The sequence below is a fragment of the Quercus lobata genome, chromosome 8, assembly GCF_001633185.2.
Source record: "Quercus lobata isolate SW786 chromosome 8, ValleyOak3.0 Primary Assembly, whole genome shotgun sequence".
NCBI lineage: Eukaryota > Viridiplantae > Streptophyta > Magnoliopsida > Fagales > Fagaceae > Quercus > Quercus lobata.
Genome location: NC_044911.1, coordinates 60,907,207 through 61,051,385, shown reverse-complemented (window position 1 = coordinate 61,051,385; position 144,179 = coordinate 60,907,207). Strand labels below are relative to the sequence as shown.

At 36.0% G+C, this 144,179-nt stretch overlaps 2 protein-coding genes, 1 long non-coding RNA gene and 3 pseudogenes across 3 annotated transcripts; 4 read left to right on the top strand and 2 right to left on the bottom strand.

Annotated features, from left to right (window-relative positions):
* Positions 1–1,140: 1,140 nt before the first annotated feature.
* On the top strand, positions 1,141–7,692 carry LOC115957178 (annotated as a pseudogene).
* A 6,125-nt stretch (positions 7,693–13,817) lies between these two features.
* Positions 13,818–15,140, bottom strand: LOC115957177 (pentatricopeptide repeat-containing protein At1g02150-like). The gene is made up of 2 exons (XM_031075393.1): positions 15,114–15,140; positions 13,818–14,411 (listed from the first exon to the last, which is right to left on the bottom strand). Exons 1-2 carry the CDS (start codon positions 15,138–15,140, stop codon positions 13,818–13,820), a joined length of 621 nt encoding a protein of 206 aa, XP_030931253.1.
* Positions 15,141–48,162: 33,022 nt separating this feature from the next.
* On the bottom strand, positions 48,163–52,031 carry LOC115958231. The gene is made up of 3 exons (XR_004084486.1): positions 51,803–52,031; positions 49,753–49,937; positions 48,163–48,657 (listed from the first exon to the last, which is right to left on the bottom strand). It is a non-coding gene; the product is annotated as an uncharacterized LOC115958231 (long non-coding RNA).
* A 9,489-nt stretch (positions 52,032–61,520) lies between these two features.
* LOC115954908 (L-type lectin-domain containing receptor kinase S.4-like) lies at positions 61,521–63,554 on the top strand. The gene has a single exon (XM_031072909.1). The coding sequence runs from the start codon at positions 61,521–61,523 to the stop codon at positions 63,513–63,515; it is 1,995 nt and encodes a 664-aa protein (XP_030928769.1). The 3' UTR covers positions 63,516–63,554.
* A 749-nt stretch (positions 63,555–64,303) lies between these two features.
* On the top strand, positions 64,304–101,610 carry LOC115957176 (annotated as a pseudogene).
* A 23,060-nt stretch (positions 101,611–124,670) lies between these two features.
* LOC115957175 lies at positions 124,671–126,663 on the top strand (annotated as a pseudogene).
* The last annotated feature ends 17,516 nt before the right edge of the window (positions 126,664–144,179 follow it).

Sequence of the window (144,179 nt, the reverse complement as noted above, 5' to 3'; positions counted from 1 at the left end):
GTTTGCAAAGTTTTTTAGTTCATCACACGATGAAGATCACGAAACTCCTCGGTTACAAAACCCTACGGTGTACAAACATAACAACTTCTTCAAGAGAAAGGTGAACTAAGGCAAATTCTGTCTCCAGTCACAATTTGCATGAACACAACTTTGCTTCACACTTGCGCAACCTTTTACGGTCCTTAAAACAATCCTTACATATGTTTAGGGTTGTGAGAAAAGAAAGCCCAAACATGTATTCACAGATTAGATTGAAATCAGCTTTGAAAAACTGAATTTCATAAACCTTGATAAATAGCTTATCTGTCGAGATAGCTGTTGAGCATCGAGTTTCAGCAACTTTTTAAACCTCGATAGATACTAGCTGTCAAGTTTTAAAATCTAGCACTTCTTCATTTGTTTCTTAGACATATTTGCATGGCTTTAACACCTAATCTTGAAACCTTGTTCCTTGAAGTATTAAACACATCCTAGATCTACCGAATTACAAGTAAAGTGCATTTTGTCAAAGGATTAGCCAATTCTATATTGACATATGTTCCTAACATTAAATCACATATGTCCTAACATGGGTGATGGAAATAGAGTTATGGGTGATGGAAACTGAAATACAGAAATATAGAATTTACTTTTAGATTTCTCATTTTCCCTTTCAAAATCACAAACCCAAATACATAAATCACAATCTCAAATACAGAAATCACAAGAAATAATACATAAAAATCACAAACCCATACAAAAATCCTATATACATAACCCAAATACATTAAAAAAAATTCTTCCTTTACAACAAGATTTGCCACACGTTCAAATATATACAAAATAAATCCCCTAAATCCAAACCTGGGACCATTACATCAAGTTCAAAAATCTACAAAATAAATCCCACGAATGAATATACACAATAATACCCCTTTTAGGCACCAAGTAATGAACAAAAAAAAAAAGAGGAGAGATCTTGGCGGTGGCAGATCTTGGAGGAGGTGGCAGATCTTGGCTGAGCTACACTTGGAGAAGACAGATTGGAGTTTAGAGAAGACAAAGAAAGAGAGAAACAAACCTGTGACGATCTTGAGACCGGCGGTGATAGAGCTTGAGACTGACGGTGACAGAGCTTAAGGCCGACAATGAGATCGTGTGATGGCGGCAGTGATAGAGGTCAGAGCTTAAGGTTGAGTTCGTAAGTGAGAGAGGGAGAAGAGGGTGATAGCAAATTTGGTTGGCAGTGAACAACGGCGCCGGCATTGAAGCAGTGAAACAGAGTTGAATGCCTAATCTAAGAAAGAGGGAGAGAGAGATCAAATCTAAAAACATGTTTTGGCTAATGGAAGGGAAATAGTCTCATGTTGGAGAGAAAAATCTGAAAATATGTGTGGTGGGAAGCGCAAGTCACGTGAGATAGAGAGAGTCTTGGAAGTTTAAATTGTGTGAAATAGGAAGTTGTGCTAGTCAATAAGTTAATGTGTGTGGAGTAAAAAGCTGACAAAAGGTACTTGAAAGATGGGAAAATTTTTGAGTTCTTTGGTTTTATCACCCACCATTTTAGTTTTTCTAATTATTTAATCTTTTTCTACCAACCCTCTCACATAATATCTTATTTCTCACCTACTACCCCTCCCTTTTTTTTTGGCCTTATACTTTTATCTTTGTTTATTTTTTTTTTAATAATAAAAGGTCCTATAGCCGCGTTTAAAAAAACGCGGCTATAGGTCCTCCTTAAAAAAAAAAAAAAATTATTTGGCTGGACCTATAGCCACATTTTAAAAACGTAGCTATAGGTCCTCCTTTAAATTTTTTTTCTTTTATTTGGTTGGACCTATAGCCACATTTATGAATGCGGCTATAGACTTAACCTATAGCCGCATTTTTAACCTATAGCCATGTTTTAAAACTGCAGCTATAGGTTCTCCTTTAAATAAAAAAAAAATTTATTTGGCTGGACTTATAGCCACATTTATGAACGCGGCTATAGATTTAACTTATAGCCGTGTTTTAAAAACGCAGCTATAGGTTAGCTATATATATATATATATATATGGTTGGACCTATAGCCTCATTTTTTGAACGCGGCAATAGGCCCTATCCAAAAAACGCAGCTAAAAGCACTTATAAATGCAGCTATAGGTTAGCTATAGCCACGTTTTTGTAAATGTGGCTAAAAAAAAAAGCAGCTATAGCCCACGTTTTTTGATAAACTCCCTAAGCTCCCAACAGTGAATGGGTCTAAAAAGAACCACACAAGCCTAATTGTTGGTGTCTTAGTTTGTGCTTTGGTTGTGATTTTCTGGATTGTTTTGATTTTTTACAATGTCAAGAAACTCAAGAAGGATGGTGTGGTTGAAGCCTAGGAGCTTGATATTGGACCACATAGATTTTCTTATGAGGAGCTAAAGAAACAACAAAGGGTTTTGGAGACAAAGAGCTTCTTAGGTTTGGTGGATTTGGTAGAGTTTACAAAGGAACTTTGCCAAATTCAAATACCCAAGTTGCAGTAAAGCATGTTTCCCAAAATTCGAAGCAAGGTTTGCTAGAATTCGTGTTTGAGGTTGGTAGTATTGGCCATCTTCGTTATCAAAATATAGTTCAATTATTGGGTTGGTGTCATAGGCAAGGTGATCTATTACTTGTGTATGAATTCATGCCTAATGGAAGCTTAGACAATTACCTTTTTGATGAGCCTAAAGCAATCTTAAGCTGGGAGCAAAGGTTCAAGATCATCAAAGGGGTTTCTTTAGGGCTTTTATATTTACGTGAGGAATGAGAACAAACTGTGGTTCACAGAGACATCAAGGCAGACAATGTGTTATTGGATTCTAAGCTTAACAGAAGGTTGAGTGATTTTGGTGTTGCTAAGCTATATGAGCATGGCTCCAACCCAAGCACAACCAAGGTGGTGGGCACGTTGGGTTATTTAGCACCTGAGCTCACACGCATAGGCAAGCCAACAACAAGTTCTGATGTGTTTGCCTTTGGTGCTTTGTTGCTAGAAGTGGTATGTGGTAGAAGGCCTATTGGCCCTAAAGCATTGCCTGAGGAGCTCATGCTTGTGGACTGGGTTTGGGAGAAGTGGAGATTAGGAGCAATCCTTGAGGTTGTGGATTCAAGGTTAGGGGTTGATTTTGATGAAGTTGAGGCTACTTTGGTGCTTAAATTGAGCTTAATATGTTCCAATGAGGCACCAGAGTCAAGACCCATTATGAGGCATGTGGTTAGGTGCTTAGAAACGAAGCTAGTTTTAGAGGAGGAGGAGATAGTGATGGCAAATAGCAATGAAGATGGTGGTAAATATGAGTTTGAGGATTTTGTGCAATCTTATCCAACTACTTTAGCCTCAGTTGGTGATGATCATAGGGATATTGCTGATGTTGAAGATGGTTTAACTCCATCCTTTTCAGTTTTCAACGGAGATGATGGTAGGTAGTCTTATTTCTATGGTTTTGGATTTTCAATTTCAGTTACTACTACATGGTTATGTATGTATTTGTTTGGACGTCAATAAATTAATCATCATCTTGTCCGCCCTGTTTTTTCTTTCGTTTTATTTTGTTTATGTTGGAAGTGTATATATAATATTTTAGATGAAAAGTATGATATAATATTTTAGATGAGAATTAATGCCATGCAACTCCATGTTTCAAGATCTCTTGTCCGAAGGTATTGATAATTATTAGGTATTCCGAGAATAGTAGAATGTTTTCTCAATAGTTCTCTTTGTTTGTTGAACTGGTAGCTTTCATCAAATCCTTGAAAATTTCCCCACAATCTAATAAATCAACTCCAATCTTAAACTTTTAGGAGATTGTTGTTCTATGTGTCATTCCAGGTTTATGCAAAGAAGGCTTATTATTTACAAATGTGGCACATACATAGCCCTTAAAGTCATATTCAATGAGTTGTCCCTTAAACAAATGGACATTTGAGATGTGGATCAAGGGACATATATTTTCCAATCACAACAAAATCTAAATAGATAAAAAAAAGAAAAAGAAAAGAAAAGAAAAAGCATTTTTAAAAAAACGACATGAGCAACTAATATTGATATTAATAAAGGGAAACAAAACTCATAAAAATTGAATTGTAAATTAGGACAAGCTTCTTCAGGGTTCCTATTCTCTCCCAATACACCATGCTTCAGAAAATACAAATCAAGAAAAAAATCAAACTTGTAGGTCATGACCACCACACAAATGGTAGCTTCGGTATCTTTTTACAGATTCCGACAGTGTCTTTGGTGGTGGCTACTCTTCTTGGCAGTGTTTCTAGCTATTGGAGGCTTCTATCGTGAGAGCTAATGGGGTTTTGATTTTATGTAATGTAGAATAAGAAGGATTGCATGTGACATGTTTGCATTAGAGTGCATAAACAACAGAGTTTGTACCAAGTTCTTATTGAATTTATTCTCATAAATTTAAGACATATAGGGTCTATAATTGGGATTCACTTATTTTACTAAAACTGAAAACTTTTTGTTGAAAGTATTATAGATAAAGCTAAAAGTTAGCTGAAATAGTATAGTGTGACTCATGAATAGTACCAAAAAGTGTAATGGGGTCCATGAATAGTAGCAAAAATACGCTGAATAGTAAAATAAGCTGACAAAAATAATATTTACCAAACAGACACATAGTATCATAATTAAGTTTTTCATATTACTTTTTGAGTTTGTCTTTTTTATTTATTAAATTATTTGCATTTATTAACATAATTGATAAAATATAAAGTAAAATATACTTAGAATATGATATAGGATTTTTATTCCTCTAACAATACCTAATCATTTTCATGTCTATTAACAAGAGCTATTTACATGCTAATTGTTGTAAAAATATTGTGGACATAACATTTCTCTAAACTAAAACATTAATATGTATTTTTTTTTGATACAATTAATATGTATTTCTAATTTCCCTACAACTTTGGCCTTTGGCCTAACATTTACATAAATGGTGACTTTGGGCATGAGAATAGTAAGAGCTTTGTTTGGTTGACTTGGTTTTTTGAAAATGTGGGTGTAATTTTTTGTTAATCTCTTTTGCCAGATAAGAGAAGGAGACGAGTGTTTTTGAGACTCATAACCATAAAATGCACATATATCTCAAAATTAGTTTTGAGTAATATTATAACAACAAATTATTTTACAATATTTTATAAACTGTTAATGTGACTATTTTTTACTAATTTTCATTTGGGCCTACCGCTAACATCTTTTTTCAGCCGTTTGTAAAAAATGTTATAAAATAGTTAATATGTAACTCTAGTATTTACCTTAATTTTTTAATACTCAATGTAATTTAAGCATTTATAAGGTGACATGGAAACCCTTAATTTCCTATGTATCTTATTACTAATTACACAACACGTGATAACATATTGATTTATATACCTTATTGAATTTAGACCTTTGATCTTTACTATTTATTTTCCCCATGATTTTGATTTTGATTTTTTTTGGAAAAATAAATAGAAGAATTTATTCAACGAAGTTAGACTAATTAAAAATTTTTTTTCTCAAAAAAAACCTAATCATTTATTTAATTCATTTTTTGTGTGGATATTAGTAGCACAATTTATTCAAAAAATTTAGACCAATTTATTGAATACCTAGTCCATCATAAACTATCTTTTTCAAAGATTTGATAGTATTTCAACTTATGGTGCTCCAAGATGATTGCTCTTTATTATCATGTTAGGATATCAATAGATTTTGGGAGAAAATGGGCAAATGCCCCTTTCAAAAAAAAAAAAAAATCCAGCATTTTGCCACATTTCCCAAACTAATTAAAGAAATGTCTCTCTTTTGAAACTCGATTTTCTCAAAATCGAGTTATAAAAAAAAAAAATTCTGGAGCCCTATAGTGGCGTTTTAAGGAGCTATGGTGGCGTTTTGTAACTCGATCTCCATGAAGTCGAGTTACATGTAATTTTTTTTTTCTTTTTTTTGCCTATAACTTGATTTCAAGGAGCTCGAGTTTCAAAATGCCACTATATGTCCTTAAAATGTTACTATAGGCTCCTTAAAAACGCTACTATAGGGCTTAATTTGATTTTGAGAAAATCAAGTTTCAAAAGAGGGGTATTTCTCTAATTAGTTTGGAAAGAGGGCAAAATGCTGGATTTTTTTTTTAAAAAAAGGGCAAAGGCCAATTTTTTCCATAGATTTTGGGAATAAGCGGGTTTGAATCTCATATTTTGTATTTGACAATAAGAGACTTTACTAATTAAGTTAACTGTAATATATTGTCGGTCATTAACACGAACGTATATGATTGTTGGCCCAATAGTTTTAAGGCTAAGTGGAAATCGTACCTTCTTGGTGGTTTAGGTAAGGATTTGATTTTGATTTTGATTCCCTTTGTCTTTAACTTTAAGAGAAAAATGATCGTAGTAAGTAATGACTAATGACTAACATCAAATTTAAGGTAGAATATTATACCTCACATGCCGCCTCAGAGGACCAATAGGCCGGTCTCCTGGCCATTAAGATTTTGTTTTTGATAACGCCATTAAGAATCAAGATCATTGTGTTTGTGACATTTGTGGACCCAAAACTTGAAGCTGGTGTCACAAAGAAGACCAATAAACAAGCAATTAATGTTATCGTTCTCGGTTTAACGCTGAATGACCTGGCCGCCCGGAGACTTCAAGTCCTAATGACTAATGAGGCAAACATCTTAATCTAGGTCATGAGCTGTACACGTTATAGGATGCTTCCGACCAGTTTTTTCTTTTTCTTTTATTTGGTAGAATCTCCGACCAGTTTCGTACCATAACATACATAGGCCATTTGACTGAAAACATATATTTTCATGAAAATACTTAATTACTTGCTTTCGGAGAGGAAAAAAAAAACCATACTGACTTGTAGTATTTGGCTGACAATTGTTGACATGACTTTGGCTCAGGCCTTCATGATTATTGCGTGGATTAAACCGGTGCATGGAATATATAGAAGTTGCTTCTTTTAAGTTTTATATATTAAGTTGATTTTTTGTAATTAACCTATAGGTTTTATACTAATATTATATATATATAGATATATATATGTATGTATAATTAATCATATCATTTGCTTTTCAACAATATGCTTGTTAGTTTTGTTAAATGATTAAGTTTATCACTTTTCATATGATAAGGTTTTTATGATAAGTGATATTATTAATGAATTTAATCGTTTAACTAATATATATCTTTATAACCATAAGCCTTTAAATAGTTAGTGATATCACACTTTTTTTTTAATTTATTATTTCTTTTATATTTTAAACCCTATAACTTTGGGTGGTTTCAAATTAAACTATACACATTTAAAAATGTTTCAATTCAAACTATAAATCCATTACGTGAAAAGAGTCCAACTTTCTGACAAGTGATATTTTTATCACTTTATACGTTAAGCTTAAGCCTAGGATAGTATTGACAAAAAATCACACTTTATGAAACGAAATGTCCTTAGTTGGAATATCCCTCTCCTTTCACCTTAGGGCTTAGGCTATTCACTCATACAATGACACAAATATATACATTTAAAGAATAAAAAAGAATTCTCCTAAGCTTCTGTCATGTTCTGGTGCAGGCAAAGCAGCCAAGCAAGTAAATGTTCCCATCCCTGAAGGTTTTACGACTAATCCAAAAGAAAACTTTGATCCAACTGCAGCTAGGAGTAATGATAGGAGCTGCCTGTACGCATTCTAGACCTTTTCTAGGCATCGGCTAAAGGAGAAAATTTTTCTAAGAATGTTAGATAACTGACAATAATGTTACCATGTTTGAATGTATTGGTATCTGTGAAAGCTCAAAGATACAAGAGGTAATTATTTCTCTATATTGAAGATATGAGATACAACCAGAATATATATACTACAATGCATATACAAGGAATATACATATATTAAGGAATGTATTAGCACAGGAAAGGCAGTGACAGATTAGTGGAGTTTGTCTTCACGTGGGTCACGCTCCTTTGATTGATTTCCTCTGTTTTAGCTTTCCATAACAGAGGTGCTTGTTGACTTAGTTTCTGCAGTAGCTGTTGGGATTATAATAGGAAATGAGCTAGCTGTCTTGCCCACAAGATCAGCACTGTCATGAATGGAAATACTTTCCTTAACATCCCCCCGCAAGCTGATGGGACAAGGCGTAACCAGAAGCTTGGACCGTAACAATGAGAAGCGTGGAGTAGATAGACCCTTTGTAAAAATATCAGCAACTTGATCACCAGTCGAAATAAAACGAAGCACCATATCTTTATTAACAACTTTTTCACGAATGAAGTGGTAATCAACCTCGATATGTTTGGTTCTAGCATGAAAAACTGGGTTTGAAGCAAGAGCCAACGCACCAACATTGTCGCACCACAAAGTGGGAGGTGAGACCAAAGGGACATGGAGATCCTTGAGGAGCATTCGTATCCAATATAAGTCAGCAGTGGTAATAGCCATGGCCCGATATTCAGCTTCTGTACTTGAACGAGCCACAACGGGTTGCTTCTTGGCACTCCAGGAAACAAGACAAGGGCCAAGAAAGATGCCAAATCCAGTGGTTGATCGTCGGTCATCAGGATTGCCAGCCCAATCAGAGTCACAAAAGGCATGAAGCTTAAGTGAGCTTTTGGGGAAAGACAAGCCATGATCTATGGTCCCTTTTAAGTAGCGCAACACCCGTTTAGCAGCAGTCCAGTGATCAGATGTAGGTGAGTGCATAAATTGACATAACTGATTTACTGAGAATGCAATGTCAGGACGGGTAAGAGTGCAATACTGGAGAGCACCAACAATTTGCCTGTACTCAGTGCCATTGGGTAAAGGTGCACCATCAAAATGCGAGAGTTTAGAACCAGAGGCAGTAGGGGTGGAGGATGGTTTAGCACCAACCATGCGAGCACGATGGAGGAGCTCTGAAATGTACTTGGATTGCGACAAGTGGAGACCATGGGAATCTCGGACTGCATGAACACCTAAAAAATAAGATAGCTGACCCAAGTCTTTCAATGGAAAGTCAGATTGAAGATGCTTAATCAAGTGCAACATATGTGATGTATGAGTGCCAGTGACCAATATATCATCAACATAAATAAGGACATAAATGTGAATAGTAGAATGATGAAAGGTAAATAATGAGGCATCAACCAATGATTCAAGGAACCCTAAATGGATAAGAGATTGTCGAAGACGAGTGAACCATGCACGAGGGGCTTGCTTAAGCCCATATAAAGCCTTGTGCAACCGACAGACATGATGAGGAAGCTTAGGATCAACAAATCCCCTTGGCTGTTCCATATATACTTCTTTAAGAAGAGAGCCATGCAAAAAAGCATTTGAGACATCCAATTGGCGAATGGACCAATTAAAATGCACAGCTAGTGCAAGGATAACACGAATTGTGGTGGGTTTGATAACAGGGCTAAATGTCTCAGTGTAATCAACTCCATCCTCTTGATCAAACCCTTTAGCAACAAGTCTTGCCTTATAACGATCAATTGAACCATCAGCCTTTTGTTTAAGACGGAAAACCCATTTATTCCGAATAATTTTTCTGTTGGGTGGTCGAGGACAAAGGGACCAGGTTCCATTAGCTAACAAGGCACCAAATTCTACCTCCATGGCTGCTCGCCATTCAGGGAGTTTGAAAGCTTGGGTAAAGGTGGTGGGTTCGGTAGGAAGTGAGTTGGCATGAAAGGCCTTAAGAGGGTGGCATGTGGAGTAATAGAGCTTATGGTCAGGGAAGTTTTTAGGGCGAGAAGCACCAGTCATGGAACGAGTTACCATTCGGGTGGAGGGAAAAGGTGGTTGAGAAGTCTCAGGCGGGTTAGGTTGGGAAGGGTTGTCAGATGTGGAAGGTAAGGAATTTGGAGAAGGTGATTGAGGTGGAGACAATTGTTGGTGAGGAGAGGGAGATGAAGAAGATAGTAATGGGGAGTAGGTTAAGGTGTCCATAGGAGATGAGGAGGAATGAGGGTCCAAGGGAAAAAGAGAAATACCTGGATGTGGAGGCATAGGTAGAGGAAGTGATTCATCAAGGCGAGAGTTCTCTGCATGAGGACGAAGAGATGGCGCATTCTTGGCAGGAAAATCTTGTTCATTAAACACCACATCACGAGAGATATAGACTCTATTTGTTGAGGGGTCTAGACATCGATAGCCATGGTGATTTGAACTATAACCCAAAAAAATACATTTTTTGCTCCTAAAGGTGAGTTTGTGAGGATTGTATGGTCTCATCAAAGGGAAGCATGCACATCCAAAGGTGCGCAAGAAGTTGTAGTCAGGGGCATGGTTAAACAATTTAAAATAGGGTGTTTGATTAGACAAAGTGGGAGTGGGTAGGCGATTGATAAGATATATGGCAGTGAGAAAGGCATCAACCCAATATTTTGTTTGGAGTCCCGAATGTGCAAGTAAGGCCAAACCTGTGTCCATTACATGTCTATGTTTTCTTTCGGCAACACCGTTTTGTTGAGAGGTGTGTGGGCAGGAAATCCGATGTAAAATGCCACTTTGAGCCAAAAAAATTTTAAAGTGAGTGGAGGAATACTCTCCACCACCATCAGATTGTAGGCTCTTAATTTTTGTAGAAAATAAGTTTTCCACCATACATTTAAACTTAATGAAGCAAGTGTAAACATCAGATTTGGATTTTAAAGGAAATAACCAAGAAAATCTTGAATAATCATCAATGAAAATTACATAATAGCGACAACCACTAAGAGAGACAACTGGTGACTGCCATACATCTGAATGCACTAATTGAAGGGGAAGACTAGACACTCTAGCTGAATTGAAAAAAGGTAAACGTTTGCATTTGGCTAGTTGACATGAGTCACAAAAAGATTGTTTATTATTTGAGTCACTTATTGGAAGCTTATTTTTATGAATGACTTGATGAACTGTAGACATGGTGGGATGGCCTAACCGTTGGTGCCATACCAAGGTAGAGGTTTGAACTCCAAGGAAGGCAGTGAGACCACGAAATTTATGGAAGGAGAGGCGGTGCAAGGGAATGGGATAGAGTCCATCTCTACTGTGCCCGTGCAAGAGAACTCGACCTGTCCGAATTTCCTTCACCAAAAAATAAGTTGCTGTTAGTATAAAGAAGCAATCATTTTCTGCACAAAACTTTTGTATAGATAGCAAGTTAACAGGTACATCAGGACAATGAAGTACAGTTTTTAATTGAAAGGTAGAATTTTGAGCAGTGAGAGTGGTAGAACCAGTATTAGCTATTGGAAGACCAGAACCATTGCCCACAGCCACGTCGGCACTGCCTTGATATGGTTCTCGTGATAGATTGAGGTTCTCCAAATCAGCAGTGATGTGTTGATTGGCTCCACTATCTGCATACCACGGCTGTTCTTCTTCTTCTGCAAATAGAGAGTTGCTTTGAGCAACCATAGCAGCCAATTGGGTTGGAGGATGGCGACCTTGGTAAGAGTAGTCCATTCGATGATAACAGTCAAGTGCTTGGTGATTTGATTTACCACATATTTGGCAAGGTGACCGAGAGGAGTTGAAGGGTGAGGATGAAGGTTGATTTGGCCTCTGCTTTGGAAGATTGGTGTGGTGCGATTTCTGGTTTTGAAATGGCAATTGGGACTTAGATGGGCCACTGGTTTTCTGTGCTCCGTTGAACTTTGGTTTGCGATCTCTGTTGTGTTGTTTATTGGAATACAAGGCAAAGCTACTTGAGTCTGTCGAAGTCATGACGCCTTGATTTATGAGAAGAGTTTCATGATTCAACAACTCAGCTTCAAAGTCAACATATGTCCAGGAGGCTTCTCGGGTTGCAAGGCGAAATGTTGTGATGAAGGCATTGAATGATGGATTTAGACCATTGACTATGTATGAAATCAGATCATCGTCATCCACTGGCTTATTTGCGGCAGCAAGTTGATCTGCCCATGACTTAGCCAATTGGAGATACTCCGAGCAAGATCGAGATTCTTGTCGCAGGGTCTGCAATTGGCGTTTTAAGTGAGCAATGCGAGATTTTGATTGGGAAGCATATCTAGTTGCCAAAGAACTCCAGACTTGGCAAGATGTGTTCAGTCCATAAACAGTGGAAAGAACATTAGGAGTGAGAGTTGCAATTATCCAACTCAAGACAAGTTGGTCCTTTTTGTACCAAAGCACATATTCTGGGTTCTTAACTTGTTTTTCCCCAGCAATTGTGTGCTTGTCAGGACACACCTCTGAGCCATCAACAATGCTCAGCAGGTCATAACTTCGCAAGATGGGCAAGAATTGAGAAACCCATTGCAGGTAATTTGTTCCATCTAATTTTATGGAAATCAAGGGAGTTATATTGGGTGTTTGGAAAAGATTGGCAGAGGAGTTTGAGTCGGCCATTGGAGAAGTTTGGTGTGAACCAGAGAGCTCTGATACCATGTGAAAGCTCAAAGATACAAGAGGTAATTATTTCTCTATATTGAAGATATGAGATACAACCAGAATATATATACTACAATGCATATACAAGGAATATACATATATTAAGGAATGTATTAGCACAGGAAAGGCAGTGACAGATTAGTGGAGTTTGTCTTCACGTGGGTCACACTCCTTTGATTGATTTCCTCTGTTTTAGCTTTCCATAACAGAGGTGCTTGTTGACTTAGTTTCTGCAGTAGCTGTTGGGATTATAATAGGAAATGAGCTAGCTGTCTTGCCCACAAGATCAGCACTGTCATGAATGGAAATACTTTCCTTAACAGTATCCTCTAATTTGTTTTATAATGTGTACTGTTTTCAATCTTAATAGGTGCCTTCTTACCACCAGTTTTTTAGTGCATTTGGATGCTTGTTCTACCTACGGTTTTCCTCTATAGTCTGGCAAAATTTGCCAAACAGTACAATTCCTAAAAAATTTCAGCCGGACAGCATGCGTTCAAACTTATTTAGTTAGTTGGACTCTTTTTGAAAGTCGATTATACCAAACTCGACTTCCAGGCAAAATCAGCACCCCCCACTGCAAATATTTAAGCTGACGTGGATTAAAATAATGAAAAACACCCACCTGGAAGTCGAGTATATAGTACTTGACTTCTATTGAAAGCTGAGTCTGGGGAACTTGACTTCAAGCTCAGGTTAAAAAAAAATTTCATGGGGGTAAAAAGGGCAATCCGAGTATAGCATAATCGAGTTCAGTCTCTCCCCTACACCATTCCTTCTCTTCGATAACCTTCTCTCTCTCTCCGGAGTCCTTCTCCATCCATCGTTTTCTGACTCAACTGGCAGGTTCGTTCTCTCTCTGTCTCTCCGATGTCCCTCGCCGTTCCTTCTCTTTATTTATTGACCGAAATGATATGGGTTTGGATTTGCTTTTTAGGTTTAGTGATTTGGAGATTTGGGTTTCATTTGTTTGTTTTTCTTTCTCTTCATTTGTTCATTCTCTCTCCATTTTATTTGTTTTTGTTTCGGGCATTGCTCCTGTTGCTGTATAGTTCTTGATCACTGCCAAATTATATAAAGTTAAATCACGGTATTTTTTTAAATTTTTTTTTAATGTGCATTTTAAAGTGGCTTATGAACTTTTGGATGTTTGTTTGGTAGTGGGATCAGATTTGAAATATGTTTCCATTTTCTTCTGAATGTAAATAATATTTACTTAGTTTGGTCTTGCTTATTTTTCAATGTCATACCCTCTGAGAATGTTAGCACTTTGCTTAGTTTATTAGTTGAATACTAGTGGAAATGGTCTTTAAACTTTGGCATTCGCTCGGTCTCAAGCCGATAGGTAATGCATATGCTTTATTTTCAAGAGATCTTGCCTCAACAGTCCAACGAAAACTTCCTTGCTCTCCATGTCATTGTTTTCCTCACACATTAACTGGCTTTGCCCTCCAACTCCATGATCCATAAAAGCTTCTTTCCAGCAGGATAAAGCCTTAGAAATCCTCCTTTCTCCAATATGTTCCACTTAGTGTACATTGTAGCCATTGTGCTGAATGTAGTCCAATTGGGATTAATGGTCCTGTCCTGTTTCATCTGTTCAAATACTTGTTCCATCTTTTCTGCAGATCCTTGTAATCCACGAGATGATAACCAGATATTATAGGAATATATATCTAGTTTTATATTTTTCTCAGTCATTTCTGAGATCATCAAGTCAACTTTATCAAACTCCTTGAGATTCATATAGAGAGTCATCATCACATTGAAAGGAAGTGAGTGCATGGCATAACCTTTACAACTCATTTTTTCAAGTAAAGATTCTGCCTTTCCTCTCATTTTGGCTCTCAAATAAGCATTGAGAAGAGCCTCATATATCCTCCTGTCTTTCAACCTATCTGGTAGCTCCAGGAAGTAATCTTCAGCTCTAGAAATTCCATGAACCTTGCCAATTAGATCTAATTGAATTTCAGCATCACTAGCTGCTACTCTAAACCTCTCTCCTCTGTTGTTCATCCAATCATAAACCTGTAAAATGCATAAAATTTCAAACCTAATAATAATGCAAGCCAAGGCTTTTCATCCAAATGAATAAATATAAAAAGTAAGATTAATCAATGAAAGAATTATAGAGCTATAACCCAACACATCAGTTTATGATGAAATCTATAGTGCCAAAATGCTAATTAGAATGGAAATACCCTTGAGCTTCCAATTAACAGATTATTACAAAAGGTCATGTTTAATTACACAGAATGGACTATTTTGTTCATGATAACTTCAGTATCTACCATTCATTATAACCCCATATTCATGATATGCTTACCATTTGTCCCAAGAAATTTATGCCCTCATTTAATAAAGAAGATCTTGTGAACAGAAAAAAGAGGATCAAGAACATATGTAAATTTAATCAAGTCATTCTTGTAGGCTCCCTGGCCAATTTTGGTAAATTTTCTTTGGTCACAATTTTTTGGAAAGTAAATCATATAACAAAACCAAGTAAACCTTTCTGAGCTGCTTATGCACCTAAAAGTAAAACAATCTACTTAACATTCTGGGCCTTGGAACACATTTCTGGTTGTAAAATACCAAAAAAAACTCATCTAGCTAAGAGGAAGAAAGTAACTACTTTTATACAACTTTTGGTATTGATTTTGATTTTTCTTCATTTTTCATATTTCATGAGTCATAATTGAACTAAATATATTTCTCAACCCCATCAGATACCTCAATTGTTTTGATAGCATTAGCCATGAGCAAAATATGCATAACTTATTCAGATAGACTGTACTTGTAGTGACTGTTGGTTTTTTAGACCCCTTAAAACACAATTGGATTAACCTAGGTAATTAGCCAAGTTATTACTTAGTTCAAATTTCAAATCTAGGTTATCACAATCAAACAATCATATCATGCAAAACAGCGGAAAAATAAATAACACAACGATATGATAACCCAGGAAAACCAAACCGGTAAAAAACCTGGGGAGGATTTAACCTAGCTATCCTCAAGGTAAAAAGCAAATCCACTAGAAAAAATCGAAATTCATACAATAAGACTTACAAGCTCCCACGCTCGACTTTTTATTGCTACCCACCAGTAGAACTTACTGACACGATCACGTGCAAGCTTCGAATCCATGGACTCCTTCTTTCTTTGGCCTTTGCAAAACACAAACACCCCCGTTTGTGACTTTGAGATCCCACTCAAAGGTTTAGTAACACAAACACTCTTGTTTGTGACTCCAAGACCACCCTTAAAGGTTTAGATCATCAGCACCTTTGATGACTAGAGAAGGCAGCAGCTTCTACAATACCGGATCTTGAGATTCTTCAAGGAATAGCACCGGTAGAAGACATAAGAGAGTTTTTTAGGAACAAAACCCTAAATACAAAAGAGGCACACCCTTTTCTCTCTGAAAAGCCTTATAAAAACGTGCTTAGGGTTTCCTTTATATACTGGGAGAAGTAGATTAGAAACCCTAATCCTAAATGGGCTTGAACTGTTGTTTGGGCTTAATTAAAATTCTGCAGATACGACTTTCGATCGATTCGATCGATCGAACCAGACAAATTATGAAATCTTCTTCCTGCAGCTTGTATGTTCTTGAATCTTGACTTGAATCACCTTAAGTATTGTCTAATAATACCTATAGACTCTAAGATTTATATCTAGACAAATTTGTGTTCACGATTTGCCAATTGTTCTAAACATTTAGAACCTAACAGTGACCATGAGCCATAACTGAGATAGGAAACTGGGTAGCGCCAAAATGGCTTGGGAACATCAGATAGCAAGCGGAAGAACCCGGAGGTCATCATGAATATTCCCTGCATAAACAACCAATAGTGATGATGATGACAACTATGGCATGCTTAAGATGATGGAAATAAGACTTGCCTTAAGTATATGTTCTTACAATAATTCCTGCCCCTGTAATAATTCCCATGAGGAAATTTGGAACCAAAGAAGTTACAACCATCATAAGGCTCTCTATAACAGAAATGCAGGCATAAATGTGAAGGCAGTAGTAGACATAATGAGAAAATTCCGGTCGGAATTTCACCATGTAGTATGTAATAGTCCCAGTGGAGATTGCAATAGCAACCAAGAATGGAAATGAAGAAAGGAAGTTGGATAGAACATATACTGCTACTCCATAATACCCATTAAGCCGCTCTTGGTAAAAATTCTGTTTCAAGGGGGGAAAAAATCATGAGGTTAAAATGAGAGGATAGAAAGTCCTCAGTAGACATTTTTTCCATATAATTTCATGAATGAGGTTGTTTACCTTCGTCTCTTCAATGAAGGATGGAAAGCCTCCTATTGACATAAATGTCATAAACCCTGTTACAAAACCACCACAGGCTGCTCTGGCCAAGATTGCTGAGTAGCCAGTGCCAACATCAAAATAGATAGTACCGACACATATAGATACAGCAATATAGATTATTATCCTCAGCCAGTAATATCCCACATCTCTAGACATGTTCACAGTTGATCTCCGTGTCAATGTTAAAAGTTGTTTCCACCGGCTTGCTTGACTGGACCTTTTTGTTTCAAATTCAAGTCCTTCCTGCAAACATTAATTCATTCATATTTGTTATGAACAATAACAAACATATATATCTGACATCACTCAATAACAGTTTCACGTTTGGGATATAATTGTGTTTGTATATCAAACATATGAGTACAAATTTCTTTTTTAAATGTTTTGGTGACATTTGTGTACTGTGGATCTTAATAAGCAACATGCAGAAATCATCACTGGAATAAAAATGTATATCTAGGTTGAAATTCTTACAATGGTTGATATTTCTCGAATCCTAGTTTTTGCCCTTTTTGCATATGTTGACCTCCTGTACTTCTCAAAAAGCCTTGCAAACTTTTTGATTGTTTAGTTTAGAATTTTTATTATTTATGAAAGGAGAGTACAATTTTGTTATGACACTAACCAATATTGCACATTTAATCTCTCTATTCAATGTCACTAACCAATATTGCACATTACACAAACCTATTATTTATATTTGATACGACACAAACTTTTTGCAGCATGACGATAGATCCTGGACCCATTGATTGTAGTGTATTGACGAAACAAGTTAAACATTGATCTGAGTTACTGTGGAACCCTGGGGGACATGTAATTGCATGAGTTTTCTTGTACTATGCATTCATGTTACAACTCTAATTAGCCATAAAATACTAAATATTTGCATAAGATTTTTATCTATTGTTATAATATTTGCAGGATCCTCCTGGCACACTAGATTGTCGAAGTCGCCATGAAGAATTGGCACTTCAAGTTCCTATGGTAGATAATCGTGTCCTTGCCATTGTGAGGTTGCTTGGTCTAGAGGGTCTGCACTTGGTCCTATCCATATAGCTTGACCATGCATTGATCACTGCATTTGTAGAGCGATGGCGCCCAGAGACCCATACATTCCACCTACCACATGGTGAGATGATGATTACATTGCAAGATGTGGAAGTTATCATGGGGTTGCCCATCGAGGGTGAGGCAATGGTTGGGCCTAGTAAAAGAACTTGGACAGATGTGTGTGCTGAAATGCTTGGAATTCAAATTCCAAATGACCCTCAAACTGTGCTAAGAGGTCAAAGGATTCTGATACCCACACTTGTCGAAAGAATCAGACAACCACTGCCTCTGGATGCTAATGAGATTCAAGTTCATCAGTACGCTCGCTGCTATATACTAGCCCTACTAGGGGATATGGTATTTCTTGACAAATTCGGAGATAGGGTCCATCTTATGTGGTTAGAGTTCATGCAGAACCTTTGTAATCCACGCAAGTATAGTTAGGGTAGTGCAGCCTTATCATGGTTGTACAAACAGCTGTGCAATGCAGCCTTATCATGGTTGTACAACATCCCGTATCGCGGTCCGCAATCAAGATAAAACCATCCCCAACTGGCCCCCGTCTCATCATCCACAACCGCAAAGTTAAGCGGAAAAATCTCATTATTAGCATCAGTAGCCATTGTAATCAACAACTTTCCTTTATATTTTCCATAAAGATGAGTTCCGTCAATACTAATTACTGACCTACAACTGCGAATCCAGCAATGGAAGGTGCGAAAGCCCAGAACACATACTTGAATATAATAATAACTGGTATGTTCCCGTTGATCGACCGAAAAGACACTTGTGTACCCGGATTGCTATCCTAATATGCCAACAACAACTTCTGCAACTTTTGATATGACTCTTCCCAATTCTCGTGTATGTTTGCAATAGCCTTTTGTGTCGTATCCCATATCTTGTAGTATGATATATCGTGCTTAAACCTTTCCTTCATCAAGTTTTGGAGATCGTTTATTTTGCTGGTGTGATCTACAAGTACATATGTATGAAGTTCTTTGGCAAGAAAATTGGAATCCATCATTTTGCCATCTTTGTTCACCCCAACTGACAAACAAGTGTGAGGACCGCCGTATATTGTGACGGCCCATAACCCGTTAAGCTTCCGTTGCGAGAATGCTCGGACTTTTCATGCACATGACTCATTCGAGTACTTCACACACAATCTTTGCTGGTTGGACCGCTCAGTTATATAATTCTTGTTGTTGTCCATAGAGTAAACTATTAATGCTTGTCTCACCGCCTCTTTATTAGGGAAAATCAACCCTTTGCTAAAATTCATTTCCCGCACCCAACTTGATGAAAATGGTATCTCAACATTTGAAGGATCAACTATATTATCCCAAGTGTTTGCATGGAATGACGGGCCATGAGCTTCATATGTAGGGACTGCAGGCTGCAAACCTATACCATCGCCTATATCATCTTGAAACTCTATAGCATCATCATCATGATCATCCACGACATCATCACGGACATTGTCAACATTTTCATAGTTTATAGTATTCTCGTGAAAGTCATCTCTCCCAATCATCTCTTCATACTCATCTCTACCATGATCAACATCATCTTCGTCTTCGTCTTCCCTTCCTAGAGATTGAATACATTCTTGTTGATAACTAGATTTGCAAACCTCTATTGGAGTTGGTGTCTCTTGGCATGGTGGTGTATAACCCCCAACTGTGGTGCACGGGGTAAGAGTCGGATAACTATATGTATGTAATGATTGGAATTCTTCCCCGCCACCACCCTCCAAAGTTGTTTGTTGCACGTCTTCACCGCCAACTTCTATACGAGGCTCCACACTTATATACAACTTGGCAGCTTTTAACTGGGGCGTAGAGTTTATCCGGTCAAACATAATCTTAACATGCTTGTCTCCTTTTATTTTAATAGGCATGAAGACAATACGGTCATTGAACACTGCATGAGGAGCACGATATATAATTTTTATGTCATGCAACCGACGGTCCAAATGCAGCTCTTTCATAATTTTCTTTTTCAACTTCTTCAAATTGATCTCCCGCCCTTTTTTTAGCTGAATAATCTCTATCTTTTTACCAGGCCTTTCATATGTCACTCCATAAGTCACATCACTACAGGGCTCCCTCCCATAATATAGATATAAATCAATCGAACTCATTACAAGCCTATAAGTCAAATAAGTTTACTAAAAGTTAGTGACGAATATAACACCTTTATTCGATATGAACTACAAAATATTACCTCAAGGCAAATATAAAGATAACATTGTATAGTCCACAAAACAATTATAAAATTTTTTTTAAACTCAAACAAATTTGTACATGGTCGCTAACCTTAAAAAATTAATATTTGTTACACCTTACAACTAACAAACCATTACACATTACAACACATTGCAAATAAATACCATGTTACACATTAAATAATTTGTACATGTTACACATTGCAACTAACAACCCATTACAAAGCACAAATAACAAATGCAAAAAACAATAATAATAATGATAATAAATTACTATTACAAACAACACATTACTCATCAACAATATAAAAGTGGTATGTGTGTATATATATATATATCTACCAAATGTAAAAGGTTTGAATATATATAGCCAGGTCTAACAAAAAATTAAAAAGGTTTGAATATTTACCTTTGAAGAAGAAGAAAAGCTTTAATTTGTAGAATGATCAATGTGATTTGTAGAAGAAGAAAAGCTTTTTAATTTGTAGATCAATGTGTGTGAAAGGTGTTTTGGCGTGGGAGAGAGCTGTGAGAAGTGAGAGTTTAAGTGGAAAGTGAGAGTTGAGTGTATAAGTAATCTGAGACAGGGTGGTTGTAAAATTTATTGGAACTCGAGTTTGATAGACTCGAGTTCCATTTAAATAAATTTTTACCGTGCTCGCATAATTGAGATAGGTGGGGTAGGTGTGGAAAGTTACTGGAAGTCGAGTACACTATACTCAACTTTCAGTGGAAGCCGAGTTTAGTAAACTCGACTTTCAATAGTTTACCGTGAAAATCCTAGAGTGGTAAAATTTTTACTGCACCTGGAAGTCGAGTATACTATGCTCGACTTTCATGGAAGTTGAGTATAGTAAACTCAACTTCCAGGTGGGTTTTTTTCATTATTTTAATCCACGTCAGCTTAAATATTTGCGATGGGGGGCGCTGATTGTGCCTGGAAGTCGAGTTTGATAAAATTGACTTTCAAAAAGAGTCTAACTAACTAAATAGGTTTGAACGTGTGCTATCTGGCTGAAAAATTTCAGAATTTGTACTGTTTGGCAAATTTTGCCCTATAGTCCTCTGCATCTTTAAAAAATTTCAGGTTTGAGTGTAGTATGTAGATCACTCAAATTTTTGTTCTTCCATCGTATGAAAGTGGATTTGTGTCCACATGTTGCATGTTTATACCATATATTCTTAGATCCGCCTTCGCAATTGATACCAAAATTTAATATAAACCATAAATCCTGATAGGCTCGATCATATTATCAACGTCCATTAAGCACGACTAAGGACGAAGGATCTATCCAAGATCGTCCTGGTAGCAATGGTCGTCGATCAAGGACGATTGAATCCACCTCCTCTCATCAATGAACCGTTACAAAACATTGATCAGCTTCCAGACCGTTGGAAGGGCAACTCACCATTAACAACCCGCAGGGGCATTACCAGGGAAGAATAAAGTCTCCATCAAGGCTCCACCAACGGCTAGAAGAAATCACCTACATGTGCGTTGATATAAATACATAGCAGTGAAATCCAAAGAAAGAGGACAAGTAATTCTGAAACTCTAGCATAATATTTTCTTAACTTCTCTTTTGTCAATCTTTTTGACTTTGGCATCGGAGGGTTTTTGGCAGGCACCACGCCGATGACTTACATCTTTTCTTTTCTTCATTCGTTCTTGGAGATCGGGTTGGTTGAGGACGAAATCATTTTGGACGATCATCTTTGGCTGATGATTTAAGCATCATCAGTTTGGCGTCGTCTGTGGAAACGATTGTCATTCAACACGTGATCTGTCCCAGTTAACTCGTAAGTCCAGATGGAATCCGGTACTAACCTAGATCCTACCGCATTGGCCCTACAAATCTAGTCGCTCGCGGCCACGGTGGAAGAACTCACCAGGCAAAACCAAGAGATGAGGCAACGGTTGCTTCAGGAAGACAATCGTGCAGACAAGGGTGACGACGAAGACAGCAACAGAAGACGAAACAACACTCTGGAAGAGGCGAGCTCAGATCTCCTAAAAGAAATGAGGAAGGAGATGGACGAATTGAGAAATGCCATTAAAGGGAAGACGGACCAAAGCTTGGAAAGGATAGTCAGGAAGACGGATTCACTATTCACCATGGCCATTTAGGAGTGCCCAGTACCCTCTAAGTTCCTTCTACCATAGCTGGAATCTTTCGACGGGCTGAAAGATCCCCTGGATCACTTGAATACCTTCAAGATGACCCTAGGCCTTCAACAACCCCTCGACGAGATTTTGTGTCGCTCCTTTACTGCTACTCTCAAAGGGGCGGCTAAGGAGTGGTTTAACAAGTTGCCAACGTCATCCATTGATAACTTCGAGCAGTTAAGCAGTTCCTTCGTCCGTCATTTCGTAGGCGAGCAACGTCCAAAGAGGACTGCCGACCACCTGCTCACCATCAGACAAGGGGAGAAGGAACCATTGAGGTCTTACGTGACACGTTTCACCTGAGGGATGCTGGAAGTAGACGAGGCGGATGACAAGGTACATCTCATGAGCTTCAAGGCAGGGTTGAAGTCCAGAGATTTCGTGGCATCCTTGGCAAAGAATCCCCCCAAGACAATGGCCGAGGCATTGTTGAAAGCACAGAAGTATAAGAACGTTGAAGAAGCTCTGGCAGCCATTGACGGAGTAGAAAAGAACAAGGAAAAGAAGAGGGAAAAGGAGGACGATTGAAGAGGACAAAAAAGAGACCGGGCTAATCGATGAAATGACGAAGGAAATAGATGGAGGGAGGACAAGAACTCTCGTCCAATGAAATTCACACCGTTGGTGATGCCTGTTGACCAGATTCTAACAGAAATAAGGGATGAACCATCTCTTAAGTGGCCAAGGCCACTCCATTCAGTGCCTAGCTTGCGCGACTAGAGGAAATACTGCCATTTTCATAAAGACCATGGGCATTACACAGAAGATTGCAAGGATCTGAAGGAGCAGATTGAAGAACTTATCCGTAATGGGAAACTACAACAGTATGTAAAAAGGGGAGATTCCGGCAGGTACAGCCAGAAAAGCTAGCACGGCGGTTCAAGGAAAGATGAAGATCGCCCCCCACCTTCTCCACAAAGCGCACTGGGGGAGATAAAGACCATCGCCGGGGGACCAACCATGGGGGGGTCATTTAAATCCCTTAGGAAGTCACACCAAAGGTAGATAAACAGTGTTCACAGTCTACCTCCCTTGAAGCAAAGACGAACCAATCGAGACATGTACTTCTCAGAAGAAGACGCTAGGGGTGTAAAACAACCTCATGATGACCCACTAGTCATTATGATCATGATCGAGGGGTTCAACACGCGGAGAGTCCTAGTCGACAATGGGAGCTCAGTTGATATAATCTATCTTCCTGCCTTCCAGCATCTAAAGCTGGACCCAAAAAGGCTCCGTCCCTTTGAGTCCCTTCTCTTTAGCTTCAGTGGAGACAAGGTATACCCCAAGGGAATGGTGACGTTGACAGTGACAGCCGGATCATACCCCCTCCAGGTAACTAACTAGCACAACTTCTTGGTAGTGGACTCACCCTCGTCCTACAACGTGATCATAGGACGACCAATGCTCAATCGTTGGAAGGCTGCCACTTCCACGTACTGCTTAAAGGTGAAGTTTCCGACGGAACAAGGGGTTGGAAAGATTAAAGGAGACCAGGTGTTGGCAAGAGAGTGCTACCGGGCTGTCCTGGCCTCTAAAGAGAACCATACGTGGACAATTGAAGAAAAAACACCAGAGATCGTTGAAAAGCTAGAAACGATAGAGTTGATTGAAGGGAGTCCAACAAAGACGACCCAAATAGGGACGAACCTGAGTCCTAGGACGAAGGAAGGGATCGTCAATTTCCTGAAAAATAACCTCGATCACTTGGAGCCACGAGGATATGCCGGGAATCCCAGCAAGCCTCATCCAACATCACCTGAATGTTGACCCAGGGAAGAAGCCCATCCAGTAGAAAAGGAGAGTCTTTGCCCCCGAGCAAAACAAAGCAGTAATGGACGAAGTAAATAAGTTACTTGCAACAAAATTCATTCGGGAAGTCCACTACCCCGAGTGGTTGGCCAATGTGGTCATGGTCAAGAAAGCAAACGGGAAATGGAGAATGTGTGTCGACTTCACAGATCTTAATCAAGCCTGCCCAAAAGACAGTTTTCCATTACCCAGAATTGACCAGCTGGTGGACTCCATTGTAGGACATAAACTTCTCACGTTTATGGACGCGTTCTCCAGATATAACCAAATACAAATGGCTGAAGAAGACCAAGAAAAGACTGCTTTTATCACCAGCCAGGGGCTCTACTGTTACCGGGTCATGCCTTTTGGACTTAAGAATGTAGGTGCCACCTATTAAAGGTTGGTGAACCAGATGTTCGAGAGACAAATCGGGAGAAACGTGGAGGTATACGTTGACGATATGCTCATCAAGAGCAAAGAGGAAGAAGATCATCTGGACGACCTTAAGGAGACATTCAATACACTCAGGCAGTACAACATGAAGCTGAATCCGTCCAAGTGTGCTTTTAGGGTTTCCTCAGGGAAATTCCTTGGGTTTATGGTATTGCAGAGAGGGATCGAAGCAAACCTAGAGAAGGTCAAGGCGATCCTCGAAATGTCTTCATCCAGGATGGTCAAAGAAGTGCAATCCCTCACAGGAAGAATAACAGCCCTCAACAGGTTCATCTCGAAGGCTACAGACAAATGCCTTCCATTCTTCAAGACTTTGCGGAAAGCATTTGCCTGGACGGAGGAATGCGAAACGGCATTCTAAGAGTTGAAGCACTATCTTAGCAACCCTCCGCTCTTAAGTCCGTCGAAAGAAGGCGAAGACTTATTCCTATATCTAGCTGTATTTGTCACGGCCGTCAGCGCAGCGTTGATTAGAGAAGAAGACAGGTTGCAACTTCCTGTATACTACGTCAGCTAGGCCTTCCAGGGTGCCGGGGCGTGGTATTCTCGCATAGAAAAGATCACCTTCACCCTGATTGTGACTTTGAGAAAATTTCGTCCATACTTTCAAGCCAATTCTATCATAGTAATGATAGACCAACCCATCAAAAAGGCAATGAACAGACCCGAAGCGGCAGGACGAATGGTATAGTGGGCTATCGAGCTCAGCCAGTTTGATATAGAATACCGTCCACGGACAGCCATAAAAGCTCAGGCGTTGGCCGATTTCATAGCGGAATTCACCACCCCTGAGAACATAGAGAATCTCTGGACGGTAAACACTGATGGGTCGTCCACTCAAAAAGGAGGTGGAGCAGGCATCGTTATTACTTCCCCTAGAAAAGACATTCTCAAGTACGGGGTCCAGCTCAAATTCCCTGTAACCAATAACGAAGTAGAGTATGGGGCCTTGCTGACAGGATTGAGAATAGCTCGGGCACTTGGAGTTGAAAATGTTGTGCTCAAGAGCGACTCGCAGCTCGTCATAAGGCAAGTGAGGCGGGAATTCGAAGCAAAAGAGACGAGGATGCAGAAGTACCTCAAACTGACGAACCAGCTAGTAAGTGCCTTTAATCATGTAGAGTTCGTTCAAATCCCAAGGGATCAGAATGCTGAAATTGACGAGGTAGCACGAAGTGCCTTAACGGAAAACCAGGATAAAATGTTTGATTGGAGGCTAGAAGAACAAAACCCCCCTAGCATCCAGGAACTTCAAACTCTCTCGGTACACACCAACCCTGGATGGACGAGCCCGATCCCGTCGATCCTTCGAGAAGGACGACTACCGCCAAATCCAGAAGAAGCCAAAAAGATGCAGAAACGGGCCGCCAGATTTACAATACTCAATGACGAACTCTACAAAAGGGGTTACTCCTAACCATATTTGAGATGTATAGAAGAGGAAGAAGCCAAATACGTCCTGGAAGAAGTACATGGGGGAATCTGCGGAGACCACATGGGAACAAAGTCTCTCGTCAGGAAAATCATGAGAACAGGCTACTTTTGGCCGACCATGCAGCAAGACGCAGCTGATTTCGTGAAGAAGTGTGATAGTTGCCGAAGGTATGGAAATGTTCAACGAGTCCTTGGAGAAAAGATGACCCTCGCCTTGGCCATTCGAACAGTGGGGGATTGACATCATGGGCCCCTTACCCCAGGGAAAAAGGCAAATGAAGTTCCTGCTCGTCGCGACTGACTACTTCACAAAATGGGTGGAAGCGGAAGCCCTGGCAATAATCACCGAAGCAAAGGTACAAAATTTTGTATAGAAAAATATTGTTTGTAGGTTTGGGATACCCAGGACGATCATATCAGATAATGGTCATCAATTCGACAATCAGAAATTCAGATCATTTTGGTCGGGCTTGGGCATAAAAAACAAGTACTCATCGCCAGGCCATCCTCAAGCCAATGGACAGACGGAAGTAACCAACCGGACCTTGCTCAGGATTATCAAGTCCCGATTAGTGGGGGCAAAGGGAACATGGCCTGAAGAATTACCAAGTGTTCTGTGGGCATACAGGACGACAACACGAACACCAATAGGAGAAACACCATTCAGTTTGACATACGGCACAGAAGCAGTCATCCCGGTCGAAGTAGGGCTCACTAGCATTAGGAAAGAATTCTTTGACTAGCAAATCAACGACGGCCAACTAAAGCAGAACCTGGACTGCCTGGACGAGGTTAGAGACCAAGCATCCCAAAGAATGGCCAAGTACCAGTAGAAGATAGCCGAGTACTATAATCGGAGAGTGAAGTTGAAAAGATTCAACATCGGAGATCTCGTCCTTTGAAAAGTCACTCCCGCAACAAAAGACCCAGCACAAGGCAAACTTGGCCCGACCTGGGAAGGGCCCTATAGAGTCGTCCACTATTTGCACCAGGGAAGTTACCATCTAGAAGACTCAGAGGGAAAGAGACTACCTCGTCCATGGAATGTCGAACATCTAAAGAGGTATTACGAAAAGGAACCATAGCCTGATTGTAAAACCCAATTTAATGCTTTCCGTCTTATGTAAGTGATTATTTAGAATCCATTAAGTATTATTCAATTCATTAAGTATTATTCAGCATTTCATGAGTGTTATTCAGCATTTCACGAACGTTACCCAACAAACCATGCGCTACAATTCTTCCTTCCCCGAAAGATCCGAACAGCCGTCCTAAACAGGAAAGACGATAAGATTCCTTAAATGGATGTACATAATCCTAAACAAGAAAGACAATAAGATTCCTAAAATGGATGTACATCGTCCTAAATAAGGAGGACGGTAAGATTCCTTAAATGGATGTACATCGTCCTAAATAAGAAAGACGATAAGATTCCTTAAATGGATGTACATCGTCCTAAACAAGAAAGACGGTAAGATTCCTTAAATAGATGTGCATCGTCCTAAGCAAGAAAGACGATAAAATTCCTAAAAAAAAAAAAAAAAAAAAAAAGGGATACAGATCGTCTAGAGTAAAAGAGACGATAAGTTTATTTAAAGGATAGGCATCATCCTAAATGAAGAGGCAAAAAGACCCTTTATATAGACGTGCATCGTCCTGAACGGTATGGTGATATTTACACCGTCCTAGACAAAACGGTAAGATGATTCCCCAAAAGTGCACGAGGTAAAATCCCCTAAAGTGCACAGAAGGACGAGGATAAGTATGCCAACAAAATTTTTCTAAGTCCCTGAAGGGGAGAGGAGAACATCCAAAAGAAGATCTTAAACACAACACAAGCAATCAGAGAGGCAAAGGTAAATAAATAGACATATTATATAAAACCAAACTGTTCAAAAAAAAAAAAAAGAGAAAAGAGAGGGGCCCCAAAAAAACAAATGGGGCATCCAAACACCAGTTGTTCAAAAAACTTAAGACATACAAATAAATAAATAAATAAATAAACATAATCAGGCTTGAGGGGCAACGTCATCGTCTTTGTTCGCTTGGGAAGGTTCCGCACCAATGGACGCCACTGTCTAAGCCGCCTCGTCCTCCTCAATCTCCTTGTCAACGGCCTCAAAATCCAAGTCTTCAAGGTCCGTGCTAGGACCATGCTTGATCAGATATCTCTAGAGCAGCTCAAATCCTTTGAAGTACCACTGGAACAAGATGGTGTTATATTCATCCGTGGTCTGGAAAGCAGTGACGGCCTTGGCCATGGCAACTTTCATCCTTTGAGCAGCTGTTGTAAGGAGTTTGTCCTTTTGCTTCATTGATTGTTTTTCAGATTTCAGCTGCTTTGTCAAAGCTTGAATCTGCCCCTTGGAAGTGTTGAGGGAGTCCATGGCTGCGATCAGGTCTTTCCACAAGCCTGAAGCCTCAGCCTCAAGCGTTTCCACCTTCGAGTTGGCCACGACGGCCTTATCCTTATTTGCCAAGTATTGTGTAGTAATATGCATGGTCTCCCCCAACACCTTACGACAAAAAGTCCCACCAAAGTCAATAAAAATAGTCGAACAATTAAGGACGAAGAAGGGGACAAAGACGTGGAGGATTACCTGCACGAGCTTGTGGACGTGCCGGCTCACCATCTCGTGGGAGGGTACACTCGAGATTTCTTTCATCTCCCCAAGAGTAAGGAGCTCATTAGCACGGTCCATAGCCGTCTCGGCGTCAGACCAAACACTGGCACCAACCTTCTCCTTCCCTTTGTTCGCAACTTTCTGCTTTTTTGAAGGACGGGCCACCTCCTCAACAGAAATGCCAGGAGAGGCAGCCAGACCCTCATCCAGGTCCAAGGCAGGCGTGGACGAACCTCTCTCCACCACCTCCTTCTCCTTTTCCTTATCTGTAATCCTTAGCCTTCTCTGACCAATTTGGGAAAGAAGCTCATTTTTCTTCTCCTTGATTTTCTTGTACATCTCCTTGTTAAACTTAGTCATCATCTCTACGCCAAAGAAAACAAGAAGTTAAGGATGAATAAAGAGAAAACAAGAATATATGGACGAAGAAAAAGGAAACAAGACAAAGACAGTTTGCGCTTTTTCTCTTATCGGTCAAAGGTACTAAGGACGTAGAGGGAAGGCTCCAGCCCTAAGCAGTGACGAGTTAAAGTGCGCTGGTCGATCAATTCACCAAAATCTTCAATCGTCCTTGCGTACCTGATTGCCGCTTGAACCCGCTCTTCGAATTTGCTCTCAAGCTCAGGACGATCTTTTACTGCAAATACAACAGCAAGAGAGAAATTAAGAAAAAAAAAAAAAAAAAAAAAAAAAAGGGAGAGGGGCATCTCATAAGGAGCAAACGCACCAATCAAAGGGGTCTCCCACCGGTATAGCAGCCTAGGAACGTTCCCCCAAAAGTCATCAGATAGTGTTTCCCAACCATCACCCGATACAAAGAAGTATCTAGACTTCTAGTAGCGAAAGGACGACGGAAGATCTACAATTAGACGCAACTTCCTATTCCAAGGTACAAACTCATAATACCCAAATTCCTTGGATTCTTTCAGACGGTATAGATGGACGAACTCATTGATCGTGGTCATGTCTCCGTCAGCGATGGTCGTCCAAATCACCATACAACTAACAACTATTCTCCACGAGTTGGGCATAAGTTGCCCTGGTGCAAGGTTTAGATGATGAAGAAGCTCCATGATGAACGGATGGACGGGAAATCTGAGGCCACACGAAAAGGCAGCCTCATAAAAGCAAACTTCCCCGTGAGCAAAGGCGCAAGCCTTTTCACCCTTTCTGGGAAGATGAGCCTTGGTCCCTTCGGGAAACTGGAACCTATCTTTAAACTTGCTAAAGACCTCTATTTTCAAGGAACATTTCTCCTTGAGGGCATGGAAAGGACGGACAATGGCCGGAGAGGGAGAATGGGAGGACAAAGGTGTGCGAGAAGGTGCGGAGGTTGCTGTATCTACCCCGGCCCCTTCCACGCCTACATTAGAGGACGAACCTCTCTTTAAGTCACTTGATCGCTCCTCAGATCCCATATTTTCCCCCCTTAGGATCCCTCGAACAGACTGAAACCAAATCGTAGATTTGTACAGTAAAGGGTATAAAACACCCAACGCCAAACCTAAGCCATTACCTCTAAAAACAAATTCCTTAACTTGTGGGTATGAATCGCTAGGCGAAAGCGTACCTAATGGGTCGCCGAAAAATTCCACTAAGGCTCCTAAACGGGCAAAAAGAAATGCTATGGAAGGAGAGGTATGCCTAACTTCAGAGTTATCCACCATTAAAGAGAAACAACACCACTCAAAAAGAAGAAAGGAAAGCGCAGAAAGAAGAAAGAACTTAAAAGACACAGACACAAGCAAAATTCAGAAAGGAAAGAAAGCGTAAATGAGGGGCATACTTGGAAATTAGGGAGGAAACTGAGAAGACTAAGAGCAAAATTCGCAACTAAGGGAGTCAGAGAAACCAATCGCACAGAGAAGATGGAGAAATGAGAAAAGGAAAGGCCAAATATCAAAAAGTTTTGTCTTGGAAAGTGCGGGAAAACTAAAAGGGTTTTCACCGGAAACGAAGCACCCCAGCCAATGAAAAACAACCACGTGGTCGTGAAGTGTGTCACAGCTGCCATTAAGCAATCAATGCGGAACAGAACCCCAAACGCCATAACCATTAAAAAAAATATATATATATATATATATAAATATATATATATATATATATATATATATACTTATGTATACAGTAATAAATAAATAAATAAATAAACCAATGTACCCTTTCGTATTCCTGCGACCGTCCAAGTTATGGACGACCTCGGAATAGGGGGGCAGCTGATAGGCTCGATCATATTATCAACGTCCATTAAGCACGACTAAGGACGAAGGATCTATCCAAGTTCGTCCTGGCAGCAATGGTCGTTGATCAAGGACGATTGAATCCACCTCCTCTCATCAATGAACCGTTACAAAACATTGATCAGCTTCCAGACCGTTGGAAGGGCAACTCACCATTAACACCCCGCAGGGGCGTTACCAGGGAAGAATAAAGTCTCCATCAAGGCTCCACCAATGGCTAGAAGAAATCACCTGCGTGTGCGTTCATATAAATACATAGCAGTGAAATCCAAAGAAAGAGGACAAGTAATTCTGAAACTCTAGCATACTATTTTCTTAACTTCTCTTTTGTCAATCTTTTTGACTTTGGCATCGGAGGGTTTTTGGCAGGCACCACGCCGACGACTTACATCTTTTCTTTTCTTCACTCGTTCTTGGAGATCGGGTTGGTTGAGGACGACATCATTCTAGACGATCATCTTTGGCTGACGATCTAAGCATTAGCAAATCCATTTCAAATAGAGAATATTATTTTTTGTATAGGACCTTAAATCAACAAAGTGTATAACTTTTGCATACATGGTGACAGAAGTTTCTTATTTAACGACAAAAAACTTAACTAATTACATAAACTAGAACTAGAGTTGGAACCAAGGGGGCAGAAGGTCAAATGCCTGCATGATTCCACCAAAAGATTTACATATATGTACTTCTATATGTTAATTGTTAAGTACTCCGCCTTGATAAAAAAACACTCCACACTTGAATTGATAAAATTAAATAATGAAACCTGGTACCAAAAGGAAGGAAAGAAGGGAAAAAGTTAATCCGTATACTTCAAACTTTGTATCACACCAATTTTGTCCTACTATTTTTCTAGCCTTATCCCAAATTTACCTTTATCATCACTCACCTTTTTTTTAATTTAAAAAAAAAAAAAAATTATGAACACCTATATCATCACTCACGGGCTCACTACACTATTTCTAGTAAATCACATTTTCTTTTTACTTTCTCACTTCACTTTAACTTCAAGGCTTAAATTAGTGGCTACATAGCAGTCAAAATTAATCTTGAAAAAGCCTATAATAGGCTTGAGTGGAGTTTTATTTGGAATGTGCTCATCTTATTCAACCTTCCCCTTGCTTTGGTAAAGTTCATTATGAGCTGTGTTTCCACCTCATCCATAGCCTTGCTCTTCAATGGTAGTGCTCTTCCCCCGTTTCTCCCTTCCAGAGGCATCTGGCAGGGGGACTCTTTGTCCCCTTACCTATTTATTCTTTGCATGGAGGTTTTAGGCTATCTTATTACTGATAAATGCTCCTCCAATCTCTGGGATCCAATGAAAGCTTCCAGGGATGGTCCTGCTTTTTCTTATTTGTTCTTTGTGGACGACTTGATCTTGTTTGCCAAAGCAGATGAAAAAAACTGTCAAAGTATCCGAGGTGTTCTAGAGGTCTTTGAGATCTTATCTAGCTAGAAGGCTAGTGCTACAAAATCCAGAGTTTATTTCTCCCCTAATATATCTAGATCCCATTATGATAGGTTGGCTGAGATGTTAGGTTTTCACTCCACCTCTAACCTGGGGAAATATCTGGGCTTTTCTCTCAAGCACCCTAGGTCCTCCACCCAAGACTATAATTTCATTATTGAGAAAGTGCAATCCAAGTTGGTGGGTTGGAAGGCCAACTTGTTGTCCTTCCTAAGGAGAGTGGTTCTAACCCAAGCCACCCTAACTGCCATTCCATCGTATATTATGCAAGGGGTTCCCTTGCCAAGGAGAGTCCTTAACTCCCTGGACAAGATCAGCAGATTTCTCATTTGGGGCTCCACCACGGAAAAGAAAAAGCTCCACTTACTAAGTTGGAAGAAAATAGCTAAACCAAAGAAGGATGGGGGCTTAGGGGTCCATGCTGCTAAACCAAAAAAGCATTGCGCTTCTTGCCAAGTTAAGATGGCAGCTCCATCAGGAAAAAGACTCCCTGTGGGCTCGTGTTCTTAAGAAGAAATACAAGATGAACTTCACCTCTCCCAGAAGTTGTTCTCCTACGTGGGTTGGGATCAAATTAGGGAATGGAATTTTTTCTAAAGGGACAAGGTGGCAAGTTGGTTCCAATAGTAACCTTAGCTTTTGGTATGACCATTGGTGCTCTCTAGGAGTATTAAGGATTCTCATTTCAGGACCTCTAAGCTTAGGTTGATAAAGTCAGGGTGAAAGATGTTATCATTAACGAAGCTTGGAATTTAGACTCTCCCCCTCAAGTCCTGCAGATTTTCAAAGCCTTGCCTAGCCATCATGAATCCACCGGGGGTGACTCTATCATTTGGTGTTCCTCACACAATGGAGATTTCGACCCAAAAAATGCCTATTTTTTAGCTAATCTTTCACTTGAACCAAGCCCTCCATTCCATGGTCGCTGGCTTTGGAACGCATACACCCTCCCCACAATCAAAATTTTCCTTTGGAAATGTTTTTGGAATTGTCTCTCGATCAATAGCACTCTTGTTCACAAAGGTATGCCTATCGTGGATGCCTACGGATTCTATCTTAACCTGCAGGAATCCATGTTGCACGTCCTGCTTGACTGTATCATTACGAAATCCTTTTGGCAGCATACCCATCAGGACCGGCCCAACAAAATTTGAGGCCTAAGGTAAAAATTATATATGGAACTTTTTTATATGTAAACATTAATTAAATAAAATTATATAATATTAATTAAATTAAGACTAATTTGATGTAAATACAGAAATTGATGAATAATACTAGTTAAACTAAGCTTAATTCTATATAGAATATTGAATATTATAATTAAATCAAAAGGAACTTACTTTAACTTGGATATATGATTTGCATAGTTAAATACAGTTGTAATCTAAATTTTAATTTTATATATTCTTTTTAAGAGAAAGAGATAGATAGATATTATTTGGTGTGTGGTTTAGTAGAAGATTAGTCATCATTGATGATTTATCACATTTGCAACATTTTATTTGAAACATCTTAGGGTTTCAATTGAGTTAAATTTTTATTGGTCTCTTATTTTAAAAGCCTTGTTAGAAATGAAAAAGAAAAATACTAAAAATACTACAAAATGTTCACAATAAATGTGATTATGACTGTAATTGATGAATTTTAACAACTTAATTTATTTGTGTTTGAATTACTTTTTTATGTGATTAGTGAAATGTCAATTAAATCTATAGTAAAATTTGTGGTATCTTTAGCATCACTCTTAAAAAAAAATACCAATTATTTAAAAAATGTTATATTTTTTATAAAATTTTGGGTTTTTTACTAAGGGAGATGGGGCCTTTTTTTAGTAGGAAAATTTTTTATTTGTTGTGGGGCCTTAGGCCTTGAGCCGGCACTGATACCCATCCTCACTTTAATCTCCATCAGTTCTACAACGCGGACCTCCCAACTTGGCTTCGCATGAATTGTTGTAGCTTTCTCCTAGGTCCCCCCCCCCCCCCCCCCCCCCCCCCCCCCAATTATGCTCTTGGGAGGCTTTGTTTCTCCTTGCCATTTGGCAGCTCTAGATTCAGAGCAACAACTGGACCTTTAAAAATACCCCTGTCAACAACCATCTTTTCCATGACACTTAACAAGGCTGTGGAGTACAATCTCCTTGGTTCAGACAAGAAGCAATTTAAAAGGCAGCTTGTTAAGGAAGTGTCCTAGATCAACCCAAATCATGGATGGGTGAAGCTTAACTCTGATGGGTCGTCCATGGGCAATCCAGGTGTAGCTGGAGAAGGAGGTGTTATTAGGAATCACAATGGGAAATGGATCAGAGGCTTCTCCAGGTCCATCGGTATAACTACTAGTGTCATAGTGGAGCTTTGGGCCCTTAGGGATGGGCTTAAACTGTGCATAGACATGCACCTGCCAGTAGTTATTGTCGAGCTGAATGCCCTCTTAGTTGTTGATATGATAAATGGAAACTTGACCTTCTCCTTATGTTTATCCCCTCTTGTTGATGATTGCAGGGCTTTGCTCAGTTGAATCCCTCAACACCAGGTAAAGCACTGTTACAGAGAAGCAAATGCAGTGGCTGATGCTCTTGCCAAATTCAATGCTAACACGGAGGATGATTTTGTTGTTTTTAACTCTCCTCTTGCTTCTGTGCTAATGCTTTTGTACCAAGACACTTCTAAGTTTGTGTACTTAAGGCATTGTCATAGTAGTTCCAATCCTGTATTAATGGTTTAGCTTTTATTCTATTTCCCTTTAACCAAAAAAATGAAAAAGAAGGCACTATATTTGTTCTAGGCAAGAGTAATTCCGATGCAACAAAAATTTCACAATATTTCTAAATTAGTATATTAAAAAATTTAAGGTGACCTATGCATATGTAAGTTGACATGCTATTATAACATTTTATTGTACCCTTAATATTACTCTTTACGCAAAATTATAATAATAAAAAAAGTCATTTACGTCCTTGTATCATAAAGCAAAAAATCCTCTATATTTTTATATTTTTTATTTACAGTTACAAATTGTATGTCTTTGTTATAGATCCAAAATTAAAATACTTTGAAAATTGAGAACGAAAAGTTTCTTTTCTTCATATGTATATTTTTGAAATGCAATAAAAGTGGTGAGAACCGATACACATATACAAGGTATATTAGTATTACTATACTTTTAACAATTTTACTTTGATTTATTTTCTCAATTTATTTTAAGGAATTAAATTTGATGTATTTAGATTAATCTCCTGTGTTGATTGTTATTAACAATGAATTGATTATTTTTGTTTATTTATTTTGATGATATGAAATAAATAATTGATTACTTTAATTGTTATTTATTTTGATTAAAAATGCTTTATTTATTTTGTTATTGTCGGACCGTGTGCTTTACTGATCCATCCAACAACCAATTAGTGAAGGATGAGGGGGCACAAATTTTTTATAGCATTCAATCGTAGACCAAGCCCATTGGTATTGGAACGAATTGTGAAATCCCTCACAATCCCTCTCTCACAATGCGGCTCCAACAACTCAAACCTATGATTGGGCTCTGATATCACTTGTCAGACTGTGTGCCTTACCAATCCATCCAACGACTAATTGGTGAAGGATGAGGAGGCACAAATCTTTTATAGCATTCAATCGCAAATCAAGCCCATTGGTATTGGAGCGAATTGTGAAATCCCTCACAGTTATTAATATCAATTAATATTGAAACACATCATTTTTGTATTTGATTTAAAAACCTTGAAAGTTGGAAAACTCCAATTTGGATAAGTAAATTACTAGTTGCTTCTCAAACTAAACTAAGTTGTTAAGAATCTTAAGATTATCATAATGTTTTACATCTTGATGACTACTTATTTCTAGAATTGCATAGTATCAAAATGTGATTTGCTTTTTTACCCTCTTTCAAAAACCAAAGTGTAAGATGTAACAAATGTTTTTTTCTTTTTTTTGGCAATGGGTTGTACTTCTTCGTAAATAAAAGCCCGCACTTGCACCCGTGTCCAGACACATATCTCATACATAAAAGGCCCATTTAGCAAACATGATCAACCCAAGCCCATTTGGACTTACATTCCTTCGCTAAGTCAGCGGCAAAAGACCGGCAAAAATGGCCCATTAGCATTAATTTTTGAAATATTTAGCAACAGAGCACTGTTTCGGAAATAATTAGGGAAATACCACTTTTTCCGAAAACGCCGCTATAGGGCCCGAAAACGTCACTATAGGGCTTAAAAAACGCCACTATAGGGCCCCTTGAACCTGTTATGGGGACTTATAAAAATTTTTTTGCAGGAAAACGCCGCTATAGGGCCCAAAAACGTCATTATAGGGCTTAAAAACGCCACTATAGGGCCCCTTGAAACTGTTATGGGACTTACAAAAAAATTTTGCAGGAAAACGCCGCTATAGGGCCCAAAAACGTCACTATAGGGCTTAAAAACGCCACTATAGGGCCATTTGAACCTGTTATGGGACTTATAAATTTTTTTTTCAGGAAAACGCCGCTATAGGCCCGAAAAAGTGGTAGATTGCTATATAGTTCGGAAACAGTGTTTCTGAGCAAATTATTTCCAAAATTGATGGTAATGGGCCATTTTTGCCGAAAAAGACCTGTGAACAAACAGGATATCGATATCTTTATGGTTCTATGTACGTGGGCCGGCTTTAATCTGGATTAAGTGAAATTATGTGATACTTAATTATTTTTTAATCCACAGGTCTCTTTTATGGGCCTACACCGTCAATATTAAAATCAAGCATTCATCAATCACAAAAAAGAGAGTGGTCCATTAGTTTTTTATTTTTTTAAAAATAATTTAATAATTACAATGGGGAGAGAAAATTTAAACTATGAATATCAAAAAATATAAACATACCAAGGGTGTCAACTAGTTATGTTACAAAACTCTTGATAGGTAAGAGTGTCCATTATGATTATTTTTTACCATTACATCAATTGATTTCTTTTTATAGACATAGCTTGTATCTAGTTCAATAATGCACTAGATACTCGAGGGAATATTTGCAATTTTGCATGACATATATATGGGGTAAATGATATTGTCTTGTAAGGACTCGATTTTGCACCCATAATTTAATCAAGGAAGATGGCTAGAATGACCATTCATATACTCAAAATTCATGATTGCATTACATACATTAATTCATTCATTACATATCATAAAAATGATCTGGAGATTCTAATGGTTGCAATGGTATGTCGGATTTCTAAATCGGACTGTCAGATTGAAATATATCACATGATTAAGTTTGCACGGTCTACATGCATTTTGTTTGGGTGGAACTAACAACGCATGATTAATTTAAATTAATTCTAATTGGTTAGACAATTAAGATTAATTAAATAATTTTGTGATTTGTTATTAGTTAGTGTCAAAAATAAGCTTGCATGCATGGGAATAAAGGGATAATTAGATAACAACAAAATTGTGGATAATCAAGACTTTTTGGAGTATTTATCTACAAGATAATCATTGTTGAAAAGACCTGAATTATCAAAAAATGAGTTTATTTTTTAGAATATGGATTAAAAACGCGTCTAAATGCAAGTCCCGACTCAAAAAACCTTAAAACAAGAGTCCAAAATGTACCAAAACTCAAACGTAGGTCCAGCACCCAAAAGGACCATTCGACACTCTTAGAGTGCCGATCGGCACTTTTCAAGTGCCAATTGGCACAAATGCGAGGCACGGCTCAAGGGCTTTTGAATTGAGATAAACCTCACCTTTTTCTATTTTTTACAGATGAGGACACATCTCAATTCGTATTTTGATCATTCAGCTAATTTTTTGAAGCATTCTCACTCCTATAAATAGAGGATGCCTCTCAAAATTCAGTAGACTTTTTTATGTTTTCTGACCCCCCCCCCCCTCTCTCTCTTTTCTAGCTCCTCTATTCTTTTCAATTCTCTCTTACGTTAAAGATGTTCTGGAGGTTCTTGCCTTAGGAATTTCTTTTCTATAAGCAAAATATTTTAGGCTTCAAAGAGTTGAGTAAATTTCTTTGAATCCTAAAATATCATCTCACTAAGAAGAGCACGCATGCAAGAGGTAGTTAATTTCTTTTCTTTTTCTAGTCTTCTTTATTAATTTTGATTGATGATGCATGAATAGGTTTAGGATAATTTATTATTTCAGATTCTTGATATAATTGCCATGTTTTGTTCAATTTTTTTTAAAAAAAATATGTCCTTAGATGATTATTTGTTCTGATTTCTCTCTTGAATCTCAAAATCTACTCATGATCAAAGATCTCTTTAAATTAAAAACTAATCTGAAATTTTTAGATCTGATTTTTCTTAACCACAGAACTGATCTGTATTTTCATTAAATACAGGTCAGATTTTTTTTTTTTTCACACACAAAACTGATCTGTATTTTCATTAAATGCAGATCTGATTTTTCTTACACACAAAATTGATCTGTATTTTCATTAAATACAGATCTGATTTTTTTTTTTTTTTTTTTACTCTCAAAACTAATCGTATTTTCATTAAATAAAGATTTTTTTTTTAATGAAAATTTTCTTTTTCACAAAATAGCAAATTTTGAAATTTAAGAGAAGAAGTCAAAAGTTAAGATGATTTTTGATTGATGCATATAACATAGGTTTATCTTATGAGTATAGTTCCTCTTCTAAAAAAACAAAAGTCTTTTTCTTATTTTATTCATTAAAAAAAAAAGATCTGGTTTTTATTTTATTTATTTATTTATTTATTTTATAACTTTGCTCCAAAACATATCTGATATTTTCTAGCAAAAGCCTTGTTCTTTCTTTATATAAAAACAGATCTAATTTTCTTTACAAAACTAAATTTTTATCTACACAAAAATAGATATGGTTTCTTTTTTAATGAAACAAATCAATTTTCTTTATTTACAAAAACAAATCTGAAATTTTTTCCTAAAAAGAGGATACATTCATAAGATAGATTTATGTGAGTTAGTTCTGGTCAAGTGTCTGTCATGTATGTTCAACATATCATTTAATATCATGCATAAAATGGTATATTGGTCATTAGAGTCTAGAAGACCATACTCTGTCTTGGCAGAATGGGTGCCTAACACCTTCCCATTTCGTAACCTAGCCTCCAAACTTAGTTCTTTTGGATAGGTAGATCTATGCTTTGTCTTTCTTTTTATTTTTGGGTAGATTGTAACTAGGACAAAAAGCTATGTATTCTTTTGCATAGAATGTAACTAGGACTCAAAGCCTTTTAAGATTCAATTTACCAAGATTGTATTTATCATTCAATCAATGACAATGAAGTATTTTGATCATGTATTTTTTTTGTATTTATTTTTTTCTTATTTTTTGAATAAAAAAAATAAGTGGTGACTCCACACCACTTACCTAAAAAGAGAGGTGTCCTTAAAAGCACCCGAATCTCTTTTTTGAGGGCACCCCAATTTTGGCGGTCTCTCACATGTCCACAGCCACAAACCTAGACTTTTCTGATGCTTGATTGAAAGTGTTATGTATGTCTTATTTTGGGGTCTAATCACTCCAATGAAAAGGACTTTTATAAAAAGAAAAAACTATAAAAGGTACTACCTAGTTCCCTTGAGAATTTCATACCTTCTCCCCTCTTCTTGTGCATGTGTGTTAAAATACTTAGTATTCTATATTAAAAAAAAAGGTTCCTTTGAGAATTTCAAAGTTTAATTCCTAGTTGGTAAAAGAAAACAAAAAGGAAAGGAAATTTCTTGATTAGGATGATTATTGTTAGGACATATGTGATTCAATGGTAGAAACATATGTCAACATTTTATATAATTGGCTAATCCATTGACAAAACGTACTTTACTTGTAATTGGGTAGATCTAGGATGTGTTTAATGCCTCAAGAAACAAGATTTCAAGTTCAAGTGTTAAAGTCATGCAAGTCTGTCCAAGAATCAAGTAATAAAGTGCTGAATTTTAAAACTCGATAGCTAGCATCTATTGAGGTTTAAAAGCTGCTGAAACCCGTGGCTCGACAACTAGCTCGATAGATGACTATTTATCGAGGTTTATGAAACTTAGTTTTTCAGAGCTGTTTTTCATCCAATCTGTGGGTATATGTTTGGGCTTTCTTTTCTCACAACCCTAGACATATATAAGGATTATTTTGAGGGCCAAAAATGTTACAAGTTGCACAAGTGTGAAGCAAAGTCTTGTTCATGAAAATTGGAATCGAAGACAAAATTTGCCCTAGTTCATCTTTCTCTTGAAGAAGCTGCTGTGTTTGTACTCCGTAGGATTTTGTGACTAAGGAGCTTCTTGATCTTCATCATGTGATGAATTGAAGAACTTTGCAATCAACATTATTCTCAAGTTGGTGATTAAGTCACGTACTGGAATCTGTGTAATTGGTTAGTTATGTACTGGGAGTCGTGCATTGAAATGAGAGATTGTCACTACAGAACAAGTTCAATTGGGTATTGGGGTAAGGGTTCTGAATGTTCAATATGTGTATAAAACACTATGAACGTTTAGACCCCCAATTTTCAAATTATCAATTCAAGCTTATTATCAAACAATTGATGTGCAGAATATGAACATAAACATATAACAGAATTGATAAACAATCTAAACCAAATAAAATCACATCTACAACAGAAATTAAATGGTAAAGATTAAGGAAAGAGAGATACAAACACAAGGATAACACAACGATGTGTTATCGAAGAGGAAACCGAAGCCTTTGGCGTAAAACCTCTCCACCGCCCTCCAAGCGGTCAATAATCCACTAAAGAATCAAGTTGGGATACATGAATAACAAAAGACCCTCCAAGTCTAATTTATCCAGTGTACCTAAGCCCTCCAAGCTCCTACTCCAACGAGGTTACGCCGAATCTATTTTTTTCTTTAGCTTACCAGATTCCGCTATAACCCATAGCATCAACCAATATGAATTGATCCCTTCCTAACTTCTTCTCAAGCACCAAATGGCCTTCTCACAGATATGGGTATGGTGAGAAAAAGTTTTGGCTAATGTACCTCTCAAGGATGTAATAATGGAGAGGGTGAGAGTTGAGGAATTTGAAGAGTCACTATGTAAAGATTGTGGATGAGTCAATCTTGTTTTTCTCTAGGGTTTTTCTCTCAAAATTCTCTCTGGAAGCTCTTAATATTTCGTGGGTATAAGGGGTATTTATACTGTGGTGAGAAAGGAATGCAAAGAGTCAGTTTTTTCATAACAGAGTGGACTGGCGACTTGGCCTCGCAACTTGATTGAACCGCAAGTCCAAGCCACGAGATAACTGAATGACTAGTCTAGACTTTTTGTTCTGTAGTGCTACAGCTGGCATAATGGTTTAGCTTTTCTGCATGCTTCACTCGTGTGCATCTTCTTCACACTTTCTCACACTGGCGAGTCCCTGCTTCATTGCACAATCTTGAGCATTTCTTCACACTACCCTTATATGATTCTCACCTAAATACAGGATTACTAATTGCTAAATTACAAGCAAATTTGGCACGGAATAAAACCAACAAGATGGTTGATATAAGGTACTAAGATTCCTTTACTTGTAACCACTTGTTTTGATAATAGTGGATTCTCGAGAGTGGTGACATTAAAATTACCCGGTGGGGTTTTTGCCATGTAGGTTTTCCCCATTCGTAAACAAATCATCGTGTCAATTTATTTTCCACTACATATTTAGTGTAATTGGTGATTTGTTTGTGCTACCACACATCTTGCATGTTAATTTGATTAATTAATAAACTTGACTAATTAATCAATTAATTCATCACAATGGGTCAATATATTCTTGGCTTATCAAGATTATAAATATGAATCAAGCTAGCCTTAATTACTATTATTTGGACGGCAATTGTTGGATGCCTTCAACCACAAAGAGTATACCAATTAATGAAAGTCTTTGTCAAATTATTTGCGTTATATTTTATATTATTCTAATCTATATCATGTGTTTGATTTTTAATTTTCATTTCGAATATTGGTTATTATAAGAAAAGAAAAGAAAAAAATGAAAAAAGATATGTGACATGTTGTACATGTAATTAGTGGGGTATAAAGTGAAATACTTGTATTGTGGTATTAAGACTTTTTTTTTTTTTTTTCCATTTTAAATGGACCTATTTCATAATTTTTGTTCAATATTACAAATTTAAATATGTATATGATGTGACGATTTGTATATTTTCAAATTCAATAAAAATAAAAATTTAATAATAAAATAGACTCTATCTTTGAAAGAAAATGGAGTGGATGGAAAATTTATATTTCATGAATTCTTATGTGAAATTAAATCACGTACGTATGTTGGAATACACCACTACATTACATAGCGATCTTCTCTCCTTTCTTATTCATTGAAGGAAAAAGATGCATCATAGCAATTAGACATTTCCCCACACTAATTGACCCAAGGTAAAAAAAACATTTCCACACTAACCCACGTACCAAACTTTGCAATCAGTGTGGGAAATAGGGTTAATTGATCGGACAGACAATTATTTTTTCACACTTATTAGTTATTGGCTATACACATTATTTATTTCACACGTTTTTAGTAAATGAGCGTTACACATGTATTATCTATTATATGTTTTAAATGTGAACATCAATCCTGAAATTATGAATGTTTTGTGCAAAGTATGTAACAACAAGTGTAAAAATAACATTTTCCTTAATATATGATGACCCTAAGTTTCCTTTACCTCAAAAAGCTCATTCTTTTTCACTCCTATGGCAGGGAAAAAAAAATTAGGCGTATTTACCTATTAGTCCACCTTTGATATCTAAGCGTGTGAAATTGGTTGTGGATTTAGGTGTATTTTTATAGGCATACTAAAAGTCATTATGTATTTGGAGTATGCATAGTTGATGTATGCATAGTTGATGTATGCATAGTTGATGCATTTTTATGTATTTACCTATTGGTTGTGGATTTAGGTGTATTTTTATAGGCAACTAAAAGTCATTATGTATTTGGACAGTGGCAGTGATATTTTTATAGGCAACTAAAAGTCATTATGTATTTGGACAGTGGCGGTGATGCAGTGGTGACTCTAGAAATTTTTTTTAAGGTGATCACTAAGAAATTTAAATTATATGCAAAATTTAATAAATTGATAACTTGAACATTTATACAAAATTTGAATGATTAGCGATTTTTATCTTTTTGTTTTATAATAGGCTTTTTGTTGAATAATTTGTTCACTTGTGTTGTTTTGTCTTGTCTTGTCTTGTTTTTGTTTGGTTTATGCTTGTTGTTATCTAGGCTAATATTTATTATTTTTATTTATAAATGGGATTATTGAGAGGCAAATTTAATTTTAGAGTTATGTTATGTCCACAACATTTTTACAATAAAATTTATGCAAAAAACTGTTATTGGTAGGTAAAAAAATAATATCAGTATTGGACAAAAAAATAATATTAGTGTTACATCTACAACATTTTTACTACAAATTTTAGGTGACAAATTGTTATTAGTTCTAATTTAAACTCACCACTGAATTATATTTTGTTTCTTTAGTAACAGTTATTAACAATCTATCACTTAGGATTTATTGCAAAGATGTTGTGAAAATGTCGTGGATATAGCATTTTTCAAAATTAAGGATATTACATTAATTAGAAAGTCATTATTGCATTGATAATAAGAGGATCATGACATCCATCATATATTATAAGGCTAGAAAAGAAGGAATGATAAGGATTCCAACTGAGTAAGAATAATGTGCACGATATATATGCAAAGGAATAAGAAACTAGCTACTATGTATGCCGACAGCCAACGTGTGGGGTTCGAGATTACTCATATTAAGTGGTGGAAAAAAAAAAGCTATAAAAAGTCTCATTCTTGGGAAAAAAAAAAAAGGAATCTTTTTTTATTTATTTATTGAAATGATAGAAGTATATTTATAATAAAAGACGAATACACATTCAAATGCGAGGTCGTACAAAAACAGTCAAGTGAACAAAGTTTCTCTCTAAACTAGTTTGGGGAGAAACTCGTCAAACTTCTCATAGAGTTTTATATTGAATATATTTTTATATTGAGTGTAAATTTTGAAAATCTAACCATTAAATTGCATGTTCTTATTATATCCTTCATTCTTGCAAATTTCAAGAAGATCAAAGATCAATTGCTATGTTATCAATTAAATGTTAAAATTTCAAGTTTTTATGACCTCAAATTGTGTATAAAAAATAAGTTTATTGATTGAATAGTAAATAATATCCAATTTGAACAAAATTTAATATATATGTTAAGAACATAAGGAACATGAAATTCAACAATTAGATTTTCAAAATTCACACTCAAAGAAAAGATATATGAGAAGTTTGAAGAGTTTCTATAGTTTGGAGAAAAACTTTGTTCCAACCAAACACAGTAGCATGCAACCCGAGAAACAAAAGAAAGAAAAGAGAAAAACAAAAAAGTATCAAAAAAAGACCCTCTAAAAAGTCATTGAGTTTGGCAGGCTAAGGATAATCATATTAGTAAACCTTCTCATGTCCTTCTATGTCACAATGAAACAAGGGAAGAACCTCGAACACATGCATACATAGGACACAACTATTTTCTACTGAGCATAGCGCTTAATATAATCAAGGGGATCACATGTATAGAGATGAACACATGCACTACCTAGTACCTACCTACCATTGATAATTTGAAAGTTTTAAGGAAGGGTAAGGTTAATGTATATCTTTAGGGCATACATTAACCATTCATTTTGGAAAAGTTTTTATAAAGAATTGAAAAAACTGTCAAAATAGTTAATTACTTTTTCATTTTTTCATTTTTTTTTTCTAAAATGGTTTACTAATGTATGCCCTAAGGACACACATTACTCTTTAAGAAAAACAAGAAAGACAAAAACAAAAAGATGCAACTTGACGATCTCTCAAACATTTCCTTTGTGGAAAAAGACTCGTTAACTTAATGTACATGTTGACCATGACATTTAAAAAAAAAAAAAAAAGTGCATATCATGAGTGGAATTAGGAATCTTCTGTAAAAGAATATTTGAGGCTTTCCATAAATATATAAACAGCTGAGATCTATTTGGAATCCACTTATTTTGTTGAAACTGAAAACTTTTTACTAAAAGTATAGTAGATAAATGTAAAAGTTAGTTGAAATAGTATATTGGAACCCATGAATAGTAACAAAAATAAGCTGAATAGTAAAATAAGTTGGCAAAATTAATCATGCCAAACGGACACTAAGCGTCACTTTGGATACTGCTTATTTTGCTGAAACTGAAAACTTATTGCTGAAAGTACTATAGATAAAGGTAAAAGTTAGTTAAAATAGTACAGTGGGGTCCATGAATAGTATCAAAAAGTGCAGTGGGACCCATGAATAGTATCAAAAATAAGCTGAATAGTAAAATAATTTATAATTTTCATTGCTTCCCAAACCAGGGGTAGCGCCACCTTAAGGCTAGGGTGGTCCTAGGACCACCTTGACCTGAATTTTATTTATTTATTTATATATATAATAATTTAAAATTTTTTATTTGTCTACTCTTCAAAAAATATTTAGGAACACCCTCAGTTTTTTTTATGCCAATAAAATTAAATTTTGCTCCATAATTTGTTTATATTCAGTGGATGAATAATTACTTGGTTGTGTACATTGAAAAAGATATAACTTGTAGCATTGATAATGAGTCTATCATACACCGATTTCAAAATATAAAAACTCGTAGAAAGTAATTGTAAACTTTATGTATTTGTGTGTTTTTTTTATTGTTATTGTTGTCAATATATGAATTTATCTTTTTATTAGATTGTATAATTTATGCTTCTTAAGGAACACTCAGAGAAAAATTCCTAGACCTGCCACTGTCCCAGACACACACTAAGTTTCCTCTACATCAAAAAGATCATTCTTTTTTCTCTCTTGTGGCAACAAACCTCATCCTTTTCTTCTGGGTTTTCCTTCTTCTCCTATATTAAGTAAAGCCTGACCTTGAAAATGTTGGACCCTTGTTGACCCAGCTCCCTAACGGGTTCAATGCTGAACATAAAAACTTGAGCTTAGACATTAATGCAGTGATTGATAACAATGACATACTTCAGCTGTCAAACGATCACTCGATTGAAGTTGATAGCCACGCATTTTATAAACATCCAATCCAATTCAAGAACTCCTCCAGCAACAAAGTTATGTCATTTTCCACCATGTTCGCTTTTGATTTGATCAATGAACATGGAAATCAAGGCCGCCACCACTTCGCTTTCACAATCTTTCCATCTGGGGCTCTTCCAGGCCCTTATCTTGGTGAACTCAACTCCAAAAATAATGGGAACATCTCAGACCACGTATTCATGGTGGCATTCACTGTCACACACCCCAAGTTCAGTGACATCGATGATAACCATGTTGTCGTCGGCCTCATCCAGGAAAGCACTGACGCGGCTACAAGGGTGCACCACCAATGTCTGACACGAGGTGTAGTGGGCAATGTCGCTACTCGCATATCAGTGCTTTTTTTTTTGGGATTCGTGTCGATTTGTGTTGAATCAAATCGATTTGGGTTGAATCGATTCGTATCGGCTAGCCGAAATTGACTGATTCATGTTGTACCGGTCAGTTCAAGCAAATATCGGCCGATTTAGGCTGATACCAGCTCTGAATCAGGCCAAAATTCAAGTAAGAATTATTATTATATATATATATATAAAAAAAAAAAAAAAAAAAAGAACCCTAAAACCATCACTGCCTCCTGCCTCCCTCCCTGTATTCTAATTTCAATGTTTTAGTTTTAACTTTCAAACTTATGGACTTTATTTAATTTATGAACATCATGTTTTAGTTATCATCTACCATTGCTCTTAAATTTTGTATATGTTTGTATAATGTGAAAAGGTATGGTTAGCAATATATAGAAAATATAAATGAAAATATTTTTAATAATTTTTTAATCGTTGCAGCTGCAGCCGCACCCGAATTCGGAAATGCACCCGTGCTTCATAGGCCTCAACTGTAGCATAGTATCAGACAAATTTGTTTAAGTCAATCAATCTATGCGTAGAAAGGATTCCCTTACTTTGAAAAGTGGTCATGAAATTCAGGCATGGGTTGAATATGACGCATGAATAAATCAATTAAATGTTACGCTTGCGCAAGAATTTGATAGACCCAAGTTTGCACTTTTGTCCTATAATGTGGACCTCTCACCAATTTTTAAAGAATCCATGTTCATTGGGTTCTTTGCTTCAACTGACCTTTCATCCTCAAGTTCGCACTACGTCTTAGGCTGGAGTTTTAACATAAATGGAGATGCTAAAAATCTTAATTTGGATAAACTCAGGCTTAAGCTCCTAACCATATTGAATGGGTCCAAAAAGAACCACACAAGCCTAATTGTTGGTATTTTAGTCTTTAGTGCCTTGGTTGTGACACTACAAGAAAAATGTACTATTGCGGCGGGCCAAAACCACCGCTAAAGGTACATTTAACCTTTAGCAGTGGGTGCTATTGCAGTGGTTCTTCCTGCCACTGTTGCAGTGCTACTATAGATCTATTGTAGCGATAACAAAAAACGCTGCAATAGATCTATCATTTAGCGGCGATTTTGGTCTATCGCCCCAGGTAGAAAACCGTCGCCATATGAGGTTAAAATTCAGGTCAATTGACCTTTTAGCGGCGGGATATGCGCATTGCTATAGGGCTTCATGTACAACCGCCCATATGCACCTTTTAGCAACGGTTACGATCGCCGCTATATGTTTGAAGCTTTAGTAGCGAGCTATAAATGTTGCTATAAAGCTTCAATTATAACATAATTTTAGACCTTTAGTGGCACTTTTGCCCGCCACTATAGGTTAAATTATAATTTTAAAAAAAAAAAAACAAAAAAAAAAACTAGTCCCATTACAAACAACCTATAATAGTTTTAGTTCTACTAAAACAATACCACAAATGTAACTAATTAACAACAACAACACCACAAATGTCTCCAAAATAACATTATATTAACATAGAAATATATTATCGAATACATAATATTGTCTATAACCATCATCAAAGTTTCAAGTTAATACCACAATCAAAGTTCCAAAGTGTTTAAAAATATCCTTCAACACTTCCAAAAAATGCGGCAAAACAAGAAATTCAATGCAATACACACACTAAGTGACACTATTGTTGCCAACTAGTTCAGCATAAAAGAAAAATATCCTATATTAGCATATATCAGATTTTGTAGTCCCCACCAAGAATAGTAAAATAACTTCTGTGGAAAATCAGTTGACTCCACTACACCAGATTGAAGAGCATCAAGGAATATTCCAAAATCAAAGAGCGTTGTATTTGGTGTTTGTACTGGGCAAGAATTATTCAGAAAATTGTCCATGGCAGAACTATTATCACAAAATGTAGAATTAAGGGTGCATGTTTTATCACCCCCTACAGGCTTGTTGCTAGCATGTGGATTCCCTTTCTATGGAGAACAAATACCAAAAGGCTCCAAGTACCTAAAACAACAACAAAAACTTAATAATCAGAAATATATGCTGGAAAGAAACAATTGCACTTCCATTTACCATATAATACAGTGTGAAAAATTCCAAATGCAATAAAAATGCTATGGCTCATATGGTACTTTGCAAGTTCGATGGTGTTCACTCTTCAAAGGAAAAGGCCCCAAAGGCTAAAGGTCAGATGAAATCAGAACTTATGTGTTTCCCTTTGATACATTAGCATATGAAAAAAGAATACAAATTAAAGCTTGTCAAGTCAGCAATGTTATTATATTCTCTCTATAAGATGGGATACCAACAGTTAAACTAAGTATCCACCTCGATTTTAGTCAAGAATGTCTCATAAGAAAATTTGAGAAATGCCTTTTATTGGTGAAATTTATTAACTATAATTTTCTTTATTTTTAATTTAATTTTTTTGGTACACAAATGCTTACATACATACATACATACATACATATATATATAAGTTGCATGATCTAGCATCCCGTGTTCAAGTAGAAACACAACACTCATTTCTGTCCCCTATAAACATAAAAGCTACACACTATCATCCCATACCTAAAACTATAAATCATATATTAGATCAATATAAAATAGATTAAATAATATATAAATATGTATTAAATAAAAGTATGGGTAAATATATGCACACACACATCCGAGATAAGGTGGAATTAGCAAAACATGGCCTAATTAAAGTAGGGAAAACTCATTGTGTAGGGGACTTTTCACCATCCCTAGCTACTTCTAAACCCGAGTTTGTCAAAGAGTTGTATGACACAACAAAATGGAAACTTTATAAATGACAAGGATCTTATTCCTATCCAAAGTGGGTTGTAATAATAGAAATGCATGGCACTGTTGAATCTCGAAAAAAAAAAGAAAAAAAAAAAGAACTAATTTTCACTTCCAATTTAGCTTGATCCTAGCTAGTAAATCCATGCCAACCAACTCTCAAATTAATGCAGAATGTATAGTCAAGACTCAAGAGCCAAATTTTAACAACTCACGAAGTTATGATATCCAAGCATACCTAACAAGATTTTATTAAGAAACATGTATAGGTCAACAACAAAGTTTTCTTACCACAAAATGTGCCTGGGAGTTCATTAATAAGTTGAGGTTTCCAGCCCTTTGAGATTCTTCTAGTAATCACCTTTGGATCTTCAACCAACTCTTTAGTCAAACTCCCTTCCTCATGGTCCATTATCGTTACCTTATTTTCTTTTGCAACAATTTCAATTGTTGGTTGAGCTCCAACTACACTATACCTTTTAAAATCAATGTAGTATTGCCTTTTAAAATATGATTATGGAGACTCATAAATTCTACTTTACTTTCAATAATACGTAGCCTTCAATCAAGTCATTTTTTCTATGGACTTAGGCAACTTAAGACCAAATCATGTTAATTCAATGCATTTTCTTTCTTTTTTTCCTCTCTTTACTTTTTTTTCCCTTCCTTTCGCTTTTTTTTTTCATACATTTTATCCTTGTATTAGAATTATTTTTCATATTTTTTTAATAAATTCAATTTTATTAATAAAAAAGAAGTATATATCTTGAAGCACACTTACAATTCTACAAACAACAGGATGTGGCTCCATTGACTCAAAAAGAAAACTTGGACATAGGGGGCAATGGCCCCCTCAAATTTTTTTTTTAAATATATTAATTATTATATATGTGGGTACTAATTTTAGCAATTTTATTTTATAAAATTTCAATTTTATCTCTTTAACAATATCATTGACTCTTTTAAAAGTATTGTTATAGTAACAAATTTTTCTACAACATTTTTATAAATTATTAAGGTAGTAAATTCTTATTGATTCTCATTTGGGCCCACTATTTACATTATTTTTTTACTTATTAATAATCACTCATCACATCAGCAATTTGTAAAAAAATTTATAGTTCTAGCATTTTTCTCATTTTAAAGACCAAGTCTAAAACAAAATATACAAAGCCCAAAAAAATTAGTCCAACAACAAAATTACCAATTGTAAAACTTAAAAAAATTAAGTTTAGTCAACTAATTTTACCCAAAATAACAATCTAACCCTCCAACAAGGCCACCCCCTATCTCTAAGTTCTAACTCTATCCTTGAAAACATGAACATGAACATGGTCATGATCATAATGACTGGCCAAGGGATGGTTATCCTTGAACCTTCTCTTTCTATTCCTAATGATCAACCCTGCATTATAAAAATAGCATCATTGACATGTGCTGCCAACCATTTATTTCTTCTAGCATCAATCGGCCTCACTAATTAAGATTATCTCCCACCGCAAATGTTATCTCAGAGCACATGTATGTATGGTGTAAAGGGTTATTTAGACCTCACCTTTTTCTAAAGATATTTATATTTTTTTGCCCAGCTTGTTTTTTTTATAAAATTATCCAATAAAAATATATTATACTACTAACACGCCAACAATGGCTATCAACTTGCACGAAAATACCATATGAAACAAGTAAGGATGATATAAGAATGAGGTTGTGATTATGACCTCTCCCTTGGACAAATCAAGATGAACATAGCATAATTAAAAATATTATACCAGTCTCCATGTGTCAAACCAACCTAGAAAGTATTATTTATATGTGTGAAACTGCATGTCATCCTAATTCGTAGTAGCCAAAAGATATCTATGCACGATTGCAAGTTTGAAACAACCTAAAAAAAATACAAAATGATTGCAGAGAGAGTACAGGCCTTGGCTTTGGGTGGAATGATACAAATCACAAAAGGCAAGTAAAGGACTAGTGAGATGCCTACCTTAAAAAAATTAATCTCTACACACAGAAAACTAAGTTTAACCATAAATTTTCAATACGAAAATATAAAGAAATTAACAAAAACTCAATCTAAATCACCAATATCACTCAAATTCAAGATCTTAAGCATTCTCTCAGTAACCAAGTTCACTTGTTACTCCAAATCCAAAACCCTAAAGCTTCCATAATCCAATCACTCATAAACAACAACTCAAAATCGCTAAAACCCTAGCTTCCACGATTTTACACGAGCAACATTCAACAAATTACCACAGTAAAAAACAAACAGAGAAAGCGAAAAAAAAATGTAGTATTAGGGTTAGGGTTAGAGAAATGAGGACTTGAGCCTTACCGACAAGCTGAACAACGAGTCGACCAACGGGGAGAGGAGACTCGTAAGTGAAGGAGTGATTAAAGACCTCAGATTGCATGTACCGGGAGAAAACACGAACGTCGGCGGTGAGTCTGGCAATGGCAACGCCAATGTGGTTGTTGACCTTGAAGATCTTCTTCTGGTGAGAGGAGAGCTCGGAATTGGCCTTGGTGAGAAGTCTAGAGACTTAGAGAGAAAATTGGGGATGGAGGTGGCTGAAGAAAAGAGAAGAGAAGATAAAATATGGTATTTATATCATGCTACTAGGGTTTTGAAAAATTAAATAGCGAAAAACCCTTGTGAAGGCTCGAACTTGGGATTAGTTAGCCAAAACACAAGGAGCATACCACTAAGCCATTGATCAGTTCAGTCCATGAAACTTTTGTGTGGGAAATGAAAGATATAAGTGGGAAAAAAATTTTGGGGAAATTTCTTTGCGGGAAAGGAAAAGACAATTGGGGGGAAAGGGTGAAAAAAATAGTTAGGCATGGGAAATTTTGTGTGAGAAGGATAAAAAAAAGAGGCATAAATGCATTTTTTGTCCCTATATTTTGGGGTTATTTCTATTTTGGTCCTTACTTTTCTATTTTACTAATTTTAGTCACTAAAATGAAAAATGCGTTCCAATTTGGTCCTTATCGTCATCTCACTAACGAAAATTGCTTATGTGGTAAACAGAGTGCACTGTTTACACACTAAATGTTGACTTGACTATTAAAAAAAATTTTAAAAATTGTATTTAGCATATTAAAATTCCAAACCAGCATTTAATAAATAATAAATCACATAAAAATTAAATTTTTTTGAATTTCTAAATATTTTTTTTAAAAATAAGATAATTAAATTAATTTTTTATTCCTTTCATTATTATTAATTTTTTGGAAGAACATGTTTATGTTCTTTGTGTTCTTTCCAAAATATAACTCATATTCTTAGATCAATAACAATTAATCAAAATAACATTTTATCAAGCATTTTTTCACACAATCAACTTCAATCCCAAAACCTCCTTCTTAAACCGGTTCTCCAACTTGTTAGGACATATGTGATTTGATGTTAGGAACATATGTCAACATTTCATGTAATTGGCTAATCCTTTAACAAAACACACTTTACTTGTAATTGGGTAGATCTAGGATGTGTTTAATGCTTCAAAAAACAAGGTTTCAAGTTCAAGTGTTAAAGTTATGCAAGTCTGTCCAAGAATCAAGTAATGAAGTGCTGGATTTTAAAACTCGACAGCTAGCATCTATTGAGGTTTAAAAGCTACTGAAACTCGTGGCTCGACAACTAGCTCGATAGATGGCTATCATACTGGGATCCGTGCAATTGGTTAGTCATGTACTGAGAGCCGTGCATTGAAATGAGAGATTGTCACTATAGAACAAGTCCAATTAGGTATTGGGGTAAGGATTTAATTGTAGGTTGGTATAAGGTATTGAGATTCCTTTACTTGTAACCGCTTGTTTTGAAAATAGTGGATTCTCGAGAGTGGTGACCTTAAAATCACCCGATGGGGTTTTTGCAGTGTAGGTTTTCCCTATTCGTAAACAAATCACCATGTCAATTTAATTTCCACTGCATATTTAGTTTAATTGGTGATTTTTTTTGTACTGCCATGCATTTTGCATATTAATTTGATTAATTAATAAACTTGGCTAATTAATCAATCAATTCATCACAAGAGGTCAATACATTCTTGGTCTATCACAACTCTTCTAAGACATTCTCACTCTCACTCACTCTCTCTCTCTCTCTCTCTCTCCATGATCGAGCATTGCCATCTTCACTCATCACACCACCACCACCAGATCTCTCTCTAACTCCATGACCAAGCATTGCCATCTTTGCTCATCACTCATCGCCCATCAATTTGCTCTCTCTATCTGTCAATTTTGCTCAAAATTAGACCCAAATGTTTCAAACTCCACCTCTCTCAAGCCGATTTCTCTCTCTCAAACTAGTTGGTCTCTTTCTCTCTCTCAAATCGATGTCTCTCTCTCAAAGTTCGGTGCTTCACTCTCTCTTTCACTCAAATCAATGTCTCTCTTTTAGTGGGTCTCTCTCTTTCTACCTTATCCTTTTATGGTGGTGATGGTTAGTGGTTGTGGAAGTGGTGGTCAGTTAGGTCCGATGGTGAGTCATGGTTGTGGAATTGGTAGTCAGTTAGGTGGTGAGTTGTAGGGTGGTTTGTTGATTGCTTGATTTTGGTTTCAATGGGTTTTCGTGTTTTGGATTTGAGATGTTTTGGTGTTTTCTGGGTTTTGTTCTCAATGGGTTTTGGTGTTTGGTTGCTAAGAAAATGCAAGAAAAGAAACAAAAATTGACTAATCCAATTTTATATCCTAAAAGAAATTCTCATTTATATTATTTTCTACTACCGCTAATTTTTATTTTTATTTTTTAATATTTTGAAAAATTAAAACAGAGAACACCCACATAACTCTTTAAATTTAGCATAACCCAAACAAATTTACAATTTATTAGCAAATTCTTAAGACCTAGTTTGAGTATTAACAATACAATAGCGGCACAATAAGTGACATATAGCGGCACTTTTCACAACTGTCGCATGGGGTGGGTTGTGTACGTGTTGTTGAAAGTCACTTCTATATTCCTAGTCAACCATCTCAACATCTCCCAAAAAATAAAAAAAATGATTTATCACCAAAAAAACATTGATTTAAAACCTTTTTTTTCCCATTTTGCTGGTATTATACATTTCAAATTGACTAATCCAGTTTTATATCCTAAAAGAAATTCTCATTTATATTATTTTATGCTATTGTTAAGTTTTATTTTTATTTTTTAATATTTTGAAAAATTAAAACAAATAACACACCCATAGCTCTGTAAATTTAGCATAACACAAACAAATTTACAATTTATTTGAAAATTTCCTTAAGACCTAGTCCAAGTATTACCAATACAATTAAAAACAAAAATAAGACTAATTACCCAAAAAAGAAAATTTGATATCATTGAGATTAAAAAGGAACTCACCTTACCTAATTTTCACCTCGATTTGCCGGTGTTGTCAATAGCAAAATCCAAGCATTTGGCTTCGTCCAAGCCTCGATAGTTGTTTTTGGGGCTTCAATTAGCTAGCGACGGTGGTGAGTGCTAATAGAGAGAGACCCGATCTAGGGTTTGAGAGTGAGAATGCGTGGCAGTGGTGGGAAGATCGATCATTAGGTTTTGAGATCAATGATGTGAGATTTTAATTTGAGAGAGAGAGAGAGTGTATGTTTTTTTTAAAAGGGAGGCAAATGGATGAGAAATGAAAAGGTTGGGATCTAAATTGATATGTTTGGGTGAGGAAAAAAAAAAGGGGGGGGGGGAATTGGACTTTTGGGCAATTAAAAGGTCTATTGCGGCGGTCACTTAAACTGCTGCTATAACTAAACAAAATGCCGCAAAAAGACATATATTGTGGCGGTTTGATATACCACCACTATAACTAAATCAAACGCCGCTAAAACTTATATATTGTGGTGGTTTCATATACCGCCGCTGTATTATACCGCAAAAGGCTATATTTATTATGGCGGGTTGATGGAGCGCTGCTATAGCTAAGTTTAACGCTACTAAAACACATACATTGTGGCAATTTTATATACTGCCGCTGTAATACGCCGCAAAAGACTAGATCTATTGTGACGGTCCAATGAAACGCCGCAAGTGACGATCCGAAAAAACGCTGCAATATGCGAACATTAGCGTTAGTTTTTGCACCCACCGCATTAGTACGGATTTCTTGTAGTGTGATTTTGGTGATTGTTTTGATTCTTTACAATGTTAGGAACCTCAAGAAGACTGATATGGTTGAAGCATGGGAGCTTGATATTAGATGACATAGATTTTCCTACGAGGATCTAAAGAAAGCAACAAAGGGTTTTGGAGACATAGCTACTTGGGTTTGGTGGATTTGGTAGAGTTTACCGAGGAACTCTGCTGAATTTAAATACCCAAGTTGCAATAAAGCGTATTTCCCAAAATTCGAAGCAAGGTTTGCGAGAATTCGTGTCTAAGGTTGGTAGTATTGGCCATCTTCGTCATCGAAATTTAGTTCAATTATTGGGTTGGTGTCGTAGGCAAGGTGATCTATTACTTGTGTTTGAATTTATGCCTAATATAAGCTTAGACATTACTTAAATTACTTTTTTATTCATTCGTAACAACCAATAACAACCCGTCACTTAGAATTTATTGTGAAAATGTCGTGGACATAATATTTCTCTTATTTATTAAGTGGCCTTTAAAGCAAGAAAACCAATTTAATTTCAGGCAATATGATAATGATAGTACAAATCAAAGCTTTAGGAAGCAGCCATCAATATGGTGCATTCAATCAACTTTTGAAAATTATTTAGTAGACAATTGGTACAGAATTGAGGTACTATTCAAAGTGTATGCAATGTAACGAACTTTCGGTGTTTCCACTTAGCACCAGATTAATATAATGGGTTTGGAACTTTGGATGAACTTTTTAGCTGAAAAGAAAAAAAAACATTGATCGTGAATTTCATGTTCATTTCACCAACCCCGATCGTTCATGCTTGACCTTTGAAAAAAGCATTTTTTTACTGTTTATTTACTGTTGCGCAGCAATATTTGACTTTTTTTTGTGAACAGTGCATACTATGCACGGTTTATGGACCAACAAATTACATTTTTCAGTCACTTTTTCATTAAAAATGAGTCCTACGATATTATTTACACATTTAAAAATTATTTTGCTACAGTGTTTTTCAGTTTTCAGTTTTCAATTTTCAGTTTCAGTTGCGTTTTGCGTTTTATTAGTGTCCCATAGCACTATTTATGAACCACCAAACCCATAAAAAATGCAACAATTACTCATTGTTACAGTATTTTATGTTTTAAAAATTATTTTGGTACAGTATTTTCAACAATAAATTTTCAATTTTCAACAAAATAAGCATTATTCAAACAGACCCTATATTTCATGTTTCATGGATTAGGATAAGGTTCAATTACCTCATCCTCTCACAAATATTTTTTACCATTCTAACTCTTTAAATTTTTTTAAAATTTTTTTATTAAATGGTTGAGATTTAAATTACTTTTTTAACTTTAAATCTTAGCCATTCATAGCTATTACATGAGATGTAGGTATTACGCCTGATCTCAAACCGGCCGAAGAACAAATCTCCCGCCCCACCTCCCCCCCCTCACGCGAGTCATGTCAAAAAGGCCCGAGTGTTTAATCGTTTTTAGATTTTATGGTGTATTATGAAGGAGTCAAATTTTTTTTTTTTGCTAAATGAAGGAGTCAAATTGAAAACATGTGACATGGTTACAATCATATGAATATATTTGCCTCCGTATAAGTTAAATTTCATGCAATGCACGGCTAAAAAGCTTCTATTCCTTGTTAGGTACAACCGTCGTACAAGCAGATCATCGATTAATGTTTTAATAGTCATTCAAGGGACGACTTAATTTGGTGCTTGATTTAAACTGCTATCTCTGTCTTATTGTAGAGGTAAAATGATTCCAATGACTACTTTTCCCGTGATTGATTGAAAGTATTCCCTCTTCCTATAATAAGAGCAAGGGGCGAAGAAATTAAAGTCCAAAATCATTATTCACATGTAGGGGTGATAATGTTTTACGTCATGAACATGACATGATATTTTCCAGGTAAGTGTAATGTAAATAGATTTGTATCAAAACCAGTTGGAGATGTTTTAACACGGTTTATTATAAATAGATGTATCAATTCTGTGTTGACCTGCTTAACTCTCAATTAACTCAAAATGACATGTTTCATAAAAAAAATAAATGTCATTTCTATCTAACATAAATTTAAATTTTAAATATAATTGAGTAAGTAAAAGAATTTTAATGGTTATATTGATAAATTCTCCATTGAAACTCCAAAACCTCTAAACTATTTTTTTTCCAAAATGAAAAAAAAAAAAAAAAAACTCTTTTTTTCGCTTTATTTTTCAGAGATTGTATATTAAACAAGTTGAAATGGATCATGTCATGTTAATCCGCTTAATAAACAAGTGTGTAGGGGTTGAGAGGTTTTGACATAATGATTAAATAACTTGAGTTATGGTTGAGTTATGTATTTGAATATCCTTATTATGACACGATAGCTATAACACAACCCATTAAAACAAATTTCCATCTCTATTAACATGAAAGCACGCTTATCTAAAAAAAAAACCAAACTAGCACTCATTTAGATGACTTATTTGCTTATTTATTGAACATGCACATCTAAAAAAAAAAAACAAAAACAAAAAACCAAGCTAGCATTCGTTTAGATGACTTATTTGCCTATTTGCTGAAAGCGGATAAAGATATATTTATACAATCCTTAAAAAATGAAATTTAGAAAAATTATATATTGGGGAGAGAACACCTTAAAAGATTTCAATTGAGTAGTTAATATAATATATAAAAACACCATTTAACCCAAAAGTTTAAGATTATGAGTTATATATATAGTTATATTGTATTAATTACTCACTCTTCTTCTTATTATTATTCAATGTGAGACTTTATTCATTTTTGAATATCCAACACTATATATAAAGTAAAAAGCTAAATAAACTTAAAACAAAAAACTAGAAATGCACACTTGTAATTAAAAGGAAAATTAAAAGAAGAAGTTAAATACTTAGATGAGACCTCTGTGAACTGTGAAGAATTTTTGAAGAGATCCTATGTCCTTATGTTGCGTGTCTAAATCATTATTCACCTGAAAGGATGCTCATCTAAGAAAACAAAATTTGAATTATAAAGAAAACTAATTTGATGAGAGCCGTCTGAATTTTGAATAATTTCAGAGGATGTTGTATATATTCCATGAAAATGTTTGTTAATTCTCCACAATTCTATTTACACATGTGCTAATACAAGTGTTACATCGACAAAAATTTCACAACAAATCTTAGGTGGTAAATTATAATTGGTTATGATTTAAATGAACTACAGAATTTTTAAAAAAAAAAATCATCAATAATAGTCACTAATAATCTATCACTTAGGATTTGTTGTAGAGGTTTTGCGAAGATGTTGTGCACATAATACTTGTCTACATTAATCAAAAAGTCATTATTGCTTTTATTACATTAATTAGAAAGTCATTATTGCATTGATTGTAAGGGTATCATGACATCCATATATTATAAGCGTAATAAAGAAGGAATGATAAGGATTCCAATCGAGTAAGAATAGTGCGCAAGATATATGCAAAGAAATAAGAAACCAGCATTAGCTAAAAAAAAAAAAAAAACCAGCTACTATGTATACCGACAATCAACATGTGGGGTTGGACATAACTCATATGTGTATGTTTGGGATGAGTTGAATTTTTCAGCTTATCTCCACTTTCAGCTTATTTTTGCTATTATTTATAGATTTCGCTACACTTTTTGGTATTATTCATAAGTCTCACTGCACTATTCAACTAACTTTTAGAACTATTCTTGGAAAATAATAAATCTTAAAGCCATATGGCCTTTACTGTAGTGGATTCCACTTAAAACCCACAGTTTTTTTTTTCTTGCAACATGTTCTGAAGCCAAAGGCCCAAAGCCTTACTCAAGTCTTTTTGTTTTCCCCTGGAAATTTCAGCTTTGAATTAAGAGTCCCACATAATCATCATAATAATAAACCTTCTTTTTTTTTTTTTATATATATATTTTTTATATATATATAATAATAAACCTTCTTATGTCCTTCTATGTCACAATGTCACATTAAAACCCTAGCCGCCACTATTTTTTTTATCTCTTAAGTTTTTCAAAGTTTCTAAACTCACAAAAATAGAGAAAAAAAATGTTTGAATTTTGCATAATCTTTTAAGAGTATTCAAGTGAGGGTACGACTTTGCAAGTATATTACTATATTCTTAACATTTTTATATTAATTTATTTTAAAGAATCAAATAATGATATGAAATATATAATTGTAGTCCATTGAGATTATAGAGAAACCAAATCATAACGATGATTTCAATTCAAATTCTAAATCAACTAATATCAAGGTATATTTTGCAAATCTTCCAATTGAGTAAAACTAAACGTGGATATGAAAAAATAAATTAAAGTTTACATTTTTATATTATATTTTGTCTGACAATTACATTAGTATATAAATGTTCATCTATTTTATTATTAATATAGATTACTGTTATTTAGATTAATTTTTCTTTCAACCTTTTCTAATCTTGCTTCCTCTAACATTGGTCATAAGCCTCTTGAAGGTTAAATTAGGAAATGCTGAGATAAGAAAACTGCAAAGTGGCAATTTTAGTTAGGAAAAAACTTACTTCCTAGTGATTTGGGATGTGGTACTAATTATAGGCGCTTTTATTGAAAAAGTATTATATGTATCTCAGGAATATATCACATTTTCTCTCACAGGGCCTTAGGGTATAAAACTTAGAATAATGAGTAGTGCACACAAAGTACACACATGTCAATGTGGCGTACCACTTATTTCAAACCAAATCTACTTATGTTTATTTCTTACTATTTATTTCACCATGTGACATTTGTGTGTACGAATATGAGTAATTAGTATCGGCTGTTGAGAAACGTGTTTCCAAGAGGACATGTACCATGAATAAAACCAAGGAAACAAGGGAAGAACTTTGAAAACAAGCATACACAGCTATTTTCAAAGTACTGAGCATGCATAGTACTTAATAATCAAGGGGATCACGTGTATAGAGATGAACACATGCATGGTGGGTGCGTTATTCGTAAACCAAAAATGTATGTTTCCCATCTTCTCATCGCTCAAGTAAAATTACCATGAATAAATTTTAATTATTTAAAAATGAAATAAAATACTATAAAAGGAGCTGCCTTTTTTTCTTTTCTTTTTTGACCAATGAAAGGAGCTACCTGGTACCTACCTAAAGTTGACAATTTGAAATTTTAAGGGTCCCACTAGGTAAAAAAAAAAAAAAAAAAACTCTTTAATAGGATGATTATAAGTGTGAATCAAGCTGGCCTTGATTTCTATGAAATGGACGGCAGTGGTAGGATGGCTTTATCCCCAAAGTGAATACCAATGAAAGTTTACCAAAGATTTTAGTGTTTTATTTTAAATATTTTAGCTATTATAAGGGAGGAAAAAAAAAAGAAAGAGACATAATATAACATAATTAATGAGACGGTTTTTAGTATATATCATATTAATATTTTCTTTATTTCAAATGAATCTATTTCCTAATTTATAATTAATCTTACAAATTTAAAAATGTAATAATGTGACTTTTAGTACATTGTCAGATTTAAAAAAAAGTAAAATTCTAATTATAAAATATACATTCTTTCTCTCTTTAAAAGGCAAATGGAGTGGATGGAAATATTTTATAATTATATTCTTGAATTCTTATGTTAAATCAAATCGTGCTTTTTGGAATATAACACTACATTGCATGGTGATTTCCTCTTCTTTCTTTTTCATTCTAAATAAAGACAAATAGAAAAAGATGCAACGTGACAATCTATCAAACATTTCCACCTTTAAGGAAAGAGTCCAAAATCGATATAAAAAAAAATGTGTATATCATGGGTGGAATTAGGAATTTTGTGTGAACAAGGAAAAGTGTATGCGAAAGAATATTTGAGGCTTTCCATAAATATATAAACACACCCTAATTAAGCTTCCTTTGCGTCAAAAAGTCATTCTTTTTTTTTCTCCTATGGCAGCAAAACTCATCTTTCTCTTCTTGGTTTTCCTTCTTCTCCTATACAAAGTAAAGCCTGACCTAGACAATGTTGGACCCTTGTTGACCCAACTCACTGACGGGTTCAATGCTGAACGTAAAAGCATGAGCTTAGACGACGCAGTGATTGATAACAATGGCATTCTTCAGCTGACAAACGAATCTGTTCAAGTTGATAGCCATGCTTTCTATAAATATCCAATCAAATTCAAGAACTCCTCCAACGGCAAAGTTATGTCATTTTCCACTACGTTTGCTTTTGCTTTGATCAATGAACATGGAAATCAAGGCCGCCACCACTTCGCTTTCACAATCTCTCCATCTGGGGCTCTTCTAGGCCCTTATCTTGGTCGACTCAAGGCCAGAAATGATGGGAACATCTCAGACCGCGTATTCACGGTGGCATTCACTGTCATTCACCTCAAGTTCAGTGACATCGATGATAACCATGTTGATGTTGGCCTCAAATGCAGCATAGTATCGAACAAATCTGTTCGACCTGATCAATCTCTGCGTAGAAAGAATTCCCTTACTCTGAAGAGTGGTCATGTAATTCAGGCATGGGTCGAATATGATGCACGAATAAATCAATTAAATGTTAGCCTTGCGCAAGAATCTGATAGACCCAAGTCTGCATTTTTGTCCTATAATGTGGACCTCTCACCAATTTTCAAAGAATCCATGTTCATTGGGTTCCTTGCTTCAAATGACCGTCCATCCTCAAATTCACACTATGTCTTAGGCTGGAGCTTTAATATAAATGGAGATGCTAAAAATCTCAATTTGGATCAACTCAGGCTGAAGCTCCCAAAAATGAATGGGTCAAAAAAGAACCACACAGGCCTAATTGTTGGTGTTTCAGTCTCTAGTGCTTTGGTTGTAATTTTGGGGATTGTTTTGGTTCTTTACAATGTCAGGAAACTCAAGAAGACTGATGTGGTTGAAGCCTGGGAGATTGATATTGGACCACATAGATTTTCTTACGAGGATCTAAAGAAAGCAACAAAGGGTTTTGGAGACAAAGAGCTACTTGGGTTTGGTGGATTTGGTAGAGTTTACAAAGGAACTCTGCCGAATTCAAATACCCAAGTTGCTGTAAAGCGTGTTTCCCAAAATTCGAAGCAAGGTTTGCGAGAATTCGTGTCTGAGGTTGGTAGTATTGGCCATCTTCGTCATCGAAATTTAGTTCAATTATTGGGTTGGTGCCGTAAGCAAGATGATTTATTACTTGTGTATGAATTTATGCCTAATTTAAGCTTAGACAAGTACCTTTTTGATGAGCCTAAAGCAATCTTAAGCTGGGAGCAAAGGTTCAAGATCATCAAAGGGGTTGCTTTGGGGCTTTTATATTTACATGAGGAATGGGAACAAACTGTGCTTCACAGAGACATCAAAGCAGGCAATGTGTTATTGGATTCTGAGTTTAACGGAAAGTTGAGTGATTTCGGTCTTGCTAAGCTATATGAGCGTGGCTCCAACCCAAGCAGAACCAGGGTGGTGGGCACGTTGGGTTATTTAGCACCTGAGCTCACACGCATAGGCAAGCCAACAACAAGTTCTGATGTGTTTGCCTTTGGTGCTTTATTACTAGAAGTGGTATGCGGTAGAAGGCCTATTGACCCTAAAGCATTGCCTGAGGAGCTCATGCTTGTGGAATGGGTTTGGGAGAAATGGAGCTTAGGAGCAACCTTAGATGTTGTGGATTCAAGGTTGGGGGGTGAGTTTGATGAAGTTGAGGCTGTTTTGGTGCTTAAATTGGGCTTAATGTGTTCCAACGATGCACCCGAGTCAAGACCCACTATGAGGCATGTGGTTAGGTGCTTGGAAACGAAGCTAGCTTTGGAGGAGGAGGATTTTATGCAATCTTATCCCACTACTTCAGCCTCAGTTGGTGATAACGAGGATATTGCTGATGTTGAGGATGTTTTAACTGCATCCTTTTCAGTTTTCAGTGGAGATGATGGTAGTTAGTCTTGTTTCAATGGTTTGGGATTTTCAATTTCAGTTGCTACTGCATGGTTACGTATGTAGTATTTGTTTGGATGTAAATAAATTAATCATCTTGTCCACCCTCTCTTTTTCTTTCGTTTTGTTTTGTTTATGTTGGAAGTATATAATATTTTAGATGAAAAGTATGATGTAATATTTTTGATGAGAATTAATGCCACGCAACTCCATGCTTCAAGAAAACTTGTCCTAATGGTATTGATAATTATTAGGTATTCCGAGTATAGTAGAATGTTTTCTCAACAGTTCTCTCTGTTTGTTGGTGTTAATGTATATTATATTATATTATGGGCTTTAGGCCCAATTACCTTTCTTGTATAGCACACTTGTACTTGTACTTGTTGGAGATATCACTGTGTTCGTCTTGAACTGATCTACTCGGCGGTGAAAGCCTCGAAGTCATTCGGTACTGCACGCGCCGTCACGCGCTGTCTGATTTTTCTGCGTCAGAGACCCACGCGCCACACGCGCCACACACGCCGTCATCAGTTCCAGCTGACGTCATCTGTGACGTCATCAGAGACACGTCAGCCTTAGTTGCGTCAGCATCCACTCATCTGCTGACGTCAGCACCACGTCATCCTGTGACGTCATCTGCTGACCGTTGACCGTTGACCGACCGTTGACTTTGATTGCGTTGACTTTGACATTGACTTTTCTCCATGGTTGACTTTTGCAGTCCAGGTTCTCCTTATCCAGTTTTTCGCATAGATTTCATTTTTGCATTTTGTTTTTGCATATTGTGTCTCTAAATGGATAAAAAGGATGTTTTTCTTCCTCGCCCCATCAATACTGTATTGGAGGGGAATAAGAATTACTTATCTTGGTCTCAAGCTATGCGCAGTTTTCTTAAGGGTCGTATGCTCTGGCATTACTGTACTGGTGCAGTCGCTATTCCTGTCAAAGGAGCAAGTGAAGAAGATACTGTCTTTCTTGGTCGTATGATTGAATGGGATAGTCACAACCACATGATCCTCACATGGATTTGGAACACTTCCATTCCCTCCATTTCCAACCTGTTGGGCAGCTATGATGATGCCAAGTCAGCGTGGGATATGTTGGCCAAAAGGTATTCCACTACTCATGGCTCCATGAAATATCAGTTAGTGGTTGAATTGCATCAACTCAGACAAGAACCAGGGCAATACATCAATGACTACTATGATCAGCTTCGCTTCATTTGGGACCAAATTGACCTTTCTGATCCAACTTGGGCATGCTCAAAGGATGCTCAACAATATGCTTCCATCAGAGATGAATTTCGCCTCTGTGAGTTCCTGATGTCCCTTCACAAGGACTTTGAGCCCATTCGAGGCCAGCTGCTAAATCGCAGTCCTGCTCCCTCTTTTGATACTGCTGTGAATGATTTGGTTAGAGAAGAAACTCGTCTTGCAACCCTTCAAGCTCAGAATAAACTCAATGTTTTGGCTATTACACCTTCTGCTCCACCCATAGAGCAACCTCAACAATCAGGTGATTCCTCTGGCTCTAGCAATCGTCGGAAGCAGACCAACAAAAAGTTCTGCAACTATTGCAAGCGTCCTGGCCACACCATTGAGACTTGTTATCGTCGCAACAAATCTACTGCTGCTGTTGCTAATACTGAGCCTACTCCGCCGATGGCTTCCATTTCAGCTGAGTCCCAGTCTTCTGGATCCACTATCAACCTCTCTCCCACTGAACTACAGGAGATCATAGCTCAAGCTGTTCGTATGGCTGGTAATGCAACTCTTTACACTGCTCTCTCAGTTCTGCCTGGTAAGTCTCAAACTTGGCTCTTTGACTCTGCCTGTTGCAATCACATGACACCTCACTCCTCCTTATTCTCCAAACTTGACCCTGCACCACACCCTCTAAATATTCATATAGCTGATGGATCCACCATGCATGGGAATAGTCTAGGTTTTGTTTCGACCTCCAACCTTTCTGTTCCTGGAGTCTTCCATGTACCTGACCTATCCTATAATTTGTGCTCTGTGGGACAATTAGCTGAACTAGGTTATCGCCTTATTTTTGACTATTCTGGGTGTATTGTGTAGGATTCGAGGACGGGACAAGAGCTTGGGACCGGCCCTAGAGTTGGGCGTATGTTTCCCGTGGACAATCTTCATCTTCCACCTGTTGCTCCTGTTTTTGTTGTTGCTGCAGCTGCTGCAGTTTCTTCCTTACCATCTCTTGCACTTTGGCATTCTCGTCTTGGTCATGCATCATCTTCTCGGGTACAACAGTTAGCTTCTAGGGGTCTATTGGGTTCTGTGTCCAAAGACAATTTTGATTGTACTTCATGTCAGTTAGGAAAACAACCAGCTTTGCCTTTTAATAATAGTGAATCCATTTCTAATAGTATTTTTGAGTTAATTCATTCTGATGTTTGGGGACCTTCTCCTGTTGCTAGTATTGGTGGATCTCGATATTTTGTTGTCTTTATTGATGATTATTCTCGTTATAGTTGGATATTTCCTATGAAATCTCGTTCTGAAATTTTACCAATATACAGCAACTTTGCCAAAATGGTTGAAACCCAATTCTCCAAACGTATCAAAACTTTTCGTTCTGATAATGCTCTTGAATATACTCAATATGCGTTTCAAGCTTTGTTACATTCCTATGGCACTGTGCATCATCTAACTTGTCCAGGTACCTCTCAGCAAAATGGTCGAGCCGAAAGAAAACTTCGTCATATTCTTGACACTGTTCGTGCTTTTCTTCTTTCTGCCAAAGTTCCTGCTCCATTTTGGGGTGAAGCTGCTTTTAATGCTGTTCATGCGATTAATCGCATTCCAAGTGCTGTCATCCATAATCAGACTCCGTATGAGCGTCTCTTTGGGTCATCTCCTGAGTATCATCACCTTCGATCCTTTGGATCTGCTTGTTTCGTTCTCCTTCAGCCTCATGAACACAACAAACTTGAGCCTCGATCTAGACTTTGTTGTTTCCTTGGTTATGGTGAAACTCAAAAAGGGTATAGGTGTTATGATCCTGTCTCTCATCGTCTTCGTGTTTCTCGTAATGTTGTCTTTTGGGAACATCGATTGTTTGTTGAACTCTCTCACTTTCGTTCTTCCCTAACTACCTCCTCTGTTTTAGAAATTTTTCCAGATGAGTCTTTTGTTCCTTCTACAAATACTTTAGACCCTTCTCCAGATATTTTTGATACTCCTCCTAGACAGGTTGAAGATGAACATGTTGATGACGAGCTACCCCACCTAGAGCCTGGGTCCCCTGCTCCTGCTCCGCCTGAAGATCCTCCACAAGACATTCCACATCGCCACTCAACCCGGGTAAGATCCATTCCTACACATTTACTTGACTATCATTGTTACACTGCCCTTGCTACACTTCACGAGCCTTAAACCTATCGTGAGGCCTCCACTGACCCTTTATGGCAGATTGCAATGAAAGAGGAACTTGATGCATTAACCAAAAACCATACCTGGGATCTGGTCACTCTCCCTCCTGGACAGTCTGTGGTTGGTTGTAAGTGGATCTATAAGATCAAGACTCGCTCTGATGGGTCCATTGAGCGCTACAAGGCTCGTCTTGTTGCAAAAGGTTTTACACAGGAGTATGGGATTGATTATGAAGAGACCTTTGCTCCAGTTGCTCGTATCTCATCTGTTTGTGCCCTCTTAGCTGTTGCTGCTGCTAGTAAATGGGATCTTTTTCAGATGGATGTTAAAAATGCTTTCCTTAATGGGGATTTGAGTGAAGCAGTCTATATGCAACCTCCTCCTGGTCTCTCTGTTGACTCAAACAAGGTTTGTCATCTTCGACGTGCACTTTATGGTCTTAAACAAGCTCCATGAGCTTGGTTTGCCAAGTTTAGTTCCACTATCTTTCGCTTGGGTTACACTGCCAGTCCGTATGATTCTGCCTTATTTCTTCGTCATACTGATAAAGGCACCATTTTGCTTCTTCTATATGTGGATGATATGATCATAACTGGTGATGACCTCAGTGGCATTCAAGAACTCAAGGATTTTCTCAGTCAGCAATTTGAGATGAAAGATCTTGGACATCTCAGTTATTTCTTGGGTCTTGAAATTACTCATTCCACAGATGGTCTTTATATTACTCAAGCCAAGTATACTTCTGACCTTTTATCTTGAGCTAGACTCACTGACAGTAAGACTGTTGACACTCAGGTTGAACTTAATGCACATTTGACACCCTCGGGGGGGAAACCATTGTCTAATCCTTCTCTTTACAGACGATTGGTTGGCAGCCTAGTTTATCTCACAATTACTCGTCCAGACATCTCCTATGCTGTTCATCAGGTGAGCCAGTATCTGTTTGCTCCACGATCTACTCACTATGCTGCTGTTTTGCGCATTCTTCGATACCTGAAGGGCACTCTCCTCCATGGCCTTTTCTACTCAGCTCAGTCTCCTCTTGTACTTCGTGCATTTTCTGATGCTAATTGGGCAGGGGATCCCACTGATTGCAGGTCCACTACAAGTTATTGCTTTCTCCTTGGTTCTTCTTTAATTTCTTGGCGAAGTAAGAAACAAACCTTTGTGGCCCGCTCCAGTACTGAAGCAGAATATCGTGCCCTTGCTGATACCACATCTGAGCTCCTTTGGCTACGATGGCTTCTTAAGGATTTAGGTGTGTCCACATCCTCTGCTACTCCCCTTTATTGTGACAACCAGAGTGCCATTCATATTACTCACAATGATATCTTTCATGAACGGACTAAACACATCGAGATTGATTGTCATTTTATCCGTTATCATCTTGTCCATGGTGCTCTCAAGCTCTTCTCCGTCTCCTCCAAAGATCAACTTGCAGATATCTTCACCAAGTCACTTCCTAAGGGATGCACTCGTGATTTGGTTAACAAGCTCAAGCTGATCTCACATCCACCTTGAGTTTGAGGGGGGCTGTTAATGTATATTATATTATATTATGGGCTTTAGGCCCAATTACCTTTCTTGTATAGCACACTTGTATTTGTACTACACTTTACTTGTACCGCACACTTACGCCTCCTATATAAGGCTCTGATGTATATTCTCTTATTATGAAATACAGTACAATCTTCCAGTATTTCTAACAGTTGGATTGGTTGCTTTCATCAAATCCTTTAATTTTTCCTCACAATCTGATAACTAAACTCCAATCTTAGATTTTTAGGAGACTGTTGTTCTACTTGTGTCATTCCAGTTTTATGTATAACATGCTTATTATTTACAGATGTGGCACATACATAGCCTTTAAAGTCACATTCAATGAGTTGTCCCTAAAAGAAATGGACATTTAAGATGTGGGTCAAGGGGCATATATTTTCTAATCACATCAAAATCCAAACAGGTAAAATATATATATATATATATATATATATATATGTGTGTGTGTGTGTGTGTGTGTATATATTTAACAAAACGACATGAGCAACTAATATTGATATTAATAAAGGGAACCAAAAATTTCCCAAACCCCTCATGAGTCATCAGGGCAGCTCAACAGTATAGGCAAATGAAAACAAACCCCTCATGAGTCATCAGGGATTTGTTTTCATTGTAAAGAGATGGACTAGTTACAGAAAATGGACTAGTTTTGTTTAGTTTTAGTGGGAGCGGGTTTATACTTTTGTTTTAAGGTTTCGAGAATTTGAAGGGATTTTCGTTGGTTGGAAAAAGACTAGATTTTTTTTTCTTCACATGGGGATGTGTTGGGTTCTAAGACTTTAGGTTTAAATGTATTAGAACTTCATTTTATAATTTTGACAAACCATGATCAAAACGTTTAGTCTTGTTTTAGACTTGCTCAAAGTATGTTTATGTGTAAAGTTGGAATTGAGTGTATTGTAGGATTTATTGTGTAAATTTTCCTGGCTCGATCGATCGAGAATTAGACTCGATCGATCGAAACTCGTGCAAATTGTTTTTCTGCAGAATTTTCCAACTCAGTCCAAGCCCGTTTAATGTGTAGGGTTTTATGTTTTGCCTTAAATATAAAAGGGAAAACCCTAACCACGTTTTTAGGTTGTTGTTTACGCTATGTATGTGAATCTCTTGTGAGATCTCGAGGTGTTTGCCTTCACATATACTTAGGGTTATCAAGAATCAAGATTATGTCAAGAGCTTAATGATCGATTCGGTTGCTGCATAAAAAGCTTAAAGAGAAACACAAGTGGGAGTACTTGTGGTTGTTGTGAATCCAAGAAAGAAGTAGTCCATAGACTCGAAGCTGTCATATGATTGTGGTAGTAAGTTTCCTACTCAAGGTAACAATAGGATGTTAGTGGTCTAAGTCTCTATTGTGCAAACTTCAATTCTTTTATAATGGATTTGTTTTACTTTGAGGATAGCTAGGTTAAATTCTTCCCAGGTTTTTTACGGGTTTGGTTTTCTTGGATCATCATATCTTTGTATTATTTATTTTCCGTTTCTTTACATGATATGATATTTATGTGTTAACCTAGATCTACATAATTTACCTAAGTTAATCACTAGGCTAAATAACTAGGTTAATCAGTTTGTGTTTAAGGGGTCTAAAAACGTATAGGATGGAATAGATTAGGATTCTTTTTTTTTGGCCTAAAGCCCCCAAAGAGAAAAAATTTCCCAAATTTTAACCAATAGAGTTTTTCTTTCATTGTAATAGTATTAATTAAGCCCAAATATTAACCAATAAATAAAATAATTTTTTTTATCAAATGAAAAACAAGAGAGAGAGAGAGAGAGAGAGAGAGAGAGGTGCTACATCCACTGTAGGGAATTAACATGAAATTCTCAAACCTGTGAGAAATAAAATAGAGAAACCACACGCCAAAGAAAAAATAATAATAATCACACGCATAAGGCAGTATTTACGTGGTTCGACAATTTGCCTACATCCACGAAGTTGCAGGGATTCACTATTATCAGGAAAAAATACAAAGTGTGGCAGTATAGTTTTTCTCTCTCTCAAAAACTACATTATAAAAAAATAAAAATAAAAAACTCTAATCACAAAAACAACGGTTTTTGTATCCTACGCACAAGATTCACAATGGGCTACAAAACGAGCCAAAAAAATTTTCTTAGGGGCGTTGCCTTCGGATCTATCAGCCTAAGCCTCCACTCCATAGACTAAGCCTTAAAATCTCCCATTAAAAATCACGCAACACCATTTCGGGTCGGGTCGTCATCCGAATCAAACACAACTAGGCTCCACAAAGCCCAACAAATCTCCCACTTTGAGACTAGTTCAATCACCAACATCAACTACAATCGTCCAAAAAATATTCCCTTATCCATGCAACTCATCCTCCTATTCTCAAGCTAGAAGACCAACTGAAACTGCACACAGTTTCAACTTCTCAATAGTGACACCCTTAGTCAACATGTCTGTTGGGTTTTTAGATCCACAAATCTTCTCAAGTATTACCAGCTTATCTTTAATAAGGTAATGGATAAAATGATATTTTGTTTGTATATGCTTCGACTTTGAATGAAAAGTTGAATTTTTAGCAAGAAAAATTGCACTCTAACTGTCACTGTGTAGAATGCCCATCTCCTGCTTCTTACCTAATTCATCTAAGAAGCCATGTAACCAAATCATCTCCTTTCTAGCTTCAGTTGCTGCAACATATTCAGCTTTTGTAGTAGACAAAGTAACAATCTTTTGTAGATTTAAAGCCCAGGATATAGCTGTACCACCCAGAGTAAATACAAACCTAGTAGTACTCTTTCTACTATCAATATCACAAGTAAAATCAGCATCTACATAACCCTGCAGTTTCAAACTTGCACCTGTGAAGTAAAGACATGTATCTAATGAACCCCTCAAATATCTTAGAATCTACTTGACTGCTTTCCTGGCCTACTCATGAATCTACTCATAACTCCCACTGCATGTACAATGTCTAGCCTTGTACACATCATAGAGTACATCAAGTTGCCAATAGCTGAGGCATAGGGCACTTTGCTCATATGGTCCTTTTCTTTTTCTGTCTTTAGTGACTGTTCTTTGCTTAGTTTGAAATAACTACCCAAAGGTGTGCTTACTGGTTTAGCTTCATTCATGTTGAACCTGCTAAGAATTTTCTTCACATACTCTGACTGTAAAAGCTTCAATGTACCATTAGCCTTGTCTCTAATAATTCTCATACCAAGAATTTGTTTTGCAACTCCCAAATCCTTCATTGCAAACTATTTTGACAATTGCTTCTTTAGATTAATAATCTTCTCAATGCTAGACCTTGCAATGAGCATATCATCCACATACAACAATAAAATGATGTAAGAATTGCCAAAGAACTTAGAATAGCAACAATGATCAGCTTCATGTATCTTGAACCCGATTTTATGCATAAAACTTCAAATTTCTTTTACCACTATCTTGGAGCTTGTTTTAGGCCATATAAGCTCTTTCTCAATTTGTAGACTAGATTTTCTTGTCCCTGAACAATGAACCCCTCTGACTGAATCATGTAAATGTCTTTCTCCAAGTCACCATGAAGGAATGTCATCTTCACATCTAACTACTCAAAATGTAAATTTTCTGCAGCCACGATTCCCAGTACCAGTATGATTGTTGACATCTTCACAACTAGAGAAAATATTTCTGAGCAGTCAATGCCCTTCTTCTGCTGGAACCCTTTGACAACTAATCTGGCCTTGTAACGCTTGCTACCATCAAGCTCATTCTTTATTTTGTATACACAAAGCCTTCTTTCCTACTGGCAATTCAATCAATTCTCATGTCTGGTTCCCCAACAAGGAATCCATCTCATCATTCATGGTTAACTCCCACTTGCTTGAATTTTCATCCTGCAAGGCTTCATCATAACACTCTAGCTCACCACCATCAGTCAACAGGAGATAATTTAGATCGGGTGAATAACGTTGTGGAGGTCTAATGGTCTTGGAAGATCTACGGACTTTAACTATAGGTGTACTCTAATTTACCTATGAATCTACATTCTCTTTATCTTCTTCACTCCTTTTCTAGACAGTACTTTCAATCAATTCATTTAAGTTGACAAACTCAGATTTCTTTTTGTTAGAAAATTTAGACCCTGGTTGATAGAATTAACAAGTTTTAAATCCAAGTTGTTAATTAAATTTATTATGAATAGTTAAAGCAAACAAACATCAATATCATGTCAAAATCATGTAGCAGAAAAATAAATAAGACAATATATGATGACTTAGGAAAAACAATGAAACAAACTAATTTCACAGTAAAAAACCTGAGAGAAAACATTCTCGAAAAGCAATTCACTATAGTAAAGAGAAGTTTCAAATTTAGTACAAAACCTTTGTCCCTAGACTCTACAATCCCCGTAGATGAACTCATTGCAGAAACCTTCTACCGTTTCAGAATCTTTGAACTCTTCAATATATGAATGCCACCCTTTTAATGCACGAATCCCAGTACGTGACTAACTAATTGCAGGATCCCAGTACGTGACTTAATCACCAACTAGAAGAAGATTATTGGCTGCAAAGTTTTTCACTTTATCAACAATGAAGATCAAGAAGCACTTGGTTACAAAACCCTAAGGCGTAAAAACGTAGTAGCTTCTTTCAGAGAGAATAAGGTATCGGTCACCTTTTGCATATGTTCTCCTTGTATTCTCTTATGTGACGACCTCTAAAATAAGCCTTATATAGGTCTAGGGCTGTGAGAAAATAAATCCTACACAAATACAAAAACTTGGGCCGAAAATCAAATCTAGAAATCTGAATTCCCGTAACTTCAATCGATCGGGAGGTGTCGAAGAGGTGTTGAGTTTTAAACTTCGATAGATACAGTTATCGAGAAGCTATCGAAGAGCTGTCGAGGAGACAAGAGCTTTCTCGATCGATCCACCAGCTATCGAGAGGTGTCGAGATTGCGATAACAATCAACTGAAGAGCTCGATAGATAGGCTAGCTGTCGAGAGGTGTCGAGCAGCTATCGAGCTATTTGCCCGCAGGTGTCGAGCTATTTGCCCGCAGGTGTCAAGCTATTTGTCCAGCTTTAATGAATATCCCTTCTTCACTTGTTTCTTGGTCCAATTTTCATGGTTTTAATACTAGACTTGAACAACATGTTTCTTGAAGTATTAAACACATCCTAGATCTATCCAATTACAAGTAAAGTGCATTTTGTCAAAAGATTAACCAACTACATAAATATTGACATATGTTCCTAACATGAATCACATATGTCCTAACACTTTTGATCTATCTCTGTAACATCTAGCACTACAGTTGACCTGTTCTTGTAAATAACCTATTCATTGAATATCACATTTCTATTTCTAAATATTTTTCTGTTTTGTTCGTCCCAAAACCGAAAGCCAAATTTCTCACCACCGTAGCCAATGAAAAAACATATTTTAGATTTTGCATAAAGTTTACTACGAGCAATAAAATCAATATGAACATAAGAAACATAATAAAAAACTTTTAAATGGGAAAACTTTACCTCTTTACCGTTCCAAACATCTTCAAGAAGTCTAAACTCCATGGGAACTAATGGTCCTCAGTTTATTAGGTAAGCTATAGTACTAACAGCATCAGTTCAGAAAGTTTTTGGTAATCCAACATGCAACTTCATACTCTTAGCACACTTATTGAGAGTTCTATTTATGTGCTCAGCCACATCGTTCTGTTGTAGTGTCCCAAGAATAGTCTTCTCCATCCTGATTCCATGTGCAACACAATAGTCATTGAACCCTCCATCTATGTACTCTCCTCCATTATCTAACCTCAAACATTATACTTTCAAACCTGTTTCTGTCTCAACCATAGCCTTCCACTTCTTAAAAGTCTCAAATACATCATATTTATTTTTCAGAAAATAAACTCATACCTTTCGGTTTGAGTCATCAATGAAAGTGATGTAATACCTTGAACCTCCAACGGATGCAATCGGAGAAGGCCCCCACAAATCAGTGTGTACTAACTCTAATTTTTCAGCCTTCAGTGTCCTGCTAGTTTTCAAGAAGCTCACATTTTTCTACTTCCTTAAGATGCAGCTTTCACACATGTCAAAATCAACGAACTTCAATTCTAGTAGTTTCCCTTTTGACAGTAGCATTTTCATCCTTTTCTTACTCATGTGACCAAGTCTGCAGTGCCATAGGTTTGTATCAATACTTGCTTCAGAAATTGCAATTGTATCTCTTGGACTTGAGGTCATATATAGAGTACTACTCTTCTTTCCACGGGCCAATACTCTAACTCCCTTTGTAACCTTCCAAGTATCACCAACAAACAGTATTGCATGCCCTTCATCATCAAGTTGTCCAATAGAAATTAGATTCCTCCTTAAGTTAGGAATATGTCAAACCTTCTCTAGTAACCAAATAGACCCATTGGGTAACAATATTCAGACGTCTCCCATATCCACAACATTCAAGGTTGTAACATCAGCCAAATAGACCTTACCAAAATCATTGACAAAATATTTCTGTATGATTTCTTGGTGTGGAGTGGTATGAAACAAAGCTCCTGAGTCCAAAACACAATCATCAAGTGGACTGTCTACTGCAAGAAGTAATGCATCCTGTACCTCTTCTGTTACAACATTAGCAGAATCATCTTCATTCTTCTTCTTAGGACTTTTGCATTGCCTCCTAAAGTGACTCATTTTCCCACAGTTCCAACATTGTACTTGTTGGCCTGATCTAGATTTACTTCTGTTTTGATTACAATTTCTAGATTTTGATCTGTCCCCATTTGAATTTCTGTCATTACCTCTGCTTTTTGTCTCAAGGTTTAGGACAAAACCAAATCTTGAGATTTCACCTGCATCTCTTCTACGAATCTCCTCAGGTACAATTAAATCTCGTATGTCATTGTACTTCAACTTTTCTTTTCCTGTAGAATTGCTTATTGTCATCCTCATTGCCTCCTAACTGTTTGGCAAAGAAGCCAAAACGATCCGTGCACGGATCTCATCATCAAAATCAATTTCTGCAGACGACAATTGATTTGTGATAGTGTTAAATTTGTTCAAATGTAGTGCTACTAATGCATTCTCTGTCATTTTCAAATTGAACAGTTTCTTCATAAGATACACCTTATTATTTGCTAACGGCTTTTTATACATACCAAACAAAGCCTTCATCAGATTTGTTGTGGTCTTCTCCTTTACAACATTGTGTGCAACAGACCTAGACAGAGTTAACCTAATGACTTCGAGTACCTGTCTGTCAAGAAAAGCCCTTTCCTCATCCTTCATAGTTGCAGGTTTTTCCCCTAGAAGCGGTAGATGCAACTTCTTCCCATAAAGATAATCCTCGATTTGCATCCACCAAAATCCAAAGTCTATGCCATCAAAATTTTCTATTCCAAACGTCTTTCCTACTTCCTCTGCCATTGCTCCCACTCAAACCTAACCCTAGGCTATGATACCATTTGTAAGGAATTAACATGAAATTCCCAAACCTGTGAGAAAAAAAAAATAGAGAAAACGCACGCCAAAGAAAAATAATAATAATAATAATAATAATCACACGCACAAAACAGTATTTACGTGGTTCGGCAATTGGCCTACGTTCATGGAGTTGTAGGGATTTCACTATTATCAAGGAAAAAAATACAAAGTGCAACAGTACAGTATTTTTCTCTCTCAAAAACTACATAAAAAAAATAAAAAATAAAACCTAATCACCAAAACAACAGTTTCTATATCTTGCACACGGGATTCACAATGGTCCACAAAACGGCGCCAAGAAAAAAAAAAAAAAAAACCGGTGCAGCACACTGATCATCAATATAAAATACTCATGAGTACAGCCCAAGAAATGAGGGTGCCATATTTATCTAGTTTGAAGTTGAACTTTACGCACAAAAGATACTGCTCGGAGGAAACATTTGCAGGCCATATGGGACAAGAATATTGTCCATAACCACAGACCTAGAAATTTACAAAGAAAAAAGAAAGAAAGAAATCTTCCCTTTTTTTGATGAATCAAAAAAAAAAAAAAAAAAAATCTTACTTGCTAGGTAAAAGCAGATCATCAATTAAAATAGTCATTCAGGGGATGACTTTTCTGGTGCTTGATTTAAACTGTTATCTTTGTCTTATTTTTGAGGTATAATGATTCTTTTTTTTTGAGAAACGAGGTATAATGATTCTAATGAAAATTTTTCCCGTGATTGATTGAAAGTATTCTCCCATCCTATAGTACTCTAGTAAGGGGGAAGAAATTAAAGCCCAAATCATTATTCACATGTAGGGGTGTTAATGTTTTACGTCATGAATACGACACAATATTCTACAGATTAGTGTGATGTAAATAGGTTCGTATTAAAACAGGGCAACATGGTTTAACACGATTTCTTACAAATAGATTTGTCAATTCTGGGTTGACTTCCTTGACTCGCAATCAACTCAAAATAACATGATTCATAAAAAAATTAAATGTCATTTCTATATAAAATAAATTTGAATTTTAAATATAATTGTGTAAGCAAAAGAATTTTAATGGTTATATTAATAAACTCTCCATTGAACTCTAAAATCCCTAAAAATTTTATTCAAAACGGAAAAAAAAAAAAATTGCTTTATTTTTCTTGAATTGTGTATTAAACAGATTGAAATGGGTCCCATCATGCCAACCCACTTAATACATAATTATCTAGGAGTTGAGGGGTTTTGAAACGATTATTAAATGGGTTGGATTATGATTAAGCTATGCATTTGAATATCCTTACTATGACATGACAACTAACACAATCCGCTAAAATGAATTTCCGCCTCTATTCACACGAAAGCATGCACATATTAAGAAGAAAAAAAAAAAAAAACAAACAAACAAACTAGCGCATTTAGATGACTTATTTGCTTATTTATTGGAAGTAGATAAAGGTATTTTTATACCTTGAAAATGAAATTTAGAAGAATTTTATGTTGGGGAGAGAACACTTTGAATGACTTCAATTGAATAGTTAATATAATATATGGAAAGATCACTTAACCCAAAAATTTAAAATTATGAGTTAGGCATAGCTATATTATATTAATCACTCATTATTCTTATTATTATTCAATGTGAAATTTTACTCATCCGTATATACCCAACACTATATAAAGGGTAAAAAACTAAATAAACTTAAAAAAAAAAAAAAAAAAAAACCCTTGAATTCACACTTGGAATAAAAAGAAATAAAATATTTAAATACTTAGATGAGGCCCATGAACGGTGAAGAAATTTTGAAGAGACCCTATGTCCTTATGTTGCATGTCTAAATAATTATTCACCCGAAAGCATGCTCATCTAAGAAGACAAAAATTAAATTATAAAAAAAAAATTTAAAATTGATGAGGGCAGTTTGAATCATGAATAATTTCAGAGGATATCTAATTAGTATAAACTAATAGGCTAAGAATGTATTGACCCCTTTGACAACATTTTTTTTTTTTTTTTTTTGAGTCTAGACCCCTTTGACAACTTAATCAAATTAATTAGCCAAGTGAAATTAATTAGATTTAATTACATGCAATAAGCATGGTAGCACAAACAAATCACCAACTAAGTTAAATGCAGGGGAAAATAAATTTGACACAGGTGATTTGTTTATGAATAGAAAAAATCACTGAGACAAAACCTCATCGGGTGAATTTAAGGTTACCACTCCTAAGAATCCACTATTATCAAAACAAGCGGTTACAAATAAAATGAATCTTAGTACCTAATACTAACTTATAGTTGAACCTTTACCCCAATACCCAATTGGACTTGTAATATAGCGACAATCTCTCCTTTTAATGTATGGCTCCCAGTACGTGACTAACCAATGATGCACGAATCCCAGTACGTGACTAACACACCAACTTGAGGAAGATGTTGACTGCAAATTTCTTCAGTTCATCTAACAATGAAGATCAGGAAACTCCTTGGTTACAAAACCCATAGCGTAAAGACACAGTAGCTTATAGAGAGAATATGATGAACTAGAACAAATTCTGTTTCTGGTCACAATTTGCATGCACAATTGCATCAAGTTGCATTATTTTTGACGGCCCTTAAAATAATCCTTATATATGTCAAGGATTGTGAGAAAAGAAACCATACACAAATACACATAGATATGTGTGAAATCAGATCTGGAAATCTGAATTTCGTAATTCTCGATAGATACAACTTCTGTCAAGATGCTATCGAGCATCGGCATTAAACCTTGATAGATATGATCTGTCAAGTTTTAATGAACATCACTTCTTCATTTGTTTTTTGGACAGATTTGCATGACTTCAATACTAAACTTGAACTCTTGTTCCTTGAAGTACTAAACCCATCATAGATCTACCTAATTATAAGTAAAGAGTGTTTTGTCAAAGAATTAGCCAATTTATATAACATATGTTTCTAACAAGTCTCACATATGTCCTAACATATACCATGAAAATGTTTGTCATTCTCCGTAATTCTATTTACAAATAAAGTAATAATAATAATAAATAAATAAATTAAGGGTATCCTCTAGTTTTAATAATGTATGCTCCACATAAATAAACTATTTTAGAAAAAATGAAAAATATTTTTTTTTTTTTACAGTTTTTTCAATTTCTTATAAAAAGTTTTATAAATTGGATGATACTCTAACATTAATAAAAAGGTCATTATTGCATTGATTTAAAGCGCAAAGGAGGAATGATAAGGGTTCCAACCGAGTAGGAATAGTGGAGGAACAATTTTTGGTGATGCAAGATATGCAAAGAAATAGGAAACTAGCCTATTATGTATGCTGACAATCAATGTGTGGGGTTTGGATTGAGATTCAGTGCAATTCATCACATTCCTCTCACAAAATTATTTTTTTTACTTTTTTTACTTTTTAATTTTATTCATTTTTTATATTTAATGGTTGAGATTTAGAGATGCTTTTCATACCAATAGGTTTGGCCATAATCTCAATAGGTTTGGCCATAACCATGACTCATATCATATGCATATGTGTTAGGTTCTAAGGAATTAGGAACTAATGCTTCAATGTATAATGTTGGCAAACCATTATCAAAACATTTAGTCTAGATTTAGGCTGCTCAAAGTGTGTTTTTGTCTAAAGTTGGAATCAAGTGTACTGCAGGATTTATTATGTAAATCTGCAAAGTTCGATCGATCGAAAATTAAGCTAGATCAATCAAAGCTCGTGCAGATTGTTTTTCTGCAAAATTTTCTAACTCAAGCCCAAGTCCATATGACGTATAGGGTTTTATGTTTTGTCTTTAAGTATAAAAGGAAAAACCCTAGCCACGTTTTACGGTTGTTGTTTATGCTATGTATATGAATCTCTTGTGAAATCTAGAGGTGTTTGCTTTCATACATACTTAGGGCTATCAAGAATCAAGATTCATGTGAAGAGCTTAATGATCGTTTCAGTTGCTGCACAAAGAGTTTAAAGAGAAACACAAGTGGGAGTACTTGTGGTTGTTATGAATCCAAGAAAGAAGTAGTCCGTGGACTCAGAGCTGTCACGTGGTCAAGGTAGTAAGTTTTCTACTTGAAGTAGTAATAGAATGTTAGTGGTCTAAATCGCTATTGTGTAAACTTCAATTCTTTCATAGTGGATCTGTTTTACCTTGAGGATAACTAGGTTAAATCCTCCCCAGGTTTTTTACCGATTTGGTTTTCCTGGATTATCATATTGTTGTATTCTTTATTTTCCGCACTATTTCAATGATATGATTTATTTGTGTTAACCTAGATTTGCATAATTTACCTAAGTTAATCACTTGGCTAAATAACTAGGTTAGTCTGTTTGCATTTAAGGGATCTAAAAACGTACAATATATAGTAGCAAAAAAAAAAAAAAAAAAAGGAATATTTAGGGGGTTTGGTACACCCACTCAAATACACATTTTTAGTTTTTAAAAATAACACTGTTTTGTTTTTCTCTAAAGAAAACAAAGAAGAAGATTATTCAGCCAAAACAAACAAAAACCAAGTATGGTGGATTCCACTTAAAACCCACTAGTTTTTTTAACAGAAATTTCAGCTTTGAATTAAGAGCCCCACATAACAAACAAAAACAAAGTATGGTGGATTCCATTTAAAACCCATCAGTTAATTTCAGCTTTCAAATAAGAGCCCCACGTAATCATAATAATAAACCTAATTATTTGACCATAAAAAGGTACTTTATCTATTTTATCTACATACATGTTGCAGTAGTAAATCTATTTTAGTTTTCAACATAATAAAATAATATAAACATTACAATAAAATAAGATATCTAGTTATTTACTACAATAAAATAATATATTCACTGCACACAACCATCACAGCCACAACCACAACCACAACCACCACCACCACTACCACCACAGCCCACAACAAAGGAAAAAAAAAAATCAACCAAGCCCACAGGTACCTACTAGACCAACCAAGCAATACCCACACCCACCACCACAAAACCCACCCAAGCCACCACCATGAACACACCGATCTACCCACAAACACACCCACACAGACATCGTATTGAACCCAGTGACCCATTCACGAACCACACTGACCCACCACAGCACACCGACACCAATGAATCCAACCGACGCCGACTATTCAACCACACCACAGCCCACCGATGACGACGAACCTAGCCACCCTTTGACGTTGATCGGCGGCTTGGGACAACTGGTGGGTCGATGACGTTGAGGATGAGTGGGCCACTACCGCCTATGAAACAGAGAGGTGAGAGTTTGAGAAAGTGAGCTTAAGAGAGTTTTGAGAGATGAGAGCTTTAGAGAGTGACATTGAGAGAGAGGCACAATGAGAACAAAAGAGTATAAAAAAAATAAACAGTCGTATATTATTTTAATCCGGGTTGGAGAATTAAAAAAAAAAAGAAAAAAAAGCTTTCAGCTACATGCACAGCCATAAATAGCTGTGCACTATAGCAATGAAGGTAAAAAGAAATACCTTTAACTCCACTGCTGTATGATTGATTTTTGTGTTTTGGTGGAGTTAAAATAGCTATATAACTATTTAGCTCCATTGCTACAAATGCTCTTATGTCCTTCAATGTCACATTAAAGCTAATCCTTTTTTTTTTTTCTTTTTCTTTTATCTATTAACTTTTTCAAAGCTTCAAATTAACTCTGTTTTTTTGTTATAGATCCAAATGTTAACTACTTTAAAAAAATAAAAATAAAAATTGTAGAATTACTCATAATAATCTTTTAAAAGCATTCAAGTAAGGGTAGAACTTTACAAGTATATTACTATATTTTTAACATTTTTATATTAATTTATTTTAAAGAATCAAATTACATGATTAAATTCTACATATTTATATTAATCTATTAATTTGATTGTTATATGAGTTAATTATTTTGTTTTATTTATTTTAATGATATGAAATATATACTTGTAGATTAATTGAAATTATGGAAAAACCTAATCATAATGATGACTCTAGTTCAAATTCTAAATCAACTCATATCCAAGTATATTTTGCAGATCTTCCAATTGAGTAAACTAAAGCGGATATGAAAAAATAAATTAAAATTTACATTATATTTATATTAGATATTGATTAGTAATATAGATTAATTTTACTTTTAAACTTCTTCTAAACTTGCTTCCTCTTATGTTGGTCATAAGCCTTTTGAAGGTTAGTTAAATTAGGATATATATGGTGAGATAAGAAAACTGCAAAGTGATAATCATAGTTAGGAAAAAAATGTACTTCTTAGTGTGATTTGGGATTTGGTTCTAATTGTAGGCTATTGTTATGGACAAGGTATTTTATGTATCTCAGGAATATATCATCTTCTCTCTCATAGGGGAACCACCCCTTTGAATATAAAAATTAGGATAATGACTAATGCACACAAAGTACACACATGCCAATGTGGCGTGCCACTTATTCATCACACATTTTACTTATATCTATTTTTCATCATATATTTTGTCATGTACAAATATGTGTAATTAGGTGCGTAAAAAAATCACTGTCCTAAACTTAATGCCTTATCCATACTTAGTCTCTTTGAGAAAACTTTAAGCAAAAATATAAAAGCAATAGCATTAGGTGTGCCAAATAAGGGTGTGCATGGGTCAGGTTGAGAAGTTTTTTCAACCCAACCCATCACAGGGGTTCAACCCAACCTACATGGATCGGGTTGGAACCATGGGTTGGACAATTTTTTTTAATTAATTAATTAATTATTATTATTATTATTATTATTATTATTAAATCAAGCATTAAAACACTACCACCACAAGTCAGAGCAAATTAATAAACCAAATAATCATGAGCGTAACGCCAAGCAAACACAAATTATATGAGAAAAACTTAGGATTTGGTTCTATTTAGGAAGAGGGGCAAAAAAAATTAATAACAAAATTATGTAATATATTTTTAAAATTAAAAATATATTAAATATAGGTATGTCAGGTTGGGTTAGGCAGATTTGTAAATCTCATGACCCAAACTCAACCTGGCTCACTATATTAAAAAAAAAAAAAAAAAAAAAAATCATGACCCAACTCAATCCACCAATCCCTAAAAAACTGACTCAACTTGGTGGGTTGGGTTGGGTCAAGCTGGTTTTGGTGGGTTGGCGGGTTCGCTGCACACGCCACCCCTAGTGCCAAATGTCAAATATTTGGCATTTCGCACCCCAAACACCAAAAAACCACTTATATAAGGTGTTCTAAATGCCAAAACATTTGGAACGGTATAGATAGAAATTGTAAAAAGGGTTATGTTAACAATGTCCATAGAGCAATTGTTAATAAATCATAATAGGAAAGTTTTGACATTACTTTCATGGGAAATATTAAAAGTTGTCAACAACATTTATTGTTTATCATTCTCTCAATAAAATGTTTCTAAAAATGGCTTCTAAATGGGCATTGGTTAACATTTCCCTTGTAAATTTTTATTTTTTTATTTTTTATTCTTGTTTTCTCTCTCCACTCTAACCTACTTGTCTGATATCTCTCTCTCTCTCTCTCTCATTTGCTTTTCTAAGTTTTTCTATCTCAGCCTTTCTTCCTCTCATGCTCACCTAGCCTCTCCATTCCTCTCTCACCCTTAGCCTCTTCTCTCTCTTCTTCTCTGACTCTCCAACTCTCCCTCTTTTTCATCTCACAATTCTCACTCTCCTCATCGTTGCATCCAATGATCATTGGTGGTGGGTTTATGGATTTATGGTGGTTGGTTTGAGTTTGTGGTTGGTTATGGGTTTGATTGACTAACAACATTGGGTTGTGGATTATGGACAGCAGTGATGATGGTGGTGCGTGGGTGTGGTTTTTGGAGTTCAAAATTCTTGATTTTTTTTTTTTTTTTTTTTGGGTTTTGGGATGGGTTTTATGGTGTTCTGATGTGGTGGGTTTGATTTTGGGTATTTATGTGGTGTTCTAATGTGGTGGTTTTGGTGTCCTTGATGGTGGGTTGTGGGATGATGGACGGTGGTGGGGTGGGATGTGGGGCGGGATATGGGGCAATGACGGATCCTGGTTTTATCATTGTGCATTTTTTTAACGTAATAGTATGGGTGGGCTATAGGTTGTGGTGGGGGTAGTGGGTTTTTTATTTTGTATTTTTATATATTGTTCTTTTTTTAATGTTATTTAATATTTGTATATATTATTATAATGTATAGAATTGAAGAATAGAAAATGTGATGTATGGTGAATTGTAAAATGGTGTGTTAAAATAATAAAGTAGTATTTTTGATGTGTTAAAATTACCTTTTGTTAGAACATTTGATGCTAATGCTCTAACAACTACTCAATAAACACTTCAAGAAAAGAAACAGCAATACCAGCTATCAAGAAACATGTTTCCAAGGACATACATACTACCATGAATAAAACTAATGAAGCAAGGGAAGAAACTTGAACACATGCTTTTACATGGGCGGCGCTACACTTTGTTTAAGGGGTTCAAATGAACCCTTTTGACTTCAAAATATATATATATATATATATATATATATATTTATATTTAATATATATTTTTGTTAGTTTGATACTTTAATTTATTCTTAAAAATATTTTTGCACACCCTGACTTAAATCTTATACACCCTTATTACAAGTATTTCTAACTAGGAATGACAAAATTCCCTTGACCCGCGGGTACCCGACCTGTGAAACATTAGGGTTTAGGTTTGGGTTTTAATTATCCAATTCGTAGCGGGTTCAGGTCAGGTGCGGGTATTAGGCATACCCACCCCGAACTCGACCTATATGTGAATACAATTACAAAAAAAAACCCGTATATATATATTTATATATGTAAAGTTGTAATTTACAACTATCTGTTTTGTTGGCTATAATTCTGTGCAAAATTTGATTGTAATTTTATTCAATCTTTTATACCCTGAATTTATTGTGGGATTTAATTGTAAGGGTTGTATGTGAGAGAAAGATAGAGAGAGAGTGAAGACTCAAGCAAATTGAAGACTTGAGAGTTTTCGCGGGTAGCTCGCAACTAAGCATCCTGTAAAATGATTCATGTGCCCTGCACATGATTGGAATGCAAAAAGTCAGGACAAGGTAGAGACAGCTGTGTTTTGCGAGTAGCTCGCGGGTAAGGCCTTCCCGTGAAATACTCGTGAAACATTATGTTTTGCCAGATTGTCCTATTGGATGCACACTTTCTGTATTCACACTATATATACCCACATTACCCACAAATGTTGAGGAGTGCTTCTGGGAGAAAACCCTAGCCACAAACCTTGAGAGTTAGAGATTGTTATACCCACATATCTCTATACAATTGCTTGTGGATTTTCCTCAACTCCTACCTCTCCATTTCCATACCACTGAGAGGTTGATAGCCCAAACACTTACCACACCCTTTCAGAGTGTCAAGTTAGGATTTGGTGCTGCTGGGAAGCATTGGAAGAAGCCAAGCTTTGGCGGATGCAATCGGGCATATTGTGGGATCCGGAGAGCTAGACAAGACACGGTTTCAAGAAGCCTTGTTGGAGTAGGAGCTTTGAGGGCTTAGGTAAAGCAAGTAGATTAGGCTTGGAAGGTCTCTTGCTAACCCATGTATCTCAACTGATTGTCTAGTGGATCGATTATCGCTTGGAGGGCGGCATAGAGGTTTTTCCCCGAGTTCTTTGGTTTCCTCTTCGATAACTCATCAGCATGTTATCTTGTGTTTGCATCTTTCTTCCCCACTCTTTTACCTTTCATTTTATTGCTGTATTATTATGAATATGGGTTAGAGTAGCTTGTTTGTTTATACGCTCACCTTTACTCTTTTCCGCACTTAGTATAAGTTAGAGTAAAATCTATTGAACCATAATTTTAATTTGAGGGTCTAAATAGCTCTTGTGTTTTTACACATTTTAGAGCACTCAATATATATATATATATATATATATATAGACCACTAACATCAAACCCTAATTCCTAAACCTAATCAATTCTTCTCTCAGCTGCTTCTCACGCCTCACCTTCACCTTCACCTTCACCTTCACTCTCACTCTCATTCCCACTGGATTTCCTCTCCAGTGAGACCTCTGCTGTCTCCATTCAAATCATCACCGTAGGTTGCCTCTACAACCATCTCATCAGTATTGTCTGATTCCTCACTAGCAACTTTATTTTCTCTCAGATGAGAACTCCTGCCTTTTCCACCATCTAGATTTGCCACCCCTTGAGAAGATTCCAAAAAGTATTAAACATCAGCACTTTGGCAATCGACGATTCAAAATTTTTGGCGATGGGAGAAAGATCAGCAATTGGGTTCCACGAGCAAGTGGGAGAGAGTGAACGGAGGTGGCGCCATCGGATTCAGTCTAATGCCAACACAGGCAAGAATGATGTATTGGATGGTGGGGAATGATGGATGCTTTTCCTTTTTTCCACTTTTGCATACCCTAGTTGTAGTTTTATTTTGGATTGCCATGTGTTGTGCTTCCTTTCTAATGGAATTTTTGGAGGCTTTTGCTTTGGATTGCTATGTGTTAAGCTTCCACTCTCGCATAAAATTGATTTTTTATTTTTATTTTTTTCTAATTTAAGATTGGGCCATGATTTAGGGTCCTTTAGATCGGGCTCTAAAGTGGCATAGCGGGGCAGCGCCTGCGGAGGCCCGTAGAGGCAAGTTTGGGAGTTTTTTTTTTTTTTTTTTAAAAAAAAAAAAAAAACACTCCATTTAGTAAATGACCTGTTGCCAAACCCACCCTAAACCTGACTTGTTACCATTCCTATTTTTGACTCTAAGAGTAAGTGTTTATGAATTATAAGTGTCACTCTTTATTATAAATTTATATTATATATGTATGAGTGTGTCCAGTATTGATTGTGTGCATTACTTTTTATTACAATATTATTAATTTGTGTTAATAATGATGTGTGTGGATGTTTGTGTATAGTATAAATATAATATAACTTTATATAATTTAATAATTAGGAAACATAAAGGGTTTGTTCCATGAGTGTGTATTGTTATCATGTTATATAATAACTTTCTATCATTAAGTTAGAAAATTCAAGAAAAAATTGTGAAGTTAGTGATTATTCAAGAATTTGATTGGTTAAGTAGACACGTAGTTTATTATTTTATATATGAATGAGTATGGTTGTGTTTGTCAATAATTAATATAGAGCCAATGAGTTGAGTTTAGTCTTTTAGTTTAAAATATTTTTATAAAAGTAATGACAAATAGATAATAAAAATTGCATAAAAATAAAAATTTAGACAAACTTAACAAAATAAAATGGTCATAGCCATGGTTATCAGTATCCCAATTCAGATCTCAAGATCATAGGATTCTATGATCTTACATCCCTAAACCGTCCTGGATCTCACTAGGCTCTCTACTTAGGTCAAATTTGTGTGGAATTTTGATCCGAAACTTAATTAGGATCTTATAGAATTCCAATTCCATTTTGATACTAAAGATCCTATGAAAAGGAAAATTAAAAAAAAAAAAAATTCTTTTTTTGGGCCCCCAAATGGATCCCAAATGCCTCAGATTGATAAAAAATTAAATAAATAGATAGCCTAGTGGTCCTAGCCTAGATTGATAAAATAAAACATATATAAAAAGTAAAAAAACTAAAACCCTAACCTAAGGATCATGTTAGTAATAAGCTGTCATCTTTACGACTTAACCTAATAAACAAAATCACAAAGGACATAAGAGAAGAGAAGAGACTAGACAAATAGAAAGTTGAAAGCAAGTGCATAAAGCTGATAATGACGCCACTATAAGAGAGACTATCGACAACAATGGTGATTTTTAAAAAAAAAATTACGCTGTTAGCTACTTACTCATGAGAATATGAGATGTATTGGTTGTCAGTTGCTTACTTTTTATTGTGAACAATAAAATTATAATTGATATTGTAAGGACCAGAAAAATGAGCTAGGATCCAAGCCCACTTAGAATAGCAAGATGTTCCCCTCAAACTAGGCCCAGACCAATAAAATTTGTTAGAGATGGGAAAGGATAACAACGATGGGCTTTGCCCGAGGACACTAATGTTCAAAGGTTAGGCTTGCGTTCAAGAAATGAAGAAGCATTAAGCTTTACAATCAGGTTCTCCAAGAAGCAGAGTTCCAATGGAAAAAATCCCCCTTTTTCCAATGCCCTTACCCCTCCTTATATAGCCCTTCCCTAGTGTATCTTCTCCGTCCATTTCCACCTGATCTTCATCCTTTTCCAACACCTGTCACCTTTTGCATCTGAAGTAGATGGCGGCAGTAGCTTGCGTAGCTGTGGCCAGCACTGTTCAGGTCACCTCCTCATTAATGTGGCTGACAAAGCTGGTGTACATCATTTAATGTGGATGAGACAGGCAATTCTAGCTCAGAGATTTCTTGTCTTCCATTGACTTCTATCTACTTCAGCTTGCAGTGCCCTCTATGGAGTACCTTAAGACATTACAGCGGATTCGTCTCCCTCCTCGGGTGTCGTTGCTCCTTGGGCCCGTGTCTAGTGGCATGTTCTAATTAGTGCCCCAACCTTTCCTATCCCTCTTCAGGCCTCAGCCCAGTGCTTCGACTCTACAACTTCCTCCTTGGTCCTTGGGTACCCACATATATAATGTGTTCTTGGCTAGTGTATGCCTTAATTCATCATACTTATTTGTTGTGAATTGTGATGGCTTAATTTTCTAAACTAATATCATGAGAAAAATTGTGTTTCCAGTGAGGCAGTGAAAATGTCTATAGGTGACATTGATGGTAGTGGCATTGGCACTCCCCCTAATTGAGTTTTTTTTTTTTGAAACATTGTTATTTGCTTATTTGTGTTGTTTATTCAGACATTATGTATGCTTTGAGTTGTTTATTTGTGAGTTGTAACTTTTGAACTTTTTTTATGCATTTTTAATTTGGTACTTTACCTTTTATTAGTAATTTCACTAATTTATATCAAAAATTACTTTTTTAAATGTTTTTTTAATATATATTATGAATTATAATTATGGATATTTTTTATTATATTATTTATAATCGGAAAGTATGATCTTACGATCATCGTGCCGATCCTACGATCCAATCCTCAAATCCTTTCACCGATCCCATTTAGGATCTCGATCCTGATAAACTTGGTCATAACTACCCACATTGGTAATAAATATTCATACTTCATAATTTAATGAATTATTATGTAACAATTTAAAATTTTAAAACTTGTAGAATGAAATTGTAAAAATTTATATATTTTTTTTGTCGATAACTCGACATACTTAAGTTCACTTTTTATTAAAAAAAATTAATTCAAATTTCCTAATAACCCTCCTAAACAAAATTCCCGGAGCCATTGTGCTATTACACATAGCTATTTTCTACTGAGCATAGTGCTTAATAATGAAGGGATCACGTGTAAAGAGATGAACACATGCATGGTGTATTATTAGCAAGCCAAAAATGTCCGTTTCCCACCTTCTCATAGTTCAAGTTTGATACCATAAATAAAATTCAATTACTATAAAAGGTCTTTTTAAAAATCAAATAAAAATATCTATATAAGGCCCTACCTACTACCTAATATGGTGGTACCTACCTACCATTGAGAATTTGTAAGCATTAGCATTGGAGAATGCTAATGCCATATCTAAGGAAAATTTAGAATTTTAAACCCCAAAATCATCTGCATTGGTGAATGCTAAACAACAGTATTGCAAATTTTTTTGCAATACTGCTACAGTGCAATTCTATGAAAATTTAGAATTTTAAACCCCAAAATCATCTGCATTGGTGAATGCTAAACAACAGTATTGCAAATTTTTTTGCAATACTGCTACAGTGCAATTCTAAACATAGAATTGCACTGTAGCAAGTATTGTAAAAAAATAATAATATTTTATCTCACTCTCTCTCCTCTGTCACTCATCTCTCATCTCTGTCTCTCCAATCTCCATCATCGAACCCAGCAACTACAACCCAACACCATTTCACGCCATCCGCAACAGCCACCCGCAACCCAGCACCACAGAGCACAGCCACTCCATCGCCGAACCCAGAACCTGCAACCCAGCACCACAAAGCACAACCACTCCATCGCCGAGCCCAGCACCTGCAACCTAACACCATATCACGCCATCCGCAATAGCCACCCGCAACCCAGCACCATAGAGCACAGCCACTCCATCGCCGAACACAGAACCCGCAACCCAGCACCATATCACGCCATCCGCACGGCGAAACCAACACGGCGATCCACAACCCACGAATTCGAGATCCACGACCCACGATCCACAATCGGAGCAGTGCGAGTACGAGCTCGTCATGGGGCAAATGAAGTTTTGGGTTTTATCGAAACCGAGTAGTGAAATTTAGGATTTTTTGTTTGTGGGTTTTGTTAATTGATGCGTTTTTGGTTGATCTATGAAGATTTGGGTGATTGAGTTGATGGTTATTGTCGGAATATTTCACCACCTCGCCGGAAATGAAGGATTCGGCGGAAGTTACAGAGGGAAGGGCGGAAGTTACAGAAGGTGGAGCTGAAAATGAGGGAGAGGAGAGAGATGGGAGAGAAAAGAAAAAATTTTGATATATATTATTTTATTTTGTAAATATATTATTTTAATAAGTAAAAGAGGGAAATAGAAGTTTGGGATGTGGAGGTATTGTAAAATAAGATGGTATAATGATAAAGTTGGTTTTTAGAATGGTAAAATAGAATAGCATTAGCATTTTCCAATGCTAATGCTCAAGTTTAAGGGTCCCACTTGGTAAAAGAAAACGAAAAAGAGGGAAAAAAAACAAAAAAGAAAGGAAAAACTCTTGATTAGGATGATTTTAAGTGTGAATCAAGCCTTAATTACCATATGAAATGGACGGCAGTGGTTAGGATGGCTTTAATCTCAAAGTGAATACTAATGAAAGTCTACCCAAAATTTTAGTGTTTTATTTTAAATATATTAGCTATTATAAAGGAGAAAAAAAAAAAAAGACATAACATAGCATAATTAATGGAGTATAAAGTAAAATATTCATGATATGGTATTAATATTATTTTAATTTTAAATAAATCTATTTCATAATTTATAATTAATATTACAAATTTATGAATGTATATGATGTGACTTTTAGTATACAGTCAGATTCAAAAAAAGAAATTTTAATCATAAAATATACTCTCAAATGCAGGGGAAAGAAAAAAAAAATATATATATATATATATATTTATATATATTCTTGAATTCATATGTCAAGTCAAATCATGTTTATTAGAATACAACACTAAATTGCATAGTAACTTCCCATCCTTTCTTATCCATTTTAAACAAGGACAAATAGAAAAAAGGATGCAACGTGATATTAGGAACCTTGTGTATATCATGGGTGGAATTAGGAACCTTGTGTGAACAAGGAACAGTGCATGTGAAAGAATATTTATGGCTTTTCATAAATATATAAAGTTATAAACACCCTAAGCTTCCTTCGCGTCAAAAAGGTCATTCTCTTTCTCTCATGTGGCAGCTGTTAAATATTAGCATTGATACACCATGTTGAACATGCTAATATAGATGCGAAAGCGAAAGTATAAAGTATAAAAAACAATAACACACGAGGGTTAATTGGTTTAGCCTAATGGCCTACATCCACGGAAGAAACCCTAAAGGGTTACACCAATAATATATTATAGTGTAATACAAATCCTGTGTAACACCCCCTCTCAAACTCAAGATCGAAACTTGATGAAATCTTGAGATTTGATAAGGTTGAGAAGACCCCTTGAATGAAGTTTGGCTCTGTGACGGTAGTTTGAGGAAGGCAATGGTCTTACAGTGTTGATGCGACTTCTAACGATGGCTTGACTATATCGGAGAGTTTTGACGGCAATAGTAGGAAGCCAAAGAAGATGAACACAAGGAAAAAAAAAAACACCAAGAAAGACAAAAATTACTTTAAATATATCGTAAGGACAGAAAACCATGGCCACAGGAACCTGGCTCTGATACCATGTTAAATATTAGCATTGATACACCATGTTGAATATGCTAGTATAGATGCGGAAGCGAAAGTATAAAGTATAAAACACAATAACACACGAGGGTTACGTGGTTCAGCCTAATGGCCTACATCCATGGAGGAAACCCTAAAAAGCTACATCAATAATATATTATAGTGTAATACAAATCCTGTGTTACAATGAATTATAACATGCATATATATAGTAGACTAAACCCTAAAATAATAGACTTCTAATACAAGTAGGAGATTTGTCTTGCACACAAAGTAGAATTAGGCTTGGGCCTATGCTAATGGGCTAATATATCTCTAACACCCCCTCTCAAACTTAAGATGGAAGTTTGATGAAATTTTGAGATTTGATAAGGTTGAGAAGATCCCTTTAATAAAGTTTGGCTCTGTGACAGTAGTTTGAGGAAGGCAATGGTCTTGCAGTATTGATGCGACTTCTAACGATGGCTTGACTATACCAGAGAGTTTTGACGGCAGCAGTAGGAAGTCATAGAAGATGAACGCAGCGGAAAAAAAAAATAAAAACACCAAGGAAGACAAAGATTGCTCTTAAATATACCATAAGGACAGAAAACCATGGCCTCAAGAAGGTGGCTCTGATACCATGTTAAATATTAGCATTGATACACCATGTTGAACATGCTAGTATAGATGCGGAAGCGAAAGCATAAAGTATAAAACACAATAACACACAAGAGTTACGTGGTTCAGCCTAATGGCCTACATCCACGGAGGAAACCCTAAATGGCTACATCAATAATATATTATAGTGTAATACAAATCCTGTGTTACAATGAATTATAACATGTGTATATATAGTAAACCAAACCCTAGACTAATAGACTTCTAGTACAAGTAGGAGAATTGGCTTGCACACAAAGTAGAATTAGGCTTGGGTCTATACTAATGGGCTAATATATCTTTAACAGCAGCAAAACTGATCTTTCTCTTCTTGGTTTTCCTTCTTTTCCTATACCGAGTAAAGCCTGACCTAGACAATGTTGGAGCTTGTTGACCCAGCTCACTGATGGGTTCAATGCCAAACGTAAAAATATGAGCTTAGAAGGCGATGTAGTGATTGATAACAATGGCATACTTCAGCTGACAAACGAGTTGATTCAAGTTGTTAGCCATGCATTTTATAAATATCCAATCCGATTCAAGAACTCCTCCAATGGCAAAATTATGTCCTTTTCCACCACATTTGCTTTTGCTTTGATCAATGAACGTGGCAAACTAGGCGGCCATGACTTTGCTTTCACAATCTCTCATTCTCTTGGTCTATTCAACACCAAAGGGATGGAAACATCTCGGACATATTCAAGGTGGAATTTCACACTTTCAATCACACCAAGTTCGGTGACATCGACGATAACCATGTTCGCGTCGGCCTCAAAAGCATACTATCGAACAAATCTGTTCCAGTCGATCAATCTAAGCGTAGATATTTCATAAATCTAAAGAGTGATCAGATAATTCAGGCTTGGGTTGAATATGATGCACGAATATATCAAGTAAATGTTAAGGTTGCGCAACAATTTGCTAGACTTAGGTCTGAAAATTTTCCTTATAATGTGGACCTCTCACCAATATTTAAAGAATTCATGTTCGTGGGGTTCTCTGGTTCAACCGGCCTTTCATCCTCAAGTTCGTACTACGTCTTAGGTTGGAGCTAACATAAATGGAGGTGCTAAAAATCTCAATTTAGATAAACTCCCTAAGCACCCAACAGTGAATGGGTCTAAAAAGAACCACACAAGCCTAATTGTTGGTGTCTCAATCTGTGCTTTGGTTGTGATTTCCAGGATTATTTTGATCTTTTACAATGTCAGGAAACTCAAGAAGGTTGGTGTGGTTGAAGCCTGGGAGCTTGATATTGGACCACATAGATTTTCTAATGAGGAGCTAAAGAAAGTAACAAAGGGTTTTGGAGACAAAGAGCTTCTTGGGTTTGGTGGATTGGTAGAGTTTACAAAGGAACTTTGCCTAATTCAAATACCCAAGTTGCAGTAATGCGTGTTTCCCAAAATTCGAAGCAAGGTTTGCGAGAATTCATGTCTGAGGTTGGTAGTATTGGCCATCTTCGTCATCGAAATATTATTGGGTTGGCGTCGTAGGCAAGGTGATCTATTACTTGTGTACAAATTCATGCCTAATGTAAGCTTAGATAGGTACCTTTTTGATGAGCCCAAAGCAATCTTAAGCTGGGAGCAAAGGTTCAAGATCATCAAAGGGGTCGCTTAGGGCTTTTATATTTACATGAGGAATGGGAACAAATTGTGGTTCATAGAGACATCAAGACAGACAATGTGTTATTGGATTCTGAGTTTAATGGATGGTTGAGTGATTTTGGTCTTGCTAAGCTATATGAGCATGGCTCACCCTAGCACAACTACGATGGTGGGTACGTTGGGTTATTTAGCACCCGAGGTCCAATGCACAAGCAAGCCAACAACAAGTTCTGATGTGTTTGCCTTTGGTGCTTTGTTGCTAGAAGTGGTATGTGGTAGAAGGCCTATTGACCCTAAAGCATTGCTTGAGGAGCTCATGCTTGTGGACTGGGTTTGGGAGAAGTGGAGATTAGGAGCAATCCAGTTCTTGACAGGGACGTAGCCAGGATTTTTTACATGGGGGGGGGGGGGAGATTTTCGACGCCGATGATTATCATTGTTGTATGGACAGTCTATATTTTTAGGTTAATATGGACCTTCTTTGAGATAAACTCGTCGAATTCATCTTGTTTGTTAATAGGAAATTCACATATTTATTTACGTGATCTTGGATCATGATCTATCTCTTCAAATTGAATTCTTGAACATTTGGAAGGGTGTTCATTAGGCATTGAAGTATCAACATTTATTTCTACAACCACATTTGTTTCTACAACCATAGGTGTCCTAAATTTTGAATTGTTAAGATCTTTTTTCTTAAAGAATGCATCAATTATTTTTCGCTTGCTCATAATTCTTTAAGCTTTAAGAATATGACTCAAAAATTAACCTGAAAAGAACTTAAAAAATAAAATCTTAATTAGAAATTTTTACTTAATTATATGGATGTTATTCGTACTTAAGAAAAAAAAATTTCCACTGTAATTTAAACAGTCAACCTATCATCATTCCTATTATTAATTATATGGATGTTATTCATACCTCCCCATGCCTTCAATCACATATTTCTCTAAAAATCTATGAAAAATTAAAGTGCATGTAAATATTTAAGTAAGTGTATATAGTTGAGAAGAAGAAGAAAAAAAAAAACACTAAAAAAAGAGATGAAGGTGTAGTGCTGAAGAAAGAAAAGAAAACTGAAAACTCATCCTGAATGATTTATTTTAAGAAAGCACAAAGAAAGAAAATAATGGACAAGTTTTTTTTTTTTTTTTTAGGAACATGAGGACTGAGTTTGAAAGGAAGGCTGAGCTGAGGTTTTGTTTTGTTTGGGGGCTGCTGGTACCAGTGGAGTGGGCGGTGGAGTGTACACAGAAGACAAGAAGAGAATAAAAAGAAGAGAAATGATATGTTTACAATATTTTCACAACATTTTTATAACAAATTTTAAGTGGCAGATTGTTACTGATTGTTATTGTTGGAGCAAAAAAATAATTTTAGTGTTAGGCCAATAACAACTAACCACTTATGATTTATAAAAATGTTGTAAAAATTTTGTGAACGTATCACCTTTATAAAAAGAATAGCAAAAGAAAGAATTCTGATTTTGAAATTGAGAATGGGTGATAAAATGTTATTTTGTTGGGTAGTGACTTTGGGTATTTAAATATAAGGGGCCATGTTTTGTTTTATTAGAAGTTAAAAGAGGCCTACAATTGAAACTAGAGCATGCTGGGCCTAGGAGTGAATTGAATAGAAATGGGAGGGGGGGCCGGATGTACATCATTAGGGGGGCCCAATTAAAATTTCTATATAGGCTGGTGGACCTCTCTCTTTTTTTTCTTTTTCTTTTTTTTGGCAGGGGCCACGGCCCTCCCAAGGGGCAACGTGGCTCCACCCCTGGTTCTTGAGGTTGTGGATTCAAGGTTAGGGGTTGAGTTTGATGAAGTTGAGGCTACTTTCGTGCTTAAATTGGGCTTAATGTGTTCCAATGATGCACCACCCACTATTAGGCATGTGGTTAGGTGCTTGGAAACGAAGTTGGTTTTAGAGGAGGAGGAGGAGGTAGTCATGGCAAATAGCAATGAAGATGGTGGTAAATATGAGTTTGAGGATTTTGTGATTTTGTGCAATCTTATCCGACTACTTCAACCTCAGTTGGTGATGATGGGGATATTGCTGATGTTGAAGATGGTTTAACTCCATCCTTTTCAGTTTTCAATGAAGATGATGCTAGGTGGTCTTATTTCTATGGTTTGGGATTTTCAATTTCAGTTACTACTGCATGGTTATGTATGTATTTGTTTGGACGTCAATAAATTAATCATCATCTTATCCACCCAATTTTTTCTTTCATTTTGTTTTGTTTATGTTGGAAGTGTACAATATTTTAGATGAAAAGTGTCATACAATATTTTAGATGAGAAATAATGCCATGCAACTCCATGCTTCAAGATCTCTTGTCCGAAAGTATTGATAATTATTAGGTATTCCGAGAATAGTAGAATGTTTTCTCAATAGTTCTCTTTGTTTGTTGAACTGGTTGCTTTCATCAAATCCCTGAAAATTTCCTTTCAATATGATAAATCAACTCCAATCTTAAATTTTTAGGAGATTGTTGTTCTATGTGTCATTCCAGTTTTATGCAAAAGAGGCTTATTATTAACAGATGTGGCACATACATAGCCTTTAAAGTCATATTCAATGAGTTGTCCCTTAAGCAAATGGACATTTGAGATGTGGATCGAGGGACATATATTTTCCAATCACAACAAAATCTAAACAGATTAAAAAAAAAAACATTTTTAACAAAACGACATGAGAAATTAATATTGATATTAATAAAGGGAACCAAAACTCATAAAAATTGATAGGAAAATTAGGGCAAGTTTCTTCAGGGTTCCTATTCTCTCCCAATACACCATGCTTCAGAAAATACAAATCAAGAAAAAAAAAAAATCAAACTTGTAGGTCACGACCACCACATAAATGGTAGCTCCGGTATCTCTTTCCAGATTCCGACAATGTCTTTGGTGGTGGCTACTCTTCTTGGTAGCGTTTCTAGCTGTTGGAGGCTTCTGTTGTGAGAGCTAACGGGGTTTTGATTTTATTTAATGTAGAATAAGGAGGATTGCATGTGACATGTTAGAATTAGAGTACATAAACAACAGAGTTTGCACCAAGTTCTTATTGAATTTATTCTCATAAATTTAAGACACATAGTATCATAATTAAGCTTTTCATATTACTTTTTGAGTCTGTCCTTTTTTATTTATTAAATTATTTGCATTTATTAACATAATTGATAAAATATAAAGTAGAATATACTTAGAATATGATATAGGATATTTATTCCTCTAACAATACCTAATCATTTTCATATCTATTAACACGAGCTATTTTCATGCAAATTTAATTAAGAAGTTGACTTCAAAAAAAAAAAAAAAAAAAAAAAAAAAAAAAACTTGAGCCTGAGCAGAATATGCTAATGTGATAATTTTTTACTGCTTTTCATTTGAACTCACTGTATACATTTCTTTTCAACCGTTTCTAAAAAATGTTATAAATTAGTTAATATATAACTCTAGTATTTACCTTAGTTTTTTAATACTCAAGGTAATTTAAGCATTTATAAGGTGACAGGGAAACCCTTAATTGCCTACATATCTTATTACTAATTACACTACACGCGATGACATATTGATTTATATACCTTATTGAATTTAGACCTTTGATCTTTACTATTTATTTTTCTCAAGATTTTGAATTTTTAAAAAAAAAAAATAAATAGAAGAATTTATTCAACGAAGTTAGATTAATTAAAATTTTTTATTCTCAAAAAAACCTAATCATTTATTTAATTCATTTTTTGTGTGGATATTAGTAGCACAATTTATTCAAAAAATTTAAACCAATTTATTGAATACCTAGTCCATCATTAACTATCTTTTCTTAAGATTTGATAGTATTTCAACTTATGGTGCTCCATAATGATTGCTATTTATTATCATGTTAGGACATTAATAGATTTTGGAAGTAAGTGGGTTTGAATCTCATATTTTGTATTTGACAATAAGAGACTTTACTAATTGAGTTAACTAGAACAAGGGAGTCAATACCATTTCGTACCAGCCAGTATGGCCGGCATTTTCCGTTCCGAAACTCACTTCAGTATAGAAACACCCCCTGTTTCGTCTCACTCTAAATACCGGACCATTTTGAAAGGTATCGGCCATTTTAGCCATTCTAGACGAAAAATGTATTTTGATCCGAAATTGTTTCTTTTGCAATTTTTTCATTTAAACCCAAAAAGAAAAAAAAGAAAAAAAAGCCATGAACCAAAGGTTAACAGAGGCGTGGTGGTGGACCTAAAGCTTTAGTTGGGCTAAGCGGAAATGAAGCTATGTTGGATAGATTGTCATTTTATGGAAGAAAGAGAGATTAGTTGAATAAGTGGAGAAGGAGATGAGGAGAAAACATAACCAAAAAAAAAAAAAAACAATTAAAAATAAGAAATGGTTGAAAGTTAAAAGGTGTAGCTGAGGGATAAGGAGTAGAGTCATTGTCCACACAAACCCTCTTCTATTTCCAAGGCAATTACGTGGGTCTTAAAATTTCAATTTTGAAATTTTACTTTCCCTTCTTTTTTTTGGGAAAACTTTTTATTTTTTCCTTACTTATATTTAATTTATTTTATTTTTTAAGTCTTAGATAATGTTAGATTGATATGATATATTGGACTTGGACCATTTTTATTGGGTATGTTGAACTAAACATATAGGTTGGATATAAATTTAATAACTATATACACACTTTTAACTCAATGCATATATGGTATATATGTATTAGCGGTAATCCTAAAACGATACACCAATATTAATCGATACCAAAATATTTCATTTTTTTGAACAAACTGAAATGCCTTCCAGTACGGTATTGACTCCTTTGAACTAGAATCTATTGTCAGTCATTAACACGAACATACATGATTGTTGGCCCAATAGTTTTAAGGCTAAGTGGAAATCGTACCTTCTTGGTGGTTTAGGTAAGGATTTGATTTTGATTTTGATCCCCTTTGTCTTTAACTTTAAGAGAAAAATGATCGTAGTAAGTAATGACTAATGACTAACATCAAATTTAAGGAATAAGAGTTTTAGGTAGATTGATACCTCACATGCCACCCCATTTTTATGGAATTATTATTAGAATAATGTGTGAATGATTAAATTCACAATTGAATATGTAGGTAGATTGGATTATTTTGAATTATTATTACGGAATTTTGGCCTTTTGCGACCAATGTTTTAGCGATGATCTAAAAGTCGTCACTATTAGGCACACATTAGCAACGATAATATATGGTCATCGCTAATAAGTGCATGGTAGCAATGACACTAAGGTAGTTGCTAATAAGTCGTCGCTAACATCATGGAGGGAATTTTATTTACTTTTGGAAAATGGAGGGAAACTTTTAGCAACGACAATAAATTTTATAGTGACGACATTTACGTCACAAAAATAAGATTTATTATAATGACTACATCTATCGTCGCTAATAATCATCTTTAGTGACGAACTTGTGTGTCGTCGTTGATATGTGGCCAAAAATATATAGTAAATATATTATATATGTACTTTCTTTATTAGCGAAACACATTGGTCATCGCTAATAAAAGGCTATTAGCAACGATATAATTTGTCGTCTCTGATAGTCACCTTTTAGCAACGATACAACATGTTGTCGCAAATATATCTAACAAAATATAATGGAGGGAAAAAATTTCACTCTCAAAAGGTGGAGGGAATTAATGGGGGGAAGCAGATTATATATTAGTGACGAATTAGTTCGTTGCTATTAGGAATCTTTTAATGACGACAAAGATTGTCATCAATAATATGTGGCCAAAATAACTTTGATATAATATGATTTTTTATTTATCAAATCCTCCAAAATGCCTCTTAAAATATTTAAAATGACAAAAATTCCCTTAAAATATTTGAAATGATTAAAATACCACTAGCCTCATCAAAATGACCAAATACCCCCAAACTTATACGTTGACCAAAATAACCTTGAAACTTCTAAAGTAATTTAATACTCTCCAATCTGTTAAAAAATAAAAAATAAAAAACAAAGAGATTAGGGAGGGCTTGTTGCTTCAAAATACTCTTAAATCATAATTTTACCCATTTGAAACTCAAAATCGATAAAATAACAAAAATCGAGAAAGTTCCAATTCCACTCAAAATACTGACTAATACCCATACTTATCAAAATGTGAATTATATCATGAATCAATTTTGATTTTTGTGTATCATGTGTCATAAGATACACAAATACTTAATAAAATTAAAAAAAGAATTATAGATATACATATATGAAAGGTATATTCATTATAAATTCATAAAATATTCAACTAAACCAATTCAATCATTAATTATGTAATAATATTTACCAAAACTAAGTATATCAAATTAAAATATATTTATAACATACATATTCAAATTGATTAAAATCAGAAGTGATAATACATGATATATAAGCCAAAATAATAATTTTTTAATCATGCATCTTGTCTAATCAACTTTATTTAAGTCAATGTTAACATGATATTCGTTATCTTGCAAAATTATTTCTTTATTGATATTTTCTAACAACTTTTCCAATACCCAATAATCCATTGAAAACCTTCCCATTGAACTTAGTTTCATCAAATCCAACGGTCTCGAGACCATCGATTAAGTTTGACCAGGTTTGACCAATTTTAACTAAACTTTGACCGCACCTATCTCTAAATCCAATCATTTGATTGTGACCATAATTTACCAGAATTAACCTTTCATTACACTCTTCAAATCCAACGATCAGATTCTAGATCTAATTATGGCGCGTGATGGACATGTGTTGCATACCTGTATGGCTTTGTTCTCTCAATCTGACCATCCAATTTGTCTCAAATTTCGACAACACCAATATGTCACCATACTCTTGAAATCCAATGATCAAGATTTGAATATGATTTGGAGCATGATGGTCACATGCCATGTGGCCCCATGAAGATTCAATTATCCTTGTTCTCATAATTTGACCATCTAATTAAAATTATGTTTCCTAGATTACTTCCTTTAAAGTTATGTTTTCCCTTGGATCACATAAGGGAGTGACAGAAGTATTAGTTCAAAGTACTACCTTTGAAATTATATTTTCCATAAAAAATACTAATTTTCAAAAATTCATATTTAAAGGGAAGATACTAGTAGGTGCTTCCTTGGATCAAACTAGGGGTGTCCACGGGTCGGTCCAGGTTGGATTTGCGCCCAACCCGAAACCGACCTGATTCCATCAGGTGGCAACTTGACGGACCTGCCACTGACCGATTCTACCTACAGGTTGGATCGAGTCAGATTTTTCTCGGGTCGAGTTGTTTCACTCAAAACCAAAAGAACAGTGGTAGATGATCGACCACCACCGGATTTGGATGGAGATCACGAGATCACCACTGGACCTGGACGGAGAACTCAAGATCTCCACCCGATATGGGCAGAGATTGCAAGATCTACACCAGATCTGGGCGGAGAACTCAAGATCTCCACTCAATCTAGATAAAGATCTTGAGATCTCCACCGAATCTGGGTGAAGAACTTGAGATCTCCACTAAAACTGGGTGATTTAGGAGAGAAAAAGAGAGAAAGGGAGGAAAATCAAACAAATCTACCTATTCTTCGATCAGGTCGGCTTCGGTAGGTTGAGAGAAGTGAAACCGAAACTTGAATCGACGAGGGTCGGGTTTCGTTGGACAAAACTGTCACCGACCACAGTGGTGATCGAGTCGGTCGGCTTTTGGTTCTGGTGGCCGTGGGTCGAGCGGGTCCTAGACACCTCTAGATCAAACATGAGATTTTTAGTTTATCTTAACATTAACCCTTATTAATTGTGGATTTTTCAAATTGTTTTCAAACTAAAGTTATTTTTGTTTTTCCTCCAAAATCAAAACCATTATTATCTAAACACATGTCTTATTCTTGATGCATGTACGATATCATGAGACATATGCCCCTAAGGGTAGGTAAGTATATTTTAAAATAATCAAAATACTCCCAAAACAACTAGAATGGCCAAAATTCTCTCGAAACATCTAAAATGACCCAAATGCCCCAAACCTCTAAAATGACCAAAATAGTCTCGAAATTTCCAACGGTCTTGGGACCATTTATTAAGTTTGACCGGATTTGACCAACTTTAACTAAATTTTGACCGTACATTTCTCTAAATCCAATCGTTTAATTGTGACAATAATTTACTAGAATTAACCTTTTATTACACTCTTCAAATCCAACGGTTAGATTCCAAATCTAACTATGGCGCGTGATGGACATGTGTTGCGTACTTGTATGGCTTTGTTCTCAATCTAACCATCCAGTTGGTCTCAAATTTTGCCAACACTAATATGTCACCACCATACTCTTGAAATCCAATTATCAATATTTGAATATGAATTGGAGCATGATGGTCACATGCCTTGTGGCCCCATGAAGATTCAGTTATCCTTGTTCTCATAATTTGACCATTCGATTAAAATTATGTTCCCCAAATTACTTCCTTTAAAGTTATTTTTCCCTTGGATCACATATGGGAGTGACAGAAGTATTAGTTCAAAGTACTATCTTTAAAATTATATTTTCCATAAAAAATACTAATTTTCAAAAATTCATTTTTAATGGGAAGATACTATTAGGTGCTCTCTTGGATCAAACATGAGATTGAAGCTAGAATCTTGACCTTTTTAATAAATTTTTCGGGTTAGTGTCGACCCATTTAGTCAAATACTCATGAATCAGTACAACACAAACTTGAAAGGTAAACATAAATTATCACTCCTACAACCTAATGTGAGTGCTCTAAAATGGCTTTGAAGTTATTTGGGTGTGTTATTTTTTTGTTTTTAATTTTCTGATTTGATTGAGGTGAAGTAACAAGTAATACGTCATAATTTTTGTAATAATTGTTTAATAATAAAATTGACTTAAATAAATAAATTATTAATTTATAATAATAATAAGTAAAATTTATTGGAAAAACTTCAAAAAAAAATTAAAAAACTTTTTTTTTTCAAGTGAAACCTGCCACGTTCCTATCAAACTAACCAATTTAATTAATTACCATTAAAGTTCCTCAATTTTTTTTTTTATTACCATTAAAAATAATAAGTTTTAAAATAAAATGAAAAAAATATTGGACCATTGACAAAAGCCCAAACTACTTTGTTTCTTATGGGCGCCAAACCAAAATATTTTTCCCACTCCTATATTTTTCACATCAGTTTTCAATTTCATTCTTTATCACCAATCACTAAGATTTCAAATAGAAATAAAAATCACCAATCACTGACCCCTTTCTCTCTCTCTCTTTGTGGCTCACTCTCACCGCTTGCGATCGAGCAACCGCTTGTCATCGAGGCTGGTGGCATTTTCGCTTATGCAAGGAACATTGGCATGATTCCCACTAATTAATCCAGCCTAGAATTTCAGGTATTCCACTCACTCACTATCTGCGTTTTCAAATTGAAAATTTGCTCACTTTTCTGTGTGAATGTGAATATGTTTCTTCTGTGTAATCAATTATTTGCTTATTGTGAATTTATGGAATTTTTTTACTTTCATTATTTCAATTTTTTTATTTAATCTTTTATTTTGAGAATGTGACTTATTTATGTGAGTGTGTGAATTGTTAGTAGGAGTGGAATTTGACGAGTAATTTAGATTTCTTAGTTTACCTGTATGTCCTTAGTTTGTTCAATTTGTTAATAGAGTTATTTTTGGATGTTTAGAAAACTGGACAGCAAAGAGTGTGGTGTAGGTGAGGATTAGCAAAGAGTTATTGTGCATATTTTGTTTGATGAATTATTAGGTTGTTTAGGATGCATTAGCTTCTGCTTTCTACGTATAAAATTTAATGAATTGAAGTGAATTTGTGCTTTAAGATGGAGAAGAAATGGATATAGATACTTGTTTTTAATGTGATTAAACTTGGAATAGAACCTGTAATGCCGAATACTATCATGGATCCAGATTGATATGGCAGTTGCACCCTTCTCTATTTCTTCTTCTTGCATTGTTTTAGTTTTACAGCCTTCTTCTCGCCCCACTTCTTCTTCTTCTTCTTCTTCTCTGTTTTACATCATTTCTCTTGTGAGTGTACTGAAGATCTGGCTGGAAGGCATGCCAAGTTTATTTCCTTCTTGTTTTGTACGCTGACTAGTGCTCTTCTCAATGCAAAATTTAAAAAATATATATTAAAAGTTAGTTTCTAGGACACGTGGTTGATGGGAGGGTGTTAAGAGTTTGAAAAAAACTTTGGGTTTTGCCTTTTTCAATGTGAATGACAGCCATCAGTCTTTTTGAAATTTAAAACTTAGGGTCCGTTTGGATACAGCTGAAAACTGAAAACTGAAACTGAAAACTGAAAAACACTGTAGCGAAATAATTTTTAAATGTGTGAATAGTATCGTGGGACCTATTTTTAATGAAAAAGTTGCTGAAAAGTGAAATTTGTGGGTCTGTGAACAGTACACGATGTGCTGTGATTGGTCCAAAAAAATTTGAAAAGTCAAAGTTTGCGGTTACTGTTCATTGAACAGTGCATGAACAGTAGCCGCAACACCCAAAACGCGTGAAAAAAAAAAAAAAAAAAAAACGCAAATGCAGGATTGGGCAAAAAACGCCCAATCCAAACGCACTCTTAAGCCTTTTTACTTTATTTTTTTAATTGATTGAGTTGTACTCATATGACATTTCCGCACATTGTTCAAGAATTAAGTCTTCATTTTATTTTTATTTTTTACTTTTCATATATTTTTCATTATAAAACTTCTTTTTTTTTTTAGAGAAAACCTTCCCAGTAGAAGCAGGGGAGGGCTATGTATTAACAATTTCAGCAGAGTATTCTGCAAAGGAGCTTACAGGGACTTCTTCTATCCAAGTACAAAAAGGGAAAGAGAAATTACAAGCTTCCCTAGCTAATCTATAAGCTACTTTGTTACCCAATCTTCGAGTGTGACAGAAAATTAGGGACCTAAAGCAGGGAGAAAAAGACTTTACATCAGAGATTATATGCCCAAAGGGAGCTGCCGAGAAGACATCTGAGTTCAAAGCTTGGATTACAATTGCAGAGTCTCCCTCAAGGATGACCTGATCAAATCCCAGTTCAAAGGCGAAGATCATCGCCCTCCTTGCTGCCAACACTTCCACTGTCTCTACTGAAGTGGGCAGAGGAATAATTTGAGTTAGAGCAGCCATTACAAGATCGTAGTCGTTTCGGATGATGATACCAAGACCAGCAGCATCTCGATCCTGGAAGATAGCCCCATCGAAGTTGGCTTTCACCCAACCCGAAGGGGGAGGCACCCACTTGGGGATGCTCTGAACCGGGGAAGACATGAGGGGAGCTAAGTTAGTCTGTTGGAATTCATGAAGGGCATCCTTGGCCAAAGTGTTAACCAATTTCAGATCCTCCACCACTTCACCTAGACGCACCCTGTTACGCCTGAACCAGATTTGAGATGAAATCATTGCAAAAAGGTCAAGGGGATGAGACTTCACCAAACACAGCTGAAAGACATCACGGAAAGAAGAGCAACAACTAGCTTCAATTTGCAGTGAGCTAAAATGCGATGCCCACACAATAGAAAGCTTAGGACAAGACCATAGGGCATGTAAGGAGGTCTCTGGATCCAAACCGCAAGCCTAGCAGGTCGGGTCAGTGAGGACTTTCCTCTTAACCAGGTTAGCCCGGGTTGGTAAGGCATTAGAGATGGCTCGCCACAGCAATGTCTTTACTCTGTTAGGGGTGTTCAATTTCCAAAGACTTCTCCACGAGCTTTTTGGTAAGGACCCCGGGGAAGATACAATATTAGAATTTTGATCCTCGCTCATAAGAAGTTTGTAACCCCCTTTCACCGAATACAGACCATCTAAATTGCTATACCAGCAGAGTTTGTCATCAACTTCATTGAGGCTTAGAGGGATAGCTTTGATCATTCTAGCTTCATGGACCAGAAAATTACTGTCAATTATCTCGTCAATCCAGCATTTACGATCTTTATCAATCAAAACAGCCACCTTAGCATCTTCACCGAAGAAAGGAGGGGCAAATTGGATTGCTGGATAATGAGGGTCAGGAAGCCAATTTGCTCCGTATATTGGTATATTTTCTCAATTACCCACACGCCAATGGGACCCTCTTTTTATAAGATCTCTGCTCTTAAGGATACTATTCCAAGCGAAGGAACCCCTGCCTTCCTTTGCATCAAAGATAGAGCCTCTAGGAAAGAATTTTGTCTTGAAAAATCTGTGGAAGAGAGTGGGCTTATCTTCCGAGAGGCGCTACACCTGCTTAGCTAGCAAAGCTTCATTGAATTTCTGAAGATCTTTAAAACCCAAGCCACCCATGTCTTTTGGAAGGCAGAGAGAGCTCCACTTAGACCAATGAATCTTCCTTTGGTTTCCCCTGTGGCCCCACCAGAATTTACGAATTAATTGTTCTATATCGTTGCATAGGGTGGCGGGGAGTTTGAAGCAACTCATGGCAAAGGTAGGGATGGCCTGAATCACCGCCTTCAACAATATTTCTCGACCCGCTTGGGAGAGGAGTTGCTCTTTCCAACCCTGAAGTTTGGCCCACACCTGCTCCTTGATAAAACTAAGACTAGCTTTCTTGTTTCTACCCACAAGGGTAGGGAGATCGAGGTATTTCTCATATTGTTTGACCTCCTGAGCACCCATTAAGCTAGTGATTTGCTCGATGGTAGCAACTGGGGTAGCTTTGCTGAAAAAGAGAGAGGTCTTAGACTTGTTTAACTGCTGACCGGAGGCTCTTTCATAGCTGCCCAGAATGTTTAGGATCTTGCTGCATTCGGACGTAGAGGCTCTACAGAAAAGGATGCTGTCGTCAGCAAAGAAGAGGTGAGTTAGCCGGGGGCCTTCTCTACAAATGGAGATCCCCCTGATGTGGTCAGATTCAGCTGCATGGCGGAGAAGGCTATGGAGACCTTCAGTGCAGAAAAGGAAGAGGAATGGGGAGAGTGGGTCTCCCTGTCTGATTCCTCTAGTAGGGTGGATGATTTGTGTTGGTTCACCGTTAATGAGGATCGAATAGCTAACTGTTGTGATGCATTCCATCATTAAGGCCACCCACTTATCAGCAAAACCCATGCTCTTCATAATTAACTCCAAATATCTCCATTCAATCCGGTCGTACGCTTTGCTCATATCTAATTTCAAGGCCATGAATCCCGACTTGCCCGACTGATGATGCTTCATGTAATGCAGAGTTTCGAAAGCCATCAATATGTTGTCAGTGATGACCCTACTTGCCTGAAAGGCACTTTGGTTCTCTGAAATAATTTCAGGCAGTAAACATTTGAGTCTGTTTGCCAGTACCTTAGAAACTAACTTATAAATCACACTGCATAAACTTATGGGTCGGAATTCAGAAATTCGATCAGGTGATTTAACTTTTGGAATTAATGCTATATGCGTAAGGTTAATTTCCTCTGGGATTTTACTGTTATTTAGGCAATCTAACACAGCAGAACATACATCATCGCTAACTAAATTCCAAAAAGATTGGTAGAAGAGAGGGGGCATACCGTCGGGACTCGGAGCTGAGATGGCTTTCATCTGGTTGACTGCTAGGACCACTTCTTCCTTGTTGAACTCCCTTAGAAGCTTTTCATTCATTTCATCAGTTACTGATGGTTGGATTTTTTCCAGGACGTCCCCAATATCAGATGGTGAGGAGGAGGAAAACAGGGTTTGATAGTACTCAACTGTGATTTCTTTAATTTGATTCGCTTCCGAACACCAAATATTTTGAGCATTTCTCAGACCCAAAATCTTGTTCCTTCTGAAACGTTGGGAAGCTTTACTGTGGAAGTAGGCAGTGTTCCTATCACCACATGTCAGGAAAAGCGCACGGGAACGTTGTTGCCACATCAAATTTTCTGAGTCCAGAATGTCATTTATTTCCTTCTGAATGGACTTCACCTCAAGATAATCACCTCCCTTAGCCGCGGCCATTTCAGCTTTTCCTAGGAGTTTCTTCTTTTCCTCCAGCCTCTTTTTGACGTTGCCAAAGGAATTTTTGCTCCATTCCGACAACTTCGAACCACAGACCTTAACCTTCCCTGCCACCTCCGACATTGTAATCCCCGCCAAAGGAGGACCCCAGGCACTCTTGACAGTGGCACTACATCCACTGTCCTTAAGCCACATTTGTTCAAATTTAAAGGGGCGATTTGGATTAGGGGAGATACCTTGAGGCTTCACCAGGATGGCTTGGTGATCCGATGAGTTGGAGTGGAGGTTTTGGACTTTAGTGCCCGGGTTTTTTGCTAGCCAAAGAGAGTTCGCTACTACCTTGTCCAGCCGTTCCAACACATATCCACCTTGCCGACGTCCTTTCCAGGTGAATTTTTTTCCAACAAAACCCAAATCCTTCAGGCCGAGCTCGTCCAAGACATCCCGAAACCCTTTCATTTGCAGTTCACTTCTCGGTCCCAAGCCGCATTTCTCATGAGACTAGAGGATTTCATTGAAATCCCTTGCGCAAACCCACGGCACAGAGGAGCTAGCACGGAGGTGGCGCAGGAGATCCCAAGTTTCTTTTCTCCTAGCTGGATCAGCAAAGTCGTAAATACATGTAAGATGAAACTTATTTTCCTGATCGTCGTCCACCATGCCGTCGATGTGATTCGGCGATGACGATGCTATTGCGATCTTGAGAGCATTTTTCCAAAATAGAGCCAGGCAACCCAGGCGATTTACTTGAGGAGAAACCCAGTATTGATCGAAGCCTAGCTCAGAACACAAACCGATTAGCCTAGCTTCTCCCACCCACGTCTCGGCTAGGAAGAGGGCGGAGGGATCTTGTGCCCGAACATAACTTTCGAGCTCACGAACGGTGCGTAGGTTCCCAAGCCCGCTCACGTTCCAGAAGAGGAGACTCATTTAGCTCGGCGGGGCTGCCTGCCAGCCACCGCCGTTTGGGAAGGAGATGAAGGAGCATCATCCTTTGAGGTTGCTCTTCGTTTTTGAGGGGTTGAGTCCACTGCATTTGGTAGGGGACCTCTTTTACCCAAAGATAATTCTAGGTGCTCATCAGATACAAGAAAGTTTGGCTGTTGAAAACGAGTCCATTTTCTTCCACTAACCAAGTCAACATCTGCGTGGGCCTGTGGGATATTGGAGATATCCGTAAGTGGGCTTGCCTTAACACTATCTATCAGTTTATCTGCTGGGGGGGCCTCATTTGGTAAGTCAAGCCCAATTTGTTGGGATGTGATTTGGACCGGGTAAGATACATTTGGGCTTCGCTGCTCAGTAAACGACCTTTCAACATATTGGATATCTCTGTCAATCTCATCTATAATTTGCTCGAACGAGGTATCTTGTGTAGGCTTCTGTGGGGGAACACAATAGGGAGGCTCCGAAAAGACTGGAATAGGAGCAGTCACCTTTGCAGAATTGTCGGGGGCTGGATTCAAAATTTGGTTTTGAAATTTTGGCGGTAAGGTTTTGGTGTCATTGCCTTCTGTCGCTTTTTGTGGATTCTGAGCATGGGGTGAATTTCTTGCTTGACTCTGCCCATATTTTCCGGCCTTCTTTTGGGCATAGAAACTCTGGATTGAGAGGGAGCCTTTCTTAGAGGCAAAGTAGGGGCCTGCTCTTAACCAAGGGCCAAACTGTTGTTTTTCTTTGCTAAGTGATCCTTCACTTTCTATCCATTTTTCGCAGTCTTTATCTGGATGTGTGAGGCAACCGCACCAGTAGCAAACATTTGGTAGGCGTTCATATCTGAAGGAAACCCAGTGAGCTTCATTGTCGTCTAGCGTTATAAGCCGCCCACGACACAGGGGTAAGGAGATGTCTAGAGCTACTCGAATGCGGATGAAGCTACCACCGTCCCAATCATTTGGGTTCTCTGTTTTCATGATAGTCCCCAAGGGCTCGCAAATCTTTTCGGCCACACCTCTGTTCCTGAAACGTAAAGGAATATCGTGTATTTGTATCCAAAAAGACACTGTGTTAAAATTTGAGCTTACCATCTCTGTTTCGTTTTCATATCTTGAAACCACCATAAGGTTTTTGTCGAAACTCCACGGTTCTGCTGCTATGATTCTGTCAACATCTTCTTTGTAATCAAAAGAGAAAAGTACCAGATGATCTCCAATGTATTTCATTTGAAATCCCGTTTTGGTTCTCCATAAGGGATTGAATGTATTTGCTATGGCTTCCAGGTTGATCGGTCGTTTGGTTAGGAATCGAGCCACCAAGGAAAATTCTGAGGTGGCTTGGTCGGATTTTAGAGCAAGACCTGAACCCTCTTTTTCGGAGAGAGTAAGGGATTTCCATCGGTTTGACAAGTCCTCCATCTTTAGCAATAAGGGTGGAAGAGGTGGGGGGAGGGGAGAGTATAGTGTTTCCCTATAAACCCAGAAGAAAAACCAACTAGCCTGAGAATAACCTTGTTACTCACAGGGACCTAAACTCCTCGGAGAAGGAACTACAATGCTACGTGACAGTGAGAGTTTTCAGGGAGAAAACCCCACTGAAAGAGCAACCCATTATAAAACTTCTTATTTTTTACTAGATCTATATATGTACTTGCATAGCTATATTATTATTATAATTTTATAATTATCGAAATATCTATATTATTATAATTTTATAATTTTATTAATTGGTATTGAAATACTTCGTACTTATGATCAAATCGAAATTGCTCTTGGTACGGTATTGACTTTCTTGATATATCTAGTTGTTAGTTTTAATTATTTATATGATTTTCTCTTATGCCTATTTTTAGTAATTAATTGAGATTATTTCTATTTTTAATAAACTCTATTGATTTTTCCTTTATTATTAGTCGCCAGTTTTGATGTATTTGGTACTATCAAATTGAGATAGGGGCCTTTTCAATTGCAAACTTTACAATTGGATTCCAAATATTAATTTATTGTAATTTCTATTAAATGAATTTACTTACACTTGGTGGTTGATTTCTAAGGGTGCGTATTGCGTAGGTGTGATTCCAAAGTTGGTAAAGCTTTTTAAAGAAAAACTTTGGGTTAAAGGTCTGGGAAATTTGGTCTCACCTTTCAGAAAGATGCTCTAAGGCATAGATACAAACATTTGAGGAAGCAATGTAATGAAACAAAGGTTCTTCTTGAGCATAGTGGGTTGTCTTGAGATCAGGAGAAATAGTAACCTCTGAGATTATGTCTAGGATTCTTATACCTTGGTGAATTGCCATTTATCCTTTCTAGTTTCAAAATAATTCAATAAAGATGGTTTGTTTATATTGTTGTATTTTCATGGTAGTGTTTCTTAATTTACAATATTAGAGTCCTTTCAGTTGCATTATCTCAGCTTTTGTCATCCCAAATTTGATGTTGTAGAACCCACAATTTTCAGTATAAATTAACTTTATTTGTGCTTGATTTATGGAAATCCAACTTCTGATGGAAGGTATAACCAAGCGTGTCAAGATTTTGGTTGTAATGGTGTTTGTGTGAGTTTCTTTTGTCAGGCCTTCCTCTCCGTGTAAAAAATTAATTATATGGATTGTAGTCAATGAGAAATTGGTGAAAGTGTATAATGTGTCTTAGTATATGTGTTCTTGTTTAGATTGCGTTGATTACAATAGAATTTTGTCAAGTAAGTTACTCTGGACAGTAGCCAGTGAGCAATAACTAAAGTCACTCTCAGGACATGGACTATGAGTTGTGAGTAATGATCTCTCTCTCTCTCTCTCTCACAATACTACATATGTGTAGAAAGGATTCATATAATCAATTTATGACCACCTGCAGATTTATAGATGGAGGCCATGTGAAAACTACACTAGCATGTATAAAATATAGGTGCATTAGCTGCCCATTCACTATTATGATTAGTGTAAAAAATTGTCTAATTACTGTTTTGATAAGTTTTTTACTTTACTATGATGCAATGACTACATTATGCTTTCTTGAAAGTGTCATGTAATTATGTAAAAGTAGTGAAATGAAATCTCCCAATTTTTGTTAATGTTTGAGATTAATGATTTTTTTTAAAAGCTATATGAAATGAAAATAAGTGTACCATTTTTTCTTTGGTACCATTTATTCATTTAGAATAAATTCTCTCACAATAATGAGTAATTTTGAAATTGTGGGTGAAGAGGTTGACCAATTATTTGCTAATAGTCATTCTCATGGTCCATTATTTTATTGACCTTATGTTAGAGCAGTTGCATAGAAGAATTAAATTGGTCTTGCATACAAAGTGTAAGCTTTGACTTGGATGATTGCATTATTCAGTAAACAATTTAGACTTCTTGGTGGCAAAGAAGTACTAGAAGATTATTATTTAAGTTTAATGAAAGACTATACATGCATCAAGGATCACTAGCTACAACGAGGGGGATTTGAACTGTTATGCCATTGTCATTGAGCTACAAAATTCTTGGTGACTAATATGCTATTACAAGGTTAACAAAAGACATTATAAATCCATGTGTTTTGGTTGTGCAATAAAGTTTACCTTGTCCACTACCTTGTATTTAAGCCTTAAATGTCAGATAGAATATACATTGATCTCATATGCTTGGTTGGGAATCCAAATAGTCTTTTAAACTTGAAAATCATCACTGTGTTCTATGGGGATAGCCCTTTTGTTATCACAAGTTCCTTCTCTTTTTATTTTTCTATTCCCCTTGCCTCACTGTTTTTTCATTTCATAGTTAAATCACTGTCTTTTACCATTTTTTTTTTCTTTTTTTGGGAATTGGTTTGATTTGGTGTTGGTTTTGGTAGTAATGGAGGAGCAGTTTATACTAAGAGTTACGCCTTTTGTTGCAAAGCAACTAGATTGCCTCTTGAGTGAAAATGAAAATGCTTCGTTTTCAGAAGACAAGTCATAGGATTTATCATTTTCGGGTGAGAATGTGCACTCCTTGATCAAACTTACTTTGTAAAACTATTTTGTATAGACTTTGAACAAATATCTTTTTCAAGAATCATGCGTTTTATCATGGGTTTGGTTTGCACTGTTTTGATGGATTTTAAACTTATGGAAAAAGATGTTTCCTATTAAGGGTTAGTGGGGATGATTGGATTGGTTGAGCCTTGGATCCACTTCATATTAGGTTTTTCTTAGTACAATCTTGGTGATGTAAAAGCCTAAAAGGGGTTGTGCTCATGGCATCAACAGTGACATTGAATTGTGTTCAGGTCATGAAATTTTAATTTTAGGCTATGGGTCATAGAATCTCTCTAAATTTTTTGACCATTGTTTCCCTTGCAGAGCTTCCTCCACGACCTTTGCTCAAGAAACTTGCAAAGGAACTTTGCCATTGACTGGTTCTTTTCGTCATTCTCTCTATGATTTCATGGAAGTGCACATGTCCATGCATTAATGAGATGATGAAGAGGGGAGATATATTTCATTGCAACAAGTTTCAACTTGGTTGCATATCTTCATGAGGAATTCGTTATCATTTGATTAGTATTTGAGTGAATAGATTGGAGCTTTTATTATGTATATGATATTGAACTTGAATATTATTTTCCCTTATTAGTAGTTATTGATTGAGCAGTTTTTATGCTTATATGAGTAAATGTGATTGAAAATTTTTTATGTGCTTAGGATTGCGCTTTGTTATTACCCAACAGGTACCAATGTAAAATTCAGAATATAAATTTTAAAGAAAAAAAAAATGTAAAATATTATTAGCGACGACAATGTCATCGCTAATATTTTATCATATCATTAGTGACGACAAACAATATCATCGCTAATATGCAATTTTTAGTGATAACATGTTTGTGGTCACTTATATATTGTTATCTGTGACGATAGCAATCGTCGTCGCTAGTAATAATATATCAATGACTACAAACATGTCGTCGTTAATAATAATCTACTAGCAATGACAAAAAAATTTGTCACTACTAATGATATAGTAGCAACGACATTTCATCTTAGGGTCTCGAGTTATTTATGACGACAATTGTCACTATTAGCGACAACTTTGTTGTTGTTAATAGTATTGTATTTGCGACGACATTAATATCGTCACTAAAAAACTTTTTTGTAACCAAATTCGTTTAACGAAAGTTAGCGACGACATTTTTTGTCGCCAATATAATTAGCGATGATATTTAATTAGCGACGGCTATATGCCATCACTAAAGACCAAACTTCTTGTAGTGAGGGTATGCAATATTGAGTTTGAATTCTACATCTACCGTATCTCTCATTTAAAAAGTTAAAAATATCATATATTACTCTAATTATTAAGGAGAAATCTAAACCCACACATGGGGGAAAGGGTTGAAATAATAGTTAGACCATATGTTGGGTTACACTTTTTGGGACAAGTGATATTTTATCACTTTAGTATGGACCAAAAATCACACTCTGTGAAGCAAAAGGTCCTTATTGGCTGGAGACTTCACAGAGTCCTAATGACTAATGAGGCAAACATCTTAATCTAGGTCAAGAGCTGTACACGTTATTGGATGTTTCCGACCAGTTTTTTCTTTTCCTTTTTTTTGGTAGAACCTCCGACCAGTTTTGTACCATAACATACATAGGCCATTTGACCGTAAACATATATTTCATGAAAATACTTAATTACTAGCTTTCGGCGAGGAAAAAAAAAAAACCCATACTGACTTGTAGTATTTAGCTGACAATTGTTGACATGACTTTGGCTCAGGCCTTCATGATTATTGTGTGGATTAAACCGGTGCATGGAATATATAGAAGTTTCTTCTTTTAAGTTTTATATATTAATGGTACATTTGTATACTACTTATTTTGTTAAAAACTAAAACAATAATAAAAAAGTTACTGTTCATTTACCTTAATGCATTGTTTATGTCCCATGAACAATGTAAGAGACGCTTGTCTAAAAAAAAAAAAAAAACACAGACGCTGGACACGCATCAACGCTATCCAAACACTACTTAAGCTGATTTTTTGTAACCTATAGGTGTTATACTAATATTAAATATATATATATATATATATATAATCATATCATTTGCTTTTCAACAATATGCTTGTTAGTTTTTTGTTAAATGATTAAGTTTATCACTTTTCATATGTTAAGGTTTTTATGATAAGTGATATTATTAATGAATTTAATTGTTTAACTAATATATATATATATATATATATATTTATAACCATAAGCGTTAAAATCGTTAGTGATATCACACTTTTTTTATTATTATTTCTTTTATATTTTAAACCCTATAACTTTGGGTGGTTTCAAATTAAACTATACACATTTAAAATGTTTCAATTCAAAATATAAATCCATTACATGAAAAGAGTCCAACTTTCTGACAAGTGATATGTTTATCACTTTATACATTAAGCCTAGCTAGGATAGTATTGACCCAAAATCACACTTTATGAAGTAAAATGTCCTTAGTTGGAATATCCCTCTCCTTTCACCTTAGGGCTTAGGCCAATCACTCATACAATGACACAAATATATACACACACACATTTAAAGAATAAAAAAGAATTCTCCTAAGCTTCTGTCATGTTCTGGTGCAGGCAAAGCAGCCAAGCAAGTAAATGTTCCTATCTCTGAAGGTTTTACTAATCCAAAAGAAAACTTTGATCCAACTGCAGCTAGGAGCCTAGGAGTAATGATAAAAGCTGCCAGTACACATTCTAGGCCTTTTCTAGGTATCGGCTGCAAAGGAGAAATGTTTTCTAAGAATGTTAGATAAACAACAATAATGTTATATATACCATGTTTGAATGTATTGGTATCATCTAATTTTGTTTTATAATGTGTACTGTTTATAATCTTAATAGGTGCCTTCTTACCACTAGTTTTTTAGTGCATTTAGATGCTTGTTCTACCTAAGGTTTTCCTCTATAGTCCTCTGCATCTTTAAAAATTTTCAGGTTTGAGTGTAGTATGTAGATTACTCAAATTTTGCTCTTCCATCATATGATTGTGGATTTGTGTCCACATGTTGCTTGTTTGTATCATATATTCATGGATCCGCCTTCGCAATTGATACCAAAATTTAATATAAACCGTAAATCCATTTCAAATAGAGAATATTATTTTTATATAGGACCTTAAATCAACAGTGTATAACTATTACATACATGGTGACAGAAGTTTCTTATTTAACGACAAAAAAACTTAACTTGAACCAGAGCTGGAACCAAGGGGGCAGAGGGTCAAATGCCTGCATGATTCCACCGAAAGATTTACATATATGTACTTCCATACGTTAATTGTTAAGTACTCCGCCCTGATAAAAAACACTCCACACTTGATTTGATAAAATTAAATAATGAAACCTGGTACCAAAAGGAAGGAAACAAGGGAAAAAGTTAATCCGTACACTTCAAACTTTGTATCACACCAATCTTGTCCCACTGTTTTTCTAGCCCTATCCCAAATTTACCTTTATCATCACTCACTTTTTTTTTCTTTTTTTTTGGGTATTTATGAAGACCTTTATCATCACTCACGGGCTTAATACACTATTTCTAGTAAATCACATTTTCTTTTTACTTTATCACTTCACTTTAACTTCAAGGCTTAAATTAGAGGGCACTATTTATGTTCTAGGCAAGAGTAATCTTACTGACACAATAAAAATTTACAAAAATTTTACAATATTTTTAAATTAATATATCAAAAAATTTAAATGATAGATTAAGGTGATCCATGCATGTGTAAGTTGACATGCTATTATAACATTTTATTGTATCCTTAATATTATTCTTTTACACAAAATTATAATAATAAACAAAGCCATATATGTCCTTATATCATAAGCCAGAAAATCCTCTATATTTTTATATTTTATATTTTTTGTTTACAGTTACAAATTATATGTTTTTGTTATAAATCCAAAATTGAAATACTTTGAAAATTGAGAACGAAAAGTTTCTTTTATTTTCATATGTATATTTTTGAAATGCAATAAGTAAAAGTGGTGAGAACCGATACACATATGCAAGGTGTGGGGGTAAAATTCATCAGTCAACAGTGGGCCTTGGTATCCGTGCGGAGCCCAGCCATAACAGGAAGTGAAGACATGGCCAGAGGACTTCCAGCCCAATCCTGTTGGGCCTGGCTTGTTTAAGGGGCGTCCGAGGAGAAGTGTCTCCTCGGACGCACCAAATGGGAGTCCAACGCACACCCTTTACTTGGTGAGAACTCGTCCAAAATCAAAGGGGGGTGCTAGACGTGCAGGGGGCAACCACAACTGCCGCATTAAATGCAAGGAAGCTACTTTTCCAGCCGCATTAATGAAGAAAAGACAGGAGAATAGTATTCTCTTGGCCAGTGCAACTCACAGAAAAGAAGGGGGATGACCTATAAGACAGGCACTCAAGTAGAGGCCCAGATGGTTAACAAGTGTAGGGCCATTACCAGTTGAAGGACGCTATATAAGAGAAGAAAACCCCCATGACCAGGGGATCGGGGAGTAGAGAGAGAAAAAGTAAGAAAAAGAGAAAAAGAGAGAGGAGTTCTGCAAACAAAGCATAAAAGACAGCCCCATGGACTGTTATCCCAGGGAGCTTAATGAAATATCCCCACGTTCAAATGGTTGCATGGCTTACTAATAATTATGTTTACTCTGTCAAGACCTAGTCCTGTGACCCACTCTCTACAAATTCATTGTTGAGGGTTTTTTGGGCCAGAATCGCCTGCCTACTGGACCTGGGCCCCAAAAACAGCCCCTACACAAGGTATATATTAGTATTACTATACTTTTAACAATTTTACATTGATTTATTTTCTCAATTTATTTTAAGGAATTAAATTTGATGTATTTAGATTAATCTCCTACATTGATTGTTATTAACAATGAATTGATTATTATTTTTTATTTATTTTGATGATATGAAATAAATAATTGATTACTTTAATTGTTATTTATTTTGATTAACAATGCTTTATTTATTTTGTTATTAATATTGATTAATTTTTTTAAGCTAATTTTATCTTTCAATCTTGCCCCCTCCCAAGAGCCTAGCTTGTAGCTTGCCCATGAAATCTGGGGTTTAAATTCTTTTTCCTCTATTGTAATTATCAAAAAAATATCCTCTCTCTAGATTGAAATCCTGGCTTCACCACTTATTGAAACATATCATTTTTGTATTTGATTTAAAAACCTTGAAAGTTAGCAAGCTCCAATTTGGATAAGTAAATTACTAGTTGCTTCTCAAATACTAAAGCTGCGTTTGGATTGCGCTGAAAATCAGCGCGTTTGCGTTTTTCCCTTTTTTTTTTTCTTTTTTTTTTTCACACGATTTTCAGACTTGCGGTTACTGTTCATGTACTGTTCAATGAACAGTAACCACAAATTTTGACTTTTCAAACTTTTTTTAGCCAATCAGAGCACATCGTGTACTGTTCACGAACCCACAAATTTCACTTTTCAGCAACTTTTTCATTAAAAATGGGTCCCACAGTACTATTCACACATTTAAAAATTATTTTGCTATAGTACTTTTCAGTTTTCAGTTTCAGTTTTCAGTTTTCAAACCGTATCCAAACAGACCCTAAGTTGTTAATCTTAAGATCATCATAATGTTTTACATCTTGATAACTACTTATTTCTAGAATTGCATAGTATATGCCAAACTTCAGCAAACCAAAATGTGATTTGCTTTTTTACCCCCTTTCAAAAACCAAAGTGTAAGTTGTAATGAATTTTTTTTTTTTTTTTTTTTTTTTCAATGGGTTGTACTTCTTCGCAAATAAAAGCCCGCACTTGCATACGTGTCCAGACACATATCTCATACATAAGAGGCCCAATTTAACAAACATGATCAACCCAAGCCCATCTCGGGAATTTCATTCCTTCGCTAAGTCAGCGGCAAAAGACCTGTGAACAAACAGGATATGGATTTCTTTAAGGTTCTATGTACATGGGCCGGGTTTAATCTGGATTAAGTGAAATTATGTGTGATACTTAATTATTTTTTAATCCACAGGCCGCTTTTATGGGCCTACACCGTCAATATTAAAATCAAGCATTCATCACTCACAAAAAAGAGAGTGGTCCATTAATTTTTTATTTTTTAAAAATAATTTAATAATTACAACAGAGAGAGAAAAAATTTAAATTATGAATATCATAAAATATAAACATACTGCTGGTGTCAACTAATTAAGCCACAAAACTCTTGATAAGCAAGATTGTCCATTGTGTCAATAGATTTCTTTTTACAGACACAGCTTGTATCTAGTTCAGTAATGCACGAGATACTTGAGGCAATATTTGCAATTTTGCATGACATATATATGGGGTAAATGATATTGTCCATAGCCACAGACCAAGACTTTTCTAATGCTTAATTGAAAGTGTTATGTATGTCTTATTTTGGGGTAGTCTAATCATTCCAATGAAAAGGACTTTTGTAAAAAGAAAAAACTATAAAATGTGCTACCTAGTTCCTTTGAGAATTTCAAAATTTAATTCCTAGTTGGTAAAAGAAAACGAAAAAGGAAAGGAAAGTTCTTGATTATGATGATTATAAATATTAATCAAGCTAGCCTTAATTACGTGGGTTCTAGTTAGTTTAACTGGTAAAATCTTTGATGGTTGAATAAGAGATTTGGGGTTTAATCCCCGTTTAATAATAAAGAGTTATTATCAGGAGCGGACACAGCTATAAGTTGAAACCTTTTTTTTTTTTTTTTTTTTTTTTTTTTTTTTTTTTTTTTTTTTAAGAAAAAGGGAAAGCTAGCCTTAATTACTATTAGTTGGATGGCCGTCGTTGGATGCCTTCAACGACAAAGAGTATACCAATCAATGAAAGTCTTTTGTTTTTTCTTTTTTTTTGGAGAATACTATGTATTTTAACATACATACATGGGGAGAGGGGAGAAAGTCTTAAAAAAACTGATAATGATGTATATCTAAAAGGGCCTTAATCAATGAAAGTCTTGTCAAATTATTTGGGTTATATGACTGCAGTCATTGGATGCCTTCAACCACAAAGAGAATACCAATCAATGAAAGTCTTGTCAAATTATTTGGGTTATATTTTATATTCTACTAATCTATATCATGCGTTTGATTTTTAATTTTCATTTCAAATATTGATTATTATAAGAAAAGAAAAGAAAGATATGTGACATGTTGTATATGTAATTATTGGAGCATAAAGTGAGATACTTGTACTGTGGTATTAAGAATTTTTTTTTTTTTTTTTTCATTTTAAATGGACCTATTTCATAATTTTTGTTAAATATTACAAATTTAAATATGCATATGACATGACAATTCGTATATTTTTAAATTCAATAAAAATCAAATTTTAATAATAAAATTAGGAGTGTCAATTCGAATTAGCGTGTCGGGTTCGTGTCATGTCAAGGTAGGGGTATTCAACTACATGACTCAACTCGAACCCAACCCTTTTAATAATTGTGTCATGATTCTTCAACCCTAACATGACCTATTAAAAAGGCGGGTTGACTTGACCCAACCCCCTTAACATGCTTAATAAACGGGTTATGTTGGGTTGACACGAATGTGACACAACACATTTCAACTTGCTTAATATTAAATATAACATCTATCTAGAAATAAATTTTTTTTACATCCCAAGTCCTCAACCCACATTTAAAATAATATAGTTCAACAAACATATAACATCTATCTAGAAATAAGTTCTTTACAAAAATATAAAAAGGTTTAGAAATTTAGGGTTTGTAGGGTTTAGATATCCAAGGTTTGTAAAATTTCAATTTTGAATTATATCCCTTGTAAGTTTTTTTAATTATTTGCTTTCCTTTTTAAGTTTAAAATATAAGTTGAATATAAAAAGTATTTGATAAATCTAAAATAAAATGAATATTTATTTATTATACAAGTTAAACGGGTTGTATTAAATAGGTTATTTTAGGTTGACACAAATAAATTAGCATGTCAACCGTGTCTATTGCGGGTCATATGGGTTGACCTACTTATGTCCCGTTTCTTATCGTGTCATTTTCAAGTCGACCCATTTATGATTCAAATCCGTTAAGGCCCAACCTTAACCCACAAAAACTCATGTTGAATTCGTGTTGTGTTTGCGAGTTGGGTCAAACATTGGCACCCCTAAATATAATAGACTCTATCTTTGAAAGAAAATGGAGTGGATGGAAAATTTATATTTCATGAATTCTTATGTGAAATCAAATCATGTATGTTAGAATACACCACTACATTACATAGCGATCTTCTATCCTTTCTTATTCATTGAAGGAAAAAGATGCATCATAACAATTAGACATTTCCCCACACTAATTGACCCAAGGAAAAAAAAAAAAAAACATTTCCGCACTGACCCACGTACCAAACCTGGCAATCAGTGTGGGCAATAGTGTTAATTGGTAGGACGGACAATTATTTTCTCACACTTGTTAGTTATTGGTTATACATATTATTTATTTCACGTTTTTAGTAAATGAGCGATACACATGCATTATATATTTTATGTTTTAAATGTGAACATCAATAATAATAAAAAATTGTACATCAATCTTGAAATTATGAATTTTTTGTGCAAAGTATGTAACAACAAGTGTAAAAAGAACATTTTCCTTAATATATGAAGACCCTAAGCTTCCTTTGCCTCAGAAAGCTCATTCTTATTCTCTCCTATGGCAGGGAACAAAAAAAATTTAGGTGTATTTACCTATTAGTCCACCTTTGACATCGATCTAAGTGTGTGAAATTGGGTGTAGATTTAGGTGCATTTTTATAGGCATACTAAAAGTTATTATGTATTGGGAGTATGCATAGTTGATGTGATATTTCACACCAATTAATACAAGATACCCATAAAAGAATTAATTTTTCCACATTTTTTGAGTTGATGTCATACTTTTATATTAAGTTATTTGATTAGTTATTTTTTTTTGGTAAATTTATTTGTATTGGTTTATTGTTGTATTTGATAGAATATAAATAGAATAACTAGTTAGAATAAGATATAGGATTTTTATTCCATCAAGTGTACGTAATCATTTTTTATGTCTATTAACATGTGCTATTTAATTACACGACCAAATTTAATTAAGAAGTTGACTTCAACTTGAGGTCAAGTAGAATATGTTAATTGGAATTTGGAGGAATAAAAGTAATTGAAATAAGTTGTAGAGGAAAAAAGACTAAGAAAAAAATTCCAATTCTTATCACCTTTTGTCAGCTTTGTGGGGATATTAAAAATCAAAGTGGAAACGGAAAAAGAAGAAAAGAGTCTCTTCACCTAAACTTAAACATTGATCTGTATTTCTAATTTCCCAACATCTTTGGCCTTGGCCTAACATTTACATAAATAATAGTGACTTTGGGCGCGAGGATAAGAGTTTCTTTTTGTTTGATTGACTAGGTTTTTTGCAAATAGGGGTACAATTTTTTGTTAATCTACTTTGCTATGTAAGAGAAAGAGACAATAAGTTAATGAAACTCATAACCATAAAATGCAATTATACCGTAAAATTAGTTTTTAATACTTAAAGGTAATTTAAGCATTTATTAGCTCACATCTTAATTCTTCTCTAGGAATGCAATATTGACAATAGCTTCATGGATGGTGGAGGTGATGCAGTAAAGTGATCATTAAGAAATTTAAATTATACAAAATTTAATTAATCGATAACTTGAATATTTGCTACAATTATGAGTTGAGTCGTTAAGAAAAGCAAAATTGTTATGACTACAATGCCAAAAGGAGAATAACTATCGTCACCATCAAAGAAAACTCACAACCACAGTATTTTTCTTAGTTCCATTTTTTAAGGAAAAATGAAATTAGAAATTATTTTTATTGAATAGGTTGAATGAGCTAAAAATTTGAATGATTAGCGATTTTTTTTTTTTTTTTATAATAGACTTTTTGTTGAATAATTTGTTCACTTGTGTTGTTTTGTCTTGTCTTGTTTTTGTTTGGTTTATGCTTGTTGTTATTTGTGCTAATCTTGATTATTTTTATTTAAGCTTTTTATTATTATTTATAAATGGGATTATTGAGAGGCAAAATTAATTTTGGAGCAATGTTACGTCCACAACATCTTTACAATAAATCTATGCAAAAAAATTGTTATTGATGGGTAAAAAAATAATATCAGTATTGGCCCAAAAAAATAAAATTAGTGTTACATCTATAATATTTTTACTATAAATTTTAGGTGATAAATGGTTATTAGTTATAATTTAAACCCACTGCTGAATTATATATATTTTTCTTTAGTAACAGTTATTAACAATCTATCACTTAAGATTTATTCTGAAAGTGTTGTGAAAATATCATGGATATAGTATTTCTCATAAATTAAGGATATCACATTAATCAAAAAGTCATTATTGCATTGATAATAAGGGGATCATGACATCCATCATATATTATAAGGGTAATAAAGAAGGACTGATAAGGATTCCAACCAAGTAAGAATAGTGCGCAAGATATATATGCAAAAAAAATAAGAAACCAGCTACTTTGTATGCCGACAACCAACGTGTGGGGTTCGAGATTACTCACATGCAGTGACGAAAAAAAAATAAAAAGTCCCATTCTTGGGGGACAAAAAAAAAAAAAAAAAAAGGGATCTTTTTTTTTTATTACTAAAATGATAGAAGTATATTTATAATAAAAGAAGAATGCACACAAAATGCGAGGTTGTACATAAACAGTCAAGCAAACAAAGTATCTCTCCAAACTAGTTTGGTGAGAAATTTTTTAAACTTCTCATATATTTTTATATTAAGTGTCAGTTTTGAAAATCTAATCATTGCATGTTCTTATTATATCCTTCCTGCTTGCAAAATTTCAAGAAGATCAAATATCAAAAATCAATTGCTATGTTATCAATTAAATTTTAAAATTTCAAGTTTTTATGATCTCAAATTGTGTATAAAAAATAAGTTTATTGATCGAATAGTAAAAAAAAAAAAATCCGATTTGAACAAAATTTGATATATATGTTAAGAACATAAGAAACATGAAATTCAACAATTAGATTTTCAAAATTCACACAAAAAATATATATATATGGGAAGTTTGAAGAGTTTCTCTAATTTGAAGAAAAACTTTGTTCCAACCAAATACAGTAGCATGCAACCCCAGAAAGAAAAGAGAAAAACAAACAAGTATAAAAAAAGATCCTCTGAAAAGTCAGTGAGTTTGGCGGGCTAAGGATAATCATATTAAGAAACCTTCTGATGTCCTTCTATGCAGTCACAATGAAACAAGGGAAGAACCTCGAACACATGCATACACAGGAAACAGTTATTTTCTACTAAGCATAGCGCTTGATATTATCAAAGGGATCACGTGTATAGAGATGAACACATGCACTACCTAGTACTACCTGCCTACCGTTGATAATTTGAAAGTTTTAAGGAAAACGAAAAAGACTTGTTTTCCTTAAAACCACTCGTGGAAAAAGACTTGTTAACTTAACGTACATGTTGGCCATGGCATATAAAAAATAAAAAAATAAAAAATAAAAAGTGAATATCATGAGTGGAATTAGGAATCTTCTGTGAAAGAATATTTGAGGCTTTCCATAAAATATATAAACACCCTAAGTTTCCTTTGATTCAAAAAGGTCATTCTTTTTTCTATCTTATGGCTGCAAAACTCATCTCTCTTCTGGGTTTTCTTTACTCTCCTATACAGAGTAAAGCCTGACCTTGACAATGTTGGACCCTTGTTGACCCAGCAGGTCATTGACGGGTTCAATGCTGAACGTAAAAACATGAGCTTAGACAACGATGCAGTGGTTGATAACAATGGCATACTCCAGCTATCAAACGATCACTCAGTTGAAGTTGATAGTATAAACATCCAATCCAATTCAAGAACTCCCCTAGCGGCAAAGTTATGTCATTTTCCACTACGTTTGCTTTTGCTTTGATCAATTAATGAACATGGAAAAGGCCGCCACCACTTCGCTTTCACAATCTTTCCATCTGGGGCTCTTCCAGGCCCTTATCTTGGTCGACTCAACTCCAAAAATGATGGGAACATCTCAGACCACGTATTCATGGTGGCATTCACTGTCACTCACCCCAAATTCAGTGACATCGATGATAATCATGTTATTGTCGGCTTCAACTGCAGCATAGTATCGAACAAATCTGTTCGAGTCGATCAATCTCTGCGTAGAAAGGATTCCTTTACTCTGAAGACTGGTCATGTAATTCAGGCATGTGTCAAATATTATGCACGAATAAATCAATTAAATGTTACGCTTGCGCAAGAATCTGATAGACCCAAGTCTGCAATTTTGTCCTATAATGTGGACCTGTCACCAATTTTTAAAGAATCCATGTTCATTGGGTTCTTTGCTTCAACCGACCTTTCATCCCCAAGTTCGCTCTATGTCTTAGGCTGGAGCTTTAACATAAATGGAGATACTAAAAATCTCAATTTGGATAAACTCAGGCATAAGCTCTCATTAGTGAATGGGTCAAAAAAGAACCACACAGGCCTAATTGTTGGTGTTTCAGTCTCTAGTGCTTTGGTTGTGATTTTGGGGATTGTTTTGATTCTTTACAATGTTAGGAAACTCAAGAAGACTGATGTGGTTGAAACCTGGGAGCTTGATATTGGACCACATAGATTTTCTTACTAGGATCTAAAGAAAGCAACAAAGTGTTTTGGAGACAAAGAGCTACTTGGGTTTGGTGGATTTGGTAGTGTTTACAAAGGAACTCTGCCGAATTCAAATACCCAAGTTGCTGTAAAGCGTGTTTCCCAAAATTCGAAGCAAGGCTTGCGAGAATTCGTCTCTGAGATTGGTAGTATTGGCCATCTTCATCATCGAAATTTAGTTCAATTATTGGGTTGGTGTTGTAGGCAAGGTGATCTATTACTTGTGTATGAATTTATGCCTAATGTAAGCTTAGACAAGTACCTTTTTGATGAGCCTAAAGCAATCTTAAGCTAGGAGCAAAGGTTCAAGATCATCAAAGGGGTTGCTTCAAGGCTTTTATATTTACACGAGGAATGGGAACAAACTGTGATTCTTAGAGACATTAAGGCAGGCAATATGTTATTGGATTCTAAGTTTAATGGAAAGTTGAGTGATTTTGGTCTTACTAAGCTATATGAGCGAGGCTCCAACCCAAGCACGACCAGGGTCGTGGGCACATTGGGTTATTTAGCACCTGAGCTCGCACACAGAGGCCTGCCAACAACAAGTTCTAATGTGTTTGCCTTTGGTGCTTTATTGCTAGAAGTGGTATGTGGTAGAAGGCCTATTGACCCTAATGCATTGCCTGAGGAGCTTATGCTTCTAGACTGGGTTCAAGAGAAGTGGAGCTTAGGAGCAACCCTTGATGTTGTGGACTCAAGGTTGGGGGATGAGTTTGATGAAGTTGAGGCTATTTTAGTTCTTAAATTGGGCCTAATGTGTTCCAATGATGCACCCGAGTCAAGACCCACTATGAGGCATGTGCTTAGGTGCTTGGAAGCGAAGCTAGCTTTGGAGGAGGAGGATTTTATGCAATCTTATCCGACTACTTCAGCCTCGGTTGGCGATAATGAGGATATTGTTGATGTTGAAGATAGTTTAACTCCATCCTTTTCAGTTTTCAGCGGAGATGATAGTAGGTAGTCTTATTTTGGATGTGTTTAGATAAGCTATTGCAAAACAGTATTTTAGTTTTAGAAAGAGCGTTTGTAAAAAGGTTGTGAAGAGCTGTTGTTGGGAAAATGAAGTTTTGCATTTTAAAAATGCGCTTTTCGACTCTCACAATGCCTAACCAAACAGACTGCATGTTTCTATGGTTTGGGATCGGTTTTCAATTTCAATTACTACTGCATGGTTATGTGTGTATTTGTTTGGACTTAAATAAATAAATCATCATCTTGTCCAACCTCTCTTTTTCATTTGTTTTGTTTAGTTTGTGTGGGAAGTATATAATATTTAAGATGAAAAGTATGATATAATATTATAGATGAGAATTAATGCCTTGCAACTCCATGCTTCAAGTTCACTTGTCGTAATGATATTGATAATTATTAGGTATTCCTAGTAGAAAGTTTTCTAAACAGTTCTCTCTGTTTGTCAAACTATTAGCTTTCATCAAATCCTTGAAATTTTCCTCACAATCTGATAAATCAAGTCCAATCTTCTTCTTCTTCTTCTTCTTCTTCTTCTTCTTTTTCTTTTTGCAGCAAAATCAAGTCCAATCTTAGATTTTTAGGAGACTGTTGCTCTATATGTGTCATTCTAGTTTTATGCAATTAAAGTAGGCTTATTATCTACAAATGTGGCATATACATAGCCTTTGAAGTCATATTCAATGAGGGACATTTGAGATGTGGATCAAAACAACCTGAGCAACGAATATTGATATTAATAAAGGGAACCAAAACTCATAAAAATTGATAGGAAAACTTGGGCAAGCTTCTTCGGGGTTCCTATTCTCTCCCAATCCATCATGCTTCAGAAAATACAAATCAAGAAAAAATCAAACTTCTGGCTGTTGGAGGCTTCTGTCGTGAGAGCTAATGGGGTTTTGATTTTATATAATGTGGATTAAGGAAGATAAAAAAGGGAGTTTGCACCAAGTTCTTATTAAATTTATTATCATAAATTTAAGATACATATATTGTATCAGATTTAAGTTTTTCAAATTACTTTTTGTACAGATGTATTTTTTTGTATTAAATTATTTTCATTTATACACACACACACATATATATATATATATATATTTATATATTATGATCGGAATTTATTAACATAAAATTGATAAAATATAAAGTAGAGTATACTTAGAATATGATATAATATTTTTATTCCTCTAACAGTACCTAATCATTAACACGTGCTATTTACATGAAAATTTAATTAAGAAGTTGACTTCAACGCTCGAACAGAAAATGTTAATTGAAATTTGGAGGAATAAAAGTAATTGCATTACGTAGTTGAGAAAAAAAGACTTAAAAATAAAATACCAATCCTTATCACCGACAAAAGACCTGTGAACAAACTCACCTCTCATACATAAAAGGCCCTGATCAGCCCAAGCCCATCTCAGGACTTATATGCCTTCGCTAAGTCCCAGGCAAAAGATGTTAATAAACAGGTTATCTTCAAGGTCCTATATACATGGGCCGGCTATAATTATTTTTAAATTCACGGTCTCTTTTATGGGCCCACACCGTTAATATTGAAGTCAAGCATTCAATATTAGCGGTGATCCATTTTGATCCATTCAATATTAGTAAGTGTACCAGTTAAGTCAGAAAGCTCTCGACAAGAGTGATCCATTATGATCACTCTTTACTATTGCATCAATAGATTTCTTTTTTCCATAATCTTGTTTTCCCCATAAGCTAAACGAAATAGATAAATAGTATGTTGGTAGGTTTTAGTGTAATTATATATGGAACGAAAATATGATATATAGGGATATATCTACTCATCACTTATAATAATCAAAGTTAGAAAATGTCTCTCTATATTATTTATGGATTCATTTTAACTGTTTTGACAAGATCAACTCCCTATCATAGTCTATCCATTTTACTTTCACTTTTTTATTAAAAAGAAAAAAAAAGAAAGTAAATGAAGCTTCGTTCAATGAAAATTCACCTGTCAATATACTACATGATAATAAAAGCAGCCTTATTAATTTGAGAGGTCTTTTCCCGCTTCCCGGGTCCATGACCGACCTTTGTTTTATTGTTTATTTGACCTTTAAAAGAATTTTACAACAAGAAAACCAATTTCCAGGCAATATGAAAGTACAAATCAAAGCTTTAATCATCGGTTGTCAAAATTTCGATCTCTCAAAAAGTAATAATCAAAGTTAGAAAATGTCTCCCTATATTACTTATGGATTCATTTTAACTGTTTTGATGAGATCATACCCCATCATATTCTATCCATTTTACTTTCACATTTTTTTTTAAGGTAAATGATGCTTCATTCAATGAAAATTAACCTGTCAAAATATTATAGTACAGATGATAAAAGCAGCCTTATTTATATGAGAGGTCTTTTCCGGGTCCATGACCAACCTTTGTTTATTTAGGCCTTTAAGAACTTTACAACAAGAACAAAAAAAAAAAAAAAAAGAATTTCCAGAGCAATATGAAAGTAGAAATCAAAGTGTATGCAATGGTAACTAACTTTCGGCGTTTCCACTGAGCACAAAATTAATGGGTTTGGATGAACTTTTTAGCCGAAAAGAAAAAACATTGATCATGAATTGTATGAGCTTTGATAATTGATGCTCCCTCTCTTCGTGTCAACTCAGAATCCAATTTGATACTATTATATATGTTTCATTGAATTACAAACAAAGCTATACATTGAAAACACACGCCTCATGGGTCATGTGAAAAAGGCCCGAGTGTTAATCGTTTTTATTTTTTATTATTTTTTTATGGTGTAGTTTTATAAAGGAGTCAAATTGTTTCGAATTGAGAAACTGTGACATGATAACAATTACATGAACCACACACATGTTGCCATTATAAAATTGCATGCAATCCACTGATGAAAAGCTATTTAAGCTGAATCTTCGTCCTAAGTTCGAAATTTCAGTCAATTTTGGAGGAATAAAAATAATATTTCAATAGGTACTCGATGGAAGATTTTTTCGAATACAATCTTTCCTTTGTTGAAATATAAAACAAAAGGTGGAAGATGGAATAAAAGGGGTGACAAAGTTTCTCTTTTTTTTTTTTTTTTTTTTTTCCCTTTGACTCCATATAATTTTTAGGGTAAAATTTTTACACATTTTAATCCAAATCTTAGGGATAAAAATGTAATAATTGAAAATTTTGTGGGATGAAACTGTGATATGGTCAAATTGCACTGGAATAAATAATTTGTTTTAGTCAAAACCTTAGTTGGCCAAGTCTAACAATTAAGTATATGTACTAAATTATGTTATATTATAGGAAAATAAATTATATATATATTTTTTTAAATGGTGCAACAACCTCGGCTCTGATCTCATCTCTAGATACGATGTATTGGAGTACTAGGATAATTAAGAATATTGTATTTCTTGGATTATTGACCTACCTTAATTTGTAGGAAATTAATGAGGGTGTCATATTTTATCCAGTTTGAAGTTCAGAACTTTTTTGCTTAAAGCATAGCACTGCTGGGGGGGAATATTTGGAAGATGCTTGATTGAAAGTGTTATGTATGTCTTATTTTGGGGGTCTAATCATTTCAATGAAAACTTTTCCGGTGATTGATTAAAAGTGTTCTCTCTTTCTATGGTAAGAGGAAGAGGGGAAGAAAGGAAGCTGTCTCCTTATATGTTACATGCCCAAATCATAATTCACGTCAACAATGTTTCACAATCATGAAAAAGACACGAATAAGACGCAGTAATTTACAGATTTGTGTTGTGTGAATGGGTTTGGGTAAAGCGGGTTGATATACTTTAACCAGATTAATTAATGTTTTAAGTTTGTGTTGACTTGTTTAACTCAAAATAACTCAATTTATATGAATAAATGTCATTTTTATCTAACATAAAATTGAATTCGAAATATAATTGAGTAAGTAAAAAAAAATTTATGCTGGTTATATTGATAAATTCTCCATTGAAATTCTGAAATTTCTAGCCCTTTAACCCAAAACAAAGGGGGAAAAATAAACTCACTTACTCTTTAATTTTCTTAGACTGTATATTAAATAGGATGGGTGGGTTATGTTGTGTTAGGATAAGACTAGGCTTTTGATTGTTGGGTGTGTGGCACACGTGAGTTCCAGCCCACACTTGATGAAATAGCTCATTTAATGAGCTTGTCTCTAAAGTGTTCATGCCAACCATGTCTCTTAAGCAGCGTTTGGATACAGCTTATAACGCCAACGTCTTGCATTTGGCTTTTTTTTTTTTGGTTGAGAAGCGCATTCTATGGCTTTCCAGTGGGTTCGTGCATTGTTTACGGGACCCACAAACCTCATTTTTCAACAAAAATTTTATTAAAAATTGGTCTCACAGTACTATTCACACATTTAAAATTATTTTGTTACAGTATTTTCAGTTTTCAGTAAAATAAGCGGTATCCAAACGGATCCTTAATGAGACTTGACATTAAGCGTGTGGGACATGTTGAAGGAAGAAGAAAAATTGGCCGAAGAAAACACAAGGACATTTGGCCAAGTGAAGAGAAGAATTGAATTCATCCTTTTTGTCTAATATCATGTACAAAAGTCAAGGCTTGGGTGCTTGCATTTATTGTGACTTTTTGTGAAGAGTGTGGAAGGAAGAAAAAAAGAAAAAGGTGAAGAAATAAAAGGAAAGGCCATTCGGCCATTTGGTGTAGAAAAAGAGAAGAATGAAGAGGAGTCCCAGTGAGTGAGACTGAGGACAGTGCAATCTCGAAGAACTGAGGACAGTGCAATCTCGAAGAACTGCATGAGTGAGAGCAAGCAAAAGAGAAGAGGAAAATATAGAGAGTAAGAGAAAATTGTGAGTGATACACAGCGAGGAAGAGAGCAGTGAATGAAAAGAAAGAGAGTTTTTTTTTATTCAAGTTGTATCTCTAAGAGTTGTAATCTCTATTTAATATGGTGAAATTATTTGAAATTTGTCCTGTTATTTTTCCCTTCAAGGAGAAAGGGTTTCTATGTAAATATTTGTGTTCTTGTGTGGTTGTATTTCTGTTGTGCTTGCTGAAATTTATTCACAATTATATAGAATTTTTCTCAATATTGACATGATTCTTAAATAGGTTGGATTAGGGTTGAATTTATGTATTTGAAAGTCTTATCTTGACATATGAGACTAACATGAATTTCCACCCCTATTCACATTATCTCAAAAAATAAAAATAAAAATAATGCGCATTAAGATTGGCTGAATTATTTTCTTATTTATTGAAAGTATGAAAGTATATTTATATTTATTAAGCGTATTACATTAATGGTTGATGAATATCAAGTGGAGATCATTTAGATGAAAGACGACCTTAGCCACATTCAAATCAGGAAAGAGAGTAAGGGCAAGACCTCGTGGTCATACGTCATCCTTATAGACAAGGCAGACCAACATTCATTGAAGGCATAAATAAATGCCCTTAGGACAGCTGACAAGCAATGAGTGCGCCGGAATAGTCACAAGAGCAATGATGGCCCAACGGTCATCCGTTACACCTTAAATGGAATCATCATTGTCAATTAATGCTACATTTTTCTTAGGAGAAAAACGCTTAGAGTGGCATTAACAGAAATAACTGCACAAACCCGAAACAAACTATAAAAAGGGGAATAGAACTCAAGTAAAGGGACATGAAAAACTTGAGAGACACTTGTAAGAGAATTCTTTGAGAACTGTTAAGCTGACTTTAGTGTTGGAGCATTCTTAACTGGCACTACGCCGGTGAAAATCTCCTTTGCCTTTCTTTCTTTGATAGCAGGTATCAAAGCTCATCCATCAATACTAACGAGGAGCATACTAACAAGGTCAATATCCAGCTTCTTCAGTGTGGTGCCTTCTGTGGGGAACACAAACTTAATTCTTTCTCAACCATTGTGCTCCTACCGATAAAGGTCCTGTCACTTGATGGATTCCGCACCACCCCCAAATCCTATGGTGATGGCTCAACAGATTTAGGCTCTGATAGCAAATGTACAAGAACTAATGAAATAGAATGAAGAGCTGAAGCATTGAGCCCGTCCAAAGGGCAGTAATGCTTCACACAACGACGCAGTTATAGCAAACACGATGAAGAAGTTAGCAACCCTGGACACATCAAGGAAAATGATGAGTTAAAGTATATTGGACAGTCCACTCATGACAACGATCACATGATGAAGAGCCTATGAAGGGAATTGGACGAGGTGAAGAATGCCATAAAGGGGAAGATAGGAATGAACCTGGATGGCATGCTCAAATGAACAGATTCTCCCTTCACAGCCAATGTGTTGGAGTGCTCGTTGCCCCCGAAATTTTGTCTACCACAGCTGGAGTTCTATGATGGCACAAAAGACCCACTCGACCATATAGGGGCCTTCAAGACCATCTTGAACCTCCAACAGACCCTAGACGAAATTATATGCAAGTCTTTCCCTACCACCCTCAAAGGAGCTGCTAGGGTATGGTTCAGTAAGTTGCCAGCATCTTCAATCACAAATTTCATGCAGTTCAGTGATTCATTTGTTCGCCATTTCATTGGGGGGGGGGGGAAACGTCATAAGAGGCCAACCTCTTATTTGCTGACAGTAAGACAACAGGAAGGGGAAAGCCTAAAGGATTATGTAACAAAGACGTCCTGGAAATCGACGAAGCTAACGACCAAGTGATAATGACGACCTTCCAGGCTGGGCTTAACAACCCTGATCTCGTCTTTTCATTGGGAAAGACACTGCCAACCTCCATGACGAATCTCCTATTCAAAGCTCAGAAATACATGAACGGAAAAGATGCCCTTACTGCAAAGGGATTAACAGGAAAATGGAAGAAGGAAGATCCTGGTGATTCACAAAGTAAGAAGAAAGATAGTAAGGACCTGTATTCGGAGACCAAAGGAGCTGCTAGGGTATGGTTCAGTAAGTTGCCAGCATCTTCAATCACAAATTTCATGCAGTTCAGTGATTCATTTGTTCGCCATTTCATTGGGGGGGGGGGGAAACGTCATAAGAGGCCAACCTCTTATTTGCTGACAGTAAGACAACAGGAAGGGGAAAGCCTAAAGGATTATGTAACAAAGACGTCCTGGAAATCGACGAAGCTAACGACCAAGTGATAATGACGACCTTCCAGGCTGGGCTTAACAACCCTGATCTCGTCTTTTCGTTGGGAAAGACACTACCAACCTCCATGACGAATCTCCTATTCAAAGCTCAGAAATACATGAACGGAAAAGATGCCCTTACTGCAAAGGGATTAACAGGAAAACGGAAGAAGGAAGATCCTGGTGATTCACAAAGTAAGAAGAAAGATAGTAAGGACCTGTATTCGGAGACCAAAGCCAACAAAAGCAGTTCTGACACTCCAAAGAAGCAGATGAACTTCACCTCATTAGTGATACCTGCAGACAAGATCCTAATGCATATTAAGGATGAACCAGGCTTGAAATGGCCCAAGCCACTGAGCACGTCCTCCCAAAAGCATGACTCAAAGAAGTATTGTCATTTTCATAAGGATCACGGCCATTACACTAACAAATGTCGTGATTTGAAAGAGCAAATTGAAGAGTTTATCCAACGAGGAAAACTTTAGAAGTTCATAAAAAAATACCACTAACCCTAATTAAGGTCTGACGACAAGCCTCATGACGATACTAAGGATGATGGACGAGATCATCCGAAGCAGGCTGTAGATGAAATAAGGATGATAACAGGGGGACCAGTATCAGGTGGGTCATACAAGTCTTTGAAAAAGACGTATTAGAGACAGGTCAACAACATTCACATCAAGCACCCATCTACAAAGTACCAACAATCAGAGAATGACAACAGAATGTTCTTTGAGCGTGATGCAAGTGGAATAAAGCAACCTCATGATGATCCTCTCGTCATCATGTTAGAAATTGAAGGTTTCAACACAAGGAGAATGCTAGTTGACAATGGGAAGTTCTGCAGATATAATGTATATAACGGCATACCAACAACTGAGGTTGGACCTAAAGTGGCTTCGACCTTTCAAGTCCCTGTAGGTTAGTTTCAGTGGGGATCACATCTATCCAAAGGGTATCATTTCTTTAACAATTAGAGCAGGAATACATCCTGCCCAGGTAACGAAATAGGTTAACTTTTTGATTGTCGATTGTCCGTTATTCTATAATCTCATCCTTGGACAACCCACACTGAATCGACTTAAGGCTACAACCTCAACCTATTGTCTCAAGGTGAAGTTTCCCACTCTACATGGTATAGGGGAAATACGCGGGGATCAGCTACTAGTTTAGGAGTGTTACCAAGCATTGCTAGCCTCCAAAGAAAACCATACCTGGATGGTAGAGGATGAACCAAAGAAGCCTGGTCAAGATTTGGAAAAGGTGAACCTAGTAGAGGGAGATGCTACCAAGGTCACAAAGGTGGGGGCAGGGCTTGACTCAGCCCTAAAAGACAAGATCGTGGAGTTCCTGCAACAAAACCTAGATATCTTCACTTGGATTCATGAGGACATGCTAGGTATAGATAACAAAGTGATAGAACACAAGTTGAACGTCGATCCCACTAAAAAGCCCATCTAGTAGAAGCGACGAGTATTTGTTTCTAAAAGGAACAAGACTGTTGTGGAAGAAGTGGAAAAGCTTCTAACTGTCGGGTTCATCAGAGAGGTCTACAACCCTGAATGGTTAGCCAACGTCGTCATGGTGAAGAAGTCTAATGGGTAGTTATGCATGTGCGTTGACTTTGCAGATCTCAACCGTGCCTGCCCAAAGGACAACTTACCACTCCCCAGGATCGATTAACTGGTAGACTTAACAACTGGCCATGAGCTGTTAACCTTTATGGACGCATTTTCAGGCTACAACCAAATCCGCATGAACAAAGAAGACTAGGAGAAAATAGCCCTTGTTACTAGCCAGGGGTTGTATTGCTACAGGTCATGCAGTTTGGCCTGAAGAATGCCAGGGCGACTTATCAGAGGCTGGTGAATCAAATGTTTAGCAAGTAGCTTGGACGAAACATGGAAGTCTATGTGGACAACATGCTCGTGAAAAGCAGGAAAGCAGAGTTACATCTAGATAACCTTAGAGAAACTTTCGATACATTGAGAAAGTATTAGATGAGGTTGAATCCAGCAAAATGTGTGTTTAGAGTCTCATCAGGTAAGTTTTTGGGGTTCATGGTCTCGCAACGGGGCATAGAGGCCAACCCAGAGAAAGTCAAAGCCATATTGGAAATGACATTCCCAAGAAGTATGAAGGAGGTACAGAGGCTGATTGGACAAGTAGCAGCTTTGAACAAGTTCGTCTCTAGAGCCACAAATAAGTGCCTCCCATTCTTTAAAACATTGAAGCAGGCCTTTCAATGGACGGATGAGTGCTAGAAGCCTTCCAAGCCCTCAAGGATTACCTGTCCAAGCCTCCGCTCCTAAGTCTGTCCGTTGAAGGAGAGGATTTATTCCTGTATTTAGTTGGCTCCCAGACGACTGTGAGCTTAGCACTGACCCGTGAAGAGCTCAAGGTCCAAAAGCTACTTTATTACACAAGCTAGGCCTTCCAAGGCACAGAAGCAAGATACCCAAGGATAGAAAAATTAGCCTTTGCGCTAATCACCACGTCAAGAAAGCTCCGTCCCTATTTTCAGGTACATACAATATCAGTCATGACATACCAACCTCTGCGAAAGGCGATGGGTAGTCCGGACATAGCAAGAAGAATAGTCCAATGGGTGGTGGAATTAAGTCAATTCGACATTGATTACAGGCCTAGAATGGCGATCAAAGCCTAGGTATTGGCAGACTTTGTCGCTAAATTTACTATGGTTGATCAAGATTCAGAATTAGATTACTGGACAGTATATAAAGACGGCTCGTTAGCACCAGGCATGGCTAGAGTATGAGTGATTCTCTTTTCCCCTGAGAAAGATATCCTTAGATACGGAGTCCATCTTTAGTTCTCAGCAAAGAATAATGAAGCAGAGTATGAAGCTATCCTTACAGGCTTGAGGGTTGCAAAAGCCTTGGTTAAACTCTGATTCAAAGCTTATGATAGGGCAAATGACCAACGAGTACGAGTCCAAAGAGGACAGAATAAAAAGGTACTTAACATTGACCAATCAGTTAGTTTCTAACTTTGATGATGTCAAGATCACTCAAGTACCCAGGGAGGAAAATTCGAAAGTAGACAAGGTTGCTAGGCTAACATCATCAGAGACCAATGAACGACGTCTTGGATTGTACATGGAAGTACAGTACCTTCCGAGCATTGAAGGGTTTGATGTGAATTACGTCCAGTCTGGAGAAAGCTAGATGGATCCAATAATTACGTACATCAAGGATGGTAACCTCCCTGCAGATCCCTCGAAAGCCAGAAAAGTCAAAGTAAGGTTGTCCAAATTCACAATCCTAAACAACGAGCTTTACAAGAGGGGATTCTCACAACCCTACTTAAGTGCCTCGACCCAAAATATGCTAAGTACGTACTAAGAGAGATCCAAGAAGGGGTATGCGGAAGTCACTCTGGACCTCGCTCACTCGTTGGGCAAGTTGTACGTGTAGGATATTTCTGGCCAACCATGCAAAAAGATGCAGCTCAGGTTGTTCAAAGATGCGACAAGTGCCAACGATTTGGAAACGTGCAACATGTCCTAGCATGGTACTTGACTAACATCACCTCACCATGGCCATTCTCCACTTAGGGAATCGACATAATGGGCCCTCTACCCCCTAGTAAGAAGCAAGTAAAATTCCTAGTCGTCGCTATTTATTATTTCACGAAGTGGGTGGAAGCAGAGCCTTTAGAAATTATAACGGGGGCCAAGATACAACACTTCTTGTGGAAAAATCTTGTCTGTCAGTTTGGAATTCCACGGGTCATCATCTCCGACAATGGATGACAATTTGATAGCCATAAGTTTAGGGATTTTTGTAAGGAGCTGGGGATAAGGAATCATTATTCTTCCCCTGGACATCCACAGGCAAATGGCCAAAATGAAGTCACAAATCAAACTTTGCTCAAACTGATCAAAACCCAACTTGAAGGGGCAAAAGAAGCATGGACTGACGAGCTCCCAGGAGTGTTTTAGGCTTCCAGAACAATGGTGAGGACACCAACAGGCAAAACACCCTTCAAGATGGAATTTGGAATCGAAGCAGTAATTCCTGTGGAAGTTGGAGTGTCAAGCCTCAGAAGGACATGTTATGACGAACAGAGCAATGACGAGGGCCTTAAGCTAGCTCTAAATTGCTTACCCAAGGTCAAAGACGACGCAGTTTAGAGGATGGCCTTGTATCAGGAAAGGATGACAAGGTACTATAACTAGAGGGTAAAGCTGAAGCGCTTTAATCCTGGAGATATGGTTATGTGGAAGGTTTCACAAGCCACCAAAGATCCAAACGAAGGGATGCTAGGCCCCAGTTGGGAAGGCCCATACAAGGTCGTCCGTTATTCAAGAAGAGGGAGATACTACTTAGAAGACATAAATGGGAAACCTTTGCCTCGTTCTTGGAACGCAAAGCACCTTAAAAAGTACTATTAATGAGGGAACAGACTTTCAGCCCTAATAAGTTCCAAGGTTTGGAACATCTCATTTATTCATCCATAGATAAGCGGGACTTCAATTTCATTGTTTTTATGCATTTATCCTTTTTTCTTCTAGTACTTCATTTTCAACACTTTTTGTGTTTTTGTGAAGTATTACCCTTGTAACCCCTTTTTTACAAACAAGGAGAATAAAACAGACAAAATGTCTGCAAAGGTATTTCTTTTGATGTCAAACACTCCATGGTGAAAATCTGCCTCAATCGAAAAGAAAAGTTCAAAGCGCAACAATTTTGATAAAAAATCTGATGAGTTTAAATCATGATCAAGTGATAAAAATGTTAAGTTTAAATCACAAGGATAAAAGCTTCGTCAATATAAATGACGAAGTTAAAAATCCAAGTTAAGTGATAAAAACGTTAAGTTTAAATCACAAGGATAAAAGCTTTGTCAATATAAATGACGAAGTTAAAATCCAAGTTAAGTGATAAAAACTTTAAGTTTAAATCACAAAGATAAAAGCTCCGTCAATATAAATGACGAAGTAAAAAATCCAACTTACGTGATAAAAATGTTTAAATCACGAGGACAAAAGACTTAGCCAATGTACTTGACAAGTACAGCTCATAAACTAAGTGATAAAAGCTACAAGTTTAATTCGCAAAGATAAGCAACAAGTTATAGCATGAGCAAAGCGAAAAATTAGTAGCCAAAAAAAAAAAAAAAAAAAAAAAGGTTGTCCAAAATAAAAGCCTCAAAACAAGAAGGCAACCAATGTTTGTTGAAAGATAAAACTCCAAAACAAAAGGGGCACCCATTGTTTTCCAAATAAGTGAAAAAAAAAGAAAGGAAAGAAATTATGAAGGAGGAACAGTAGATTCGTCAGCATCTTTTCCTTTAGTGGCCTCGTTCACAGCAGGGTTTTTCTCCATGGCACCAGCTTCAATCTCTTCTTGCTCCTTAGCATCATCTTCAAGGATCTTTGTGTCAAACTTCTCAAAATCCAAACTGGAGAAGTCCACAGCTAAGTTGTGATGCTTCATTGTTCACCACGCAGAAGCTTGAACCCTTTAAAGTACTGCATAAACTGAAGATCTGAAAATTCCTCTAACTACTTGAACTTCTGGATGATCTTGTCTCTCTCCTCGTCAGTCTTTAGGAGGGCAGCCTGAATCTCTTTGTCCGTCTGGACGACAAGCGCCTTTTCTACACGCAAGGCCTCAGTAAGCTCCTTTACTTTCTATTTCGCATCATTCTTCTCATTCATGGTAGCAATCAAATCTTTCCTCAACTTGGAGCATTCAACCTCGATGGATCCTGCCTTCGAAGTAGCCACCACGACCTTCTCCTCTGTGTTCAAATAGTCAGTTGTGATACGCAGTGACTCCCTAAGGATCTAATGGAAACAATTAAGGAGGGAAACTATGCACACTCACTCGTACAGACAAATACAAAAGGGATGCTAGAAGAACAAAACTACATACCTGCACCAACTTATGGATATGTCAACTGACTAACTTGTGGGAGGGAATGGACGACAAACCCTTGAGTTCATTGTTGGTGATCACGTTATGAGCACGGCCCAGAGCAGTAGCAGGGTCATTCCATACGCTCCTCCCAACTTTGCCTTTACCTTTTGCACAGGTAATTGGAGAGGTAATGGCAATCACTTCTAGAGACGGAGAAGGAGAAGACGGAGCAACATGAACGGGTGGGAGAACAGCAGTCTTAGCTTTCTCATCACTTAACTTTCTTTTCTTCAAATCAGAAGTCAAGTTGGCTAAAGGTTCATTTTTCAAGTTCTTGATGCGGGCATACTTATCTTTGCTATATCTAGCGGCCATTTCTGCTAAGTAAAAAAAAGGGCAATTCCTAATTAGACAGTTAGGTAGAGTACAGCGAAGTTAAAAAGGACGAAGTGAGGGATAAATGATCTTACTTTTCTCCTTTCGACGAATTTTCTCTAAAACGTACTTCGAAGGCTCAGGGCCTAAGCAACAGTCAAACAGGTGACGAGGATCAACAAGGTTGTCAAAATCCTCAATTTCACGAGCGTAGGCAAAGGCAACACAGACTCGATGGCGGAGTTTATCTTCTAGGTTAGGACGATCAAGAGCTACAAAAAATTAGAAGGAAAACGTCATTAGACGAGCAATCAAGACATGGAAGAAAAACAAAAGAGGACAATGGAAATATGCACCAAGTGTTGGGACTTCCCATTTTCGTAGTAATCTTGGGACTTCCCCCCAAAAATTGTCAAATAAAGTTTCCCAACCCGTTCCAGAAATGAAAAAATATCGTGATTTCCAATCACGAACGGATGAAGGAAAACTCCTAACAATCCTAGATTTCTTAGTCCAAGGCAAAAGTTCAAAATACCCATAGTAGGTAAAGGCTTTCAAACGGTACAAAAACAAAAATTCGTTCAAAGTAATCATCTCCCCATCGCAAGCAGACATCCAAATGGACATACAACTTCCTCCAAGCATTAGGGATGAGCTGACCAGGGGTGATCTGAAATTCATTTGGAAGATGCATGATAAACGGATGGACGAGGAAGTGAAGGCCACACAAGAAATTAGCCTCGTAAAAACACACCTCTCCATGGGCAAAGTTGCGAGCTTTCTCACCCAGGCGAGGTAATCTACCAGAGGTCCCTTTGGGAAAATGAAACCTTTTCCTAAAATTGTTCAAATGCTTCTTTTTCAAGGAGCAAGACTCCGAAAGAGCAAGCAAGGGGGGTGAAGACGAAGATGAAGGTAATTTTGAAGCAGCGGTATCCACTACCTTACTCAAAGATTCCGCGTTGGAGGACAACCCAGTCTCCAACTCGCTAGACCTAACATCATCCACCCTATTCTCGATGGTGGTCATCTCCAAGTGGTGTTTTATTAGAGATTGAAGGATTAAAAGGTAGAGAGAAAGTAAACGAGCCTAAGGGCAGAAGATACAAACAAGCCTACTTGGGGACATCGACCTAAGGAATATTCTAAGAAAACTCCCAACCAAGTAAAGAAAAATGAGACCGAGGGGCACTCTTGACTAAGGAATTCAAAACCAACCATCAAAGCATAGGGAAAAGAGGTCTTACCAGTAAATTTTGAAGAATGAATATTTCTCAGCGCTCTGAAGTTCAGACCAAATAAGGCGGAGGAAGAGGAACAGTTTTCTCTAAAAGGAAAACTTCGAATTAAGGCACGCCAAAATCAAGGAAGCCTCACACACACCACAAATGGAAGACCGACACGTGTTTGTTTCCTGAAAAGTAGTCGTTTCGCATTTAAAACAAGAAGCCAAATTTCGAGAATCGAGAAGATACGAAGCGTTACGTCCAGTCACATTCCTAAGATCGTCCAACTTCTTAACGACTAAGGAATGGGGAGGCAACTGACGAATATCAAGTGGAGATCGTCTAGATGAAAGACAACCTTAGCTACATTCAAATCAAGAACGAGAGTAAGGGAAGGACCCCGTCGTCATACATCGTCCTTATAGAAGAGGCAGGCCAGCATTCATTGAAGGCATAAATAAATGCCCTCAAGACAACTGACAAGCAATGAATGTGTCAGAACAGTTACAAGAGCAATGATGGCCCAGCAGTCATCCGTTACACCTTAAATGGAATTTTCATTTTCAATTAATGCTACATTTCTCTCAGGAGAAAAACGCTCAGAGCAGCATTAACAGACATAACTGCACCAACCTGAAGCAAACTATAAAAAGGGGAATAAAATTCGGGTAAAGGGACATGAAAAACTTGAGAGACACTTGTAAGAGAATTCTTTGAAAATTGTTAAGCTGACTTTAGCATCGAATCATTCTCAACTGGCACTACACCGGTGAAAATCTCCTTTGCCTTTCTTTCCTTGACAGCAGGTATTGGAGCTATCCATCGATACTAATGAGGAGCATACTGACGAGGTCAATATCCGGCTTCATCAATGGTCATTATTGCATTGATTATAGGCCCTAATCAATTCATATAAGTGGTATAAACTGAGAGAGAACCCTATGGATTGAAAGTTGAAACACTCCATCCATAATCTCTACGAGAAAACTACAAGCAAGCTGCAAAAGTAACAGCTAATCAAAAACACTTTAGGAAAAGAAACAAACAGCAGTACCAGTCGGCAGTCAAGAAACGTGTTTCCAAGAAGGCAATGACTTAATTACTATATGAAAAAATCCAAAGAAACAAAGGGTCCACGAACCTGAAGTCCTGAACATAGCTTAATGATCAAAGGGTTCACGTGTAAAGAGATGAACAGTTGCATTGCATGGCACTTTCATCTATATCAGCTCACATGGACGTAAGCTAAAAATGTTCGTTTCCCACATTTTCATCTTTCAACTTCAATTACTCCTACTATTAAAGGCCTTTTAAAAATGGAAAAAACTATAGAAGGTACTATATAGCGGCTCTAGAAATTTTTATCAGGGTATTCCTTAAGAAACATAATTTTTTCTAGTGACGGCTCCAGGAATTTTTCCCAAATGTATTTTTGTTTAGTTGTTTCATTAATTTGTTTGTCTTTTATAAACTATAATTTGTTATATTGTTGTTTTATTAATTATAAAATTATTAATTGTTGTTTAGCTTAACATAATTTAATTTGTTTGTCTTTTATATATAATATATGAGATGTGTTCAAGTTACACCTAGTGTAACTCTAAAGAGTTACACATTTTTTAAACCATTAGATTTAAGTAGATCCAACGGTCAAAAAAAGACGATTATTAATGCTAATATTTTAATTAATTTCATTTATTATTCCTTATTTAATACATTCTATACTTATTTCTAAACCCAAAAAGATTTGTACGGTTGACTCTTTCTCTATCTCTCCTCCATGGCTCTTCCACCCCCACAACCATGCTAGGTCACCGGCAGCAAAAAAAAACCACAGCTTGCCGTACATGTTGTTCTCCACTGCATTTCTGTCTTTGGTCCTTTGACATGTAGATGATAATTATAGTTGGAAAGTATTACCGTCCTTGGTTCTCTTTGATTCTAAGGAGATTGAATTTAATTAACCATACTTTTAAAATTATAATAGGTTGGAGACTGTAATTACTTTGATGTGATTATATAGTTTTTTTTTTATAAGCTAATGTTAAGTTCTTTGAATTTGAACAATGAAAAGAAAAATAAATCTAAGTAATAATCATTACTTCAGTTTTTTCTATATTCACAATGGCACAAAAGATTTTGAGGATAAGACCTCAGAATATGCTAAAAAAGAGAGTAAAAAAAGCTAATAACTAAAGCTAAGAAACATTTTATATTATATGTCCAATGACAAAATTCAATGCGCTACCATGCCAATGACAAAACATTAACAAGTATCGCTCCATCTGTTGAATTCGTATCCACACTTCCACTGATGTTGACGCTATTTCCATCCATGACCAATTGCTTTTAGGTAGACGAGTTCCTTTGTTATTCTGCACCACTCTTGTTTAGCCTCGTTACCATTAACAAGTACTACACCATTTGTTGAATCCACACCATCTGTGGCTTGTTTTTTTTTTTGGTTGCTGGCGATTTGACTGTGGAGGTGGCAGAGCCTTGGAGGAGATAGAGAAAAAAATGTGCATAGAGAAAGAGAGAGAGATGTGCAGTGGAGAAAGAAAGAGTCAACCGTATAATTGTTTTTTGGGTTTAGAAATAAGTATAGAATGTATTAAATAAGGGATAATAAATGAGATCAATTAAAATATTAGCATTAATGATAGTCTTTTTTTGACCGTTGGATCTACTTAAATCCAATGGTTTAAAAAATGTGTAACCCTTTAGAGTTACACCAAGTGTAACTTGAACCCATCTCTTAATATATTGGTTAATTAAGTTATTAATTATTGTTTATTAGTTGCTTTTCCCAATTAATTATTGGTTAATTAATATCCCAAACAAACAAAATTAATTAGTTCAACTAATTATTATGGTTGTTTGATACTTGGAATATCATACTATTACTTAACAAAAAAAAAAAA

Coding starts and splice junctions, on each gene's coding strand:
- LOC115957177 (XM_031075393.1), bottom strand. CDS start 15,140: ATGGCTAATGCTATCAAAACAATTGAG. Junction 14,412..15,113: donor ATGCTATCAAAACAATTGAG/GTATCTGATGGG, acceptor TGCATTTTACAG/GTTTATGATTGGATGAACAA.
- LOC115954908 (XM_031072909.1), top strand. CDS start 61,521: ATGGCAGCAAAACTCATCTTTCTCTTCTTGGTTTTCCTTCTTCTCCTA.